The sequence below is a fragment of the Schistocerca piceifrons genome, chromosome 4 (assembly GCF_021461385.2).
Source record: "Schistocerca piceifrons isolate TAMUIC-IGC-003096 chromosome 4, iqSchPice1.1, whole genome shotgun sequence".
Classification (NCBI taxonomy): Eukaryota; Metazoa; Arthropoda; class Insecta; order Orthoptera; family Acrididae; genus Schistocerca; species Schistocerca piceifrons.
In genome coordinates, this window is record NC_060141.1 from 577,195,619 (window position 1) to 577,332,979 (window position 137,361).

Consider the following 137,361-nt stretch of genomic DNA (forward strand, 5'->3'; position numbering starts at 1 on the left):
CCAGAGTTCACACCCAGCATATGGTGATCGCCGCCCTCCCTTTCCAGTACTCCACCCTACACAGCATGTGGTTGGGTGCCTGCCACAGCATGTGGAATCGGTAGTGAGATAAGTGGTGGGAAGCAATAAATAAAGGAGGTCCTATCTAACAAAGACATTCATTCCACAGGTATCACCTGAAGATGAAAGCAACTGTTTCGTAAACAACCGCACCCAGCTGGACACCTGACAGCAATGAACAAGATTCATGCTTCTTTCGTTGTTTCAACAGTTGGATATTATTTGACCTATTATCGTGTATCTACCATCAATAACCAACCATATGTTACTCTTTTAGCTGCATTTCATGAAAGGTGGGACTACCACGAGTTTATTCTAATCCCAGACTCTGAAGGTGATCTTTTTAACTGGCTTGCTGACAATATTTTTTTCTTTATGTTACACAACCCCTGTCTGTCAATAAAACATGCTTTTCAATTGCCTAAGTCAGAGAGGGAAAACTAATTTCCCCATCCCAAGAAGAAAGACAAAGCAAAAAATTAAAATCAGAACAACTGTCATAATGGTTGGAAGCTTATTGTCGTCCTTTGATGGCCAACTCTTGAAACAAATAAAAATAAACAAAATATTAATAAATGAGAAACTCTACTATCTGGGAAACAATCTTGAAGAGACCAATAGTAACATTTGCACTTCCCACACTTCGTTAAATACCACATCTCACTTTTTCTCACAGAGCATACAGCAGGCAAGATATTCTGCAATAAATGAGACAAAAACATTTATCTCAGTCCAACATTCCTTGAACAGAAACACAAGTGATATCAAGGAACACGAATAGTCTGCTTCGCAAGACACTAACAAAACAGTTCACAACATTCTTATAACCATTCGTGATTGAGTTGTTACTTTCACCTAGCTCAAACTACAGTGAGATGGTTGCATGCAAGTAATAAACAGTCATTTAAACAAAGCTAATTTAATTACAATGCTGCACTTATTTTCCTATGTGTTGGAGGCTGTTACTATCAAAATTTAGAATACTTTTTCCCTTTCCTTTCTATTTACTTTTTTAAACAAATCTCTTGTTCCCATTTTTGCACAGACATTGAATTTATTATTTTCCAACAGATTAATTTCAGTAATGTACAGTACTTCAGATAATACAACACTACATATAAAACTATTAAGATTCAAGTTTTAATGCTTATGTAAATATCTCATGAGAGGTAAAGAAAATAAACTTTTGAAAGTAAAAAACAGAAATACACAATTATTTCAATAGGTTTTCATATACAGTCATGTTTCACAACAATGAACAACGTAGTCAATATGCTTTACAAATCCCGCATAAAAAAAATCTACAAAAACTTCTCACACAGTTCTTACATAAAAAAGGAGGCATTAGTTTTATAATTTATTCGAACAAAGCTTACTGTGTAAACTGACTGACTTTATCCCAACAGAGCTTATTGTGTAAACTGACTTATTACTATTAATATAAGTACATTTAGGTCTTCTCTGTTGATTGGACGTCAGAAGTAACTGTTACACGCTGAACTATGGACTTCAGCACTGCTGTAACAGGTGACTCAGGGGCGAGTGCTGCATAGCTTTCACCGCTGTCAGCACACTTTCCAATTCTAGGATCAATTGGCACACATCCAAGGAATGGAACTTTAGCCAAATCAGCCAGTGATTTTCCACCGCCAGAAGAAAATATATTGGTACATTCCTGATAGAACATATTATAAAATCAGATCTGCAATGGATAAGTAGCATAAACTAATCAAAAATGTTACTTTCTGAAGAAATGTTGTCTGGTGATACTTTTGTGTTTTGTAACTGCCCTGATAATCTGAGAATAACTTTTAACAAATGTTTGGACAAAATTTACATCATGAAACAAATCCAAACTTGCATCATGAAACAAATCCACAATCAGTCTTCCTATAATTCATTGTTAGTAACAAATAAAATAAACAGGTATTGTGCATCAGCAATTGAGAGAGAGAATTCACATTCAGTCCACAATCAGGAGTTTCGTGACTAAACAAAATAAAAAGCATTCCAACACTAGACATATATTCAGGTGCTAAGTTCAAAAGATAATCAAGCTGTCCTCATTATCACCCAGAACATTTTCAAATCATTTTCACTCATTCAATTAAACAAAAAAAGAAAGACACACATAATGGGAGGCATCACATAATAATAAGAAGTATCCTTATGCTGGCAGAAAAGTGGTCAGTCAAGGCACTGAAGAAGTCCATCAACTAAGCAAATCAATGACACACAATGCTAACAATTAGATCTGCAAGGCACACAGTTGGAAGTCACACTGTTGGAAAGCTGGGAACTTAAGATGTACACTGCACAGGTGATGTGATGATCCCACAGAGGAATTCACAGCACAAAGGCTGAAAGTCTGGATTCATCCTACATTACTGTTCAGGGTGTTTCAACTCCATATATGGCTCTAAGGTCTGCCTGCCAAGGAAGGTTTCATAAATCTCTCAATATTTTGTTGAGGCAACTGCCTGACATTGTTAAGTGGTTGCTACTTGCCAGCAGTAACCAGCAGCCACAAATGTGATGATGTAGAGCAGTTGTCAAGAGGATATACTGTGTGAGGTTTATAAAACATGATCTAGTGACAGACTTGACATTGAACATTTCTACCAGGAAGCCTGAAAAGTCATGTCCAAATTACTCATCCACATAAAAAATAGTATACTCTGCACTGAGATTACGCTTCCTGGCTGTCATGTTTTATGAATTTGAAGAACATAATTATCCATGTTAACATAGGCAGTGATGGAGCCATTCAAATGTTTTGTTATCTGGACACAGACATTCTTGGTACTTTTCTTTATACAGATTATGTACCTAAATAACATTTTGGTTCCCCAAACTGTAAGTGTCATACTACAAGGCAAAGACACTGCTTCTAGCACATTATTAGACCAGGCAATGAAGGAAAATTAGGGGAGAAAATTCATTTAGTAGCAAACTTTTGCACAGTGGTAGGAGAGAGTGCCAAGAACAACATACTAAAAATCCTGATCAGTGTGATGGTGGGTGGTGGGTGGTGGTGGTGGTGGTGGTGGTGGTGGTGGTGAGGGGGCGGGGGAGGGGAGTGGCATTTAAAGCCACTTATTCATGTTTTTCTTGAATAACTTGAAAAGTGTTGCAGCTTCCAGCGAAAATGTTCCCAGAACAAAATTAAACTACATTAAATTGCCTGAAAAAAGATTTTTATTCATTTTTTATCTAAGGCTAATAGTTTGTGTGTTGCAGCTGGAAGAAAAACTGCAGACTATTATGAATAGTGTTTTAATAGTATAAAATTAATGTTTATTGTTAAATTAAGTGGGTTAGAAGCAAATATTGAATGTAGAGCCTTATTAAGAGATAAAATGTGCTCTGGAGGTGTAACAGGTTGAGGGTCATGCACTTCCCTCCTTCAAGGATCTGCAAAGTGAAGATCAAGCAGGCAATCCTCTGCTCTCTCTGCCCTACTACATCACAAGAGGCAACTACAGTGTGCAGTGCAGCTTATGAATCACTGGCACTGCTGTGCAAACAAGCCCAAGGTGTGTTTATTTTCAACAAAGTGTATTAACAATACTAACATAAGAAATGCATATGGGCAGAATCTACATAAATCTCTGCCCACCCATCTACACTGCTAGAGGAGAAACTCATGCTTAGTCATCCTGTACAGCAGCTGTAGCACTCTTCCAGGAAAAGCAACTTTCTCAACCTTGAGTGCTGCTAGCTTTTCAGTTTACAGATTATACATCCACAGTTCTTCTATATTAAAAATCATTTCACTGAGTTTGTGTTTATATAGTGGAGTTATTTTCAGTTTATTAAGTGAGTACTTATTTGCAGCTGTTAAGTGTGCTAATACAACTGTCTACTACACTGAGAGCCTGTCCCAAGTGTAACATGCTGTCAACATGTATTCAATAATGTGTCTTGCATTTTCTCCACTAACAGTGGATGGAATACTTTCACAGAATGGACAGTATCAAATACATCACCCCAACGTTAGCTCTCTCGACATCTGAAATGGCCCAGAAGTGTAAACTGACTCCATCTAAAATCCAGGTGTTACGGAATTTTAGATATTTCAGCATATGTCAAACAATGCGTTACAGCAGATTAAAGCCAGAATTCTGGCTGGAGCAGCTGGAAATGCCAATCATGTACGCTTGAAAAGTTCTTGCTTGTGTGAATGTGTGTGTGTTTTCCCTTCTGAAGAAGGCTTTGGCCAACAGCTCAATGTGCCTGTCTGCAACTCAATGTGTCGTCTTTACAGTGAGTAACAATCTATCCTATTCATAATGTTGTTGGAATAAAAGTTATACTTATGATGAAACAAAAATGAAGACATGAAGAGGAAAATGAACAGAAATGCACAGAACCATTTAGTTAGCTTCAAAACATTTTAAATTTTATACCAATCCCTTTTATCATACATGAACTAATGATATTGCCTAAGGGCAACATGTAATGAAGTGCAATTACAAAATTTCATTTTTAGTCTTACAGTTGCATGGATTCCTAATTTTTTTATGATCAGGATGTATTAACACATGGTAACTTTGTCCAGAAAAATTCTTACATGCAAGGAACTATCACAAATTGACTATTGCAGTTATAGAAAGAAGATCCATCAAAAACTAAGGCTGAATTACTCAAAGGAAAATAGATGAACAGGAATGAATAAAATACTAAAATTAAGCATCGATTTCTTCATATTCATCAAGTTTTACTTAGCAGCAGATACACAAAGGGTGGGGAGAGCATAAAACTGGGTAACATAATTATCTACACGTATTACTGCATTAAGGTCCGCTTCAGCATTTTCTTGTCTGTATGTGAAGGCTAATCTCAAAAGCCACTGAATGAATTTTGATATGGTTTTCACTGGTACATAGGATAATTTACGAGATAGGTTTGTGTATATAGTTTATAATCACATAAATGATGAGTGAATAAATATACATATTGTTATCTGTTCCATATTTAAGTGGCATTTGGAGTGACTTCTGTAGTAATGAAGGAAGCTATGTGCTGGTCAGCTACCGAAGAAGCTTTATCTCAGGGAAAAAGAAGTAAAGCAAACAGCTGCGGCAATTCCAGAGAGCAACAAAGCTTGACTGGAATGTATAGATATTGTAAATTGAAGCCTTTTCATTTTTCTGTCTATGTGTGAAGGCTAACCTCAGGAACTACTGTAGAGATTTGGATACAGTTTTCAGTAACAGTTAGACTAATTCACAGAGAAAATTTGTGTGTAATTTGTTACCGCAATCAGGCCCTAGATACCTAGTGCTGCTCATACGACGCTGGGGCAGATCACTAGATTAAACTGTAGGTGTTGACAACTAAATGGTCACATGTAACATGGCTCAATACTGGACCTATTGTCATTACACTGTTAGGAGTGAAGTGTACACCATCATATTAATGTCAGATTTCTTTTTCTTTTTCTTTTTGTGGCTGAGAAGGAAGAGGATGGAAGGGAGAGGAGGGAGGGGGGAGAGGAGAGGGGGGGGAGGGGGGGGGGAGTTCCATAAGCACTTTCGATTATTTGACATTTCAAAATGATAAGGAGTCAAGGACCTTCAGGATGCAGGTTTGGTTGTTGACAGCCCACAAAAAGTCCAAGATATGATGAACTCTCTTTCTGTTAATGATATGTGAAATAAATAAACAGTAATTTACAGTCAAACAGCACAAATTTCTTTCAAAAAGCCTTTTATTGTTATTCCACTTATCAACAGACAACAGGCCTGAATATGACCATTTTGGTGCTTGTAAAAAACATGTATACTGGAACTTGTAACACTAACACTGATACGATATTTTTCAACATTTCTTTTAGTGTCTCCTAATTCTGAACAAGCAAAAATTTTTGTTTCTTGTAGCTTCAAAATTTCATCTATGAGTGAAACAAAATAGGTTTTTTACTTCCAACATGCATTTTTAAGCAATCTTTAACAACCTTTAATTCATTTTATGAACATTATTTTACACTGGGTCATTTCAGTAGGGAAGTGTTGGGGAAACTTATGAGCTTTTATATTTGTGACGGAGCAAACTGTGATGATAGAATATAGAGTGGGTTTGTGAGTCTCATCCAAGATGAGAAGTTGGTCAATGAGAGGACAAATCTTATTTTACGATACACGACGGGAGCGAAATATGTGAGTAGGCAAACTGAGTTCCAAATAACATCAAGAGCCAGTCCTGAAATCGTCTGCAATTAACCATGGTGTTCTCATAATGTCTGGAGCTAATGGAGCATTGTTAAGGATGTAGACACTGCCGTCTCAATAGCATTGACAAGCTGCGAGACTGATTAACTTAGAACTTTTGTATGGCACACCCAGTGAATTTGACTGACACCTGAATAATAGCACTACAGAAATTATGAAAAAATGCTTGGGAGAAATTTATAAAGAAGATAATACAGATCATGGAAAATTCCCTCTTTGTTAAACATATTCTTGTAACTCTCTGTTAAACTTACTCCTACAGTACTTTGAGTCTTGTTTTCCCCTAAAACAAATGAGGGCAAAACTGAGCAAAAGCAAGATAGTGGATAGATAACTCCAGGGATTAAATTAGTTTGTGCTAGGAAGAGAGAGCACTATGTAATTTGGAGAACAAGCAGTTGGCAAGATCTGAAACTTCATTATCACCAGTATTGTTAAATCCTACTTTCAGTCAATAAAAAAGAGAAACTCATGTACTGTACTCAAAACAATAAAACATTCTAAGAATGAGGCAAAACTAGGAAACAAACAAAATTAGCAAACCAAATGAAACTGTGCCCCCTGAAAATAGCTGTAGCAGAAATGGTGACACTTTCAAACCTTTGGCGATCAAATTCGATGATTACTTCCTACAGTGGCTGCAAACACTGCAGCCAGTAATAAACAACCAAATAGAGATACATTATAGTTACTTGTGCAGACACTGAATACGCCAGCAACAGACATTAGAAGACCTCATAAAGTGTTAGTGGAACTAAACAACGAAAGATATTCAGGTGGTATACTCTGTGACACTGGACCAAAACCTTTGACTGTATAGACCACAAAATTCTAGACACCACATTAAAGAGTTATCACATTAATGGCATCTCCCTTGCATGGGTGGAATCTTACCTCCATAACACAAGACAGAGGGTCTCATTAACAGAGTGTGTCTCAGGTATGAAAATAACTTCAGGATGGGGGAAAATAATATGTTGAGTGCCAAGGGATCATAACTGAGCCCACTTTTGTTTCTAACCTGCATAAATGATATTCCAATGACTTTAAAAATAAGTTCAAAAACTGTAATGTTTGTTGATGACACAAGCATATTAATGAAGGATTCAAACCTAACAAGAGCAGAGACAGCACAGATGACTACCGTATTTACTCGAGTCTAAGCCGCACTCGAATCTAAGCCGCACCTGAAAAATGAGACTCGAAATCAAGGAAAAAAAATTTCCCGAATCTAAGCCGCACCTGAAATTTGAGACTCGAAATTCAAGGGGAGAGAAAAGTTTTAGGCAGCATCTCCAAATCGAAACAAAGTTGGTCCACTGTAATATGAGACAATTTAGGTCAAATGAATGACAATACAGCTACAGTAGTTTGGTTCGAGTCATAAGCTTAGCAGTTAAGCTTTACCAGGTAGCCATTGCTATGCGTCAGGCGCTCCGTCCGTATTTATACGGGTACCCTTCCCTTTTCACGTGCTTCGTCTGGTTTGAATTGGTTGCTTATTTTTCTTTGATCTGATAAGTGCAGTTTTCTTTGTTATAGGTGTTTACGTCACTCTACGCTGAAAATGCATTACCGTACTGTGTCATGCATTGTTTGTCGTACTCTGATACTGCGTATTTACGGCCTGTCGCCGATCGCGGCATGGCTTGCTTTTGAGCGGGCTACCGCCGCTTACAAATAAAAAAAAAGAAAAAGAGAGAGAGAGAGGAATCGTCTCACTAGCGAAACAATGGCAAGAGACTGCTACTTGTTGTTACTTACACTGCTGCTTTCTTTGATAATGATTAACAAGAACCAAATAATAGACTGCGTATGATAGAAGATGTTCTGAACGAGAGTTTAGCGAAAATTTTTCTCCGTTTGAAAATCTTTGCAGGCGCCTCTTTAGTACATTACATTCTGCACAGAAATTAGAGTCATCTTAGATTTAAAAATCTAGGCAATTGCCTCGCTTCATTTCTGACTGTATCACTATTTAGCATAAGAATAATACGAATATACACATGACATGATATGTATATTCTTCCGCGTTTGCTGTTGTCTCACTCTAGTTTTGTGGTTTATTACGCAGACATGATTTAAATGAGATAGTAGCAAACACGAAACAATACATGGCAAAATGTTTATATTCGTATTATTCTTATGGTGACGAGAATACTGCATGTGATTCACAATTTATAAAAGTTCGTATTAGCAACCATCTCTTCTCACAGATAGGAAAAAATTCAGAACGTAGAGTTGGCCATATTGACAAACATCCTAAACATTCTTGCCAGTCGGGTTTTCGTAGTACATTGAAATGCTGCTACATTCGAAGATGAACAATACGGAATTAGTATAAGTTGTGGCGGCACCCACCGACATTTTTAAGAACTTCCGCTTGCTTTGCACTCGATTCTAAGCCGCAGGCGGTTTTTTGGATTACAAAAACCGGAAAAAAAGTGAGGCTTAGATTCGAGTAAATACGGTACTGAACAGGCCTACAAGTGGTTCACAGCTAATGGTTTAAGTCTTAATCTTAGAAACATTCATATTATGCAAATTGAGACAAATGATAATGAGCTTTTAATGCCAGAAGTACACGTAATGGGTATACTCTGAATAAAGTGTTTGTTCATCAGAAATGAGTAGTAAGAATACTGTATGAAGCAGACAATAGTGCATTCTGCAGAAGCTTTTTTAATAATCTTGGAATGCTTATACTCATTTCTCAATATATTTACTCTTAATGGTTTTTATGATTGATGATAAAAATAAGTTTCAACTGAACAAGCACAATACAGGACACAAAAATAATTTTCATGTAGACTTTGCGTCGTTGTCCAGGGTTCAGAATAAAATTATACGCTGGTAGTAAGGCATGCAACAAGCTCCCATCTACCATAAAGCAAGAAATTGGGAATCTTAACCAATTTAAAAGAAAACTAATAATAATTTCATGTGACTGAACAGCCTAATGCAAGTCTCTCAATTGGATGCCACTTCAGTGACTTGCCTGCCCACGTCCATCCCAGTAAGCCTATCGGAGAAAGGGGACATACAGTATAACATGGAATCCGAACAATATATCATTCCTGACAAACCTTCACACCGAAAAGAAAATTAAAAACATACCTCAATAGCCACCCTTTCTACAAATTACCTGAATATACAGATGAAGGGGTTGAAAATTCCCTTTGTTATAAAGCTGCACAAATAATAATGTACTAGGACTAAATATCTATAGATGTAACACTATTTTCTTTGAAAAATACCACTGCAATCAAATAAATATGATGCCAGTAATAGCAGAGGAGCAGCAGCTACACAGTAAAACCAAGGAGACAGCTTTCTAGCTAATTTACGAGGTGCATTCAAGTTCTAAGGCCTCTGATTTTTTTTCTCCGGACTGGAAAGAGATAGAAACATGCACATTGTTTTAAAATGAGGCCGCGTTCATTGTCAATACGTCCCAGAGATGGCAGCACCCTACGGCAGATGGAATTTTACCGCCAGCGGCGAGAATGAGAACCGTTTTAAATACTTAAAATGGCGACGTTTTCCTTACTTGAACAGGGTGCAATCATTCGTTTTCTGAATTTGCGTGGTGTGAAACCAATTGAAATTCATCGACAGTTGAAGGAGACATGTGGTGATGGAGTTATGGATGTGTCGAAAGTGCGTTCGTGGGTGCAACAGTTTAATGAAGGCAGAACATCGTGTGACAACAAACCGAAACAACCTCGGGCTCGCACAAGCCGGTCTGACGACATGATCGAGAAAGTGGAGAGAATTGTTTTGGGGGATCGCCGAATGACTGTTGAACAGATCGCCTCCAGAGTTGGCATTTCTGTGGGTTCTGTGCACGCAATCCTGCATGACGACCTGAAAACGCGAAAAGTGTCATCCAGGTGGGTGCCACGAATGCTGACGGACGACCACATGGCTGCCCGTGTGGCATGTTGCCAAGCAATGTTGACGCGCAATGACAGCATGAATGGGACTTTCTTTTCGTCAGTTGTGACAATGGATGAGACGTGGATGCCATTTTTCAATCCAGAAACAAAGTGCCAGTCAGCTCAATGGAAGCACACAGATTCACCGCCACCAAAAAAATTTCGGGTAACCGCCAGTGCTGAAAAAATGATGGTGTCCATGTTCTGGGACAGCAAGGCGTAATCATTACCCATTGCGTTCCAAAGGGCACTATGGTAACAGGTGCATCCTAAGAAAATGTTTTGAAGAACAAATTCCTTCCTGCACTGCAACAAAAACGTCCGGGAAGGACTGCTCGTGTGCTGTTTCACCAAGACAACGCACCCGCACATCGAGCTAACGTTACGCAACAGTTTCTTCGTGATAACAACTTTGAAGTGATTCCTCATGCTCCCTACTCACCTGTCCTGGCTCCTAGTGACTTTTGGCTTTTTCCAACAATGAAAGACACTCTCCGTGGCCGCACATTCACCAGCCGTGCTGCTATTGCCTCAGCGATTTTCCAGTGGTCAAAACAGACTCCTAAAGAAGCCTTCGCCGCTGCCATGGAATCATGGCGTCAGCGTTGTGAAAAATGTGTACATCTGCAGGACGATTACGTCGAGAAGTAACGCCAGTTTCATCGATTTCGGGTGAGTAGTTAATTAGAAAAAAAATTGGAGGCCTTAGAACTTGAATGCACCTCGTACTTGATTAAATGTAGGTGGTATAAGTGTGAAGAGCATTGAGCAGTGATGGTTTTTTATTAATACAATATACAGGTTAAGTTTCTATGATGTCTGTCTTTTGTGTTAACATACACATGGACTCAGTCTACATCCCTGAAAGTTCTCCTTCTTGATGGGAACTACGAAACATGAATGAATGAATGGCTGAACAGTGATATGTTAAGTGTACTTAGGCAGAATCTTAAGTACCTAGGGAATCCAGATAGTATGTGGGTGAAGCATGTGGCCCACAGGCTGCTCTTTAATGATCAATTCTCCTCACAAGCCGTACATATCCTTAGCATATAGTTCACCTGAGGCTTCTTAAATAGTAGCTTTTAATATCCTTGTGATCTTGGTAGGTAAGCCAAAATTTCCATGCCCTATGACACTTCACTGTTGCACCCAACAGTGTTTACTGAAGCTTGCCCAAAGTTCACAAGTGTGAAACTGCCAACACTGACAAGTCCACAATATGGAAAGCCCGCGTTCACCGAATCTGAACTCAATATGTGTGATTCAGACAACATGTACATGAAGTATAAACACATCCGACATTATCTAAGAATGTAAAATTATGAGACTGAGATGAGGGAACTAAGGACAAAGCACATTTAAATTGATGACGTCAAACAGAGAGAAATTGAAAGAGAGAGAGATGTAGTACGTTTTCCAACACAGAGGATGTAGAACAACATCTTTATGAATATTGAATTGTAGCTTATACAGGGTGTTTCACAATTTCTATTGTAGGCTTCTAGGGGTGTAGATAGGTCTTAGGACAGACTACTATTTCACAGCAGAATATGTAATGGTTAAGAGCTGCGCAACACAACTACTGAGACCATTTTCTGTATCACCTTGATCTATCACACACTATTTACATCAGACTATAATAATGTCTGTGAGAAACTGATACATTCACAACTAAGAGAGTTGACTGTGCTGCTATACAGATGTTCACCAGGGATTGTGGACCACGTGTTTGAAAACATGCATCACGGATATACCCTGTGCAATGAACAGCAGGGTGACCACACTGTACTGCTCCTGCTTATTACATAGGTCTAAACCCATTGTCTCTGCTGTGTAAGTATCATGAAGTAGATGTGAAAATGATCCAATGTTCAAACAAGTTTTACTTCCAAACAGTACATTTCTAGACATGAGTTCCTTATCAAAACACTAAGTTCCTTCTCTAGCATCCCTAGAAGCCTGCAACAGGATCTGCGTCAAACTCTGTATATGGATCACCTTTACTCTCAAAAGCAGTTTGTATACTCACTGCACAGCTTGGACACACATAACCACTCATATTTTCAATCACACCAACAACTGGAATTCCAGTTTTGCGGCAGAATGTTAGTTCTTTTGTCACATCCTCAACAGCCAAAGCTTGCGGAGTTGTAACTAATATAGCACCATCACAGTTCAAAGTCCTGGAAAAACAGAACAATCAAAAGTTACTGATCTGACAGTTACAAGCACTAATAAAATGAGAAGTTTTTGAAGTTAGATAATGGAACCAATAACTGAATTAAAAAAACTTTTTCTGTTTACTTAGGTGGTCCCATCAAGTGAGATGCTCATCAACTGCCTAAAATACTAGAGACTATAATTATGACACAAAACGATAAACTTATGTTCTGACATAAGCAAAGAAAATATTTAATACAAAACCAGAAAAACAGTTCAAAATTGAATAACAAGATAGAATTGTTCTGCAGTTGTTAGAACAAACTGGAAATAGGCTGCGAGTTTGTCAGAAATAATTGTACACATACTAACATGCTAAGAAAATTTCATCAGACTAACACTAAGTGGAGACCAAAAGTGCACAGTCCATTGATTACTGTTAGTCAGAAGAAGTAACAGAAGTTGATGCCACTAAATTTAATATAAAAAAATTTCCTCTGGACACATGTTGGGCAGCCATAGCTGGCAGCGTTGCTCGAGACTGACTGTCAGTACTATCTTAGTGGTGGTGGCAGAGAGAGAGAGAGAGAGAGAGAGAGAGAGAGAGAGAGAGAGAGAGAAATACAATCTTGCTTAAGATCAAAGTCATTCTCTCACAATCTCCCTTGGCTCCACTAGCACATTCACACTATTACAAAAACTTTAAAAAGACCAACATTCATCAAATGTTCTAAAACATTTTTTAAAAAAAAAAACATGAATAATACAATAACAACACCAAAGTCATGACACAGAGATATACTGCCGGTTGATTATTTATGAAAAGCGTGGTTGGGCCAGCCATCCTGATGACACAAAAACTCCTCCCTAATATTTTAGGGAGCAAGTATGCCATTTTTCAGAATCTTGAAATTTCAACCACATTCGTCTCATTGTCAGCTACACTACAGGACAGATCTGCTAGTAAATTAGCCTCTGTGCTCTCGTCTGACTATGAAATACATTTACTTAAAATTGGTGCACTGTGATATGTACACCATGAGCACTGTACACAAGACGGCCCGCCCTCCCACTGGAGCAAGAATCTATAGAGCACCAGACTGTGCCCTATACGTGAGATGGGCCTCATCTCTTCCGTGTGGCTAGAAGAAGGTATGTAACAGCTGAGTTGTTGGCTTTATGAGCTAGTGTTCATTATTCACTTGCAGCCACTTTTCCCCTTTTATACATGATAATATATCTCAAAAACCAAGTGATGTATGGGGATGTCAAATTGAACCACTGCATTACCAGGACATTCCTACTTGGTTGCCAGTTCCTTGAATTCTCATGTGCTCTTGTGCCCACGAGGATGAATCTCTTTCTCTGTAGGTAAAGCAATGTGTCTTGCATATTCTGGATTAATTTACCTGCCTGGTACAACTTTGTTTGGACTGAAGACCACTCACTAGTCAGAGCAGAGAAGAAATTTTGCAATATGAGTAGATCTCATCTGCTCCAGTGGCCCACATGCAATTCTACACCAAACACACCACGGCCAGCTTAGAGACAGAAGTGATGACACTTTCTACAGGACCAGACAATCATTCTGCAGGACAATGCTCAAGCACGTACAGTGCAAGCTGTTATTAATTTGTTTCACCGATGGGGCTGCTAAGTGCCATACCACCCGGTGCACTCCCCTGATTTACGCACTCTTGAGTTCAACTCAATTTCTAAACTGAAGGAGACACTTCACAGCATTCGCTTCAGAACTGCTACAAATTTGTCAGGCAATAGAACGCACCGCTTGTACTGTCAACACAACTGGCACTGCTAAGAGTATCCTATGACTTCCACATCACTGGCAATGGGTTATACACAATGCTGGTGGCTACTTTGAAGGTCAGTAAAACTTTGAAACACACATCTATTTTGTACAAGCTGTAAATAAATACACTCCTGGAAATGGAAAAAAGAACACATTGACACCGGTGTGTCAGACCCACCATACTTGCTCCGGACACTGCGAGAGAGCTGTACAAGCAATGATCACACGCACGGCACAGCGGACACACCAGGAATCGCGGTGTTGGCCATCGAATGGCGCTAGCTGCGCAGCATTTGTGCACCGCCGCCGTCAGTGTCAGCCAGTTTGCCGTGGCATACGGAGCTCCATCGCAGTCTTTAACACTGGTAGCATGCCGTGACAGCGTGGACGTGAACCGTATGTGCAGTTGACGGACTTTGAGCGAGGGCGTATAATGGGCATGCGGGAGGCCGGGTGGACGTACCGCCGAATTGCTCAACACGTGGGGTGTGAGGTCTCCACAGTACATCGATGTTGTCGCCAGTGGTCGGCGGAAGGTGCACGTGCCCGTCGACCTGGGACCGGACCGCAGCGACGCACGGATGCACGCCAAGACCGTAGGATCCTACGCAGTGCCGTGGGGGACCGCACCGCCACTTCCCAGCAAATTAGGGACACTGTTGCTCCCGGGGTATCGGCGAGGACCATTCGCAACCGTCTCCATGAAGCTGGGCTACGGTCCCGCACACCGTTAGGCCGTCTTCCGCTCACGCCCCAACATCGTGCAGCCCGCCTCCAGTGGTGTCGCGACAGGCGTGAATGGAGGGACGAATGGAGACGTGTCGTCTTCAGCGATGAGAGTCGCTTCTGCCTTGGTGCCAATGATGGCCGTATGCGTGTTTGGCGCCGTGCAGGTGAGCGCCACAATCAGGACTGCATACGACCGACGCACACAGGGCCAACACCCGGCATCATGGTGTGGGGAGCGATCTCCTACACTGGCCGTACACCACTGGTGATCGTCGAGGGGACACTGAATAGTGCACGGTACATCCAAACCGTCATCGAACCCATCATTCTACCATTCCTAGACCGGCAAGGGAACTTGCTGTTCCAACAGGACAATGCACGTCCGCATGTATCCCGTGCCACCCAACGTGCTCTAGAAGGTGTAAGTCAACTACCCTGGCCAGCAAGATCTCCGGATCTGTCCCCCATTGAGCATGTTTGGGACTGGATGAAGAGTCGTCTCACGCGGTCTGCACGTCCAGCACGAACGCTGGTCCAACTGAGGCGCCAAGTGGAAATGGCATGGCAAGCCGTTCCACAGGACTACATCCAGCATCTCTACGATCGTCTCCATGGGAGAATAGCAGCCTGCATTGCTGCAAAAGGTGGATATACACTGTACTAGTGCCGACATTGTGCATGCTCTGTTGCCTGTGTCTATGTGCCTGTGGTTCTGTCAGTGTGATCATGTGATGTATCTGACCCCAGGAATGTGCCAATAAAGTTTCCCCTTCCTGGGACAATGAATTCACGGTGTTCTTATTTCAATTTCCAGGAGTGTAGTTGCCACTATTAAAGTTCCAATCCTCATATTAGTTTGTGTAGACGAGTCTTGAGGACACAGACATAACACTCTACAGCTTGACAGAGCAGTCAAAGAGTTCCCTTGCTTAGACTCATATGTGAATACTATGTCGATCATTTAAAAATAATTAAAGACGTCAACATAAGAGGGTGCACTGAGAAGTAACGCCTCCAAATTTTTTATGTGAAAACTCTTAAAGATTTTTAAATAAAAAACATTATTAATATTCTACATCTTTATTCTTCATGTCTACATATCTGCAGCCCTCTGCCAGTAGGGGGCTCCGAATTGTAGCATGTAAAATGGCGGTGTGATATAACTATTTCAGTGCATGAGAAACAGTGTGCTGTAATTGAGTTTTTAATTCAAATAGTTTGTCCATACGTGGAGCACTCTCTCCTTAAGCATGGCAATGCCAGATCACACACAAGTACTGTGACTTCGGCAACAATCTGATTCCTTGGTTACACTGTCCTCAGTCATCTTGCATACGGTCCTGACTTGGCCCCATCCAATTATAATAACTTTCCGAAACTTAAAGCCACCTTCGTGGACTTCACTTTGACAATAATGAAGTGGTGTATGTACATGTGAGGCTGTGACTCTGTCACCATAGTCAGAGAATACAAATATGTAGATATTTTGTTTAAAAAGCTTTAAGAGTTTTCAAATAAATTCAGAGGCATTACATTTCAGCAGGCCTTAGTAAAAAAGATTCCAGGGATGCGTTCACTCATATATCTCACTAGATTTAAAATTAACCTAGGTCTCTTCCGTAACAAGAATGGCAATCTATTCTGATACTTGAACCAAACTAAATGTGTCTTAGCTCAAGCTTCACACAGATGGCAAATGATTCTTATAAAAGTGATTTATTTGCCATCTTCAGATGATAAGAAGGAAGCATAATTCACTCCTTAACACCACGAAAAAGCCCCATTGTCACAAGACTAAATGGCCTCATTGCTGGTAAAATTTTTGTGGAAATAGTTTCCACTGAAGGGCAAGCAATGTTTGGAATGACAGTGATTCTGGAACAGCAAGGGGCCTGACATATAACGAAGAGTTGCCACCAGATAATGAGAACACCTTCACAGCTTCAGCTCAGAGACTGGGTATGGGGTTGGTCCTTTAAGCAAATGTTGCCAACCTAATCTGTCCCCCAGGGACGACGAAACAATTATCTTGAAGTAAGTACACTGTGTACCCATAATGTTGTTGATATCTCAAGAAGATTTTAAACAATTAGCACTGCAAAACAAAAGAAACTGTGGTGATATGTATTAAAAATTACCATCTAATTGCCAAATTCTGGAATGCAGGTGCTGAGAATGTTAGTATGGATATCAATATTGTTAGTGTTACTTGCAAAACACTGTCCCAATCTCCCACGCACTTCAGCAAGTGGCTCTGTAGTTTTTGTAGTACTATCTCTGAATTTGCTGTTGTTGTTTGTGCACTAGTTGCTCCTGTCAGAATTCAATGAACCATGCATCCAACACATACTGACAACAATTATTTGTAATCTGCGGACTGGAGGTTTGGATGATAGGAAATGTTATGTAACCCTGGAAAGCAGATTTAGAGGAATGCGGGATTACTTCACCACATTATTGCAGAGTATAACTCATAAAGAAGCCAACAATATAAGGAAAAGATAGACTGCTACTCACCATAAAGATGACACGATGAGTTACAGACAGGCACAACAAAAAGACACTTACACATTTGGTTCCTGCCTGCAACTCAACGTGTCATCTGAGTGGTGAGTAGCAATCTATCTTTTTCTTATATTGCTGATACTCCAACCTGGAATTTCCTCTGTTTCATGAGGAGCCCACATTTGCTTGGACGTATGAGGTTAACAGCAACTACCTGAAAGAGTCAAATGGCACAACTTCTTCTACACAACATTTGATTGTCTACGAGTGGGCATTATGAGCAATTTACGGGTGAGGATGAGTCGCTGGAAGACTCTTACATCTCAATGAAATCAACCTGTGCCCACTGATGGATAGCAATTATTTCCATGGTCTGCAACATGGAGACATAATAGCTAGCCAGTGCTCACTTTCACGAGGCTAAATTCCAAGTACTTCCAACAGATACACTTGAAAGTGGAGGCACCTATTCCTAACTAGGAATACTTTTACCTCCTGAAGGTCAGCCATTCAACAGGATCTTCCCATGATAAATTACCTGTATACTAATTTTTTTTAATATTAATTTGCAAAGTTTTTTTTTTTTTTTTTTTTTTTTAAAATTGTGTGCTGTTCACGTACAAATGTTTTCTAGCACTTTTCTATAATGAAAAAGTAGTCTTAATCACTTAAGTGGACTAGTGCATGAATGTGTGTCAAAAAATCAATTTTAAAATTTTTGACTTACAAAATTCTCTGCAGTTTTCTGAAAAAGAAGTAGTTTACTTTGAAGAAGTTTGACCACAGAATCCCCAAAATTAAAGGAATTTAAAAGTGGCTGCAACCATGATGATGCCCCCATGTAATGCAGACAGCTCTGTTAAAAACAGAATTTGGTTCTCACTCATTTGCTTTTTATGAATTTTTAGTCTCTTATCAGCAAAAGCATTATGATTGCTACACTTTTGTTTACACAGAGAGTTTAGTCATTATTTTGAAGCAAACATTTGTGTTTCCAGTGAAATAATGGAATTATCCGAGAGTTCTCTAAGGTCCTTTACCAAAAGCTTCAGGAAATTTATGTAGCAATCGAAATGTTTTAAAATATATCAAATTATATCCTTTGAGAAAGGCAGTATGGGATATTATCTTTCATAAATTATTCTTAGGTAACTGCTCGTATCATGCACTCTGCCCACGTGGCCGTGAGTCACTGTGTGGCTATCAGAGAGCTATTACTCAAGATAAGACCTACAAACATGTGCACTTTTTGCTATTCACTGCAATGGAAGTTGTAAAATCTATGTGTAGGGATCTTAGGGACACAAGATTATCAGAGAAGTATTTACATGGTAGGATTAAAAATAAAATGAGAATTTTAACAACTCTATATGTGAACTGATTGGAAAACTGTTCCAGCAGGACTAAATACTTTGAAAATTGGTGTGCTGGATGCTCTGGTAAGAATCAATTATGGTGCAATGTCAAGGTATAAAGCTATAGAATTGACAGTAATGCCTGGTTGTCTATGAAATTGATGACAATACCTGGTTTACTAAATATGCAAAGAGCTTTAACGTCTGCAGTCCAGAGACTGGCTTGATGCAGCTCTCCATACTACTCAATCCTGTACAAGCTTCATCATCTCCCAGTACCTACTGCAACCTACATCCTTCTGAATCTGCTTAGTGTATTCATCTCTTGGTCTCCCTCTACGATTTTTACCCACTGCGCTGCCCTCCCATACTAAATTGGTGATCCCTTTATGCCTCAGAACATGTCCTACCAACTGATCCCTTCTTCTAGTCAAGTTGTGGCACAAATTTCTCTTCTCCCCAATTCTATTCAGTACCTCCTCATTAGTTATGATCTACCCATCTAATCCTCAGCATTCTTCTGTAGCACCACTTTTTGAAAGCTTCTATTCTGTTCTGGTCTAAACCATTTACCGTCCATGTTTCACTCCCATACATGGCCACACTTCACACAAATACTTTCAGAAACGACTTCCTGATACTTAAATATATACTCGATGCTAACAAATTTCTCTTCCTCAAAAATTCACTCCTTGCCATTGCCAGTCTACATTTCATATCCTCTCTACTTCGACCATCATCAGTTATTTTGCTCCCCAAATAGCAAAACTCATCTACTACTTTAAGTGTCTCATTTCCTATCCAATTCTCTCAGCATCACTCAATTTAATTCGACTACATGCCATTATCCTCGTCTTGCTTTTGTTGATGTTCATCTTATATCCTCCTTTCAAGACACTGTCCATTCCGTTCAACTGCTCTTCCAAGTCTTTCAGTTCTCTATCTAACTCTTCACGCAGCATCATACCTCCCATTTCATCCTCATCTACATCCTCTTCCATTTGCATAATATTGTCCTCAAGTACATCGCCCTTGTATAGACCTTCTATATATTCCTTCCACCTTTCCGCTTTCCCTTCTTTGCTTAGAACTGGGTTTCCATCTGAGCTCTTGATATTCATACAAGTGGTTCTCTTTTCTCCGGAGGTCTCTTTAATTTTCCTGTAGGCAGTATCTATCTTACCCCTAGTGATACATGCCTCTACATCCTTACGTTTGTCCTTTAGCCATCTCTGCTTAGACTTTTGCACTTCCTGTCGATCTCATTTTTGAGACGTTTGATTCCTTTTTGCCTGCTTCGTGTCTATCTTGGCCACAATAATGCGTTCACTATGCTGTTTGTAGTAGCTTACCCGCACTCCTATTTTTTATTCATTATTAAACCTACTCCTGCACTACCCCTATTTGATTTTGTATTTATAACGCTGTATTCAACTGACCAGAACTCGTGTTCCTCCTGCCACCGAACTTCACTAATTCCCACTATATCTAACTTTAACCTATCCATTTCCCTTTTTAAATTTTCTAACCTGCCTGCCAGATTAAGGCATCTGACATTCCACGCTCCGATATGTAGAACAGCAGTTTTCTTTCTCCTGATATGGATGTCCTCCTGAGAAGTCCCCGCCCAGAGATCCGAATGGGGGACTATTTTACCTCCAGAATATTTCACCCAAGAGGACGCCATCATCATTTAACCATACAGTAAAGCTGCATGACCTTGGGAGTAGCTGTACTTTCCCCTTGCTTTCAGCTGTTCCATAGCAAGGCCGTTTTGGTTAATGTTACAAGACCAGATTGATCAGTCATCCAGACTGTTGCCCCTGCAACTACTGAGAAGGCTGCTGTCCCTCTTCAGGAACCACACATTTGTCTGGCCTCTCAACAGATACCCCTCCATTGTGGTTGCATCTACGGTACGGCTATCTGTATCGCTGAGGCACACAAGCCTCCCCACCAATGGCAAGGTCCATGGTACATGGGTGGGTGGGTGGGTGGGTGGGGGGTGGGGGGGAGGGGGGGGGAGGGAGGGAGGGAGGGAGGGAGAGAGAAAGAAAGAGAGAGAGAGAGAGAGAGAGAGAGAGAGAGAGAGAGAGAGAGCAACAACATCATAACCAAGATAAATATGGACCTGGGATGTATCAGTGTTAGCTGGTTATCCTCCAGAAACAAGTTTTAACTTTAAAGACAAAATCTTCTGAGTTGTTAAGCCGCATCATATTTCCTTCTAAAATAGTCGACACTTCGACCCCTCTGCTGGAATCTTCTTCAGGATGTTCCAGCGTCCACTATTGATAGAACACTGTCAGAGACTGGTTAAAATTCTTGTGGCCACCATTGGTGGGCCATCATCACCGGCTAATACTCCTGTGCTGAAGCAGAAGAAGGGGCATTTTTGGCTAAACTATTATGGATACTATTTGTGGCCCATCGTCATTGGATAGGAAGGCACTATTCCACACTTATGCTGGACTAGGATTATTGGTTGAAATTCCTCCTACTGCAATTGGTTGGCCATCATCATTGACTAGATGCGAAACAGACAGAGGAAGAGTGGGGGAATGTTTACCCAAATTATTATTGTCCACCAAGGTGAACTGCAGCAAGGTGTTTATATTGCTAGCACACTGCGACTGCATATTTACTTCCTTGATGTCAGGGAGCTGTGATGGCGGAAGCCTATAGCTGTCTTCTCTCTTGAAATTACATGCATTTTTGGAAATTTCAACTGATTCTCAGACCTTTCTTCTATAAATGTTAGATTCCATAGCCAGCACATGTAAGTTATTAAAATTGATGCCAGAGCCACAATCCTCGTGATGTTCTGCTATTGCCAATTTTACACTCTGTTTTAGCCATATGTTCCGTCTGTGTTCCTTAATGCGTCCTTTAACAGTTATTCCTGTTTCACCTATATACACTTTGTCGCAGAAACATGTCACTTGCCTGCATTGTGGAGGCAAGCAGGTGCATCTGTTTTTCATTGGAAAAAATCTTATTTTGTTTTCACTGAAGAAAGATGCCTGGATACCATTTTTCTTTAGAATTCTGCTTATGTAGTCAGTGACCCTAGAAACAAACAGTAACCTAACACAGTGAGAAGGTAGTTCCTCGTCATTCTTATTGGCGTGGTTAATATTCTGCCTAAAAGCCCTGTCGATTGAACAACTAGCATAGCCACTTGCCTTTATTGTCTTCTTTAAGAAATCCAACTCAGATTCCCGGTTATCATCGCTGATACGGAAGGCATGTGAAGACATCTTTTTTTAGTCAAAGCAAAATAAGATTTTTCCCAATGAAAAACGTTGTGTGAGCAATATAAACAATGTGCTGCAGTTCACCTTGGCAGACAATAATATTTTGGGTAAATATTCCCCCTCTCTTGCTCTGCCCGTTTTGCATCTAGCCAATGATGATGGCCAACCAATAGCAGGAGGAGGAACTTCAACTAATAACTCTACCCCAGTGTAAGTGTGGAATAGTGCCTTTCTATCCAACGACAATGGGCCACCTATAGTATCCATAACAGTTACGCCAATGAGGCCCCTTCTTCTGCATAAGCGTGGGAATATTAGCCTATGATGAGGGCCCACCAATGGTAGTCACAAGAATAAGTTTTTTGTTTTTAAATTGTAATCCCATGACATTTCAAAACCCTTGTAAAAGTGATCCACAGATGAAAAAAAAAAAAAACTACCACAACACATTCTATTACAGAAGACTGTGAGGATAAGTGATGTCTATCTTTATATTTGCAATTGACTTAGTATTAATAAAGTTATTAAAAAACTGTGGTATTCCTTTGTTTAGGTATAGCTGGCTGATATCGTTACTTGTGCTTCTAAACATTTACAGGCAAGGAACAGGATGGTCTTAAGCCCACTTTGGGATTAAATTCACAAAATAATTTATAAGTGTGAGTTAAATGGTAGCTGGGCTCTATAACTGAAGAAGCAACCACTGGCCAAGAGCTAACATAATTCTGTTTGTGTTATTAGCATATGAGTACACAATTTATTAATGTTATTGGTTGTCCTTTGAGGCAATGCAGTGCTTATCAGCTTACATCTTGATGCCTATGGCTCACAACCAGTAGAATCCAAACCATCACAGCTACAACACTATTGGAAAATGCTTGCAAACCATGGCCTTAGAGACAAATCAGATCCAGAGGGCCATGGAGAAAGCAATTTAAACATTATATATTATATATACATACACATTATATATTACATAATATATACATTATGCACTGCAAAAACCTCAGTATTCTGTCTGTAGCACTAACATATGAAAAGGATAGATTGCTACTCACCATATAGAGGAGGCATTGGGTCACAGATAGACACAATGAAAAGACTAGTGCTAAACTTTCAGCTTTCAGACAAAAAAAGTCCTTCTTCAGAAGAAAAATACCCCCCCCCCCCCCCCCCCCACCCAAATGAATACTGTCTCTGGGCATTCGGGCCCATTTGCTGGCTGCGCCTGTATGTGATTTGAGCAGCAATCTGTGGTGGGTGGTGGGGATAATGAAAAGGCATAGGATGGGGAGGGAGAGAGATAGCACAACAGGCATGTGGAGAAGATGTTGTACTACTATGGGAGCAGGCAGTGGCGTGGTGAGGCAGGGTAGGGCTGCTAGGTGCAGAATTAGAATGCTGTGCATGTGGAGGGGGAGGAAGAGGGGTAGGGGAGGGAGGAAAGCAAAGATACAGAAAATGTGAAAAGATTTATGGGTGTATTTGTGAAACAGAAGCCATGGGTATTGCTGAAGTGAGAACAGGGAAAGGGTTAGGAGACTGGAACTAGCAAAGATTGAGGCCTGGAATGTTACAAGAACAAAGGGTGTGTTGTAGGAAGAGTTCCAGCCTGAGCAGTTCGGAAAAGCTGGTGTTGGTAGGAAGGAGCACGATGGCGTGGACTGAATAGCACATACTGAGGTGAAGCACATCACATTGGACAGCATATTCAGCAACTGGGTGGTTCAGCTGTCCCTTAGTACTCCACCTGTGCTTGAGGTAATAACATCATTCCAGTAAGTTCAAAGTGGAGCTGTCCTGTATCAAACTGATTCACATTCAAAAGTTGGTGCAAGATGAATAAGTGTGCGGTTGAAATATGAGCTTCTATTACTAAATTATCAAGAACCACACAGAGATGAAGAAGGAGAAGAAGAGAAAGAAGGAGAAGAAGAGAAAGAGAAAGAAGGAGAAGAAGAATAAAAAGAAGGAGAAGAAGAATAAAAAGAAGGAAAAGAAGAAAAAGAAGAAGAGTAGTGTCTCTCAACTGATAGGCCCAAATCAAACATTTGAATTATATTCCAAGTTGTAACGTAAATTGTTTGTTAGGTACACAAATGAGACATTTTGGGTTTTAAATCTACTTACAAAAATGTCTGAAGCAAGTATAAATTAAATATATAAAACAAACAAATAAATGCATTATTTTTCTACTTTCAACATCCCAGTAATGTTAGAGGGTAAGATGGTAATATTATATTGAAGACTAATAATTTAAAAAACACACAAGTAAGTAAAAAAACCTTAGTTATTCATTAAGTCACACTTTTTCATTCAGTATACAGTATTCTTTTAAGATACTACAGCTATGCATCCCCAACACTTCTTCCAAACTCCCATGCCTCTCATCCCTCTCTCCTTCCACCTGCAACATCCGACACAATCCTCACCCCACCCTAGTCAGCCAGCTGAAATGCAATCCCACCTAATTTTCTCTCTCTGTTGTGTAAGTCTGACAAGGACTCAATGTTTCTGCAATTCAATCAGTGGTCTACTTCAGTCCTAAATTATTTACACTCTATCGTATGTTTCCTACTATATTTATATATCTAAAAACAAAGATGATGAGACTTACCAAACAAAAACGCTGGCAGGTCTATAGACACACAAACAAACACAAACATACACACAAAATTCAAGCTTTCACAACAAATGGTTGCTTCCATCAGGAAAGAGGGAAGGAGAGGGAAAGACGAAAGGATGTGGGTTTTCAGGGAGAGGGTAAGGAGTCATTCCAATCCCAGGAGCGGAAAGAAACCTTAGGGGGGAAAAAAGGACAGGTATACACTCGCACACACACACATATCCATCCGCACATACACAGACACAAGCAGACATTTGTAAAGGCAAAGAGTTTGGGTAGAGATGTCAGTCGAGGTGGAAGTAAAGAGGCAAAGATGTTGTTGAAAGACAGGTGAGGTATGAGTGGCGGCAACTTGAAATTAGCGGAGGTTGAGGCCTGGCGGATAACGAGAAGAGAGGATATACTGAAGGGCAAGTTCCCATCTCCGGAGTTCAGACAGCTTGGTGTTAGTGGGAAGTATCCAGATAACCCAGACGGTGTAACACTGTGCCAAGATGTGCTGGCCACGCACCAAGGCATGTTTAGCCACAGGGTGATCCTCATTACCAACAAACACTGTCTGCCTGTGTCCATTCATGTGAACGGACAGTTTGTTGCTGGTCATTCCCATATAGAAAGCTTCACAGTGTAGGCAGGTCAGTTGGTAAATCACGTGGGTGCTTTCACACGTGGCTCTGCCTTTGATCGTGTACACCTTCCGGGTTACAGGACTGGAGTAGGTGGTGGTGGGAGGGTGCATGGGACAGGTTTTACACTGGGGGCGGTTACAAGGGTAGGAGCCAGAGGGTAGGGAATGTGGTTTGGGGATTTCATAGGGATGAACTAAGAGGTTACGAAGGTTAGGTGGACGGCGGAAAGACACTCTTGGTGGAGTGGGGAGGATTTCATGAAGGATGGATCTCATTTCAGGGCAGGATTTGAGGAAGTCGTATCCCTGCTGGAGAGCCACATTCAAAGTCTGATCCAGTCCCGGAAAGTATCCTGTCACAAGTGGGGCACTTTTGAGGTGGTTCTGTGGGAGGTTCTGGGTTTGAAGGGATGAGGAAGTGGCTCTGGTTATTTGCTTCTTTACCAGGTCGGGAGGGTAGTTGCGGGATGCGAAAGCTGTTTTCAGGTTGTTGGTGTAATGGTTCAGGGATTCCGGACTGGAGCAGATTCGTTTGCCACGAAGACCTAGGCTGTAGGGAAGGGACCGTTTGATGTGGAATGGGTGGCAGCTGTCATAATGGAGGTACTGTTGCTTGTTGGTGGGTTTGATGTGGACGGACGTGTGAAGCTGGCCATTGGACAGATGGAGGTCAACGTCAAGGAAAGTGGCATGGGATTTAGAGTAGGACCAGGTGAATCTGATGGAACCAAGGTTGGTGTCTTTGATGAAGGATGGGAGACTGCATGTAATGGGTTGAAGATGTTGATCTACGTAGACAGAGATACGTTCTGCGGGAGCTTGGTAACCAGCTACAATGGGGCGGCCGGGATGATTGGGTTTGTGGATTTTAGGAAGAAGGTAGAAGGTAGGGGTGCGGGGTGTCGGTGGGGTCAGGAGGTTGATGGAGTCAGTTGAAAGTTTTTGTAGGGGACCTAAGGTTCTGAGGATTCCTTGAAGCTCCGCCTGGACATCAGCAATGGGATTACCTTGGCAAACTTTGTATGTGGTGTTGTCTGAAAGCTGACGCAGTCCCTCAGCCACATACTCCTGACGATCAAGTACCACTGTCGTAGAACCCTTGTCCACCGGAAGAATGACGATGGAACGGTCAGCCTTCAGATCACGGATAGCTTGGGCTTCAGCAGTGGTGATATTGGGAGTGGGATTAAGGTTTTTCATGAAGGATTGAGAGGCAAGGCTGGAAGTCAGAAATTCCTGGAAGGTTTGGAGGGGGTGATTTTGAGGAAGAGGAGGTGGGTCCCACTGTGACGGAGGACGGAACTGTTCCAGGCAGGGTTCAATTTGGATAGTGTCTTGGGGAGTTGGATCATTAGGAGTAGGATTAGGATCATTTTTCTTCGTGGCAAAGTGATATTTCCAGCAGAGAGTAAGAGTGTAGGACGGTAAATATTTGACGAGGGCTGTTTGGTTGAATCTGGGAGTGGGGCTGAAGGTGAGGCCTTTGGATAGGACAGAGTTTTCGGATTGGGAGAGGGGTTTGGAGGAAAAGTTAACTACTGAATTAGGGTGTTGTGGTTCGAGATTGTGTAGATTGGAATTTTGAGGTTTTGGAGGGAGTGGAGCTGGAAGTGGGAGATTGGCAAACAAATCTGCTCCAGTCCGGAATCCCTGAACCATTACACCAACAACCTGAAAACAGCTTTCGCATCCCGCAACTACCCTCCCGACCTGGTACAGAAGCAAATAACCAGAGCCACTTCCTCATCCCTTCAAACCCAAAACCTCCCACAGAACCATCCCAAAAGTGCCCCACTTGTGACAGGATACTTTCCGGGACTCGATCAGACTCTGAATGTGGCTCTCCAGCAGGGATACGACTTCCTCAAATCCTGCCCTGAAATGAGATCCATCCTTCATGAAATCCTCCCCACTCCACCAAGAGTGTCTTTCCGCCGTCCACTTAACCTTCGTAATCTCTTAGTTCATCCCTATGAAATCCCCAAACCACCTTCCCTACCCTCTGGCTCCTACCCTTGTAACCGCCCCCAGTGTAAAACCTGTCCCATGCACCCTCCCACCACCACCTACTCCAGTCCTGTAACCCGGAAGGTGTACACGATCAAAGGCAGAGCCACGTGTGAAAGCACCCACGTGATTTACCAACTGACCTGCCTACACTGTGAAGCTTTCTATGTGGGAATGACCAGCAACAAACTGTCCATTCGCATGAATGGACACAGGCAGACAGTGTTTGTTGGTAATGAGGATCACCCTGTGGCTAAACATGCCTTGGTGCACGGCCAGCACATCTTGGCACAGTGTTACACCGTCCGGGTTATCTGGATACTTCCCACTAACACCAAGCTGTCAGAACTCCGGAGATGGGAACTTGCCCTTCAGTCTATCCTCTTTTCTCGTTATCCGCCAGGCCTCAACCTCCGCTAATTTCAAGTTGCCGCCACTCATACCTCACCTGTCTTTCAACAACATCTTTGCCTCTTTACTTCCACCTCGACTGACATCTCTACCCAAACTCTTTGCCTTTACAAATGTCTGCTTGTGTCTGTGTATGTGCGGATGGATATGTGTGTGTGTGCGAGAGTATACCTGTCCTTTTTTCCCCCTAAGGTAAGTCTTTCCGCTCCCGGGATTGGAATGACTCCTTACCCTCTCCCTTAAAACCCACATCCTTTTGTCTTTCCCTCTCCTTCCCTCTTTCCTGATGAAGCAACCATTTGTTGCGAAAGCTTGAATTTTGTGTGTATGTTTGTGTTTGTTTGTGTGTCTATCGACCTGCCAGTGCTTTTGTTTGGTAAGTCTCATCATCTTTGTTTTTAGATATATTTTTCCCATGTGGAATGTTTCCCTCTATTATATTCCTACTATATTTATATATACATAAATAATTTTGATCAACATACAATTTCTTATTACACCAGGTCTGACGTCAAATGGCATAACTGATGAGAGGATATATACTAACATTACCTGTTCCAAGCAGAAACAACACCCTTCACATCTACTATGAAAACTTAATGTCTTTACTTTCCCTTCTGTCTCAAATTACTTCTTTAGGATTTAATACTTTCCAATAAAGAGAAATATGCTAAACAGCAATGTAGTTCAGGGATTCCTTGAGGAAATGGTGAAAAGTCTCATAAAATATAAACCCATACTTTTCAATATGTTTGTACAACAGCTTTATGAATTTTTCCCCTCAAAATAAACAGCAGACATCATGCTGTTAGGTGAGATTGAAGATCATGGCAATAAACCACTCAGCAACTATTCACCATCTCATTTGCTGTAATGAAAGAATATTTGCAATGACAATTTTTAATACTGACCTCAGGTTTTCCATGACAGTTATGTGTTCATCTGAAGTTCCAGGTGGAGTGTCAATTATTAAATAATCTATGTCCTCCCAAAATACATCAGTCAGGAACTGTTTTATCATTGCTGTGAAGAGAGAAGGGAGATTCATAGATACTAAAATGTATTATCAACATCAAAGATAAGTTGTCATAATTAAACTTAACCTCTATGTTTTCTGATAAAATCTGAAACTTGAATGATATTTTAGAGTCCACTCTGCAAATACGCTAGTGAAAAGCATAGAAAACTGCACGATCAAGCAGAAGGAAAAGAGAGAAAAAAAATTGTGCTGGCACAATACAGTATCACTAGTGTACAGCTGCAACAAGAGAAAATCATACAAGAGTATCAGTGTACTAAACAGCTTTTTAAAATTCAAGATATTAACTGGAAACACACAGAGTTAAAAATGACATTCCACAAATAATGTCAGTTGATGTACACAGAGTCATTTGAGGTGCAACAAAAGGAAAGGTGCTGGGAGATAGCCGTAAAAATGGCTGAGGATGAAGGAGGGGCAAAGGTAATATAAAAGGAAATTACTTATAGTATGCTCGCAGAAGAATACACCATTTACATGAAAGAAGACACATCCATAGCTGTTTTGGTCTTGTCTAATAGCCTTCTCTCAATGTACAAGACATTCACAGGACGTATCACCTACTGCATAGAAAAAATTTTAGTTAGGTAAAGGGAAAAAGCTGATTTTACAAATTTATGCTGCCAAATGAATCATTTGCAAACGGTGAATGAAATTACAAAGCAGATCAATCAGTATGAATTATCATTTTGCCTGGAATTCACAGTGACTGAGAAAGCTTTTGACTCAATTTCAACAAAATATGTATTATTAATCATTGTGAAACAAAGCATTTAGGGTTATACACACTTTAAAACACAAAAATGCCCAAAGCCATAATATTACCTACCCACCAAATCATATGGAAGTAAACCACATACAATGTGTACAATACTGTACTGCTAACAAGTTTAGAGAGTACTCTGAACTATAAGACTGACTGGATGAGTAATACCTTTTGTTACTCAGTCTAAGATCACACTCTCTAAAATATACTTCGACACCTGCACCATCTATTCCTAATATTATAGTCATACAGGAAAGGCAACCAGTAAGGTGCAGAAAATGATGAATAAGCACCTCAGAGGAGTTGTCAGAAGGCTGGAAGGCATCTTCATGTCATTGGTACAAATCCCTCTTGGATGGTATGTGTGTTTTCAATAAACTGTTGTTTCTGTGGCTCAGGACACAGCATAAATAGACTACAGAGATTACAGTTCTTAAGATTTTTTGCACCCTGAAAGGACAGCAGAATGGTTTGCTCATCACATATACTCCATCCACAGGATCACTTATATCTGAACGTTTTCTGAGCCACTTGGGACTATTTGCTGTGCAAGAGATTTGCAATAAAAGTAATATAAGAGCAGGGTTCATTCCAAAGTCTAATACTAAATCATAATGCCATTAAGACCTAATAGCTTACTATCCCTGTGCAGCAGTGAACAATGGCATCTCTAAAGCATTTTTTGTGGGAATGATATTTGAAATGAAAAAGTTGAGACTTTTTTTGCAGTCTTCTATTTCTACATTAGACAGAGTGGTAAGTGACTGAATAGGCAATTTTACCTGCTTCGTGGCATTACAATAGGGATATAATTTTCCCAGATTCTCACAAAGACCTTTTATTCATGTACAACACTGTAAGCTGTTCCATGTGACATACACAGCTCACCATACAGACATGAAATTCTTCTAAATCTGCCTGATGGCATTTCTGCCACCCCCCCCCCCCCCCCCCCAACCTTTCTTTCTTTCTTTAACTGAAATTGTATCGGTCCTCAGCATCTTTCAAATGTTGTAACTAAAGCAGGGTGTGCATTTCCCAGGTCCTTTGTATTTGAATTAGATGATGTCAATTCATTTCGTAAGTAGAATTCTAATAACTACTTATCTGCAGTGCAAATCATAAAAGCTGTTGTAGTTTTCAACGGATTTACTGACTTTAGCAGCCGACATGGTTATAACAATGCTGTGATCATTAACACCTTTCTCTTTACTGCTGCTGTCAATAATGTAAAGTCTATCTATAGCAATTAGACCTAAAATAAATCTGTATCATTTGGGATGTGGAAATAGTTAACTCAAGACAATTTTTTGACCAACATTAGGGATACTTCATGAGGGTGCATCGATTCAAACAATGAATGAGTACAAATCCCAATCTACTGGGAGAACAAGAATCCCACTGACAAAATTTAAGAGGTTGTTCAGCGACACCTACTGAGTATTTTCGCACAAGGGAAACATGGTCTCCAAAAGCTTGTTACAGAGTTACCCCCTGATTATCTTTGTATCTGTAATGCACTGAAAATATTTGCACAACAGTGTAAATGTCAACAATATGTGTCGTGTGTCTCGTCATGGAAACAAACATGTTCCATTCACTTCATTTCGATACTCCATTTGATATTTATGTGAACTTCATTGCTATGGTCACCACAGCTGTGATACCAGTACATCAAATTCCTGGGATTCTTAAGCATGTAAGGCAGTCAGTAGTGGGTTTTTGTATGCTCTGGTGTGATTATGGTGGTCAACATTTTGTACAATATGTGTAAGGGAACAGCTCTGGATTTGGTACACACTGTACTGTACGCTGACATAATGGATGATACACAGTGTGATAGAAGTGTTTCGTCTAAGGGTTGTCACATTACTCTGTGCTGTGTATTGTACATTTTGGTTATTGCATATTACAGGCTTCTTTATGGTTGTGAAGATGTTTTCTCAGAAACAAGGGTGACTGACAACATTATTCTGGAATGAGTCACCAGACCATAGGACCCTTATTGCAAAACACTTAGAACGTATCCCTGAATAACTTCTGGAAGTTTGTTGGTGGAGTTCTGCTCCAACCTGTATACTAGGGAAGTTAAAATCTCCTCCAACTATTAGTGCATAATTAGGTACTTTCTAACTGTGGAAGTCAGACTTTCTTCGGTTGATTCTGCAACTAGTGCAGCAGAATCAGGTGACAAGTTAAAGCAACTTATGACTAATTTGAGTGCACCCCTGTTGGTTATTCATTTCTTGATAAATTTGCAGTCAGACTGAATTTTGTAGCGTATCAAACATAATGTTTTTGTTTATTGCAATGGATTCTCCCCCCCCCCCCTTTTTTTAAACTATCTCATCTTTTGAATATATGTTCTATATCTCATTAAATAATTCTTCAGGCTTCATTCACCTTGTTCAGAGTATAATTTGAGCACGACAACTATCTGTAGAGCAGTGAATTTTGGAATTTAGTTATGAATGCTTCAGCAGTTACCTGTACAGACTCTTGAGATTTTCAGTCTCTATTCTCTGTTTGCCATTTGATTTTACTCCATGTATATGTAGATTCATCATAAGACTTCAAATTTTTTGCCTATTGGATAAAATAAAAAATTTTGCATCCTACACATATGCATGTACTGTACTGCAAAGGAGCTGCTTCCACTGTGTACTTTATCCCCAACCTACCAACTGGAGTTCTACAGGTCTTTACTCTATTCCATGGATTCAGAAATCTGCAGCCATGTCCATTGACAAATTTCCAAACCAGAGAACCTCTATCACTTTTATGCAGGAGACTATAAGTGGTAAGTCCTGCTTGTCCTCTTGAAACAAGGCTAATAGTTGTCATTTCTCCTACGAACTACTTTTGCAACTGAGAGGGTGGCTTTAGAATCCAGGTGACAGGCACTGCAACTGCAATGTCGTGTTTCCAGTTTGCTTAGAGAAAGCACCTCCTGCATTTTTCACACCATCTATAATAAGCATCAAAAAATGAAGTTATGGGAAGTGATATAATCTACTGAATTGTTTTTGCTTATTTGTAATTATTTGTGTTTTATTACATTAAATGTTGGGTAATTGTGAGCCATCCTAAGCAAATGCAGTGAAAGGATGCAGAAACTTTGATAATAAAGAATCCTTGAAATATTTGCGAATGTTATTACACTAAAATTTCTGCTCCTTCTATGTCATTTATGAATGAGTAAACATATCAAGTTATAGTGTCACTCTTGTATTGATTAATGTTATGTAAGATGATGTGTTGCGTGTTCATGTCTTATTTATGTATTGTAAACAACACTTGCCTCACCTTTATTTGTGTACCTTCTGTTTCAGATATTCGTTGGGCTATGGGCAGTGTTGGGACACAGCAGCTGATGTTATGATGTCAGAGCAAATGCAGCTTCAAGGAATACACTGGACGGAGGATTCCATGAACCCAAAATTAACAACAGTGAACGAGGGAATATCAAGTTTGGATGTACAATTAGGCACACTCTTATCTGAAGTTTCTGGATAAACATCTCATGATAGTATCTTACGAGACATCACATGTTCTGTAATCAAGAGTGGAAATAAAGTGATCACAAATGAAAGCAATACATCACATGTGTTCTACAGGGCCAATTTATTCAAGTTAACCAGTTTTCAGCTCACAAGGTCATTAACAGACTTTAGCTAACTTAACTACCACCGTCAACAGTATGGTGGCAATGCAACTTGAAATGTAAAAAGTTGAATAACAAATAAATATAAAGGGCATAAACCAGGAAAATCATTACCATTAAACTCAAGAAACAGTGTCTACGTAACTGATTACGCTGAATGAACAAACCCATTAAAATAAAGTAAAATTAGTACTTGACAAGACAACTTCAAGAGATACTAAACATGGAAAGTATACAGAAACTGAGTAAAATAAAGAATTAACAACTGTAATAACAGAATATATTAAGTATATAGGCAATCACAATAAAAATAAGAAGAAATGAAAAAATACATGAAAATGGAGGAACATGATGGTACAGACAGTGTTGAAAGTAGTAGAAAACAGTTGATAACGCAAAATTTGGAATATAAAATTGTTGAGCTGTGTTTTTGGCCATTTAAGATTAAATCAGGACTGTGGGCTAGACGTTTGTTAATTTCCAGGGCTTCCAACAGGCTGAGTTTTCGGACTTTGTTTGCTAAGTGAAGCACACGTGACAGTGGCTGGTAGCTGCAGCTGTCATTCAGTACATGCTCAGCAAATGTGGAGTCTTAATTCTGCAATGTCCAGTCGTGTTCATGTTCAGCCAACATTGTTGCTGTGTCTCTGCCTAACTGACCAATTTTTTTATGCCCCACTGTTGGCTGGTAATTGGGTCTTTGCTATTGAAAATACACTGGGCTGTGGTGTTCATCTCATAGTAGAAAATCCTGTACTTGCAGGATTTCTGTGTTTTCGCTACAATCCGTGATACCTGTCCTGGGCACATTATTGTACACCACTTCCTGCAGACAGTGGAAGAGACAGCAGAGGGAACATAGAGGAGGACCATAATTTTCAATTTTTGTTTCCTATGTATGGTGTGGTCAGTCATTACAGGACTGTTGCACCTGGTTGCGCCAATAAATTATACTGTGTCTAACTCTGCATTTAAATGTTCACATATGTAGGTGGTGTGTGTGTGTGTGTGTGTGTGTATATATATATATATATATATATATATATGTGTGTGTGTGTGTGTGTGTGTGTGTGTGTGTGTGTGTGTGGGCACGCACGCGCGCACACACACACGAACGCGTGGGCAAAAACTACAAGAAACCTCAACACCTTTTGTCAACATATTAATAATCTGTTAACAAAGAAGACTGGTAACAAATCCATAAACTTCCTAAATCTCACCACTGACATAATTAAACAAACACGATGTTTCAAAATTTATAGAAAGACTACCACTACAGACAAAGTAACACCTTCTTGTTCACAACACCCAGGAACGCACAAGGACGCAGCTTTCCACTCAATGGTAGACAATCTTGTATGTGTTCCCTTGTCCAAAGATGTCAAAGCAGAGATAGACACAATAAAATTTATTGCTTCAACCACTGGCTACAATCCTGTCATGATTGACCACATCTTGCATACAAAACAAAATCTGAAAATTTTATCCCTCCTCTATGCTCTCTCTACTGCCTCTTCCACTGCCTGCAGTAAATGGTGTAGAATATCATACCAAAGACAGACATCACAGATTGTAGCAAAAACGCTGTAAACCTGCAACTATAGGATTTCCTACTCTGTGAAGAACACCACAGGCCAGTGTATGTTCAGTAGCAAAAATAGAACCCAATTACTAGCCAACAATGGGGTATAAAAATTGTTGTGTCCTAACTGTGATAAGTTTCACACTAGTCAATCAGGCAGAGATATAGCAACTAGACTGGCTGAACATGAATGCAGCTAGAGTTTGCAGAATCATGACCCCACATTTGCTTGACATGTACTGAGTGAGGGCCACAACTACTAGTCAGTCTCATGTCTTCACTTAGCAAGCAAAGAATAAAAACTGAATCTACTAGAAGCCCTGGAAATAAAAAAATAAAAAAAAAATCTAGTCCACAGTCTTGATTTAATCATAAATGACAAACACAGCTTAATACTTCCCCTTTTCTAAAATTCACATAATTTGCTGTTTTCTATTACTTCTAACACTGTTCCTACCTATTCCTCCATGTACATGTCTTTAAATATGTCTGCTTGTGTCTGTATGTGTGGATGGATATGTGCTTGTGTGCGAGTGTATACCTGTCCTTTTTTCCCCCTAAGGTAAGTCTTTCCGCTCCCGGGATTGGAATGACTCCTTACCCTCTCCCTTAAAACCCACTTCCTTTCGTCTTCCCCTCTCCTTCCCTCTTTCCTGATGAGGCAACAGTTTGTTGCGAAAGCTTGAATTTTGTGTGTATGTTTGTGTTTGTTTGTGTGTCTATCGACCTGCCAGCGCTTTTGTTCGGTAAGTCACCTCATCTTTGTTTTTATATATAATTATTTATTCATTTCTTTTTATTTTACTGTGACTGTTTATGTACTCGACAATCCTGTTGTTACAATTATTAATGCTTTCTTTCACTTCATTTCTGGATCAATTTCCATGTGCTAATACCTCGTGTAAGTCAAGTACTAAGTTTATTTTCACAGGTTTGTTTGTTTATTGTAAACTGTTACATAGGAACTGTTTTTCAAATTCAGTGTTCATGTTTTTCCTAGTTTGCTCCTTTTAGACTTATTTATTGTTCAACATTTTACTTTTTAAATTCCGTTACCACCACACTGTCAAAGATGTCATTTACTGTGTTTTTGTGTCTCAGTCTAGACGAGTAACATCTTTTCCAATATTTTTTATGAACATTGTAACTTCTTTGAAGACGATAGTCAGTCAAAGTATGATGATAGCCTTGTAAGCCAAAAACAGGTTAATCTGAATAACTTAATCCTGTAGAAAGTATACATTACTGTGCTTTTCATTTTCTTATAATGTTCTTCTACCAAGAAGTGGCAGAAGGATTAGTTAACATAATAAAGTAATTTTTCAACATGAACTTCAAGTCTACTGCACAATTGGTGTGGTCACAGTTCAATGCCAATTAACTAATACAAATTCGTGCAGCACCCCTGCAGCAGATATCTCAATCAGCAAAGATGCCCAACAGCAGCAGTGAAAGCATACGTCAGTATACCTAGTGGGAAACTCACAAATAAAATGAACCTGCGCCTTGAAATGACATAAATACCAAAGAAAATTATAATAATGGCTAACTATTAATGTACTGATAGAAGTCCATGCAAAAATGCTGGTGATTATTGGACAGGGGGACAAGTACTGTTCATTTTTTCAAATCAAACACATTGGGAAAAGCTTAGTGAGTGCCTATCAATCGGATGTGTTTCATCTACATCTATGTACATACTCCGCAAGCCACTCTACACCACTTGGCGGAGGGTGCCCTGTACATTACTAACCATTTCTTTTCCTGAGCGAGGGGAAAAACGACTGTCTATATGCCTCCACACGAGCCCTAATTTCTCATATCTTATCTTTGTGCCCTCATGTGAAAAATTATGTTGGCTGCAGTAGAACTGTTTTACAGTCAGCTTCAAATGCTGGTTCTCTACATTTTCTCAATAGTGTCCCTTGAAAAGAATGCTGCCATCCCTCCAGGGATTCCCATGTGAATTTCCGAAGCATTTCCACAACACTAGCATGTTGTTTGAATCTACCAGCCCACCTCTGAATTGCTTCAATGTATTCCTTTAATCTGACCTGATGTGGATCCCAATCACTCATACAGTAATCAAAAATAGGTCACACTAGTGTCCCATATGCAGTCTCCTTTACAGATGAACCACACTTTCCCAAAATCCTCCCAATAAACGGAAGTCTACCATTTGCCTTCCCTACCACAGTCCACATATGCTCATTCCATTTCATACAATTTTGCAATGTTACGCCCTGATATTTAAATGGTGTGACTGTGTCAAGCAGTACACTACTTACACTGTGTTTTAATGTTGTGGGTTTATTTTTCCTACTCATCCTTATTGACTTACATTTTTCTACATTCAGATCTAGCTGCCATTCATCACACCAACTAGAAATTTTGTCTAAATCATCATGTATCTTTCTACAGTCATTCAGCTTTGGCACCTTCTTGTACACCATAGGATCATCAATAAAAAAAAAACGACAGATTGCTGCCTACTCTGTTCACCAGATTATTTCTGTATACAGAAAATAACAGTGGTCCTATCACACTTCCCTGGAGCATTCCCAACAATACTTGTTTCTAATGAACACTCACCATTGAGACAACGTACTGGGTTCTATTACGTAAGAAGTATTTGAGCCACTCGCATATCTGGGAACCTATTCCATATGCTTGTACCTTCATTAACAGTCTGCAGTGGGTCACTGTGCAAATCTTTCCGGAAATCTTGAAACACGGAATCTGCCTGTTGCCTTTCATCTGCAGTCTGCAGTATATCACGTGAGAAAAGATAAAGCTGAGTTTCACATGAGTGATGCTTTCTAAAATCATGCTGATTCATGGACAGAAGCTTTTTGGTCTCAAGGAAATTTAATATATTTGAACTCAGAATAAGTTCAAGGATTTTGTAGCAAACCGGTGTTAAGGACATGGATCCGTAATTCTGGGGGACTGTTCTTTCACCCTTCTTATATACAGGGGTCACCTGCACTTTTTTACAGTCACTTGGGACATCGTGCTGGGTGAGAGATTCACAATAAATGCAAGCAAAGAAAAGGGCCAATGCTGTAGAGCACTCTTTGTAAAAACAAATTTGGAATCCATCAGGCCATGGCAACTTCTATTCAACAAGTCCTGTAATTCTTTTTTGTTTTCACTAACGATAGTAATGTTAGTACTGATACTGTTTCACACTGATTTTAATCCCACTCTAAATTCTTTCTTTTATTTCTATCACGGCTTCTTCAATGCACAGACTGAACAGAAGGGGTGAAAAATAACACCCCTGATTACACCTCTTTTAATCCAAGCACTTCATTCTTGGTCATCCAGCAATCTGTAGCCATGGATAATGAAGTCCAGCATCCAGTACTGGTGTCAGCACAGCACCCAACATGTGTGGTTAGTCCAGAAGTCTACCATCATGGCTCTGGTCCAGGGAAGAAGCTACTCTAAAACTCCAGGATCACATGCGTGGGACAGCCTACCATACCATGAACTGTTTCCCTTGTGGGTTTAAAGCAGAGGTTCCCAACAAAATTTTCCCCGAGGACTCTCTCATCGAGCATGATTGGTACCTTGTCATATCACAGTATCAAGTACCAAAAAAGCCAAATTAAGAGTGTTTTTATACATTTTCTATTTTTGGTACTTAGAAAAAACATTGACATATTCATTATTGAAAAAATATTGAGCGGCCAAAACAAAAAATCTGTTATCATACGAAATATATTTAACACATTTTTTATTCTAATATCATCTTGTGTAGCCCTCTGGCATAGCTCGCGGACCAGCAGGGGTCCGCAGACCACCTGTTGGGAACCACTGGTTTAAGGTTTTATGTAGCGTCTGGCTCGCTCCTTGTAGCTGAAGCTGACTCCAAACACTTCACGAGATCTGTCACCTGACGTAATGTCTGATGTATTTACCCCCCCCTTTTTTTTTTTTTTTTTTTTTAAAAAAAAAGGAGAAGAAGAAGAATCTGGTTACCATAGTTGATCCTCTAGAAGTAGAGGTCCTGCTAAGTAGTGCCTCTGAAATCCCATGTGTAGCTGAGGAAAGGCTTGACTTCTTTGTGTGCTGCAGCTGTTATTGGCAGAATAGAAGATAACTTCTACTCATAAAAAGCACATACAGTACTTTCCTTTTACAAACATAGTTTCTTGAATGGGTGTACAAACCATTAAAGCGACTTGTGAATTAGAGTAGAACAAAAGTTTTTGTACTATGCATGCCTTTAAGGCTCAACATGGCATTCCAGATTACAATATATTGCATTTGTCACAAAACCATCTTGTCTTTTTTAACTCTTGCAGAGTGTGGTTGCTCTTTGATGGTCAAGTCAGGATACCAAAATGTAAAAGGTCCCAGCCACAGCAAGTGAAGCCATTTGTTTGTCGTTGTACCTTGCCATTTTCTCATATTCCATACCTGATGTTTACTGTCTGCACATACGAAAACAAACACCCGTGCATAGTACATATTCTGTGACTTACTCCCTACTTGATATTGTTCTGTCACAAACATCTTTCCTTGTACTGCACACAGAGTGTGAAATGTTGTTTGTCTAAATGGCATATAACACCTCAAATGGTGGGCCAGTTTCAGCATCCAGCACATTACCACAGCATCCGAAATTGTGGTCCACATAATAGGACAATGTGGGCAGTGGTCTGGGAGGGACTGAGCACTCCCCAAAGTGGAATGCGAATCAAACACCCACATTGCAGTCACTGTCATCTCCAGGTTGGGCTACTGATGATGCATGTCTACCTCACCAGTGGGTGGCAAGCTGCTGCAACCTGATGTCACTGACTTCCACTCTGAGCTGATGCAGCATCCTCGGCAGCCTTGACTCTGCTGTTCCATTCAATGGATTCCTCTCCAGATTACGGAGCCACCAATCATTGCAAAAGACACAAAAATGGCTTGTATTCTGAGTAATAAATGGAATAATTTTGAATATTGTTCTATTGTCCCTTAGTTTACACCCTGACAAAACAACAGGTGTTTCCAGCCCAGCAGTGGGCAACCCCTACAGTAGCAATATATTTTTCCTTCATTAGTAAAATTTCTTGAAACTGCTGCATGTGCATGAAACAACACTGTGTGTACATGAAACTAGAAAACTCTTGTTTTACTGAAATACAGACATTTCTGCTCATTTGTCAAAGGCTGATACCAGTCAAAGGCCTTGTAAGTTTATCAAAGGACAATGTGTTGAATACCTGAAAAATCTATACAGCTTACAAGTGAGTCCTTAAGTAGCATTATATATATCTGAGATCGAACTGAGAAACTATCTGGTAAAACGCATTATGGTGGAATAAATTTAAATATTTCACTTGTGTTACTAACTAACATGTTCACTGATGTAAATGTACTGATATTAACATCAGTCTGGAGATGATATATAAAAGCTTCTTTGGATTCTAATTTTGTCAATCTTCAGGATGACAGAGATATATTTACAGATGAGATACATACTTTTTTTCTTCAATTTTCTGCAAATTATAAACCCACAAAAATTTTATTTCTGTATCATGAGAATTTTTCAGGTTATTACTGCAGAAGATAAGGAAATATTGTGGAGCTGCTTAATATTTGTTTGCAAATAAAAACATGAAAAGTATGCTGTATGACTTGCCTGCAAATGTTTTCCTTTCCTTCTTCTTCTCCTCCTCCTCCTCTTCTTTTCTTTTTTTCTTGATCAATATTACTACACAGTCTTCAGTCAATAGTTAATTATACTTGAAATGGTTGAAAAGGTATACAAGTATGAACCATTTTCAAAAATATGAAGTTACCAGGTGCAGTAACAGGAATATTAACAATATCATTTACATGATGAACTTACACTGGCTTCAAAATTTGCAGATCTACTTTGCTCTATGAAGCTCTGCTAAAAGATAATGGATGAAATAACTGAAAGAGATGAAATAACTGAAAGAGATGAAATAACTGAAAGAGATGAAATCCATTTGACCACAGCATAATAGCCAGCAACATTTTACTAATTTTGTTTGAGGTGTGTCAGTCTCTAGTGTTTGCTTACCAAGTGACAAGTTAGTGTCAGAACTTCTTCACAAGTTTGAGCTCCACTCGTCTAACATACAGGGACAAGGAGAAAATTTTTTGGCTTGGAAGCGAAATACTGCGTTTTTGGGTTAAAAATGCACTTGAGCTCCTTATTACAATTTGTTCTACTTTTTTTAGTGAGTAGATTCTGTACCTGAACTGTGATTACATAGCATTTAGCTTTTGTGACCTGTTTTGCATGTCCTAATCATGGCCAGAAGGAAAAAGGCATTTGTTCCTCTTCCCAATTTCTGATTCTCATATTTATGTAAAATAAAGGGAAAAAAGCCACTCACTCACGACTGACTGATGTGTGGTGCATAGAAACACACAACAGAAAATAATATTTGTACTAGCTTTCCACTTCTTGCTCTTTCTGTAGCAGAAGTACACATACATACACACACAACCACACTGGTGCCCGAACACATACATCCGTGGCCATGGTAAGATTGACTGTTGATTACTGATAGCAGGTGCCTGGACAGATGGAAGTGGAGAGGGGATAGGGAAGGATGCACGAGATGGGGGGAGGGGGTAATGGGATAGTGCAGGGTAGGTCTTCTGACAGATGATCCAGTTGCTGCACAACAAGGTGAAAGGAATTCAGAGGGTAGAGCATATAAGAGACAGGGAGATGGCAGAAGGAGAGGGGGTGGGGGGTGGGGGAAGGAAAGGTGGGAGAGGAGAAGAAGAATGTGAAGATGAAGAGGGAAACAGGGAGGGAAGAGAGAAAGAGGGAGAGGGATGGAAAAGAGGAAAACAGAGGGAGGGAGAGGGGGGAGGTGAAAAGGGGGGATGGGGGGTGAGAGAAAGAGAGAGAGAGAGAGAGAGAGAGACGAATGTCCACATAATTTAGTCAAATGGTAATTCTTACAGGGAAGTTTTGTAGGAGTTTTTCTGACAAGCTTCCTATGTGTTTTCAAGGGTGCTGAATCCAAATTTTCAAAGACCCACCAAAATTTAGGCCTGGAGGTGGGTCAAACATGGAAAAAAAAACAAAAAATTAGTCTGAACATCATTTCAGGTGCCACCACTAAAACCCAACTCCTCATCTTGCAGTATGCTGTGATGTTCATTCAAACAGCAAAATGAAAGCTTTCACCATTCCTACAACTAAAAGGTATTCAAATAATTTATGCAAATGACAATCATTATGATTTAGTTTGCAGCTGGTAACAATACTAATAATTATCATAATATTATATCATTAATAAATGAATTTTTAAAAAAATACAAAGAAGTTTCATCCTCTTCATGCTTTGTGCACTAATGCCTCTGTCTTTACTTGATTCATCAGCAAAATTAGAACATATGTAGGTACGTTACAGCTAAGTAAGATAAAAGGTGACTAATTTCAGTTCATATCAGGTGATAGGTAAATAATTAGAGTTGAAACCAGTGTACAGTGTTTGTTACAATAACTTGGTCATGAGATTTCAAAATGCAAAATTATAACAAGAACAATCTGAAATATGGCTTACCTTCGTGTGGTTTTTTGGGTGTTGTAGTCAACATTGTTGAAGACAACTTGAAATGATGTGGATGGATCGAATTCCAGTGCCTTTAGTATCATTGCAAACACCTCACAACATACTGATCCTTTGTCCTAAAGTAGACAGTACATGAAGTAGTTTGTGAGAGCCAGTCACCTTATACACGAATGTGGAGAGGCCAATTTGCAATGGTGACAAGAAAGAGTTGAATCTCTCAACTGCCATTGTGCTGTGTGCTGTGACCATACTTTTGGTCTTTCATTGATTGAAGTTTTGTTGCTTCTCCTGCATCGCTAGTTGATTAATGAAATTTTGAACAGTACTAGGGAGGAGGATATCGATCTCTGCAAGGAACTGGTCTGCAGAGGGATATTTTGCTGTGTGATAAGAGTGCGATTGGTATCTTCACCATGTATACCTGCTGCTGTTTCAATACATACACACACTTCCTGTGGAAATGACCTTTTTGACTGATACCACCTATCTGTAAGAATTGTCTCCTCAGTGCTTTTGAAACAAACAACAGTTGATATCGTCGCAGATGAGCCAGTCACTTTATTAATTCCATACTTCAACAGTTGAGTTTTCTCAATCTTGATGGTAGTAACCACAGATCTGCTCTGTTAACAGTTTAATGTAAAACTGACACTCCTCATTATTTTGACTGAGTTAGTTGAAAATTTGCTGCATAGCACTATCAATTTCTGTGGCATATGGACCTCCCACCTCCCACCCACCCTCACAAAAAAAAACTTGCTTTGGATTCCCATGCAAGACCTTCATCTGTTAGATGTGATCCTGGGCATCTGCTGCAACAACAGGAACTGTTGCATTTCAACATATTACTGAGTATCCTAAATCATTGCTTTGTCTCTCAGCAAGGTTCAGAGCAGCCTATCGCAGCCGCAGCTAGTGCATACAATACATTAGGTTACAATGATTGGCTGGGAGCTTGTTTAGTTGAGCCAGAAATTCTGGTGTAATAGCCAACCCACACAAAAAATTGTTGATTTTGAAATCAAAATCTGGTTGAACAGATTGAGTATCTTTCCCGCTGCAACCAGCCACAGCCCTCTTAGCCTCCAAAACAATTATAAGGGGCGTTCAAAAAGAAATGAGCCAGAGGCACAACAACAGAAATCAGTCCTGTATATTAGAAGTATTGACCCTGGCTGTTGAGAAACTTGTCCCACTGTGACACAAGGCAGTGAATGGCTGTCTCATAAAATTGCCAGGGCTGCAATGATAATCAGTTCTGCACTTACAGCTGGACTTTGTCATCCACATGAATGCAGGAAAGGTTATGCTGCCATTCTTCTTTGGGCCAGATTGCCCCCTTCTAATTCCCTTCCTGCAGCACAGGACAACAGTGAATCTCCAGTGTTACTCGCAAACCTTGACCACCCTTCACCACGCGATCAAATCGAAACAACCCGGCAATCTCACCAGTGGGGTCATTCTGCTTCATGACAATACAAGGTCTCATACAGCCAACACATTTGTGGCATCCCGCAGAAATTCAAATGGGAGTTTCTCAGCCCCCTCCATGCAGTCTGGACCTCTCTCCCTCTGATTATGCCATTTTTGGTACCCTTGAAACGACTCTGAGGGGCAAATGATTCACCTCGGATTACAACGTCCAGCTGTACGTGAGGAACTGGTTAACATCGCAGCCCCAGGAATATTATGAGACAGTCATTCACCACCTTGTATCACAGTGGGACAAGTGTCTCAACAGCCAGGGTCAATACTTTTAACATACAGGTACTGGTTTCTGTAATTATGCCTCCGGCTCATTTCTTTTTGAATGCCCCTTATAGTTTTTCGTTAGTGTATTTTCTTTGACATGGTTCATGAACCTTAATGAAAATGTTGCCCTTCTAAGGGCAACTGTCATATTCTTCCCCTTCTTACTTGTTTCAAGAGCATTCTTCAAGCCCACTTTTGGTGTAAGTAATGACACTTTTCTCCGCTCATACCGTACAACATCGCATAGAACATGTCCCACTTGAACTCATTATGTACGACATTTTATCCACTACTGACTGCAGATATGCTCTAAGCATCCATCCGAGGGCAAACTCAAACATCTGACACTACAGGAGACCAACATATAGGACCAGCCTTCCCCCTGTCAGGAGGGGGAGGTGATTAGCATCTCACAAACTTCTTACACTTCCACCAAGACAAGTGTCAACCATCAACCACTCCAATAACAAAAATGGCTCTGAGCACTATGCGACTTAACTTCTGAGGTCATCAGTCGCTTAGAACTTAGAACTAATTAAACCTAACTAACCTAAAGACATCACACACATCCATGCCCGAGGCAGGATTCAAACCTGCGACTGGAGCGGTCGCTCGGCTCCAGACTGTGGTACGTCCTGAGCTTAGAAATTGCACTAACAAACAATTCATGTACTATGGCTGGTCTGACAAAAAAAAAGTCACTCAGCTGTATTTTGTAGGAACTTTAATTGTCTTTATTTTCATGAATAGTCAACTCTGCTGAAAATTGTGTCATTTCAGAGTTACAAGCGAAAAATCAAAGAAGTTCATTTTTTTTCCATTTCTAACCTGTTTCAGGCTGAAATTTTGGTGGGACTTCGAAAAATTGTGTTCAACACCCTCGAAGGCTTGTCAAAAAAAACTTCTACAAAACTTACCGCTATTTGGCTTTTTTGAGCATCATTTGACTGGACTAATGGGGGTGGAAGGAGGAACAGTGGTGTGGTAAGGGGACAAGGCCATACATAATATGGACAAGGAAGAAGTGATGTGGACAGAAGAGAAGGGAAAGGGTAAGGTGAGGCAGTGGAAAAGAGATTAGCGAAGGTTTAGGCCATCTGGCACATCATGTTGAGCCCTCAAGGCATATGTAGTAAGAAAAGTTGTGTTCTACTCTAATTCACAAGTAACTCTAAAGATCTGTACACACATTCAAGAAAATCTGTGTTTGTAAAAGGAAAGTAGTGGATGTGCTTTTCCATTATATGAGTCTGTTATCTTCTTTTGTGCCAATAACAGCGGCAGAACATGAAGTCAAGCCTTTCCTCAACTATACATGGGATTTCAGAGGCACCTCTACTTCAAGAGAATCAACTATGGTTACCAGATTATTATTAAAAAAAAAAAAAAGGGGTAAAAGTAAATACATCTGACATTAGATCAGGTGACAGATCTCATGAAGGGTTCAGACTTAGATTGAACTACAAGGAGTGAGCCAGCAACAAGAGAAACAGTTCATGGTATGGTAGGCTGTCCCACGCATGTGAGCCTGGAGTTTTAGAGTAGCTTCCTCCCTAGACCAGAGCCATGATTGTAGACCCCTGGACTAACCAAACATGTTGGCTGGTGTGCTGACACCAGTACTGGATGCTGGACTTCATTATCCATGGCTAAAGATTGCTCATTTTCCTCATAAGGCAGCAAGTATAAGACCAACACTAGAACAATCTCACACAAAGACCAACACTAGAACAGTCTAACACACAACATGTCACCATACCACAATCAGAGAATCAAGTGTGAGTGACATGAACACCATTCATCCTACTGATCGAGTGCTCTAGGCTAGTGGGTGTGGAGTACTTTATGAGGAGAGGCTCTACTCTACATCATTCATAATGACTGAATGAGTTCTGCTCTTCTTGAGTCATCAGAGGTCTTCAGTTTCGCTATGTTCACTTACTGAATTTGTTTCAGTGTATTTACTATTTAGTCAAACCCCAGCTAGGTGGTGTTGTGTACCACTTAATGTATCTTACACGATTTTATGAGGGCAGTTTGGTCCACACACTTCTAATGATTTTCTGCTGAGCTCGCTCGCAGTTTCACTCAAAAGTGATGAGTTTGCTGTATCCCCAACAGAATGTTGGAGCTGAAGTGTTTACAGTTCCCAGCTGGCACTTGTTGATACTTCCACATGATTGAATAACAACATCTGCTCGCTCTTAGAAAATTTTACTCTCCCATTTCCTTAATATGAGGTCAAATGAAACCTGATCAATAGCGTAAGGTAATGGTAATGATTTTATTGACACAGTACACATATTCAAAAATAGTTGCCAAAACTGTTGGCACATTTATCCCATTGCCACACTAGCCAGTCGATTCAATCCCTGAAGAAGCTAGTAGGCTGCTGTCAGATCCAGGCCTGGACCCAGTCACACATTTTGTCATCCATTGTGAATCGATGTCTGAGAACAGCTTGTTTTAGAGGTCCAAACACATGAAAGTCACACAGTGAAAGGTCGGCTCTATATGGTGGATGTTCCAGTGTTTTCCACCAAAACTGCAGCAATGTCGTCTCCACCGCATTGGGCTTGTGTGGGCAGGCATTATCACGCAGGAGGATAACGCCATTGGACAACATGTCTCGGTGTTTCAATTTGATAGCTTGTCTAAGGTTCTGTAAAGCGGCTTCACAAGCAGTGGGCCCTTGTAGTAAAAAAAGGAGGACATCATGACTTTACCAGAACTGGTGTGCACATTCTATGATTTCTTTGGAGGTGGTGAAGTCGCATATTTCCACTGCTTGCTCTGATGTTTGCTTCCTGGTTCAAAATTGTGACACCATGTTTCATCACCTGTGACAATAAGCAACAGATAGCTGCATTCCTCCTCATGATAACGTTGCAGATGACTGAAAGACAGTGCCATTTGAGTATAGCACTGTTCGACGGTCAGTTGGTGGGGAACCCACTGCGCACGGATTTTTCAAAAGTTCAAGTGTTGATGCATTATGGTGTGGGCAGGGCCCACGCTAATACCGAATAACCGATGGATCTCGTCCATGGTGATTCTGCAGTTGTCCAAGACTAAAGCATTCACTTCCGCAACCATTTCTAGTGTGATGACACAATGAGCCTGTCCAGGATGAGCATCGTCTTCCAGTGCCTTGCGCCCCTCAAGGAATCATTTGCGCCATTCCACAACACTTGAACGACTCAGACTGTACTCATTATACATGGCCTTAATCCATCAATATATTTCACGGCCTCCAACTCCGTCCGCTGCCAAAAACTGAATCGCTGTTTGTTGTTCCTGCTTACTCGCCTGCATGTTCGGTAGTGGACAATAACTTGTGTGACCACCGACCACCTTCTCTTTGGTGTGAAACCACACTGGCACTATGCAACATCAAAAGTTTACACGCATCAGTCTCTCCACCAATAGATGGCGCCACCACAGCCGCAGTTACGTGGTGCCACTGTAGTGTCTCAAGAATTTCAGTGTAAATTTTAGGAACACTCAGCCTTCAACCGACTCGAACACCCACTATTTTAGGTACAAGTGCGGGAGAGTGAGAACGTTTCTACCGATCCACATGTTTCTATGTGAAGGTTGTAAGAGGGGCGAGTCACTGACGACGACAAGTGTTTGCCGCCAGTGCCACAGAAGATGTGACGAGAACTCAATGAATAATTATGTCGTATTCTTTGATGTGTTAGTGTCTGTGATGATTGTAAAAACGACTACTGAACAGTTGAATATAGAGTGCTACACACATTCATGTATTGGACTCGCTTGAGACTAGAGACTTTTGAAGTGCTTCATGTTTTGGCTATGAACAAAGCAAGACACATGTATGCTATTTCAATATGAGTAAATGAGTCTAACATTTAAGGAATAAGTTAGCTTGCAGAAGTTATTATCTGTGAAAGTTGAAAATATATAGTGATTGAACTGAAAAGTATTATACGAGTACCAAAATTATTTCAAGAATAGAGAAGTATTTTAATAAATTCCCTTAACCAGCTATAGTCTTTGGAAAAGAAGCTTGTGGGAGATCAACATAGCTGATTACCCTTGTCGCCCGAGAAACATTACAACATGTTACATTTAAAGCAACGGCAGATGCACTGACCAGGTTTATTTGAATGAACCTTATAATATGTCACAGAATATTACCTAACTGACAGCCTTACAATTTAAAATTGTCACTTTTGTACTTACTAAAAAAGCGAACACTGTATGTCATGCACTGGAGTAATCAATGCGAAATGATTAAAACTGTGTGTTGAACTGGCTTTCTAACCAAGATTTATGCCTTTTGCAAACTAAGCTCTAACAAGCCTTACCCTGACACAAAAGGTTTCAATTTGACATTATTTCTCTGCTCCTTTCGCAGTGAAAGGAGAGTATTGTGTGAGATGTATTACTAAGTTGAGAAAGTGCTGGATGCAGTGAGTCACTGAAATCAACAGACAAGTAACAGCATCAGTGTGCCTGCATATCTCACCTGTTTTCTTTGGTCCTCTCCATACAATGCTATCATTGTCATTTTTTAAAAGGAATCCTATTGACATAACTGCCAGTTGCTTCTCTTTGTCGGCATACACAGGAACCCACCTGGAAAGACAGAAAAAATGATAATTTACTACAAAATAGTACATATTGAGATTTGGGAAGGGATAGAAATTAAATTCTTTTTTAACTCTCTGTTGGTCAGCAGCCCTACAGGTGAATATCTACACAGAGATTCTTAAACTAATATAAAATGACTCAAGTTTCTGTTAAACTAATTTTGATTATAATTTAAAGTAGTACTAAAAAAAAACAATAATTCATAAATTTAAATTACTTCACTGTAATCTGGTTACATAAAACTTTGAATCTATTCTGCACACCAGAAACTTCTATTGGTTGGACCAGGGCAATATGATTCGTACAATTCACATTTAATCTGAAATAGAATAAATGTCTGCTTTCACATTACAGTTAACTGCAAAAAGTACATAAAACAGACCCCCCCCCCCCAATCCCCACTGTACAGCCCCCTTCCACCAAAAGCAATGTATATCTGACAGCTATCACAATAAGGGAAATACTCTGGTAATGACTCAAATGGCGAAGAACACAAGCATAACATAGGGCAACTCCATGTCAATTTAACCAGAAAAAAAGCATTTTTTCACCTACCATCTAAGATTTAGATGAGATGTCCACTTACTTGTTTTTTCTATGGAGATAAGTAACCATTTCAAATTTTAACATTTTGTCTCTGTGTGTTTTCATTTTATGCCTATTCAATGTTTGGAAACTTTATCATTTTAACGTTTCGATGATCCAAAATGACACTTGCCAACATTTTGAAAATATATTAACATTTTCTTATTGATCACGCAATCTGTATGAAATTTGGAACTTGTGTACTCTATAGTTTAAAGATTGGAAAAAGTGTCATACCTTTAGGCAATACTACCAATGCAAGAAAAATGTATACTTACATTTTTGTATTTTATATTAAAAAAAAAAAAAAAAAAAAAAAAAAAAAAAAAAAAAAAAAAAAAAAACATAATAATTCAACAGTACACAGAATTTACCACAAAGGGAAAGTGATAATCCACAATAATTTTGTCCAAAATAATTCTCAAAGCATGGGTTACTTTCTTCTTTTTCTTGTGCCTTTGTACCACATCTGTGCAGAGTCAGCACGATTATTAACAGATTTGACATGGTTAATTTAAGGGGTGGACAGATGTCCCCGCTGTTGCCAACCCGTTACCCCTCAGGACAAAATATGTGTCCCAACTGTCTGTGTGTAGCTTAATTCCTGTGAAAGTGTGTGAAAGTCTGCTAAATGTTTCCGAATCCTGTAACTGAGACGGGATTTGCTACCACTCCACTATTCACCTATTTCAACGTGGGAGACCGCCTAAAAATCACATCCAGGCTGGGCGGCACACTGACCCTCATCCTTCGATCTGGAGTCAGCACATCCCCACCCCGGAAGCAGTGCTTTAAAATTTACAGGTGTCTGGGTGAGTAAAGCATGGGCTGCCACTTGGAAAATAAAATTGACAGGGTTTTCGGTCCCCCCCCCCCCCCCCTCTCTCTCTCTCTCTCTCTCTCTCTCTCTCTCTCTCTCTCTAACAGATAACTGATTTTAATTTTTGATTTAAAAAACCCCCTTGACATTTCAAAGGTCCTGAACAATATACATTCAACAGAAGTGGAATTTTATTACATTTACACAAGAAACAGTCTCAACCCACAGTACTGAAAAGACGCGTAATCTAATTCCATTTCTTTAATCAATGCTACAAACAATAAACATAAATTATTATAGTTTTACTTTTTTCTGACTTGAGTACATACACTCATCTGAAAATTACTAAGTTCTTCCAGTTAATGTTTCGTGAGGTTCAACAACAGCAAGTGCAGGTGGAATTGGAACCAGCAAATACCCTCCCATTTGGGCCAATGAAGTGACCTTGGAGGTCCTGAAGGCTGCATAAATTATATGTTGATCCTTCTTGTATCCAAGTTTGCCAAACAAATAAAAAGCAACTTCGGTGTCCAGTAAGCCTTTAACATTCTACAAGGTCAGAATGTTTATGATTAACAGAAAGGAAATAAAACTTAACTTTGATGATTTGAATATTACAAATCTGAAACAAATCTGTTGTAAATAATATGTGATCTCCTAAGGGTCTTTGTTAATTTTCCTTTCATGTTTATCTTTTAACTATCCCTTCTTTGCCATTACACTCATTTTGCCCATGTCTAGCTACAGAGAATGACCAGTCAGTAATGATAATAATATTGTTCATATGTAGATTTAGGTTTATAAAAGTAATTTTATTTTGTATTGGCCTGTGCAGTCATCACTATTCTAGTGGACTTTGACATTCGAATATATTGATGTCATGAATTTTATCACAGTTACATGAACTCTGTTGATCATACTGACAGCACATTTTATTTCATTAAATGTTACACGACTAGCGACCCACCCCAGCTTTGCATGGGTAGCACTAATTATCTACCAGCTGACAACTTATCTGGCACAGCAATCAGAGAACAACACTTTCCAGTGCCTAAATGATTCAAGCAGCACATGCCTTAAAGTTCTCAGGACACAAATGTTATTTGTTGCATATTTAATTGACATTTGGAGTGACAACTTGTGGCGACGATGATCACTTGCCAGCTGGCCAACTGCAGCGCCAGTATGGCACATTCCACCCAAGTGAAGCGGAGTTCGGCACGAGCTAGAGCCACTTGCCAGTCACCCAACTCCATCATCAGTTTGGCATGAGCTAAATCCTCTGTGTGAGCTTTTCTCAATGTAACATTACTACAAAGCACCCTCTGCCATGCAGCAGAGGTAAGATGTACCCTCTGCCACAAAACATTTGCACAGAGCACCCTCTCATGCAACATATGTACAGAGCACCCCGTGCCACACAACTAATGTACAGAGCACCCTCTGCCACTTAACATATGTACACAGCACCCATTGAAATGAAACACTAATACACAGAACTCTGTCATGTAACATTACTATGAAGCATCTTCTGCCACACAAGACCCATTGCGACATAACATTGGTAGCAACATGCTGTACCATAAAACACAGCTAAGAAGCACCCTCTGCCACACAAAGTTATCCATCTGCAGTGTCAGGTCATGAGAAGTACAGGGACTCCAAGGAGTTCTGCCTTTCCAGCACAAGATGGCAATGGCATCCTTCTCACAACAGCAGGGGACTTTAGTTCATCGCATTTCATCCAGTTTGCATGATAGATACAAGGGTGGTTTGAAAAGTTCTCAGAACAGAATACAAAAGAAGTACTTATATCACTGAAACTTTTTTTATTTTTCATTGTAGTGTCCTTGTAGATTAAGGCACTTGGTCCAACGATGTTCCAGTGCCTTGATCCCATCTCGAAAATGAATTTCCTCCAGGCCTGCAAAACAGTTGTTAACTCAGGCTATCAATTCTTTGTTTGAAGTGAATCTTCGTCCACTGAGAAAAATTTTCAATTTTGGGAAGAGATGGAAGTCCGACAAAGCCATATCAAGTGAATATGGTGGGTGCGGCAACAATTCATACCTTAGTTTGTGTAATTTTGCCACAGCGACTGCACAGTGCAGGTGCACACTGTCTTAATGAAAGATGACTTTCTTCCTTGCTAAACCTGGCCTTTTTTCGCGTATCTTTTGTTGCAATTTGTCCAGGAGGTTAGCATAGTATTCTCCAGTAATTGTTTGCCAAGTAGGGAGATAATCTACAAACAGAATCTCCTTCACATCCCAGAACACTGATGCCATGACCTTTCCCGCTGAAGGAATTGTCTTTGCTTTCTTTGGTGGTGGAGAATCAGCATGTTTCCACTGCTTTGACTGTTGTTTTGTCTCTGGGGTATAATAGGGCACCCAAGTTTCACCTGTGGTCACAAACCGGCACAAAAAATCTTGTTCGCTTCTCCTAAAACAGGCCAAACATTGTTCTGATATGTCCATTATAATGCGTTTTTGGTCCAGTGTCAAGGGTCGTGGTACCCATCTTGCAGATAATTTTTTTCATTTCTAATTCTTCAGTCAAAATGTGACATACTCTTTCAGATGACATCTGGCAAGTGTGAGCAATTTCACGCACTATCAATTGGCGATCCTGCACTTTTGCAATGATTTCTGGAGTAGTGACACATCTTGGCCGACCACTGTGTGGATCATCATCTAAGCTCTCCTGACCAAATTTAAATTTATTTGTCCATTTGGCAACAGTTGAATATGAAGGAGCAGAGTCCTCCAGTGTATTCTGGAAATCGACATGAATGCAGCACCACATATCTGTGCTTACGCTGCTGGTCAGTGTCTGAGTAAACATGCTGTATCATTGACACTCAAAATACCTGCAGCATACTTGGTACATATGATCACACTACCAGATGTAAGAGCAGATAAGCAGTTGTTACTATGCAACTTAAGACAATAAATGGACATTATCACCCAAGTGAAAGACTTACACCAGGCCAGTGAACCATACGAGATTATTTATACTGTAATTTAGTTCCAATATGATGGGCATAGAGAAATTAAGTTCAAATTTTAAACTGATTGTAAATCACACTCATGTGCCAAGCACATGGATTAAGGATAGAAAAGACCCACTGTGGTTTAATAATAAAATTCGGATAATGTTAAGAATACAGGGATTATTGCACTCTCAGTTAAAAAACACACAAATGTCGACAGGCAGAAGTTAATAGAAATTCGTGCCTCCGTAAGAAATCAATGCACAAAACATACAAGATCCACCGTAATACCTTAGCGAAAGACTTTGCTGAGAATCTGAGAAAATTCTGGTCATATGTAAAATCAGTAAGTCTCTTGAAGTCTGGGGTGGCAATAGAAGACAGCAAAAGGAAAGCTGAAGTTTTAGATTTCACATTTAAGAAATCATTTGGGCAAAAGAATTGTACAAATACACCATCATTTGACTGTTGCACAGACTCCTGCATGGAGGACACAGACATAGACATCCTTGGTATAGGGAAGCAAGAGAAAAAGTTGAAAACAAATAAGTCACCATGTCCAGATGGAATCCCAATTTGGTTTTACAGAGAGTACTCTGCATATTGACCCCTTATTTATCATGCATTTACTGATGGTCTCTTGCCCAGCACAGCACAAAGTCCTCAGCGACTGGAAAAAACACAGGTGACTCCTACATATAAGAAAGGTAAAAGAATGGACCCACACAATTACAGATCAATATTCTTAACAACGGTTTGCTGCAGAATTCTCGAACAGATTCTGAGTCCTAATATAATATACTTCCTTGATACAGAAAAGTTTCTGTGTACAAATCAGCACGGATTTAGAAAGCATCACTCATGTGAAACTCTGCTTGTTCTTTTCCCACATGACATCCTATAAACCATGGATGGATGACAACAGGCAGATTCCACATTCCTAGATATCTTTTGACAGTGTCCAACAGCAGACTGTTGACAAAAGTCCAGGCATACAGATTAGGTTCCCTGATATGTGAGGGTCTCAAAGACTTTTTAAGAAATAGAAACCAGTCTGTTGTCCTCAACAGTAAGTTTTCATCATGGACAAGGGTATTGTTTGGAGTGTCCCAGTGAAGTGTGATAGAACCACTATTATTATCTATATACGTAAATGGTCTGACAGACAAGGTTAGCAACAAAATTTATGGCTGTTTGCTAATGACACTGGGATTAGGACACTCATGACCAGCGACAGGTGGGTGGGGAGTAGGGAGGGGAGGGGGGCACGCTAGCTCTCACAGAAATGGAAAAATCTAGTATAGTCAGGTGTTTCCCTTTTAACAACATGTTATCTTTTTTATAGATCATGATTACCATGGCCTATTATTTTAGTATGAGAACAAAGTTTTCAAACAGTGCCAGAGTTGGGAGTTTTTTTATGGTTACTTAAAAGTCGCCATTCATCTTCCAAAATACTCCACACCCCCATACAAACTATCTACAGGCACCCTTGCAGTGTAATGTACAAGAAGGTGTCATGATAGAGTGACTGTAAGAGGACACAAGATGATTTAGACAGACTTTCTAGTCTGCGTGACAAATGGCAGCTCACTCTAAATGTAGAAAAACGTAAGTTAAAAAGAATGTGTAAGAAAAATAAGCATTTAACATTCGAATCCAGCACTAGTAGTGTGCTAGGCATAATGTTGCAAAGCAATATGAAATGGAATGAGCACATTAGGTCGGTAGTTGGGAAGACAAATGCTCAACTTCGTTTTATTGGAAGAATTTTGGGAAAGTGTAGCTCATCTATAAAGGAAATGGTGTATAGAATGCTAGTGGGAGCCATTCTTGAGCACTCCTCGAGTGTCTGGGATCCCCACCAGGTCAGTTTAAAGGAAGACATTGAAGAAATTCAGAGGTATGCCATTAGATTTGTTACTGGTAGATTCAATCAGCATGGACGTATTAAGAGGATACTTTGTGAACTCAAATAGAAATCCTTGGAGAGAAGCCAACAGTCTTTACCTGAGGCACTACTGCAGAAACTTAGAGAAAAATCATTTGAGGCCAACTGAAGAATGATTCTACTGCCATCAACATACATTTTGTGTAAGGACCATGAAGATGAAATGAGATGGTGGCTTGTGAAGTATATATTGATGGTCGGCCATGAAAACCTGATGACTCAATTTTGTTAAATTTTGCAGTAGAAGTAAAAATGGTTTCTTTAAAAAAAATATAAAGTGATACAGAAAGATGGTACATGTGGAACTGTACAGTAGAATTTTTTTTTTTAAATTTATTATGGTTTTAGGGCGCAAAACAGCTACGGTTGTAAGCCCCATTCTGTGGCTTAGTGAAGGGTAATAACAGGAATTTAAATCAGCAGCAATGGGAGCTAAACTCAAGGAGGAGGAAAACTAAAAATGGAAGGAAATCTTAGAAAAGTGCTATTGAAGGGGTGTTGGTTTTCCTGAAAAGAGCTTCAAATGACCGATGTCATCTCATTAACACTTATGAATTCAAGGACGCAATCAGCTGAGTGCACATCATCTGCTAGAAGGGAAGATGTATCAGGCGACAGCTGTAAATGGCACGCAGCAGATTAAAATAGGGGCAGTGAAGTAAGAGGTGTCTCACCATCCACAGTTGAGAGCAGTGAGGGCGAAGAGGGGGAGGATCGCGACTTAAAAGATGTCGATGGCTAAAAAGACAGTGCCCAATCTGGAGTCTAGTTAAAATTACCTCCTCCCGACGACGAGGCCGGGAGGAAGAGGTCCAAGCACAGGAAAGAGGTTTTATGTCTTGCAATTTATTAGCCTGATGTGCAGACCAATGTGTGTGCCATAAAAGAGCAACATGATGAAATAAAACACTCTGTAGATCGGCACAGGGAACCATGCGAACAGGGGGCTGAGGAAGAGAGATGGCAGCCTTTGGTGCTATATCGGCTGCCTCGTTTCTGCGTATACCAACATGCCCTGGGACCCAGAGGAATGCCACAGAGATGACCACCCCTCCCCAAGTGGAGCATGTGGAGGCAGTCATGAATCTGGTGGACCAGAGGGTGGATGGGATAAAGAGCTTGGAGGTTGAGAAGAGAGCTGAGTTAATCCAAGCATATAATATACTGTATCCGCTGATGGTGATGGATGTATTGGATAGCCTGGAGAACAGCGGAATGCTCTGGAGTAAAAACCAAACACTGGTCAGGAAGACAAAATCCAATAGGGGTGTCATCAGTAATATAGGCACTCTCAACACCAAAGGTGGTCTTGGAGCTGTCATTGTAAATAAATGTGGCATCCTCCATTTGTGCGCACAGAGCAGCAAAAGCCCGACGATAAACAACTGTGGGGGGGCAGGGGGGGGGGGGGAGGGGTGTACTATCCTTGGGAAGCTGACAAAGATCATGGAGAAGGCAGGTCCGGGGGTGAAGCCAAGGTGGCTTTGTACACCCATTTGTCAAGAAAGTTTTAGGAAATTAAAAGGAAAGTGAATGTAGCAATTGACAATAGAGAGGAAGGGCTGCCTGCAAACCATAAATCCAAGGAGGTGTAAAAAAAAAAAAAGGGCATGGGTCAGATGAGCAAGCATGGAAGACAGACGACTAGCGTAATGACTCAGGACAGCTCACCGATTGGACAGCAGAGGTTCAGCAGTCTCAGCGTTAAGGCTCTCCAAGGGACTAGTGTAAAAAGCTCCATACACTAAATGCAATCCACGGTGGTGGACAGAATCTAGATGTTGAAGAATAGACGGCCGTGCAGAGGAGTAAACTATAATTCCATAGTCCAATTACGAGCGCACTAAGTGGCAACATAGGTGGAGGAGGACCATTTGGTCCGCTCCCCAGGAGGTGCCACTCAGAACATGGAGGGTTTTGAGGGTTCGTAGACAGCGAGCCGAAGGATATGAAACGTGAAAAGACCAGCAGTTTTCTGTCAAACATAAGTCCCCAGAATTTGGCGATGTCCACGAACAGAAGGTCAACAGGGCCTAGATGTAGGGAAGGCAGCTAAAACTCCGCATGACCCAAAAATTTACACAAACAGTCTTACTAGGAGAAAATATGAAGCCAGTTTCGATGCTCCGTGAGTGGAGGTGATCAAGACATCTTTAAAGACGTTGTTCAAGAAGGCTGTTGCATTGAGAGCGGTAATAGGTTGCAAAATCATCAACAAAGAGAGGGCCTAAGACATGGGGAAGTGGAAATCCATAAATGGATTTATGGCAATGGCAAATAGTACAACACTTAGCACAGAGCCCTGGGGCACCCCGTTTTCTTGGGAGAAAGTATGAGATAGAGGAGTGTTCACCTGCACCCTATCATAAATTCACAGATGAAAAGGGGTAGCCAACCTCGACAGCCCAAAGAGAACAGTGTGCGGAAAATGCCTGTCCTCCAATAGGTATCGTATGCCTTCGCCAAATCAAAAAATACAAGTGGAGAGAGCAGCAAGATGGTCAACAGTGAAATGATGTTTTCAGGAACCACATTGGGCAGTTGTTAAAAGGTTTCAGAACTCTAGCCACCAGCCTAAATGACAATTTACCATATGTTTCAAAACCTTACAAACACTACTCATGAAAGAGATTGGCTGCTAGCTGGAGGGGAGATGCCTGTCCTTTCCAGGTTTTGGAACAGGAATGACGATGGCTTTCCGCCATCTTCTGGGAAAGGTATTGTCGACCCAAAGTCAATTATAAAGGCAAAGGAGGTAGCACAGACTAGGGCACGATAGATGCAGCAACATTTGGATGTGAATACCATCTGGTCCCAGAACAGAAGGGCAAGAGGAGGAGAGTGCATGTCTGAGTTCCCACATAGAAAAAACGATATTATAGCTTTCGCAATTTTGGAGAGGAAAAAGCAAGATGTCGCTCTTCCGCTACCCATTTCTTCGGGAGAAAGGTTGGTGGGTAATTAGAAAAGCTCAAAATCTCAGCAAAGTGTCGACCCAGTGATTTAGAGATTGTGACTGGGTCCAGTAAGGTATCAAGGGAGACAGTTAGCCCAGAGGTCGGGGAAAAACTGGACGTGCCAGATATCTGTTGGATTCGACTCCAAACAACTGATGAGGGAGTGAAGCTATTAAAGGAGCTGGTAAAGAAATCCCAGCTTGCCTTCTTGCTATCACGTATGATGCAACAGCATTGCTCACACAACTGCTTATAGCAGATACAGTTGGCTAACATAGGATGATGAGATACAGTTGGCTAACATAGGATGATGGCAGAAAACGTGAAGAGCACATATCCACTCGCATATTGTGTCACGGCACGCCTCATTCCACCGTATGAGGTATTGATAGTTCCGCGGCTGTAAGAATAACTTCCGTAACATGAGTGACCTGATCGTTAATACTAAGAAATTGACGGTCATCAAATGTTGCTAGAGAGGAGAAAAGTGTCCAATCGGCTTGGGAAAACTTCCAGTGTCTTGGTCGCATAGATGGCAGTTGTGGCTGTAATCAAGGGACACATGGAAAATGGTCACCTTTGTATGTATCACCAAGAGTGAACCATTCAAAGCACCAAGCTAGCCAAACAGTACTGAGCGAAAGGTCCAAATGAGAGTAGGTTGATGTGGAGGTAGACAAAAATCTAGGGTACCCAGTGTTGATGCAAACAAGATCCATTTGGTGGAAGAGGACAATCAATAGGGAGCCTCTTGGACAAGGACACGGAAATCCCCAAAGCGAGCGGTGAAGTCCCCAACCAGCAAATTGGGGGTTGGGAGCTGACCAAGGAGATGAAGGAGATTGACTCTTGCCATTGGTGTAGACGATGGAATGTATAAGGTAAAAAGAGAGAAGGTGAATCCAGAAAGGGAAAGATGTATAGCGACACCTTGGAAGGAACTGTGTAAGTACATTGGGTGATAATGGATAGTATCAAGGAGAAGAAACATAAGTCCACCGTGTGCCGGAACGCCAGCAACAGGGGGAAGATCAAAGTGGACTGATTGGAAATGACGGAAGACAAAGCGATCATGGGGACATAGCTTTGTTTCCTGAAGACAGAAGATGACCAGGGAGAAGAATGGTAAGAGGATCATCACGATTGGAGTAAATTCCGCAGATATTCCAATGGATAACTGACACAGGGTGGACAAAAAAAGGGAAAATCTCACCACAGTTACCGTCAACTCAGTGACCGCTGAGAGCCAGTGGCCGACGGTGTGGAATGGCATTTAGCCAGAGGCAGAAGATCCTGATCCATAGGTTTTTTGGGGGCAGCTCCTGCTGCCAGTGGTCAGCTGGTTGACCAGCCGCCAGCGGTGCGTTTCAGCGACACGGAAGATGGCCAAGGATGGCTACCATTGGGTGGCGCTGTAGAAGAGACATGCCATGGCGGAGAAGGAGAGGAACCGTTTTTCTTATGAGCCTTCTTGGAAGCAGGACACTGAGATGGAGGAGCTTATGGTTGTGTGGTCTGGGTACGTAAAAAATCTTCACGAGTAGACTCTTTTCTTAGAAGTCCGGGCATCTGATTTTGGGGCCTGTGATTTAGCAGGAGCTGATGGAGGTTGAGCCTTAGAGTGAGCGGGGGATAATGGGAGGGTGAACAGGTGATCTTTGGGCTGGCTGATCCGACACCCATGGTACTAAAGGTGAGATCGCAAGTCTGTGTGGCTACCTCCGTAGTAGGTCGAGGAGAGAGAAGGACAGTGCAATATTTACATATGGGGAACACAGTGAGCTATCTACTGGTGAATAACTTACAAGCAGCAAAGGTAGACACCTTTTCCTTCACTCGGACTGCCTGAATAATTCATTCATCCTTAAAAATAGGGCAATCTCTAGAGGAACCAGCGTGGTCACCCATACAGTTGATTCAACGAGGGGATGGGGGTGGAAAATCACCCTCATGGGTGTCCCTGCCACAAGTAACACATTTGGTCGTATTGGAACATGACTGGCTGGTATGGTTAAACCTCTGACACTGACAGCAACACGTTGGGTTGGCGATGTAAGGGTGAACTGAAATTATCTCATATCCCGCTTTAATGTTCGATGGAAGTTGAACTCTGTAAAACGTCAAGAAGAAAGTGTGGATCGGTACCAGTTCCTTTTCAACCCTTTCCATTACTAAATGTGCAGCCGTTACTCCCTGACCAGACAGGTAATTTTGAATGTCCTCATTTGATAATCCGTCAAGTGATATTGTATAAACGACCCCACACAATGAGTTTAAAGCACGGTGCGCTTCCACCCTGACAGGGAAGGTGTGTAGCAGTGTAGTTCAAAGAAATTTTTGTGCCTGGAAGGCACTGTCTGTGCCATTTCGTAACCAGGAAAAGACTTTATAGGACCTGCAATTGTGTCGACACCTTTCTGAATAATGAAAAGGTTTACTGTCGAGAAGTCTTGACCTTCGTCAGACCAGGAAACAACTAGGAACTTTGGCACTGGGGCTGAGACTCATCTAGGTTTATCTTGTGGGCAGAAGTTGTAGAAGTAGAAGAAACCATTGCGAAAATACCCCCCGTGACTACCAGCATCAACGATGGTGCGCTCCTTCCTAATGGGGGCCCTCTCTGAGGGCACTCCCGCCTTAGGTGATTGTCCACATCTCAGGTGACACCTTCCGAGAAATGGACAGAGAGACCAATCGGCATGTTCGGAAGGTACCAACTCAGGTAATCACCCCTCCCTGGGCCTGGCCTTTACCAGGGGGTACATACAAGTCCTACTTGTCTACTCGGGGCAGGGAATTAAGCGTTACCCCATCATTGGCTAAACTTGGGAATGGGTGGGTAAGCCTTCAGACACGAACGAGGAGGAAAGGAAGAAAAAGGGAGGAAGAAAGAAAAGGAAAGAAGAGAAGAATTCTCAAACGCCGCAGTGGAGAAGGAGGTAAAGTGAAGAATCAATGAAAGAGAAGGACAAAGTAAGGACAGATACTTTACATTGTAGAGATAAAAGAAGAGAAACCACTTCATTCATTCACAAGCATCTGTCTCCAAAAATAGGCGCAAAACATACTCCCAAAGAGCGGGAGAAGGGGAAGGGGAAGGGGAAGGGGAAGGGGAAGGGAAAGGGGAGGGGAGGGGAGGGGTGGGGGAGGTTCGTGGACGGGGAGGGATGTGGAAAGGGAACACATGCAGCACAGAAAGGAAAGAGAGCTGTATGAACTCAGGGTCCAGTACTCGCCACACACACATCCACAAACGAGTTGTGGACCCCCTGGGGGCTGTTTTGCCTCAATAGCTATCCACCCAACCAGCTCATAGCATATAGCTATCCCGGAGGCTCTCCTTGTGATACACAACTTTTAAGGAAATGGAGATTACTGCATAATAGATGTAAAACAAAGCACAGGCCTTTAGACAGAGAAATGCTAAATTAATATGTTTGGCTGCCAAGAGGGCAAGTCATGAAACCATCAACAACTACCACAGCTGAATATTATCGAAAGATATCCCACATGACACAAAGAAATTTTCATCATGTATTAGTGATGTCAAAGTTAGTGTTCACACACTTGTGGTATTGACAACCCAAGTGGAGTGGAGATGTTTGTACGGGCGCAAGACAAGAAGGTCTTCAGCACCCACAAGAAAACAGACTGAGACAAGTGTTGGTAAAATACACAAAACAGAAAGATAAAAACAGCACAGAAAACAAGTGTTATAAAAATTGGCAAACTATTTGCATAACCACACGGAACGAAGTATTGTGTCAATATTAAAACATTAACTACACAGGATGAAATGGTACAAGGAGCTATGACAATATAGCAGATGGATGTGGCTGGCTCACCGTGAGAAGAAAAAAGGAGGGGCCCAGCCACCCTAATGACACACTAAAAACTCCAGCCTGCAAGTTTAGGTCAGAGTCCAGACTCATCACAAAACTTTAAAAGTTTAGTCACACTCATCTCATCATCAGCTAAAATAGAGGGCAGATCCCCACCAATATTTGCTTCTGCCCTTGGATCATGGTATAAAATGCACTCTGTTAAAATGTGGCAGATAGAGATGTGCATGCTACAAGCATCAAAAAACAGGGATCCTCTCGGCAGACTAAAAAACTATGTGTGACAGGGCAGTGCCCAATTCTAAGATGTGTGAGGGCCACTTCATTCCACCTGAGCAACTGGCAGGAGGAACCCCATGGCCAGGTTGTTGACTTCACCAACCGCTGCTTATTGGCCATCACCGCCAGCCTTTCCGCATCCCACAACTGCATACACTTCCTGTGTAGTGCAGAAATGACGAGAGCCTGCAAGGAAACAGGACACTGTGTCTGCAATGTAAAACATGAAGTCCAGCCACACTCATCTCTAGAAGGCAATCCTGTGCACGAATTGCATACGGCCTCATTGCCTGTTGCCAGTCACAAAAAAGTCTTTCCAGTGGAGGCTGAGCAATGGTATGGTAAGTGCATGTGTATGGTATGTACAGTGTTTTATATGCTTGGTGCACCGTAAGTAGCTGTCGTCTGATGTGAAGTGGTGATTCACCAGCCTCTGCATGAGGCTCGGTATGGGGCTTGTTCTGTATGCTCCAAAGGCCAACCGAATCCGTTCATGGAGATCATGTCGAACATGTACTGTGGCAAAGACATTTTAAAATACTTAAAGCCTTAAATGACTGTTTTTTCAGGCCCTTAAGATGTGGTAACCACATAAGTTTAGAGTCAAATGTTAGGCCCAGAAATCTCACTGTGACTTTAAAAGAAAGGACGGTGTCCCTCATCCTCAACTTAGCCAAGTTTAAAATGGAACAAGAACTGTTAAAAAGAACACACTGTTCTGTGCCCACTCATCCAAACATTGAAGAGTTAGTTGCAACGGATGTGTTGTCGTTGCAAGCGAAAACCGAGAAGTCACCCACAAACAAAGAACACTGGTCAAGACTTTTTCACTATGGACGTAATGCTATTAACAGCTATGGCAAAGACAGTCACACTCGAAATGCTACCTTGAGGTGGACAGTTCTCCTGCTCAAAGTGATCAGACAGGATGTCACCAACTCTGTATCTAAAACATTGTGGTGAGAGGAAGGACCGAATAAAATTGGGAAGACAACCACGAAAAACCCATTCTTGAAGCTGCTCGAGGATATGATGCCTCTAAGTAATGTCATAGACCTACCAAATGTCAAAAAGTATACCTAGAAGGTGTTGTCAGCATAGGAAAGCCTGTTGTATAGCTGCCTCCAGTAAGATCAGATTATGAAAGGTGGAGCGACGACGCTTCCTGAACCCACACTGAAAGCAACTAAGGAGGCACCTGGATTCTAAGATCCTGACAAGATGGTTGTTGACCATCTGCTCCTACGTCTTTCCCACACAGCTAGTGAGTGCAACACTATGATAACTACTCAGGGATGTACAGTCTTCCCCGGGTTTTAGGAGAGGAATTAAAATTGCCTCATGCCATGAGTCGGAAAAGTGAGGCAACGCCCAAATGGCACTAAAAAGTGTGAAGAGGATGTCTTTGTTTTGCCTTTCACAGGTGCCGCAGCATACTATAATGAATTCTGTCGTGATCAGGAGATGTGTCATGAGCCACAGACAATGCAGAATCCAGTTCCCACATGGAAAAGGGGCAGTTCATCAGTGGTGGACCAGAGGTCCAAACTAAAACCTGTCAGCAGCTGCTCTATGGTGCTGGAAACCTGGATCCTGACTGGCAACTGCAGTAACTATGGCCAAATAGGCCACCATAGTCTGGGCAATCCGTGGATTTGTTTGGAGAGTGCCATTCCCCATTACAGCAGCCATGGAGCACCTCCCTCCTGTCCCAGAAATTCTCCTGACAGTCTCCCATACAACATAACTCTTCCTGGAACAATTAATGGTATTCAAAAACTGTTGCCGTGACCTCTTCTTGCTCTCTCAAATAATTCGGCAGCACTTTGCCCTCACCACTTGAAATACTGCAAGATTCTCTGTAGTTGGCAGACACTTCAGAGCTGCACTCTACCAAGGGACAAGTTGCCTCTTCTGTTGTCCTGTGGTGTGTGAAATGAATGCTGCAGTGGCATGGTGGATCATTTTGGTAATATGATCCACCCATGCCTCGACATTGGCACAATGTTCAAACTGGGTCAACTAGCTATAAAGTGTCCAGTATGTCCTATCGAGCACCCACTGCGGTCCTTCAGTTTCCAGTCCATCTAGCAGATGAATCCAGATCGGGAAGTGATCACTTCTGTGCAAGTTGTCAACCACTTCCCATTGAGCAGTGTGAGCAAGAGCTGGAGCTGGAGAGCAAAGTGAGAGATCAATGGCAGAGAACGACCCAGTTGCTGTGCTCTGTTCCGTATTAAGCAAGCATGCACATGATGACATGAGAAGCCTCTCAGTTGCTCCATCCCTGGGGCAGGTAGCTGCAGAGCCCCAAAGCATATTGTGTGCATTAAAATCATCACAGAGGATGAAGGGGCGGGGAAGCTGTGTAATAAGGTCTCTTAGGGCCTCCACATCAAGCACATATTGTGGGGGCAAGTAAAGGGAACAAACTGTCAATGGATGACGCACATGCAATGATATGGCAACTGCTTGTTACGTCATTGTAAGGGAGAGAGGCAAGGAGTGGTAGTCGGTACTGATGAAAGTACGTACGCCTCCTCTACCTCTCTCTCCACCCAAGTCATCCTTTTTGTGTAGGATATAGCCTCGTAGCTCAGGGCAAACGATTAACGGAAATTAGTCTCCTGGAGACACAGACACAGTGGTCTACCCTGAGATAGGAGGCACAGTTCCTCCACATGCATCCTGAACCCCAGTAAATTCCACTGTAGGATGGGAGCCATTTCATCGATGTGGTTTTAATATACCACTACCTTTGTACTGCAGAGGTGAAGCACTCGTAGAGTGAGGGCGAACTGAAGGGCTGCCTGGATCCAAGGCATCTAACTCCATGATGTTCTCCTCATCAGTCAGACGGGAAAGAATGACATCTGATGTCGCTTGGGACAGCTTTTGACCTGAACGTCGTGAACCTTTCCCTGCCCCTTTGAGGATTGGGGGGAGGGGGGGGCATTGAGAGGCACTCTGCTTTTCTTGTACCTTCTGGATGCTCACTGCAGAACAGTAGTTGGTCTTCCCTGATGCAGCTGCCCAAATTGCTTTGTCCTTACTTGTTTCCTTGGCATGTACATGTGCACATAAAAGTGCTTGTGGTGGATACAGGCACATTAGACGTCGTCTGCATCAAAGTGTCCACCTTGGGAATACATTTCTGCACCATGGAAGAACATGAGGTGGCAAAGACAAGGGGTTTCATCGCCTTATATTCTTTTTTGGCTTCAGCACAGGGGATCCACTTGGTTACTTTTATTTCCTGTATTTTGCATTCCTTAGCAGTCTCTGCTCCAGCCCGGGTGGTTCCCAGAGCATTTGATGCAGATCACTGGAGACGGGCAGTTAGTCCCAACTTCATGAGCAGCTTTTCCGCACTTCCCGCACTTCACCTCCACAACTCATGGTTGTATGGCATCGCATAGGGTTTGGAATGTAAGGCCAAACATTAAGTCAAAGGAATCCCGCAATAATATGTTCAGGCAGTGTTGGGGAATTGAATGTGACAGTGAAAGTGGCTGTCTTTTCAGTTTCTTCATTATTCCTTCATGTTCGTTGCTCCACATCAACTATCCCCTGGGATGGCCATTCTTGCTTCAATTCTGCTATGTCCATGTCCATGATATCTCAGCATGTGACAACATCCTTACTGGAGCTGAGAAGTGTGCATCAACAATGATATCATATACACCCAATTTCCTTAATTTCTGAAGGAAATTCACCTATTTCGACCTATAAGTTTTGACCAAGAATGAGCCATTACACACTTGTTTTATAGATTTTAAGGTGCCAGCCAGGCCTTCCAAACACTTATGGACATGAAAGAGGGATACTTTTTAAATTTCCCCTCCTTCCTCTTTATCACCACAAACACATTGTTATTCACGAACCCATGAGCTCTGTTACTGAAGTCCACACTATTCTTACTATCAGGAGGACTAACCTCTCTCATTCTCTTGGATGAATCTACATCTACATCTACATTTATACTCTGCAAGCCACCCAACGGTGTGTGGCGGAGGGCACTTTACGTGCCACTGTCATTACCTCCCTTTCCTGTTCCAGTCGCGTATGGTTCGTGGGAAGAACGACTGCCGGAAAGCATCCGTGCGCGCTCGAATCTCTCTAATTTTACATTCATGATCTCCTCGGGAGGTGTAAGTAGGGGGAAGCAATATATTCGATACCTCATCCAGAAACACACCCTCTCAAAACCTGGACAGCAAGCTACACCGTGATGCAGAGTTCCTCTCTTGCAGAGTCTGCCACTTTAGTTTGCTAAACATCTCCGTAATGCTATCACACTTACCAAATACCCTGTGATGAAACTCGCCACTCTTCTTTGGATCTTGGGTGTGTATACTCCCAGGCGCTACACCCATCCTGCTGAGAGGACAAGAGGATGATTTCAAGGGTTTTGTCTCGGTCCAACGGGCAGCTGGGGAAACAAGGGTCCACTCAGACAGAGCCCCGCATGCCTGAGTAAGCCTTATACGACTGGGCTGCAGCAGGTTCCCCAGTGGTTGCCTGCTAATGACTGTTCAATCTCAACAGTCATGCATCCCATCAGTGCGCAGCACACCTTGAGATCGAGGGTTTGTTATAGAGGCTTTTACCAACCTTGCAATCCAGGTGGTCATGCCAAGATCCTCATTCCCTGAGACACACATGTTCCACCACCGCACCGCATGGTGGTCGCTGAAGCATGCCCAGAGCTTACGGTGACAGGGGACTGGCGTTGTTTACCAGTCCTCAGCTCAGAAAGCCCGGGGTCGCCAAGACGGTATCCAGCAAATGAATGCTGAACACTTGAGGGCTCGACAACCTAAGTTGAGCTGTGTAACTCATCTTGAAAAATCGAGGGGGCAAGGAAATAAATAAATAAAAAATTGCACTGCACATCTAGCGAAACATCACAAAAACTTACAAAACTCAGTAATGCCAACATGAGTTGATCTACATGGCCCAACTTGACAGAGTGACACCACTAAAGAAATCCAAATAGAACTTGCACTACCCACCCAGAGAAAAATTATGAAAACTAACAAACTGAAATTATGAAAACTTGCAAAATGCAGTATCAGCAATATCAGTCGACCTGTCCACAGCACCACAAAATCCAAACTTGCTCATATAACTAACACTGAAAACCTAACCTCATCAATGTAGGCAAAAGAAACTCCATAATACCTACCACAGAACCAAAAAATTCATAAATAAACTGCATAATACCATTTTCGATATACAAGAAGCACATGATTCCACTCACAAACACAGATACCACACATACTAAAAATCAGAGAGAGAGAGAGAGAGAGAGAGAGAGAGAGAGAGAGAGAGAATAAAATAAAACCATAAAACTTACTTTCAACCCAATGTCATCTGACACAGAAATCTAGCAATTATAGTGACAGCAAAATAATATGCCATCAACACAATCCCTTGAACAGCAAGCCAATGCAGTCTTCTCAACATAGGAACCTCAAGGCACGCAAAGTTACATCCTGTTCCACTGACAATGCTAAATATATTAGGCATAATCCATATCACTTCAGGCAGGGGGTTACCTTCATAATCTCAGATGTTACTGAAATTAGCATATGTTAAAATTCAGGAGTAAGTAAGAAACACGTATTCTTTTGTTTTCTACAAAAAAAAACCCTGCCTTGAGATACAGGCCTCCAAAGATGACATTGCAAACACCATTTTGAATACGCAATTTCAGAATTTTTTTTAAATGCTGTATCTCTTAACAGTTGTGGTTATTTTGTTAAAAAAACTCTTTAATACAATGGTATCCTCCATTTGGACATATCTGTCAAAGTTCTTTTACTGTCACCTTTTGATTTTTTTTATAATTGACAGAAAACTTTTTTTTTCAAAAATGCCAATCCAGAATAGTTAGATTTTTTTTCGTTTATTAGTACCATGTAGTACTACATTCTCTGTAAAGGAGAGCTTCCACTTTTAGGTTGGGCAGGTTTTATTTTTTAAAAAATCATTTTTCTTAACTTTCAAGGGTAATGTATGTCTTCACTGAAGTAGTTCTAAACAATTTCTTTGTTACAATGTTTATTTCTATTGTCTTAGTTGCAGTTATTTCTTATCACTTTCTTTGTTGCAGTTATTTCATTTCACTTTCATTGTTGTAGATATTTCTTACACTTTGTTGTAGTTTCTTGTCAGTTTCTTTGTCATGGTTGTTCATTGCAGATTGCTGTTCAGTGCTAATTCGGTTACTGAAGAGGCTTCTACAAAATCTAGGTACGTTGTCCAAGACGCGACGCACACTAGCGACTGCGACGGGCCGCTACGTGACGTCAGAAGTTGCCTGCTGGCGCATGCGCTGTTCGAATTTGGGATGCGACGCGCGACTGTTGCGGCAGCTGCCGCAGTGTTGCGACGGAAGTCGGACGACACAAAGACGTACGGCTGCCAGAAAGATGTCGAGCCACTCAAGGAAAACTGAAATGAGCCACTCACAGGATGTGATGCTCTGTGAGCAGGTCTCGCAACATCCTTGCCTTTACGATTTGAAGAACCCTAAATATGGGGACACTTTGTTCAGAGACAGAATTTGGGAAGAAATTAGTGCACAGTTCAAACTGGCAGGTGAGTGAAATATATATTATTTCCCCATTAATGCAAATTTTTCAGTCCTGTTATGAAAATCAGTATAATCCATGCAGATGTAGAATTAGAATGATAAAAATGAACTTGCAGGTCACTTTTCGCATTACTCTTTTTTTATGACTATAAAAATTGAAAACGGCAAATACATTATAAAATGAACAATCTAAAGTACAACGAGAAAGTTACATTTTACAATACCTTTATTTTGAAAGTAAACGGTAGATTGGTGTCTTGATATTAAACTAATTTGAACGTTTTTTCGCTCTGTTGAAAAACGTAAATTTTTGACATTTGTTGGTTTTGTTAGGACGTCTACTTCTACTTGGGTATCCTCGTCCAGGTTCAGAAGAAAATACTAGAGGTGAGTGAGAAGTAATATACAGCGAAAAAAACACGCAAAACCGGAAGAGATACTTTTCAATTTTTTAAAGTAAAAGGAGAATCTGTATCGAAAAACTAACTCTGGGAGCCGATGTAACTTTGTTCCATTAACATACAGTATTTTTTACAGCAAGAAAATGGGAATTCTTATTTTTCTTATGTATTTGAATCCGCCGCCGCCGACCAGAGCTTGGGAAACAGCGACGACTCCTGTCGTGTTGCGGCCTTGTCGCCGTCTGCCAGGGTGGGAAAAGAGGACGGGGCAGCGTCGCAGTCGCAGCCAACTGTCGCGTCTTGGACAACGTAACTTAAGACTATCCAGTGAGTTCTGTGTTTCTGTGAGGAGTTTGCCAGTTGACACAGTTACAGTGTGTTCTGTGAAAAGGACTGTTTGAAATGTCTTCTGACTGGGGCCACAAGAGAGAAGTGTGTCAACTAGCATATCCACAAAAAGAGTGACATACAAGACAAACAAAAAAACATACTTTGTTCACGTTGGGAATAAGTGTTCTCATTTGAAGCCTGTTTCAAAACGAACATGTTTCCAGTGATGACTTTTTGTGTTCTAAATATTTTGACAGAATAACAACAATGGTAGTATCTGAACGAGGTGAAGCCTCCCATGGTGCAGATGACACCGATTTTGCATGTATAGAGGAAGAATTAAATACCCTGAATCAGTCAACTACAGATGTAGGTGTCAGTCCTGTTAAGAAACCGTGGTCAGTGAAGTTGAGTCATAAGCTCTATTATCAAGAAAGCACAGATAAATTACTAAAGTTATGGATGAATATGCTACAGCAAAACTGACCACACTCTTCAAAGTAGAAATTCCATCTTCAGAAGATAATGAACCAAAGCACTCTTGCCAGGAATTTTTCACAAATATTAATCAGTTGTTGAATATTGACCATCCTACAGTGGGGAAGTGCAAGTTTTAACTATTATTCCAGAGATATTTCCAAAGAAAACAATTTTGAGCCAACACTCCATCAGTATCAAAGTACGTGGTAGACAAATCAAGAAATGTGAGTTCTGTAAAACGAGTCTTTGGAAGCCCAGATATCTATTATGGTCATCCTGTAGAAGCACCTCAAGTTCAAATCTGGAAGATAAATGGGACTTATCGCCAGAGTGCCAACAAAAAAGACACTATAACTGTAACAGTTGAAGATCAAAAAGTTGTGAAAGTGAAGAGGGTACATGACTCGCAGCATGAAAGAAAATTTTGCAATTTATAAGAGCAACTATACAACTTCACATATAGGAAGATCAAAATTTTATGCACTACAACCTAAGTGGGTAGTTCCACACCCACTTAGAGATGTCTGTTTATGTGTGTACTGTGTGCAATTTTGAACTCTTGAAGAACTTACAGGAGCGCGTGACATAGGTCACATTAGTTGGGCATGTGAAGTCATTAGTAGTCTGTGACATAAAGCGAGAGACTTGTTTGTTTCAAGAATGTGGAGACTGCCTTGGAAAGGAAAGACTGTCTTTACAGACACTTGGCCTGGAAGAAGTACCAGATAACTCTGCAGAAATTACATATGCGACATGGGAGGAAAATTAACTAATTAAGAAAACTGTTGCCTTTGACAGTTTCATTGACAAATTTGGTAAATGCTCAGTGAACACCAGCATCTGAAGAAATTTCAACAACATCACATTGCAGAAGTCAAAGGATGTGTACAGGCTGAACAACTATGTTTAGTGATTCACTGTGATTTTACTGAGAACTGGTCCGTAATCCTCCCACATGAAGTACAAGGGTATCATTGGAGTAATGATCAGGTTTCAATTTTCATAGGCGTGACATATTTTCAAGACAAGACCACAAGTGTTGCAGTTATAAGTGATGACACACGATATTACTCAGCACATGCTTTGCTAGCAACGCGCAAAATTCTTCAACTGCAAACAGGTGCAGGGAAGATCATCATTATTTCTGGTAGTGCTCCTAGTCATTTTAAAAACTGTTACTGTTTGAATTGAGTAAGTTGCTTGTGCCAGCTGACTGGGTATACAGTGCTACTGTTCATGGGAAGGGGCCTTGTGATGGTGTAGAAGGCCTGCTGAAGCACCATGATACAAAACAATCTTTCCAGACGAAATACAGCAGTGATTGAGAATGCTGAAGATTTTACGAGAGTCGTGAAATCTTACTCATCCACAGCCCTCATTCTCTTGTCCAAAGAGGAAATCGAAGAATTCCGTGAGCAGATAAAAGAAGACTGGTCCAAACAAACTACTCCTGTGAAAGGAATTCAGAAGACACATTTTTGGACTCAAAGTGATGTGTGAACTCATATTTACTTTAAAGAGCAAGAAAGAGGAAATTTCATTTGTTTGGCCAGCACCTCAGAACAACAGGATAATATTCAGATTCACAATCTGAGAAGGGGGATGTTTCTGGCACGTGTGTATGACTGTGACTGGTGTATTGCAGAGATTATAGACACAAGTTATGAGTTAAACAAAACTGTAGTGAACTTTATGCTACCACATGGGCCAGCTGCTGGACATAGGTTTCCAGCTGATGGACAGCAACAATGGCATCAGTGCTCACTTCCTGTTCACAATGTTTTGAAGTGCTCCAGTTCCTATTGGTAGTAAAGAAAGGCATCACTTTACATCAAAGGAAGATACTGAAGCAGTGGAATACATTTTTAGTTCATTGACTGGCTAATTTGAGTACAAAACAGAGTGCACAGAAGTTGTATAAATTGAAACCTTTTAGTCTTTGGACCTTCCACATACAGTTTGGAACCATTTAAAATGTTTGAAAAATGAGGCTCATCTTTCAAAACTAAAATTATGTTAAATAAGGCTAAGTTTTGATTTTTATGAGCATGTTATGTGACAATGTGCCAATAAAACATGTTTTATGTATGGCAAAAATCTCAATTGTTTATAAAACCTGTTCAACCTAAAAGAGGAAGCTCTCCTTTTCAGGGAATGTAAAACTATACAGTATTAATAAACAGAAAAAAATCTAAATTTTATGGATTGACATTTTTGAAAAATTTTCCATAAATTATAAAAAAGTTCAGAGTACTATAGTAAAAGAACTTTGACTGATAAGTCTAAATGGAGGATTTCTTTGGAATCATAAACTAATTACCTTTCAAATGAAAAAAAAAACAATATATCTAGAACTGTTCCAGAGATACAGAGTTTTAAATGTTTCTCCAAAATTCGCATCTTCAGAATGGTATGCACACTGTCATCTTTGGAGGGCTGTATCTTGGATCAGAAATTGTTTAGGAGAAAACAAAAGAATACTTCATCCTTTATTTTAACATATGCTAAATACAGTAACATCTGAGACTATGAATGTAAGCCAGCCTGAACCGATATGGACTACGCCACTAGTTCCTGATCTGAGATGCAGCAACTTTGGTCAATGTTGACCTTCACATGCCGAATAACTATAGGAATTTAACTGTGCTCCACGTATTGTCCCCAAATGTGACACATCATCCCCAACTGTGATACACTGGGACCTACTCATGAACTTCGTTGTCAATTCGTAACTAGCAAAAAACGAAATATACAATTAAATCTCCAACCACAAACGACACACCACACTAATAATTACAAACCCAAAACAGCATCATCTGCTGAGAACTGCCAACATCAAAATAACTCATTAACAAACTGCTACAAACTCTTATAATGTTACTACCACAAACAGCACTCAAAGAGTTTAATATCAGTAACAACAGTCATAAACAATTTAGAAACATAAACATCCCATACTGTAACATGCCACCACATAATCCAACACACCCTCTGCAAACACGATACATGTCACAAGCGCACTGCCACCATGACATCACACAACACAACACAGTGGCATCAACGGTCAAAGCAGATGGACACTCAAGTCGACCACACCATACTCTCTGAGAGAGTTACAGAAACTCCCATTATGGCTTCAAATCCACAGTTCAGACAGACTCTCAAAGTTTGTACAAATTCCAGTTGCCAACTTCTTACTGTGTCTAAGCCACATATAGCCACCAATCACCCTCCTTTGACAATGTACTAACTTAATTATCTTGGCTACTTCGTAGTTGCCAGTTTCAAAGTGTTGTCTTTGATGTCAATTTCTACAACAGAGTACAGTTAAACACAATTCATATGACAAAATGAAAACTATGGCTGTTCCACTACCAATATACATGCCACAAATCACCATTGATATTACCTCACTCTTCACCAATTACCCCCTGTGAAGAACACTGAATGTTTCTTCTGATGGACTCAACCTCAAAGTGAATCACTGACCTCCATCCCCCTCTCCCATATCACTTTAATTTCATATCCTTCAATAACTATTTCTTGAAAAGCAGATATACAGCTGAGAGAATAAAAATGGCTGCATTTTTCAGAACCTTTCCATAGATTACTTAGATTTTTCTAGAGGTCAGAAATCAGCCCTTGTATCTATGTCATACAGTGATGATATTTTCACACAAAAAATTTATCCGACCATTCACAGACTGAAGCCATATTACTTAATATTGATTTCTAACTCATTCATGGTGTAACAGAACAGCCTCCTCTAGCATTACTTTTCCTCAACAGTAGTTGGCAATACTAGTATTAGTTTTCGAATTTTGGACAGTTTAATATTACCTCAGTTGCTTTTCTAAATACTTTGATATAATTTTATAGACTATGCTATATTTCAGGCTAAAATTTATGAAAAGGAATTACTTTATTTTGGATGTTATAATCGATAAATACTAGTTCTCAATGTAAAGTTAAAATTATTTTTTTAAAAACATTTGAAATTACGAATTATTTGCACACTTCAAATTTCTATTATTAATTATGCACTCCTCTACTGTTTACTATGTTTATTTCTGAATTTTATGAAGTGAAAAATTGTAAACCCTTTGGAATGTTGTTATTCCTGCAGAGTGTGGAATGTCGTAAGGTTGCCTCTGATGTGATCGGATGTATTTTTGTATCATAGGTGTGAAAAATGTAATTTCGGTTTTCTTAACATGAAAAATCAAAATACTGTATCACATACTAAAATGTGAGACAATCAGGGGTCGACCGAAGCGTACAATTCCACCCGTCGGCTTTGACCTGTGACGTAAGGCTGTGTGATGTCACGACAGGGCGGAGTTTGGTTCGTGACTGTGGCGTGTTTGTAGGTGTCACTGTGTTGCGGTTTGTGGTACCCTCTGGTGGTGTGTTTAGGGGTTTCGTGTTGTGTGGTGTATTGAGTTCAGTTTGGTGTTACTGATTCTAGTGGCTGGTTCTCGTTTTAGCTGTGTTTAGAGTGGAATTGGTTTAAGTGAGTTAACGATTTAGTGGTTTTGTGTGAAAGTTATTGTAGCGCTGTTCGCTGTAGGTCGTGTGTTAATGTGAATAAATTAATTTGTTGTTGCTCTTGTTAGGTATGGATATGACCGGTAAAATAAATAGTATACAACTCCACGCTATTATGGGTGCAACTCAGCTGGAGCTGATCAAATTTCTACAGCTTTTTGGGTTGATTGCGGAGGTGGTTAAGTCCACTGTCTGTCGGAATGAAATGACAATGGCAAAAGTTCTGGCATCTCAGACCAGGGACAGTTATATGTGGCGGTCCCGTAGGGATAACCTATGGCGCTCCATACATTCCTGATTCGAGAAGTCTAGGTTGGGCATGCGCGAGATTGTGTCGTTGACATATTACTTTTGTTATAGACCCTATTAAAGTTTTTGTGCGCATGAGACTGGCGAGAGTGAGAGGAGTGTGCTTGACTGGTTTTCGTTTTGCAGTGAAGTATGTTCTGAGTTTATTAAGCACAGGGGTAAGTTGGGTGGGCCTGGGGTTGTGTTGGAGTAGTCACAGTTTGGGAAAAGGAAGTATGGGAGGGGTAAGTCTGTGGTTAGTCTCTGGGTGTGTGGGGCTGTTGTACCGAGGGGGGGGGGGGGGGGGGTTCGGAATGTGTTTTTAGGGTTGTGGCTGGGTGGTATAAGATGGAATTAGTGGGGTTAATTGAGGAGTTTATAGAACCGGGATCCACTGTAGTTTCCGACGCTTTTTTTCTTATAGGGGGTTGGGTGAGAGGGGGTACAATCATTTAGTTGTTAACCATAGTTTAGAGTTTCAAAAATTATGAGACGGGGGCTTGCACAAATACTATAGAAGGGATGTGGGAGGCCATTAAGTCAGTTCTTGGGAGGGTGAAGAGGCGCTCTTCTAACCTTCAGTCTCATTTAGATGAGTACTGTTGGTGGAAGAGTGCTCCTGAGGGCTATTGTTTTTTTTTTTTTTAAAAAAAAAAAAGGGGTTGTTATTGAGATGTACAGCCTGAAGGTGGTTAGTTAGTGTGGTTTGGGTGGATGGGTGGCTGCGGCTTGGGGAGAGGGGGGAGGGGGTTAGTTGTTGGTACCGTTTGTGAGGGGCGGGGCAGTGTGTTGGTTTGCGATTAAGTTGTGGAGGATCTATTTTGTTGCAGTTTTTGTTGAGTTGTAGTGTGTGACTGAAATTTTTTTATTTAGTTTGGTTTTTGTTTATGGGTATTTTATTTTGGGGTGAGGGGGGAGGTTGTGTTGGGGGGGGGGGGGTTGGATCTTTCTTTTGGTTGTGTATTTTTCATTGGTTTGTGGTTGTGTGTGGGTGTGTGTATGGCTGTGTGTGTGCTTGTGTGTGATTGTGGTGGCCAGCCTAGGTTGCGGTACCAGAATTTTGTTGTAAGTTTTTATTTTTCTTGTCCTTATTGTATTTGTTGTGTGTTGGGGTCAAGGGAAGCGTTTCATTACAATGTGTGGTTGTGGCTGTGGGTGTGGGTGTTCCGGTATCGGGAGTTGCTGTTGTGCTATATAGGTCAAGGGAAGTGTTCGATTCCAGAGGATATTGTGTTTAGTGGAATTTGGGGAGTTTTGTGTTGTCGGTTTTTTCGTCATTTTTTGCAGTTTGGTATGGTGGTGTGTGTTTAAATTTGTTTATATTTACTTTGTTCCCACCCCAAAACTCCCAATTTCCCACGCTTGTCCCATTAGTGTCATTAGGTTTTTTATGGAACGTGTGTGTGTTGGTTTTTCAATGTATTTTCGTGTTTGTTGTCATGTTTACGTAATGACGTAATAGGCGCCATATTGGAGTCGTGGTGTATGGTCATTTCCGCCATATTTGTGACATCACGGGTGAAAGCAGACAGGTGGAATCGGACGCTTCTGTATTTCCGACAATCAGTGGTAAATATATTTACATAAAAAATTCTGCAACAACAATATTCCAATTTATTTAGTTGAAACCAATCATGAGGAGCTGATGTTAGATTTTCAGCTTCAAGAATCAGACCCCTAGACAAGAACTGGAGCCATCTCAACATGACAAGCTAAGTAAACTTGAAAGTTTATTGTAATCTTTGCTCCTCTCAAATCTTCATAAAAGACTTTGCTTATTAATTACTTGGACTGGGCATTGTTTAATGTGGACAGCAGATGGAAGAAGGAAGGAGGAGGGAGATTACAGTGGTCAACTTGACATGAAGACCATATGGCAATCGTCCAGAGATACAAAAAAAGACATTGAATCTGATTAGGCTATTACTGTAATACAAACATGGAGGTGGAATATACACACTAAGTTGGAAAATGGGCTTTTGTTTGTATGCTAAAATTCTGAGGACACAAAGGCACAGAAAAAGTACAGATCACTAGTAGAGATCACTGCTTGCTCCAAAATTATTTATTTCTTCAAAGACGAAATAAGTGACACCCACTTGTGATCAAAATAGAAATTGAGGCGGAGATATTGATGGAGAGGCAGGAGTGAGTTAAAAGGAAGATCAGTGTTTAATGTCCCAATTACTACAAAATCACTAAACATGAGTGCAAACTGGGACAGGCAGAGAAGGAAATCTGCCACATCATTTTCAAGGGAATCATTCCAGCATATATGTTAAGTGATTTGGGAAAGCCACAGAAAACGTGTGTGGATGATGGGATGGTAATAATACCCATATGCAACCATGTCTTTATTAAACATAGTAGAATAGATTTAGACTTTAAATATACACTTAATAATAATTTCTTATAGAGAAGTTCCCAATTTAATTCCACTTATTTTAGAAATATTCTTTTATCAACAAAATAGTATTTCCAATAGTCAGACATAAATCTTAACTTTTAAAATATTACAGGGCAAGGATCAAGCAGATACTGGAAGTTTATTGAAAAATTTTAAGCACATTATTTTATGAGAGTTCGGAGTCTTAGTGTATGTCTGATATATCTAAGTCCAGTTTGCTTCTCGTGCTGCTGAGGCATTTCTTCTCTCTAATGTCAAACTTACTTAAGTTGCTTTTTGACAAAAAGAAATGCTGTATAGATACATAACTTCACAACTAATATCTTTAGCTTGATAAAGAAGCCTCAGCAGTGTTCCTTAGGTCGCACTTTACTCATTATTCTGGTTACTTTTTAATGGATTTTCAGAATTTCAGTTAGATAACAGGAATGATACCACATCAGTATGCCATATAAACTGCATGGCTGAAATATGCCACCTTCAGAAACTCATTAGTGATTGCATCTGTCAATTCTGCATGATATAGCACACACTTGTTAGACATGGCAAATATGTTCCTCCCAGTTTAATTTGGTATCAACACGAAAGCATAACTGTTTTAGTGTCTACATCTTTAACTAATCATAGAATTAGTTCTTGTGTTTATAGGATTACACAGCAGGTCATTGGAAAAAAAAGAAACGAATTCATTGCTAGTTCCAGCGTCTTATTCATTGTTCCACCTTATTAGGTGAGAAACAGAGTGTAAAATGAACTTTGTACACACACACACACACACACACACACACACACACACACTAATGTCAGCAAAGAAGAGAAAATAAAAAATAAAACAAACTGCAACTCCCTTTTAACAACATACAAGCATCATAATCTTCACACTTTAGAATGGAAAGTGCTCTGCTATTTTGAAACATTTACTCAACCACTGTGACAGTGACATGCTTCTGTTAGTACTAATAACCTAGAAACACATGGTACGACCAACATGCCAAGTGACATGAACATAAAAGGATGTAATTTGGTAAGACTAGTAACATTAACAATTTCTAAAAATTGAAAACATGGGTAATTTACAGCTACTACCTACAGTAACTATTGTTTTGAAGAGCAACAATTGAAGAGCACTACTTGTAATTATCACTTACATTTATCCTATGAGCTATTGTGTAAACATGTTAGTAACACTTCAATTTGTGTGGTATATGACTCACCCTTGAGGGCACTGATGGACATCTTTACCCTGCAAATGCAGAAGGTATGGAATACTTGGTCCACATAAGTCAATATCAAGGAGACCAACCTACAAATAAATGGAAAATTGTATTTTACAGATTCACTTTATGAGCCTACTGTTATACGACACAGAGAAAACAAAACTAAGTACTAAGAAACAAGAAGTACGAAAAAAGAAGTGCGCCCTCAGTATAGCGTGGACAAAGTGGTTTTTCTTTTTGTAAATATTAAATAGCCTACTGTCATTTCCATTTTTCCCTATCAATAGGAAACATAAACAGTTGACAAGAAATTCTGTAACACTGGAGTTCCGGATGTTTACTAACGTGCAGTCGAGACCGTCCAAAATAAAACTGCATCAGTTTTGCTGGAGGAACTTTGTCACAGAGCTATGCTATAAACACCTCGGCGTAAAGTGTTACTGCCAGCGGTATTATGCATAACTCTGTAAAAGTCTGTGCTGAATAGGTCTGGTCTGAAATCCACGTAGCGTCAGCGCCACATTCTAAAAGCACGATTACGTACCGCATGCTCTTTCTTTCACGAAAATCGTAGCCTACCATGGCAGTCATTCTGTCGGATGCACACTGCTGACAAGGCCACACAAGCGCTTCACGTTTTGAAGAGGCAATTGGAACAGTATGATAAAGCTACACTGGCTCAATAAATGATAAATACCTTATAACCGCTGTCTCTGAAAGCATACGCAAGTTGAGTACTTATTGTTGACTTTCCTACGCCACCCTTTCCCGACAACACAAGTATAATGTGTTTCACGCCGTCAAGCATTCTGAATTTTTCGTATTATTTGTACGAATATTTTTCTATGCGTGTCAATTGCACAATACAATAATGTCATACGACATCCTCTTCCACGCTGATGTAAACAATCACATATTCATCTATGACAACACCCCCCTCCAGCATCACTCAATTGTTTACATGCGAGTCACAGACTTTATAGCAAAGGGTTGCCAACTTTTAAATGCATAAACATCGTACCAGTCACACAAAATCATCGCACAATCAGTCTACCATAAAGCCTAGTTTACACGATGACATTGGGTTGCGCCACTCGTTGCTTGAATGAGTTGCACGCAAATGGTTTCATATTTGACTGTAGACACGGCGAAACCAGTATATACTTCAGTTTCGTCGTTTTGTGGGTTCCTGAACGTGACTGAAATGAAAGTTTTGGCAGCTGCATGTCACACGAGTTGTGATGGAGTTAAAGCTTATTGCGTGGAATTGCTGCATAAGATAAAAATAAGAAACGTGTTTCGATTCGTGACTGGATGAAGAAAAGACGTCAGCTCAGTTGCTCAGAATCCTTGCTGAAATAATGTGTAATGGAAGACTCAAGAAGCTCTTTTAATTATGTTATAATGTCGCCAGAACTGTTAACATCTTTTCTAAATAGAGTTAATTATGCGATAAGGAATAAAGATATTGTAATGCGTGAAGCATTGTCGCCAGAACTGAAATTACATATCACATTGCATGCATTACAATCTGGAACACTCGGCATGTTATAAGATGCGGTTTCAGTTGTGATGACGCTTTTTCATTAACAGCAATAATTATTAACAGTAATGATTATTAACATCAGCAGCAATAATTATTCGATGCAGCCCGCATTTAAGAAGAGAATGGTTTGCAAACTACTCTCTTGAAGATGGCAATGTTTCAAAATTCAAACACACGTGAATGGGGAGCACTACTGCGACGTTTTAAATACAAGAGCATTTCTACAGCCAGAGTTACATTTGCTTGTATTTTTATTAATTCAGTTGTATATGTGCTCCTAATTATATAACTTTTGCCCTGCAGCTCAGATATCGTCAAACTATTTTCTGATCGCACATCACGGTCTCAGGAGCAGCAATATGTTCTTATTTTTGTAATCAGCATCACTGATATCCCAAAAACACCTATGCAAAGCATATATATACAAAAAGCGAACTTTATTCTCCGTCCCCCACTTCATATTTCAGTTTGTCTACATTCTACGAACACATATAACTTCAAAACCCATGCAACTAGTGTCGCAAAAGTTTGAACACGCCGAAACAACAGTTTCACCAACGAGTTGCGCAAACGTGCGGCGCGCTTGCGCAGTAGCCGGTAGCGTAGTTGCCTGCAACTAGGCTGAACAGTCGCGACACTTCGCCTCGATTTTGTTGCCTACTGCTCCAGCAGCGCGCCACGTGTCCAGTAAGTTGAGTTTGGCGCGATCGTGAAAGCGAATAGTGGGTATGATGGTTTGTAGAATGGTTTTTACAAATGGTAGCGTAGCGCAGAGCAATAAATGGCTGCAACAACAAGAAGAAGAGACCACAGATGTCTTATTTTAGGTTTCCTAAGAACACTGAGAGGTATATACCATTATGTTACTAAACTGAATCGTCAGGATTCGCTTGCAAATTACACTTATATTGATGATTAATGTTTCGTTTTATGAGTACAAAATGGCTAGTGAATATCAGACGAGAAGATCTTATGAAAAAAGACCCTGTTTACCTTTACAATAATAAGTTTTGTCCGCTACATGTCGAACAAAACCAGTTCATGAATGCAAACAATAATAAACTCGTGTGGAATGCAGTTAAGCACATTGTTTGACATTCCGAATACGCTACCTCAACTGACAAAGAGGAGACTGTCCCAAAGGTTCGACAATCCGACTAAAGCTGTAAAACACTCATGGTACAAAAGCAGCCAACTTTCCATTTATCAGTGCCAGATTCATCTGAATCCTCAACACAGACCTGCTTTGACGAGGAAGTGGTAAAATTAAGTGCAGTTATTCGTGTTTAGAAAAAGCTTGTGGAGTATCAGAATGTGCAGATCGCTAGACTTTTTGAGAAACTGTTATGGGACCAGGAAAGTATCTATCATTTTAAGTACAGACAGCAACAGATACTTTATCAGAAGGAACAATTGAAGAAGATAAACAAATTTTGAAGACTATAGGATCCCAATGTTTAAAAAAAGATGCTCTTGGCTTGTTGTTAAACCAGATTAGCATGCCATCTGCAAGATGACAAGACAAAACTACGCTGTTTTGCTCTAAATTTATTACATTACAGCACTCAGGCATACTGGTTTTATCAGAATGTTTTATGTTTCCATCTGTGTGTACATTACAGAGGTACATGGAAGGCATACAAATAAAATGTGGGATAAGTGACATTTTGTTCCACCTTTTAAAGCAGAAGGTACAGCATTTCTCCGATACTGATAAGCCACTGCATATGTCATTGGGTGAAAAGTCTCTAATGGCAAATTTAACATATGTCAGCACTTCTGATAGTGTTATTGGCTTTGAGGACTTGGGATTTTCTCTCACAGTATATTTCTCCCACTATTTGGCAGTTGCTCCTTCCACTTAGAATAATAGAAAGATGAAGTTCATACTTGTGGCAACAGACGACAATGACTAAAGCGCAGTAGGTCTATGGAACGACAAATGGGGCGTCGATCTCTTTTGCATGTAGAGGTACATGTCTGTGCATCTAATGTGTGAATCTATATGTTTATATTCCGTTGATATCAACGTGGTAAGCTGCAGTTCTATGCAACATCACAAATGTTTCTTCACGAATGTATCGTAAATTGCCTCTGGATTCATGAGTTTTATCCCTACTTGAGCTTATTGTAGAATCATTTTTAGAAACGCTATGCCTTCTGATATTACACAAACTCTTGGAGGCAAAAAAATTAAAATATTTGGTAAATCATTTAGGAAAGGGGTGCAAAACAAACATTATGCTTACGACGCATTTTAAGTTCCCCTCTCTCGCCGCTTGGAGGATTAGTGCCACTCCAGCTGTCAAAAGGTAACAACTTTTACAGCAGTGAGTGTCACGACTGTTATGTTAGACTGTGGTACAATACACAAAATTTTGAAGCAATCTCACAAATTTTAATATTGTTAGTAGAAGTAATAATAATAATAATACAGCCAATACAGATTAAGTGTGGAATATATCAAGAGACTCATTAAGTCCTTTCTGGTTGTACCTTGCTCTGAATCCACTATCTAACATGCTAAATAATACAAATTATAGATATAATATTACTGGAACATACCAACACAAAATCACACATTTGCTATACATGGATGATCTAAAACTACTGGCAGCAACAAATCATCAACTCAACCAATTACTAAAGATAGCAGTAGTATTCAGCAATGAAATAAATATGGCTTACAGAACAGACAAATGTAAGAAAAATAGCATAGTCAAGGGAAAACACACTAAACAAGAAGATTACTTATTGAATAACCACAGTGACTGCAAAAAATAGGAATAGATAATACTAATATTAAAGAAGAACTAAAAGAAAAATATAGACAAAAACTAACAAAAGTACTGAAAACAGAATTGACAGCAAGAAACAAGACAAAAGCTGTAAATACTTATGCTATACCAATATTGACCTATTCATTTGGAGTAGTGAAATGGAGTAACACAGACCTAGAAGCACTCAATACACTTACACGATCACAATGCCACACATATAGAATACATCACATACATTCAGCAACAGAAAGATTCACATTAAGCAGAAAGGAAGGAGGAAGGGGATTTATCGACATAAAAAACCTACATTATGGACAGGTATTCTTTATAGAACAAGCAGAAACCAGCAAAATACACAAAGCAATAACTCATATAAATACATGGGCTACACCATTGCAATTTCATAAACGCTTCTGCAACCCTTTAGATCACATAACATCAACAGACACAAAGAAAGTAAATTGGAAAAAGAAAACACTACATAGCAAGCACCCGTATCATCTAACACAGCCACACATCGATCAAGACGCACCCAACACATGGCTAAGAAAAGGCAATATATACAGTGAGACAGAAGGATTCATGATTACAATACAGGATCAAACAATAAACACCAGATATTACAGCAAGCATATTATTAAAGATCCCAATACCACAACAGATAAATGCAGACTTTGCAAACAACAAAGAGAAACAGTAGATCACATCACAAGCGGATGTACAATACTAGCAAATACAGAATACACCAGAAGACATGACAATGTAGCAAAAATAATACATCAACAACTTGCCATACAACATAAACTAATAAAACATACAAGTATGCACCACAAAATGTACTGGAGAATGATGAATACAAATTATACTGGAACAGAACCATTATAACGGATAAAACAACACCACATAACAAACCTGACATCATACTCACCAATAAAAAGAAGAAATTAACCCAACTAATCGGAATATCCATACCCAATACAACAAATATACAGAAGAAAACAGGAGAAAAAATTGAAAAATACATCCAACTGGCTGAGGAAGTCAAAGACATGTGGCATCAGGATAAAGTTGACATTATACCAATTATTCTATCAACTACAGGAGTCATACCACACGATATCCACCAGTACATAAACGCAATACAGCTACATCCAAATGTATATATACAACTATAGAAATCTGTAATTATTGATACATGTTCAATTACCTGAAAGTTTCTAAATGTAACATATACCACACAGTTAAAAGGAAGTCACGCTTGATCAGGGTCCACGTCACTTTCCATTTTTAACCAGACATAAAGTCTGAGAAGGGAAAGAAATAATAATAATAGTGGCATAGACATATCTGTAGCAGTGGTGGTGTTGGTAGTAGTAGTGGTAGTAGCAGTAGTAGTAGTATTTATTTACTTATTTAGACTTTTGGTCTGAACCCCATACAGTCATCTTCAGTGTATTGGGATTTTACATACTGAAGTCATATTTACGTAAAAATTTCATACTTAATATGTTATTTTGATGCAGCAGAATTGCTGAGGAAGTTGGTAATGGTTGATGGGGTCTGATTAACTGCTGAATAAATCCGATTTGCTGGTTTTCATGTAGTTTAAATTCGAAAAATATGTGATTCATATCCCCTGCTGTTATTGCAACACATTCACAATAAGGATTGTCTCGGACATGTAATCGGTGATAATGGCTAGGGAAGATTCATGATTAAATCTCATTAGGATCAAGGAGTTTCTAAATTTTTTGTTCGCCTAAAATGTGTAGAACCAGGATTTTGAAGGAATGTGCAGTTGTATTTGACCATAACATTTCCCTTAAATGCGCAATGAGGCTTGATATTCGTTGTTCCATTGTCACCTAGTCTGATGATGGGAATAAGATAGTTATAAAAATACTGTGTTGAGCAGCAGTTTTCGCTAAGCCATCGACTTCGTCATTATATTTAATGTTGGCATGTCCTATGACCCACGTAAATTTTACTTTTCTTGGTAGCCTTCGTGATGTCCATTACCAGTGAATAAGGTTTCTTGGGAGTGGCAGGTGTCTGCAAGTCTTGTAGCAAGCTTCTGCAGTCCATTAAAATCAAAATTCTTCTTGCTGTGAAGGTCTGCGAATAATTTAAAGCTGCAAGTATAGCTATAGCTTCTGCCGAAAAGCTATAAGTTTCACTGGGAAGTGATATTAATTCCTTGTAATTTGTGCTTGGAGAGGAAAGTGCAACCCACTCTATCATTATCTGGGATTTTGGAGCTGTCAACATAGATCTAGAGATATTATGGTAAATTATCAGTAATAGAGGCTTTTACTAATTGTTCTGCACCATTATTTGTTGTTATTAGCTATATTGGTATTCTGAATTAGGATGTGTTGGCGTTCTTCAGAGATTAGGTAAAATGTCCTTTAGGTTCACGAAGCTTGAACAGAGTTATAATTTTGGGTCAATGTTTATCCTCTGTCTATTCTGTCTCCGTGAAATCATCTGTCGAGTTTATCAGTAGGTGGTCAATTACAGCAAGACAAGATTCTTAGAAGGAATATGTTCATAATTAATTTCCATCATACACCAATGGGTATTTCTGCAGCTTCAGCTAACAATGCATTTGTTGGCATGGGGTGCGTAGCTCCTAAGCAATTTCTGATGCAGCTACACTGGAGTTTTCACAGTTGCTAAATTAATGGACAAACATGGACATGTCAGTGACATGTATTGTCCACCACATCTTTCACACTGTGTCCTTCTTCTGCACTGATTGCTAACATGGCTGTAAAACAGACATTTCAAACAGTATTTACAGCAGGTACATACGGCTCTACCAGACATCTTGCCGGTAGAGTCTGTGCATCAAATGTTAATACACAAGTTTGATGTTTGCAGAGCATATCAATTCAATTTTGCGTCACATGTTTTGAGCATCTTCATACCTTTACAACTTCAGATTTACTGATGATGACGTCCAATATCTCCCCTTCGCTAATTAAGAGGTCAACTCCCTGATTACACCTTGTTTGCTCACCATATGTATGAGATTGTATTCTTACAGAACTTCTTCCTGCACTAACTGGTTTTCTGATTCACTTTTTCTAAACTCAGTTTTTACACGGTTTTTGCCAATAGCTGACACATTAATGATATCAGATTTCATAATCGGTACTCTTGTATAAATTTGTTTATTCACGGCCATTGGATGGAGTTTGCCAATATTTCTGTCGAGACTTTCGACGTATACCTTACATGGGCCCAACTCTATCTCCCTATATCTGTTCTAATATGTTTGTCGTTGTGCCGGAATTATTTGTGATCCCTTCTGCACGTTCGCTCTGTTATTTTCCTCTCAGTTGACCCTTATTGGTTGTGCAGGTTTTCGTGTATTTGTCTCTTGCCGTTTTTCTCCAGCTCTTTTATCTGTTGTAGTGTTTTCTGCATCAAAATCTCCATCTACAAGTTGTCTGTCATCTCTTGAAAATTTGACCTGATGGTAGTATTTCTTGTAGTAGAGAATGTCTTACCCGAGCTGTGTGCAGCCGCTGATATAGTTCGCATCCGTGGCGCTATATTTTCCGCCTCTGCTTGTCGTTTTGAGAAGGTACTGTGTAGTGGGTATCCATATTCATGATCTCCATAGCAAAGAATACGCTATAGCCCTTTATTGACCACAAAATAAGATTTTTCTCTCATTGTCACTTCGAAACATAACGTTCACTACGAACTTATCGGTTGCTAACCAATGATCTCCCTTAAGAACCTAGTAGTAGTAGCTGTAGTAGTAGTATAAGTGTTTCGACACAATGCATGTTTCCTCATGCTCAATCGAAGACGCTCCAGGATAAGAGGGCATGAACAAAAATTAGTGGAAAGAGCACATGTACGAATAAGCGTTCCCGTGTCCACACGTCGCCTCGTTGCATGGATAGTCTGCTACCGATCTCCTTCTTTGGTTGGGAATTTGGTCTGCGTTTATTGTGATGAAAAGGCAACAGAAAAAGAAAACGCAAAAGCAACTATAAGTAAAGATGTATCCAAATAAAAGCGACGACAACGTTGTTTTGCAAACTTCAGAAAGAGGTCACAGTGAGATTTTTAGACTTTCTGCTGTGATAACATTTTTTTAGCTAGTAATCGTCGACTTAAGTACCACTCTGAATTATTTATTCCCCATTTCAAAACAAAGCAAAGAATACTTACGGGAGGTTCTTATTCGTTATGTGAAGGTTACTTAACCTTCAATGCGTCATTTGTATCTTATTTTGTGAAAGAGGCTTTTTACACAACTTCAGTCATGAAAGATTGCAATATCGATCGTAGGAAATGCAAACCCTGGAACTCCATCTACCTGGGAAAACTTGTAATTCCAGTAACTAGTAAGTCTATATTCCAAGAGAGGTTTGAAAGTGCTTGGATTTCTCTTGTCTGACAATAAGTAGGCTTCTGCTATACTGCTACTTGTGGTAGCAAATTTCTTTGATTTTTTAAGAAACCGTGTTTGCTTCATCTGCAAAATTTAACAAATTGGAGTTACGAGGTTTTCATTGTCTACCACGTAGATTAACGTCTTTGAACTCCACAAATTTGGGAAATCTACTAGCATGGAGATTGTGTTTTCCAATTTTGTATTTTTTCCACCATCAGTGCCTTTCATTTCTATTTCTACCAGTTTTTTGAGGAACTACAGATACTCCATAATTTCTTTTGTTCAAATGTCAGGCTCCAGAGTTGTGCTGTTAAGTTGCCATTGTGTGAATTTTCGTCCACAGTTTCCATATACACTTCTCAAAAATTTCTCGGTTATTCTTCTCTGTTTTCCTACTTTGAAATTTATTCTTTACAGTAGTGTGATCAGAGATATTTTATGTAATATTTGTTCCTGAGGGCATCTCATCTCAAATTTTATTTAAATAATCTTTAGAAGTGGCATTTCATACGACATGTAAGCATCTATAGATCTAAGGGTGCTTCCTTTGGAGCCAAAAGATATTATTGCACATAAATCACTGACAGCAAACATTTCCAGGAAATTACACATGCACAAATGTGCATGCATAGTTGTGCTGTTGGAAATTTATATTCATGTGCAAAGATGAACAGAAAAAAAGGCATCATGTGGACATGCCTTAACAGCAGTAGTAGTAGTGGCAGCATGAAAGTGAAACGCTCATGTTTAAGGTACATACTTAGAATATTGATTACCACAGGTCCGATTAGCAGACGCATTTCCCGCTCTATTTGCATTATATTTAAATACTTTGCTGTATTGTTGCTAATTTATATCATGTAAACTGCAATTCGTTTGGTTTATGTATTTGATTTCCATTTTGTTCACAGACACTATTACATAAGATGTCTTTACTCATTTTTTCCTGTACCAAGATACGACATATTTCATATAATTGTTTATGATAAAATGGATGCTCAATAAAAACAGAAAGTCCATCATCTTCTGCATGCTAGGTCAATACAAATTTGTTGTAATTGAGTTGAGAATACTCTTGGTGACTTGGAAACGTTTGGATCTACCACAGTCTTTCAAAAGTTGAGACGACAGAATGAGCTCATTTGCAGTATCTAATGCTGGACTATTTCGAATCTTGGATTTTTCTTATACTCAATTTAGACGAAAAAAACTCTTTCACAAGAAGTGTTGCCATGGAGCAAAGAACTCACTGGCGGTGCAAACTCCGCTGGTTCTTTGAATTCATCATTTATGTCGAGATTACATATGTCTTTAACAGCACTCCAGAAGCTATCAGTTTCAGGTACAGTGTATTCTTATTTCGTAGGGAATGTTACCTGTTGCGAATATTCTCTGCTGATCATCCGTTCTCTAGACATTGTTATGGTTATTGGGATTAACAGTTCTAAGCACACTGGTAATCAGAAGAAAAAGGGAAAGGAGGTTTGGAAGAAACCGTGGTTTGGTCACATGAGTCCCGATTTCAATTGGTAGGAACTGATTGTTGGTTCCGAATGTGACACATGTTGTTTCTCGCCAATGGACGCAACCGGAGCTAGCGCGTTGGGACAGTTTCCGGCTGGTGCCACGGACAGTGCTTTGAAGTTCGCTGCCAACCATAAGCAAAATCCAGTCAGCAAACTCCAGGCCGCCGCCAATAAGATCGACTTCCGCTTTGTGATAAGCGGAAATCACAGGCAGCAACGGACAGTTCATGTTCGGCGCCGGCGTATGACAGTTCTAGTATGGAGTTCCAGGTTTGCAGTTCGTAGCTACAGTTTGTAGTGGAGATCAGCTTGCGAGATTTAGTCTACAAGTGTAGTTGCCTATAGCCTTCGCATACGGACAAGTGTTTACTACATTGATTGACAGTGTGGCGCCCAGGACGAACATAATCTTGTTGACATTGTACTTAGTAATGTATACCTTGATAGGTCACTTCTTACTTGCATCTGTCCGTAAGCAATCCCACACGTTGCTTACATATTGCAGCACAATAAAGTCTATATTTGTGTGTCACTGATTTGTTTGCACTGTCACAGCCCCTGTGCCCACCTTGGAGCACGTAAATCTAATACAAGTGCGAGCCATTCTACCCAGACGACCCGTACACATCAGCACAGATCCCGCGAAGCCAGGAACGAAGTTGTCAACAAGGCACTGTGCAATATGGTGATGGCTCCATAATGGTGTGGAATGTGTTTAAATACAATGGATTGGGTCCTCTGCTCCAACTCAACCGATCATTGACTGGAAATCGTTATATTCAGCTACTTGGAGACCATCTGGAGCCATTCATGGATTTCATATTCCCAAACGCCGATGGAATTTTTATGGATGACAGTGCACCGTATCACTGGATCACAATTATTCGCGATTGGTTTGAAGAACATTTTGGACAATTCGAAGGAATGATTAAGCCGCCCACATCACCTGTCCGGAATCCCATCGCACATTTATGGCACAAAATCGTACACAGGCAACACTTTCGCAATTATAGACGGATATAGAGGGAGCATAGCTTAATATTTCTGGAGAAGACTTCCAACTAGTTGAGTTCATGCATGTCGAGCTGCCGCACTATGCCGCGCTAAAGGAGGTACAACACGATACTAGGACGTGTCCATGACTTTTGTCACGTCAGTGTAAAGCTGTTGGAAACTGTCAGCAGACGCTTCTTGTGGAATCACTTGAGCACCATGGTCACGCGCGACGTCTGCGAAGCATAAGCCTTTCGTAGGTAATTTAAGGCGGTGAAAGAAAAAGAAGTCTTCCAGTGCCAAATCTAAAGAATAAGAAAGTTTTTAAAGAACAGTCGCCTGGTACTGAGAAAGATAGTAGAGCATGTAGACGTTGCTGATATCCATTAACGTTTCACCAGAGCACAGTGCTTCGAGAAATTCCACAAGAAGCGTCTGCACACAGTTTCCAATAGCTTTACAACTGATGTCAGAAGTGTGTCCCAGGTAATGGGAATTACACTGAAGGCCAATGAAAGTATTTTGCTTGGAACTCCTGTTTCCTTTATATTTTGATATCCACCATTTTTTTTTTTTTTTTCGACGCACGTGGTATAGTAATATGCATCTAGCAACTAACAGCTGAATTGAAAAGTGTCAGCTAACGTTACGAGATTCTTCAGAACGTAGTTTTTCTGCTCACAAACACACAAAAATATAGAGACAGTAATATTTTAAGATGTGCTTAATATCAAATGTCGTCGATGAACCCGGCCGTGAGCTAACTAAATAATAAAGGATGGGGCCCCTCCACGCCCACACCAACGTGGTGACCAAACCAAAAGTTCTACAGTCACCTCCGTATAACATGTTAGTTTTTGAATCAGGAGTCACAGGATGCGGGCTGTGATGTTATCCATGCGTCTGGGTAAGATTACTCATTTACATGGTCCATCAGGAGTTAGAAGTGGTCGAAAACGATCGAAGGGTAGCGGTTGTAACGGCAGAGGAAAAAAAGTGCCAAGGCAAGCGCAAAGGGAAATAAATCTCTGCGGCAGTAGGACGGGTAGTAAGGGCAGTAGCGGCTTGCTAGCTGCGACAGAGCATGCAAGGTGAGGTACTGTTATTGTGAGGTATCGTGCATCGTTACCTATGTTGCTGCGTGTTCGTTAAAGCTGGGTCAGTCCGGGTGCTGCGGCTGGGCTCGTGTGGATTCTCCTGGGCCTGCTGCAGTGGCTTCGTCCCTGTAACAAAGGAATTCAGTGCGGCAACGCATGCGTTGCCATGACGCTCTCTGCTGTTCCGTGTCATCAGTGACTTGGCACAGCTTCATCAGGCTGGTGCAGAACGGCGACGGCCGGCCGCCGTTCGGCGTCCTCCTCTACTGTACGGCGCTAAGTAAAATTGACAGCTGATAACAAGGGGAAGAGGGGTAAGTTACGCGGCACTGCGTGGTTAGAGGTTGTGAGAAGGGGAATGTTTTACTGTTTGTCTTCCAGTACTGACAACTCACTGGGTGTGCGCAACTCGTACCGATAAGCTGATGCGGTAAAAATTTTGAAACGCAAGTAACATAGATTCGAGAATGCGCAGTAGAGAGACATCATCTTCAAATGCTGTTCACATTTGTAGCAATGAATATGAAATTAAATTATGGCTGTTGTAATACAACGCAATGAGTAGAAGAAAAATGACTTTCAAAACATTCAGTAAAAATTTGTGATCTTGTGTCATATTGCATAATGCATTTAAACATAAGTACGATTGCTGTTATTAATCAGTCGTTCTCTCACTCCGACAACATAACAAACTTCGTCAGGCAATTATAATGTCACAGTATTAGGGTCGCCACGGTGGCTGCAATCTGAAACAGAGAACAATCGACAGGAAAAGTTTCGAATGGTGTCGACTTTCAACGATCAGTACTTGGGGATTGTCGACCAACTTCTCAGACCCTTACTATACCTAGTCTGATGGGACCTCATAACATATTAATTTATGTAGGTTACCAATCAAAAATGACCCTACGACTTATCTTAGAAGAAAGATTAAGGAAAGGCAAACCTATGTTTCTAGCATTTGTAGACTTAGAGAAAGCTTTTGACAATGTTAACTGGAATACTCTCTTTCAAATACTGAAGGTGGCAGAGGTAAAATACAGGGAGCGAAAGGCTATTTACAATTTGCACAGAAAGCAGATGGCGGTTATAAGAGTCGAGGGACATGAAAGGGAAGCAGTGGTTGGGAAGGGAGTGAGACAGGGTTGTAGCCTCTCCCCGATGCTATTCAGTCTGTATATGGAGCAAGCAGTAAAAGAAACAAAAGAAAAGTTCGGAGTAGGCATTAAAATCCATGGAGAAGAAATAAAAACATTGAGGATCGCCGATGACATTGTAATTCTGTCAGAGACAGCAAAGGACTTGGAAGAGCAATTGAACGGAATGGACAGTGTCTTGAAAGGAGGGTCTAAGATGAACAGCAACAAAAGAAAAACGAGGATAATGGAATGTAGTCGAATTAAGTCGGGTGATGCTGAGGGAAGTAGATTAGGAAATGAGACACTTAAAGTAGTGAAGGTGTTTTGCTATTTGGGGAGCAAAATAACTAATGATGGTCGAAGTAGAGAGGATATAAAATGTAGACTGGCAATGGCAAGGAAAGCGTTTCTGAAGAAGAGAAATTTGTTAACTTCGAGTATAGATGTAAGTGTCAGGAAGTAGCTTCTGAAAGTATTTGTATGGAATGTAGCCATGTATGGAAGTGAAACATGGACGATAACGAGTTTGGACAAGAAGCGAATAGAAGCTTTCGAAATGTGGTGCTACAGAATAATGCTGAAGATTAGATGGGTAGATCACATAACTAATGAGGAGGTATTGAATAGAACTGGAGAGAAGAGAAATTTGTGGCACAACTTGACAAGAAGAAGGGATCGGTTGGTAGGGCATATTCTCAGGCATCAAGGGATCATCAATTTAGTACTGGAGGGCAGCGTGGAGGGTAAAAATCGTAGAGGGAGACCAAGAGATGAATACACTAAGCAGATTCAGAAATATGTGGGTTGCAGTAAGTACTGGGAGATAAAGAAGCTTGCACAGGATAGAGTAGCATGGAGAGCTGCATCAAACCAGTCTCAGGACTGAACACCACAACAACAACAGCACTAATCAATTGTAATATCGGTACATATGCGGCCCGAGATGCCGCCCCACAATGTCAATATATGCTCTTGAGCAAAGAAGAATGACGACCACTGCTTTAGAGAGTTGGAGACAGGCCGTAAGAGGAAAGCAGAGTCGTCACGAAAATCACTCGTTTCTTTTACAAAAACTGACAACATCCTGTAACAGGAGAATCACGACAGCGAGAGGACACGTCTTCTGTTGGAACGTAATTTGAAGAAATATTCTACTAAACTCGCTCATCATTTCTACACCCAGATATACATCTTCCAGTGGTTTGAAGTGTCTTTGGCCTGCAGGATTTATACCCTTGGCGTTTGTTTCCTTCACATACTGTTCACTCAAGTATTTGTTCAAAATACTTTTGTAGGTTAAGGACATCCAGTTCTTTAGCACAGTAATAAGCGTCTGTTCGTCTTGAAAAACTTCATTCACCCAGAGATTCTTGGTAGAATCCACCGAAGAAAATATACTAATGGGAAAAAATTACAACGCCAAAAAATAATTAATGTAGAATAATGTAATTTCCGGAATAAATTTGCCTAGGTAAGATATTTAAGTGATTAACGTTGCAAGATGACAAGTTAAGGTACACGTGAAGTAAGTCATTGCAAACCTGAAACGCTGGTACATTAATAACAGGTGTACACACCAATATGTTGAACGCAAGCAAGCAAACGTGCAAGCATTGTGTCGTACAAGAGCCGGATGTCAGTTCGTGCGATAGAGGTCCATGCCTGTTGCACTTGGTGCATCAATACAGGTACGGTTAATGCTATTTGTGGATGACGATACATTTCTCGTCCGATGATGTATCATATGCACTCGATTGGAGACCGGTCTGGTGATCGATCAGGCTAAGGCAACATTTCGACAGTTTAGAGCACAGTGGGCTACACTATCGGTATGTGGACGAATATTTCTTGTTGGAAAAGATCCCCGGGAATGCTGTTCAGGAATGGCAGTACAATTGGTCGAATCACCAGACTGACGTATAAATTTCTAGTCAGGGTGCGTGATATAACCACGAAGAGCATTCCTGCTGTCATACTAAATGAATCACTGACCATAACTTCAGGTGTAGGTCCAATGTGTCTAGTATGCGAACAGATTGGTGCCGGGCTCTCAACTGGCCTCCTTCTAACAAGGCCATCACTGATACCGAGGCAGAACCAGATTTCATCAAAAAGTACAACAGAGCTCCACCCTGTCCTCCATTGAACTCCTACTTGACGCCACTGAAGTCGTAAATGGCGGTGTTTTGGGATCAGCGGATAGCGCGCTACAGGACGTCTGGCTCGGAGCAGTTCTTGAAGTAACCGATCTGTGACAGTCCGTTGTGTACTGTGATACCAACTGCTGCTCAAGCTGCTGCTACACATGCAATACGACGCACCACAGTCATATGCCGAACACGATGGTCTCTCTTCTCGGTAGTGATACGTGGCTTATCAGGAGTCCAGTCTTCATTAGAGTTGCCAACCTTAATTGGAGCCAAAACCGGCCAACTCAAAAATGTATAATTATATTACCGTTATTATTATTATTCACAACACATTCCACAGACATGCATTATAGCTGCTAAAACAGGAAGTGTGCATTTATTTAACACGATATTCACTGTTAATACTGCGAATCCCGCCACTTCTGCGAGCCTCTTAGTTTCTCTGCCTGTTTTAAAGGTTTCTTGAAATTACAGCAACCTGTCGCCTTTTTTTTTTCTTAAATTTTACGATTCTATGAGCGGTTTCGAGCCGCTCAGTGATTCATCATGAAATAGTAATATTTATTAATTGTCTGCTGCAGTATGGGAGTCGTGAAGTTGTGGCAAGATGTATCACTGCACACTGCTGCAGACAATAAGTAAATATGTACTATCTGATGCCGGTCTGAGTGGCCGAGCGGTTCTAGGCGCTACAGTCTGGAACCGCACGACCGCTACGGTCGCAGGTTCGCATTCTGCCTCGGGCATGGATGTGTGTGATGTCCTTAGGTTAGTTAGGTTAAAGTAGTTCTAAGTTCTAGGGGACTGATGACCTCAGAAGTTAAGTCCCATAGTGCTCAGAGTCATTTGAACCATTTTACTATCTGATGATGAATCGCTAAGCGGTTCGAAACCGTAATGGGATAATAAAATTGAAGAATAAAGCAAAATACGAATGGTTGCAGCAATTTCAAGGAACCTTTATGCATCACAGTCGCAGTAATCCTCATCCATAATGAATAAACGTTTTATTTTGCTTGTTATATTTTGAAATTATACTTGTTTTCTTACTCCACAGCTGTAACAAGTTCTTTCCCGTTGCCAGATTTGACAAATTTAGCAAATTCAGCACATTTTACACTCTAGTTAAAATTTACAAGTAGTTCGGCATTCACCATTCCCACTTTCAGTCAGTTTCTCTCATTGCTCCAGTTCTTTAGCATCACACGGAAAATCTGCTCTACAAACGCGTTTGACGGTGGCGGTGCTAGCACATGTTTAACAACTTTCAGAAAATTATGTGCTTTGCACCTCTTAAGAAATGTCACCCACTTGTCTGAAATGTTTGAGTCTGCTAAGTCCTTAATTAATGTCATTCACTGCACATATTTCAGAAAATAATCGTCACTGTTTATGTTGAAATAATCTAGAAGTTTCATTATGTTCTCCATTTTAAGCGGCTCTTTAAGACTTAACTGAGAGCTAAGTCTAAAAATTGAATCTTCACTGAAATCAAACTATTTTTCTAAATATTCCAGAATCCAGGTGTATACTTGCTGAGCTTCTCTGACAAATTTTGCTTGACATTTTTTAAGCTCTTGTAATACCTTGAATCCGAAGATATTATGTCTTTGTCTATTAATAATTTCCGTAGGCAACTTCAGGAATGCAGAATATATTTTAGTTATCTGTATATGACCGGGCCAAATATCTCACGAAATAAGCATCAAACGAAAAAACTACAAAGAACTAAACTCGTCTAGCTTGAAGGGGGAAACCAGATGGCGCTATGGTTGGCCCTCTAGATGGCGCTGCCATAGGTCAAACGGATGTCAACTGCGTTTTTTAAAATAGGAACCCCCATTTTTTTTACATATTCGTGTAGTACGTAAAGAAATATGAATGTTTTAGTTGGTCCACTTTTTTCGCTTTGTGATAGATGGCGCTGTAATAGTCACAAACGTATAAGTATGTGGTATCACGTAACATTCCGCCAGTGCGGACGGTATTTGCTTCGTGATACATTACTCGTGTTAAAATGGACCGTTTACCAATTGCGGAAAAGGTCGATATCGTGTTGATGTATGGCTATTGTGATCAAAATACCCAATGGGCGTGTGCTATGTGTGCTGCTCGGTATCCTGGACGACATCATCCAAGTGTCTGGACCGTTCGCCGGATAGTTACGTTATTTAAGGAAACAGGAAGTGTTCAGCGTCATGTGAAACGTCAACCACGACCTGCAACAAATGATGATGCCCGAGTGGTAGTTATAATCAAAAAAGGCCCAGACAAAGACCCCACAGACGCCAAGTCGTACAGACCTATATGTCTACTGGACTTGTTGGGCAAGCTTTTTGAGAGGTTGCTAGCAGACAGACTGGCTGCACACAGAGTCCTGTGCGGGATGAGTGACAGACAATTCGGTTTTCTGACAGGACGATCGGCGTCTGACGCAATCGCCCTGGCTGCGGATGTCTGTAACTCTGCCCCGCACAAGTACATTGTCGGTATCATGGTGGACATAAGTGACACCTTCGACAACCTGTGGTGGCCTTCGCTCTTCTCCTGCTTGCGGGAGAAGGAATGCCCAGGGCCACTGTATGGCTGTCTCAGGAGCTATTGTGAAGAAAGGGAGGTCTGGCTATCGGCCCCTGGCGGCAAAGTCAGCAAGAAAATCACCAAGGGGTGTCCTCAGGGATCCGTCCTGGGGCCACTCTTTTGGGACATAAATATGGAGCCACTCTTAGAAGAACCAAAGAGCAGTGAATATGTGCTGGAGGTCATAGCCTACGCAGACGACCTCCTCTGCTGGTCGGCGGCCGTAGCCGCGAAGAGTTAGAACCAAAAGTAGAGAGAGCTATAGCAATATTGACCACATGGTGTCACAAAACAAAAATGACCACCGCACCTAACAAGTCAACCTACCTATTACTCAAAGGTCAACTACTAAGAAATCCCACATTCAGAATAAACGGCCTGCCAGTCCTCAGGCGTCGACAAGCCCGGTATCTTGGTGTCATCGTCGACGAGAGGTGGAACTACGCATCACACATTGACACGGTAACACAGAGATCACTAACAGCACTAAACAATTTAATCGGAATAGGGCACAAAAGATTCCATCTCCCACCTGATCTGATCAAATTGTATCACAGCAGCATCCTCACATCCATAGTAGGCTACGGGTCAGCGGGCTGAGCACACAGGCTCACGAGGGTCATGCTGCCATTGCCGTAAGAAGAGTGCAGCGAAATATGCTCCTGCGTTCAGTAGGATGGGGTTATGTCCATTAGACATAAAAATTAGGGAACAGGCCACCTGGTATTGGATAAAGAAGAATAGAAGAGAAAAAATTGAAGAAATCATGGGGGTATATGTAGGGGATAAACAAAGTATTAAAAGAAGGGGAATTGAATTATGGCAGGAACTTTGGAATAATGACGAGACAGGGCGAAGAACACATGAACTACTTCCAAACATACAGGAACGCTTAAAACTCACATACATCATACCCACTAGAGGCTTGCTGTACTTTCTTACTGGGCATGGACCCTACCCGACATATTTGTGTCGGTTCGGGAAAAGGGCAATATCAGCGCGTGACTGTGGAGCAGTGCAGGGCACTCCAGGTCATGTGGTGTACGAGTGTCCCCTCTTCGACGACGTTGCACAACAATTTAGGGAACAACTGCCGAATAACGATACGCACCACTTGCTCAGGCATGAAAACACTCTTAAAGTCCTGAATCACCTAGCAGATGCAATCTAAGGTAAAGTCCTCAAAGAGTATCTAAGAAACAACCAATGAAAAAACACCAGACTTGACACGTGCACCCTCCCTGTTCCGCCAGGACATGGACTTGGCCAGCCGCCTCACGGCTGGAACCCGCCAGGTTTTCGAATAAGGTTGGGGGGTTAGTACATCACCACCGGACTTGACAACGCACCGATTACGACATTAGATATAGATTAGTTATAGGTTCAAATTAGGATAATAATATTAGTATAGAAGTGCAGCGACCAAGTCATCGGCCAGCCCAGTGCCAGGGGCACTCCCACTGGGATTAGCTCAGTGGGAAAGGCCAACAATTAGGTTTGTATCTTCTTCTGGCACACCTGTAACGCTGCAGGTAGAGTAGTCATAGTAACTCGTTACAAGTAGTATCCAAATCTAACAGTAGCTGAAAATTACAATAACACCAAAATAATAGCGTAGTAAATAATAGTAGAATAATCCCCATAGTGGTGAAGGAACGCAGTAGTAACCCGTAGTGTTAAATATAATAATAGCTGCAGATTGTACATTGTAATAGTTAAAAATAGGACCTACTAATGTATTTAGGTAGTAGGTTAAATTGTATCATAATAATGATTGAATAAAGAATTTTAAAAAAAGTAGGTGTTTCAACTGCTGTCGCGGCTAATCCGCACATCAGTAGCAGACAAATTGCGCGAGAATCGGCAATCTCAAAATCATCGATGTTGAAAATGCTACATCAACATCGATTGCACCCGTACCATATTTCTGTGCATCAGGAATTGCATGGCAACGACTTTGAACGTCGTGTACAGTTCTGCCACTGGGCACAAGAGAAATTACGGGACGATGACAGATTTTTTGCACGCATTCTATTTAGCGACGAAGCGTCATACACCAACAGCGGTAACGTAAACCGGCACAATATGCACTACTGGGCAACGGAAAATCCACGATGGCTGCGACAAGTGGAACATCAGCGACCTTGGTGGGTTAATGTATGGTGCGGCATTATGGGAGGAAGGATAATTGGCCCCCATTTTATCGATGGCAATCTAAATGGTGTAATGTATGCTGATTTCCTACGTAATGTTCTACCGATGTTACTACAAGATGTTTCACTGCATGACAGAATGGCGATGTACTTCCAACATGACGCATGTCCGGCACATAGCTCGCGTGTGATTGAAGCGGTATTGGATAGCATATTTCATGACAGGTGGATTGGTCGTCGAACCACCATACCATGGCCCGCACATTCACCGGATCTGACGTCCCCGGATTTCTTTCTGTGGGGAAAGTTGAAGGATATTTGCTATAGTGATCCACCGACAACGCCTGACAACATGCGTCAGCACATTGTCAATGCATGTGCGAACATTACGGAAGACGAACTACTCGCTGTTGAGAGGAATGTCGTTACACGTATTGCCAAATGCATTGAGGTTGTCGGACATCATTTTGAGCATTTATTGCATTAATGTGGTATTTACAGGTAATCACGCTGTAACAGCATGCGTTCTCAGAAATGATAAGTTCACAAAGGTACATGTATCACATTGGAACAACCGAAATAAAATTTTCAAACGTACCTACGTTCTGTATTTTAATTTAAAAGACCTACCTGTTACCAACTGTTCGTCTAAAATTGTGAGCCATATGTTTGTGACTATTACAGCGCCATCTATCACAAAGCGAAAAAAGTGGTCCAACTAAAACATTCATTCATTTCTTTACGTACTGCGCGAATATGTAATAAAAATGGGGGTTCCGATTTTAAAAAGAAACGCAGTTGATATCCGTTTGACCTATGGCAGCGCCATCCAGAGGGCCAACCATAGCGCCATCCGGTTTGCCCCTTCAAGCTAGACAAGTTTCGTTGTTTGTAGTTTTTTCGTTTGACGCTTATTTCGTGAGATATGTGACCCGGTCACGATCAATGGATCACCCTGTATACATGACGCCGGTCCACCGCCGTTCAGTACCTCAGCGCACCTGATGATGGCAACGTGGTCGATTGCCGAAATATTGTGTCCTATGCACACTCATACCAGGCTGTTCACCCGAGATTTATTTCGTTGTATGTGACCAATTTCCACGTGTTCTATAGTTGTATTAAATAAATGCATAACATTGTGGACAAAATAAATGTAAATCTCTGGGAGTGCTACTTCATCATCCTGTCGCGTCCCACTGATGAGTGCTGAGAGGGAGTAGAAGGACTGCAAGATTGCGCGTCAAAGAACTTACTTGACAGGAAGTCCCGTGGTCGCGGGCTGCCTGCTGTGCACCTGCTCCACTGAAAAGAGCGCTGTAGGGTGAGTTAGAGTACGGAACTCGGCTGGGATCTCAGGGTACACTGGATGCAATCATAAATTCGTGCATGCGTATATGTACACTGGAAGCACCCCCGGCACATCCGTTCTATATACAGGTTTATATACAACATTGACTAGCCGGAGGCGGTGGTCTCGCGGTTCTAGGCGCGCAGTCCGGAACCGTGTGACTGCTACGGTCGCAGGTTCGAGTCCTGCCTCGGGCATGGATGTGTGTGATGTCCTTAGGTTAGTTAGGTTTAAGTAGTTCTAAGTTCTAGGGGACTGATGACCACAGCAGTTGAGTCCCATAGTGCTCAGAGCCATTCACAACATTGACTAACTGGCTTCTTAGTAGCGTAACTTCTCATAGTTCTCTGAGTTTAAGTCCCAATATCGCAGAGGCGGGCGGGCCGGACTAAAAGTTGATTACATGGAAATATGTCTAAGTCTCCTCGTAGCTACGCAACACTGCACTGCGATCTCACAGCATCAAAACTCCAGCTAAATCATATTTTACCGACCGACCCGCTGCTCCATCACTGCCATCACTGTCCCAACAATATGGCGGCTAGCCTTTTTATAGCGGCAATGCACCCGGAACCACTTGTTCTAGAAGTTTCCAGCACTCTTGAACATTGCGTGAGTGTCACGGGGTAACACGTGAGTCCTACGTGCCGAACAGGCCGTACGCCGCTGTCCAAGGGTTGCGTCTTGCGACGGCTCTCGAGCCTCGTGATGCGGCATAGTCCGCTCTTGTCAGCGGAGTCAGCATTACACATAAGCCACGTCCGGTCACGTCCGCCTCGCTGGTAACAAGAATTCCCAAGCCTACATCTCACTCGAGTTTCAACTCTATTTTCTATCATTCGCGACACCTCCCTTCCCCAGGGGAAAATATTGTAAGCTCGGACTCTCGAGTTTACAAGATTTTCGATCTCTACGTGCGGTGTCAGTGAAACTTGCCAGACTTTATTTTAAAAAGTCGTTTCACATCATAAAACTCTAATACAAGTACATTGTCATTAAAAAAATAGAAAGCACAATGTAAGTACAACTGACATTTGGTTCTTTGTTGTCCACACCTACTTGTCGTAGTAACTCCCACATTACACATCTATATCATTCTTTTCATTGTTCGTAGTTCAAACAAAATTACAAAGTTTTGGATTATACAGTTCAAGGTCCAGAGCTATACCAAATATTACCAAGGTTTCACATAATAGTACACATAGTACAGACCTCTTTTTAATGTCGGATCACATAGTTTGCAACATGTTGTTGTTGTGGTCTTCAGTCCTGAGACTGGTTTGATGCAGCTCTCCATGCTACTCTATCCTGTGCAAGCTTTTTCATCTCCCAGTACCTACTGCAACCTACATCCTTCTGAATCTGCTTAGTGTATTCGTCTCTTGGTCTCCCTCTACGATTTTTACCCTCCACGCTGCCATCCAATACTAAATTGGTGATCCCTTGATGCCTCAGAACATGTCCTACCAACCGATCCCTTCTTCTGGTCAGGTTGTGCCACAAACTTCTCTTCTCCCCAATCCTATTCAATACTTCCTCATTAGTTATGTGATCTACCCATCTAATCTTCAGCATTCTTCTGTAGCACCACATTTCGAAAGCTTCTATTCTCTTCTTGTCCAAACTATTTATCGTCCATGTTTCACTTCTATACATTGCTACACTCCATACGAATACTTTCAGAAATGACTTCCTGACACTTAAATCAATACTGGATGTTAACAAATTTCTCTTCTTCAGAAACGCTTTCCTTGCCATTGCCAGCCTACATTTTATATCCTCTCTACTTCGACCATCATCAGTTATTTTGCTCCCCAAATAGCAAAACTCCTTTACTACTTTAAGTGCCTCATTTCCTAATCTAATTCCCTCAGCATCACCCGACTTAATTAGACTACATTCCATTATCCTTGTTTTGCTTTTGTTGATGTTCATCTTATATCCTCCTTTCAAGACACTGTCCATTCCATTCAACTGCTCTTGCAAGTCCTTTGCTGTCTCTGACAGAATTACAATGTCATCGGCGAACCTCAAAGTTTTTATTTCTTCTCCATGAATTTTAATACCTACTCCGAATTTTTCTTTTGTTTCCTTTACTGCTTGCTCAATATACAGATTGAACAGCATCGGAGAGAGGCTACAACCCTGTCTTACTCCCTTACCAACCACTGCTTCCCTTTCATGTCCCTCGACTCTTATAACTGCCATCTGGTTTCTGTACAAATTGTAAATAGCCTTTCGCTCCCTGTATTTTACCCCTGCCACCTTTAGAATTTGAAAGAGAGTATTCCAGTCAACATTGTCAAAAGCTTTCTCTAAGTCTACAAATGCTAGAAACGTAGGTTTGCCTTTCCTTAATCTTTCTTCTAAGATAAGTCGTAAGGTCAGTATTGCCTCACGTGTTCCAGTGTTTCTACGGAATCCAAACTGATCTTCCCCGAGGTTGGCTTCTACTAGGTTTTCCATTCGTCTGTAAAGAATTCGTGTTAGTATTTTGCAGCTGTGACTTATTAAGCTGATAGTTCGGTAATTTTCACATCTGTCAACACCTGCTTTCTTTGGGATTGGAATTATTATATTCTTCTTGAAGTCTGAGGGTATTTCGCCTGTTTCATACATCTTGCTCACCAGATGGTAGAGTTTTGTCAGGACTGGCTCTCCCACGGCCGTCAGTAGTTCCAATGGAATATTGTCTACTCCGGGGGCCTTGTTTCGACTCAGGTCTTTCAGTGCTCTGTCAAACTCTTCACGCAGTATCATATCTCCCATTTCATCTTCATCTACATCCTCTTCCATTTCCATAATATTGTCCTCAAGTACATCGCCCTTGTATAGACCCTCTATATACTCCTTCCACCTTTCTGCTTTCCCTTCTTTGCTTAGAACTGGGTTTCCATCTGAGCTCTTGATATTCATACTAGTCGTTCTCTTATCTCCAAAGGTCTCTTTAATTTTCCTGTAGGCGGTATTTATCTTACCCCTAGTGAGATAGACCTCTACATCCTTACATTTGTCCTCTAGCCATCCCTGCTTAGCCATTTTGCACTTCCTGTCGATCTCATTTTTGAGACGTTTGTATTCCTTTTTGCCTGTTTCACTTACTGCATTTTTATATTTTCTCCTTTCATCAATTAAATTCAATATTTCTTCTGTTACCCAAGGATTTCTACTAGCCCTCGTCTTTTTACCTACTTGATCCTCAGCTGCCTTCACTACTTCATCCCTCAGAGCTACCCATTCTTCTTCTACTGTATTTATTTCCCCCATTCCTGTCAATTGCTCCCTTGTGCTCTCCCTGAATCTCTGTACAACCTCTGGTTCTTTTAGTTTATCCAGGTCCCATCTCCTTAAATTCCCACCTTTTTGCAGTTTCTTCAGTTTTAATCTACAGGTCATAACCAATAGATTGTGGTCAGAGTCCACATCTGCCCCTGGAAATGTCTTACAATTTAAAACCTGGTTCCTAAATCTCTGTCTTACCATTATATAATCTATCTGAAACCTTTTAGTATCTCCAGGGTTCTTCCATGTATACAACCTTCTTTCATGATTCTTAAACCAAGTGTTAGTTATGATTATGTTGTGCTCTGTGCAAAATTCGACCAGGCGGCTTCCTCTTTCATTTCTGTCCCCCAATCCATATTCACCTACTATGTTTCCTTCTCTCCCTTTTCCTACACTCGAATTCCAGTCACCCATGACTATTAAATTTTCGTCTCCCTTCACAATCTGAATAATTTCTTTTATTTCATCATACATTTCTTCAATTTCTTCGTCATCTGCAGAGCTAGTTGGCATATAAACTTGTACTACTGTAGTAGGCGTGGGCTTCGTATCTATCTTGGCCACAATAATGCGTTCACTATGCTGTTTGTAGTAGCTTACCCGCATTCCTGTTTTCCTATTCATTATTAAACCTACTCCTGCATTACCCCTATTTGATTTTGTGTTTATAACCCTGTAGTCACCTGACCAGAAGTCTTGTTCCTCCTGCCACCGAACTTCACTAATTCCCACTATATCTAACTTCAACCTATCCATTTCCCTTTTTAAATTTTCTAACCTACCTGCCCGATTAAGGGATCTGACATTCCATGCTCCGATCCGTAGAACGCCAGTTTTCTTTCTCCTGATAACGACATCCTCTTGAGTAGTCCCCGCCCGGAGATCCGAATGGGGGACTATTTTACCTCCGGAATATTTTACCCAAGAGGACGCCATCATCATGTAATCATACAGTAAAGCTGCATGCCCTCGGGAAAAATTACGGCTGTAGTTTCCCCTTGCTTTCAGCCGGGTTTGCAACATAACACAGAAGAAAAGGAAAAAGTTTACATACAATTTTATTCAATATAGTTTGTCATTCAACTTCAAATTACACTTGTACATAATTTTTAAGTTGTATTTTCATCTCCTATGTCTGTCTTGAGTACCAACGACTCCACTGTATTTGCACGTGGTTCGATTTGTTTAGTGAGTCGTGGCGACTGATTTTGCTCTCTCCACTGCACTCGATCGGGGAGAGGCGTACGTCGTGTATACTTTAATTCATACTGTCCATATCTTCCTCCTCTCCACACTGTACAGAATGGAGGGAAGGAGCGTATCGGACACTTCTTTCACGGCGGCTATCTGTTACCACCGTATTTGTCGCACGCACTTTAGCACAACAATTTCCTCCTACTTCACACAACCTTCTGCCACACCCTCGACAACACATAAAACAGATACATGAGCAACATATTGCAATAATTAAAACTAGGGTTACTGAACCTGTGTATCCCCACACGGAATACATACTTTGTGACCATCCTCGGAAGGTCGTTCGTTGCTGGTATTCTATTTCGCTTTGTAGTTCATCTATTTCGTGACTTGCTATCTTTAGGTCATCTAAGTGTCTTACAGTATGTTCTAAGGGTAACGATACAGGTACTTTTGTGACCTCCTGCTTCTCCTCATTTATCATACAACAGTCTATATCTAAACATAGGTACTATGTCATTCTTGCTTACATTAGTACTAATTACGTGGTCAGCTTGTAGCATGACTTGCGCACCATATCACTTACACTGGCTTGTAAATGTTAATTTACCAGTACCTCTTATGATAAGATCATTAGGGGGTACTCATTGCACAATATCGTCAAACCCTTGTCCTTGGGTGCGACATACAGCCATTCATTGTCTTGTATCTGCGTCCAGATACTTTCATTCAATATAATATACTTTTGATTGCAATCTTTTGGAACTTCTCTTATAAGGTGCAGCATACGAGCTTCACATCGCTCGTTGTCATAGGTGGACATTAAAACAAACATCTCCTTGCAAATCTGACTTCTTAGCGTGACCGTTTTGCAGTGTAACTGGTCACGGGACAGTAGCGCGTTCGTATCATCAATAAGCAAGTAGTTTTTCTCAGGTTTTATATAGGCGAACATTTTCTTTGCCTTATCATACTCCGCGGATAATGGGTATGTTCTATATAACGTATATACGTCACTATCCAGTAGAGGTACATTTAACACGTAACTTAACGTCGTGCCGGCAAGAACTACATCTACCGGGTGATCAAAAAGTCAGTATAAATTTGAAAACTTAATAAACCGCGGAATAATGTAGATAGAGAGGTAAAAATTGACACACATGCTTGGAATGACGTGGGGTTTTATTAGAACAAAAAAAAAAGAAAAAAGTTCACAAAATGTCCGACAGATGATGCGCAACTGCTACCGTGACGGGTGAGAGGTACGCCGATATGTTACAAAATCGCATCATCCCCAGCCTGGCTAATAAACATCTGCTGGAACGTACGGTGTTTATGCAGGATGGTGCTCCACCCCATATTGCTGGACGCGTGAAAGATCTCTTGCGCGCGTCGTTTGGTGATGATCGTGTACTCAGCCGCCACTTTCGTCATGCTTGGCCTTCCAGGTCCCCAGACCTCAGTCCGTGCGATTATTGGCTTTGGGGTTACCTGAAGTCGCAAGTGTATCGTGATCGACCGACATCTCTAGGGATGCTGAACGACAACATCTGACGCCAATGCCTCACCATAACTCCGGACATGCTTTACAGTGTTGTTCACAACATTATTCTTCGACTACAGCTATTGTTGAGGAACGATGGCGGACATATTGAGAATATCCTGTAAAGAACATCATCTTTGCTTTGTCTTACTTTGTTGTGCTAATTATTGCTATTCTGATCAGATGAAGCGCCATCTGTCGGACATTTTTTTTTTAAATTTTGTATATTTTTCGTTTTAATAAAACCCTATGTCATTCCAAGTATGTGTGTAAATTTGTACCTCTCTATCTACGTTATTCCGCGATTTATTCAGTTTTCAAATTTATACTGACTTTTTGATCACCCGGTAAATGTCCACCCGGAAGAGCGAAGAATCAATTTAAGGTCACGACGAGTAGGAGTGACATGTCTCCAGCCCCAGAGGATTCGGAAGAAATAAGAATCGTGTCGCGAGAAGAAAGATTTATAAAAGTTCGCGTGACACGAAAACTAGGGAATGATGACTTAAAAAGTTATCTGGGATTGATCGGATACTACCGAAGATTTTTGAGCAACTTTAGCAAAATTGCAAAACCCCTACACGAACTATTAAAGAAAGGAGTTCTGTATGCTTGGGCGGAAGCGCAGGAAGAGGCGTTTCAAACATTAAAAGAGAAGTTCACCAAGGCACTGATACTACAGTATCTAGACTTCACTAAAGGGTTTTTATTAACGACTGATGCCAGTAAGTACGCGTTAGGAGCGTATTTGAGTAAAGGAAAAATGGGAAATGATTTACCAATTGCGTACATATCACGTACTCTCAACAAGGCAGAGTTGAATTACAGTACAATAGAGCGAGAGTTGCTTGCCATAGTATGGGCAGTTAAGTGCTTCCGACCGTATCTCTTTGGCAGGAAGTTCAAGATACTCCCGGACCATAAACCACTGATGTGGTTATGTAGCATTGCGGATCCACCATCGAGATTAATGAAGCTTCGATTAAAAACCACATATAAGGAAGGAAAGCAAAATCGCGTGGCCGAAGCGCTATCACGCATACGGAGTGTGCAAGACGGCGACGAACAAACACAGCAGGTTGCAAAGTGGGGCACTAACGAGACTGACAGGCACGAAGATAAGCGAAGGGACGCAGCTACCAAGGGCGCAGTCCACTCGAATAGCCACGGGATAACGGGACAGAGGCGACAGCTGAGATAGCAGACCATGAAGAGACGGCTGACGCGACCGAGATAAGCAGAGGCAGTAACACATCCCAGTTAACAAAGATGATGTTCTGAGTAGGGTGACCAGACGTCCGGATTAATCCGGACATGTCCTCCTTTTTAGCTCTTTGTCCGGGGTCCGGGCGGATTTTTACAGTGTCCGGCTTTTTCGCAAAGTTGAACGTAATACAGTTAAATTTACAGTTCGTCCCGTTCTACTGCTCTTTTCTTAAAGTATCATCAGAAAAAGCTAAAGGAGCGCCCCTTGATTAGAAAAATAGTAGAATGGCAAAAAACCGTATTTACTCTCTATCCAAAAAACAAAAAAAATTGTTCAGGTGTAGGTTTTTACCTCCCCCATGAACCATGGACCTTGCCGTTGGTGGGGAGGCTTGCGTGCCTCACCGATACAGATAGCCGTATCATAGGTGCAACCACAACGGAGGGGTATCTGTTGAGAGGCCAGACAAACGTGTGGTTCCTGAAGAGGGGCAGCAGTCTTTTCAATAGTTGCAGAGGCAACAGTCTGGATGAATGACTGACCTGGCCTTGTAACACTAACCAAAACGACCTTTCTGTGCTGGTAGTGCGAACGGCTGAAAGCAAGGGGAAACTACAGCCGTAATTTTTCCCGAGGGCATGCAGCTTTACTGCATGATTAAATGATGATGGCGTCCTCTTGGGTAAAATATTCCGGAGGTAAAATCTATTGGTTATGAACTGTAGATTAAAACTGAAGAAACTGCAGAAAGGTGGAAATTTAAGGCGATGGGACCTGGATAAACTGACTAAACCAGAGGTTGTACAGAGTTTCAGGGAGAGCATAAGGGAACAATTGAGAGGAATGGGGGAAAGAAATACAGTAGAAGAAGAATGGGTAGCTTTTAGAGATGAAATAGTGAAGGCAGCAGAGGATCAAGTAGGTAAAAAGACAAGGGCTAGTAGAAATCCTTGGGCAGCAGAAGAAATATTGAATTTAATTGATGAAAGGAGAAAATATAAAAATGCAGTAAACGAAGCAGGCAAAAAGGAATACAAACGTCTCAAAAATGAGATCGACAGGAAGTGCAAGATGGCTAAACAGGGATGGCTAGAGGACAAATGTAAGGATGTAGAGGCTTATCTCACTAGGGGTAAGATAGATACTGCCTACATGAAAATTAAAGAGACCTTTGGAGAAAAGAGAACCACTTGTATTAATATCAAGAGCTCAGATGTAAACCCAGTTCCAAGCAAAGAAGGGGAAGCAGAAAGGTGGAAGGAGTATATAGAGGGTCTATTCAAGGGCGAAGTACTTGAGGACAATATTATGGAAATGGAAGAGGATGTAGATGAGGATGAAATGAGAGGTATGATACTGCGTGAAGAGTTTGATAGAGCACTGAAAGACCCAAGTCGAAACAAGGCCCCGGCAGTAGACAACATTCCATTAGAACTCTTGACAGCCTTGGGAGAGCCAGGCCTAACAAAACTCTTCCATCTGGTGAGCAAGAAGTATGAGACAGGCGAAATACCCTCAGACTTCAAGAAGAATATAATAACTCCAATTCCAAAGAAAGCAGGTACCTACAGATGTGAAAATTACCGAACAATCAGTTTAATAAGTCACGGATGCAAAATACTAACGCGAATTCTTTACAGAGGAATGGAAAAACTGGTAGAAGCCGACCTCGGGGAAGATCAGTTTGGATTCCGTAGAAATATTGGAACACGTGAGGCAATACTGACCCTACGACTTAGCTTAGAAGCTAGGTTAAGGAAAGGCAAACCTACGTTTCTAGCATTTGCAGACTTAGAGAAAGCTTTTGACAATGTTGACTGGAATACTCTCATTCAAATTCTGAAGGGGGCAGGGGTATAATACAGGGAGCGGAAAGGCTATTTACAATTTGTACAGAAACCAGATGGCAGTTATAAGAGTCGAAGGACAGGAAAGGGAAGCAGTGGTTGGGAAAGGAATGAGACAGGATTGTAGCTTATCCCCGATGTTATTCAATCTGTATATTGAGCCAGCAGTGAAGGAAACAAAAAAAAAAAAATGGAGTAGGTATTAAAATCCATGGAGAACAAATAAAAACTTTGAGATCGTCGATGACATTGTAATTCTGCCAGAGACAGCAAAGGACTTGGAAAAGCAGCTGAACGGAATGGACAGTGTCTTGAAAGGAGGATATAAGATGAAAATCAACAAAAGCAAACGAGGATAATGGAATGTAGTAAAATTAAGTCGGGCGATGCTGTGGGAATTAGATTAGGAAATGAGACACTTAAAGAAGTAAAGGAGTTTTGCTATTTGGGGAGCAAAATAACTGATGATGGTCGAGGTAGAGAAGGATATAAAATGTAGACTGTCAATGGAAAGGAATGTGTTTCTGAAGAAGAGAAATTTGTTAACATAGAGTATAGATTTAAGTGCCAGTAAGTCGTTTCAGAAAGTATTTGTATGGAGTATGGAAGTGAAACACGGACGATAAATAGTTTGAATAAGAAGAGAATAGAATCTTTCGAAATGTGGTGCTACAGAAGAATGCTAAAGATTAGATGGGTAGATCACTTAACTAATGAGGAGGTATTGAATAGAATAGGGGAGAAGAGGAGTTTGTGGCACAACTTGACAAGAAGAAGGGACCGGTTGGTAGTGCATGTTCTGAGGCATCAAGGGATCACAAATTTAGTATTGGAGGGCAGCTACGAGGGTAAAAATCGTAGAGGGAGACCAAGAGATGAATACACTAAACAGATACAGAAGGATGTAGGTTGCAGTACGTACTGGGAGATGAAGAAGCTTGCACAGGATAGCCGGCCGGAGTGGCCAAGCGGTTCTAGGCGCTTCAGTCTGGAACCGCGCGACCGTTACGGTCGCAGGTTCGAATCCTGCCTCGGGCATGGTTGTGTGTGATGTCCTTAGGTTAGTTAGGTTTAAGTAGTTCTAAGTTCTAGGGGACTGATGATCTCAGATGTTGAGTCCCATAGTGCTCAGAGCCATTTGAACCATTTTTTTTTTTTTTTTTTTTTTGCACAGGATAGAGTAGCATGGAGCTGCATCAAACCAGTCTCAGGACTGAAGACCACAACAAACAATGTGTACAGAGCAAGGATGTGAAAGGCTCTGAAAAAAAGTTATTGATAGATACTGGTGCCCATATTAATCTTATACAGTCCAAAGTTCTGCAGGAACAGGTGAGGTGGGATCCTAGAAGGGCGGTAACGATAAACAGTATCGTAACCGAAGAGGTCAGGACAGAGGGTCCTTTGGCAATACGTTTAAGCAACGATGAGGGAAGCATCTGGGTCACGCAGTTCCAAGTAGTGAATGAGAGTATTGATTTGCCATTTGATGGGTTAATGGGACGGGAGTTCCAGGACAAAAATAAAGTCATGTTGGACTATGGCCATAGAAGAATGCAGGTACGAGGCGAATGGATAGAGTTGAGGGAGGAATACGAAGAAGCAACCGTCAATAGATTAACTGTACAAGATGATAGAAACGGGAAGACTCTACGAGCAAGTTATGCAGATGTAACAAGGTTTGGAAAGATACCGGCCAAGGTCGCCCCGCGCACAGAAACAGTCGCTGCAACGCGACCGGGCGATAGAGGCCCATTCCGAGTAGGTAACGAGGCGCGTCAGCCGGCCGCCGCCTGTGCCCCCGCCCAAGAGGGTTGTACGCAACCAAAGGAAAATGAAACCAAGCGAAGTACCGGGTGATCAAAAAGTCAGTATAAAATTGAAAACTTAATAAACCACGGAATAATGTAGATAGAGAGGTAAAAATTGACACACATGCTTGGAATGACATGGGGTTTTATTACAACAACAAAAAACGAAGTTCACAAAATGTCCGACAGATGGCGCTGGACAGCAAAACGTTAGTGACTGCGCATGACAATCGTGTATAAAAGGAGCTGTAATGAGAGAGAGAATCAGATGCGCCAGCAGTCGCAGCATGTTGACGTTACCTGAAAAGGCGCTTTCAGTGAAGCTGTATTATCAGAATGGGGAATGTACTAGTTCAGCGTTACGATCCTATCGCCATAGGAAGGGGATTCGAACGGGTAAAGGTCCGTTGACAAATGCAGCTGTGGCGAGAATGATTTCGAAGTTCGAAGCCACGGATTGTTTAGACGATAGACCCCGTAGTGGCTGACCGAGTGCAAGGCGTAATGCTGCTGAGACAGTTCAGTAAGAAATGGAGACTATAGTGGGTTCGTCTATGCACGGGGAAGTCAGCGCTCGTGCAGTCGCACGTCGTACCGGCATTCCATACACTACTGTTTGGTTGGCACTGAGGCGTACCCTCCGATGCTATCCGTACAAAATCCATCGGCATCGTGAACTGTAACCTGGCGTTTTAGTGAAGCGTAGGGCATTTGCGGTGTGGGCATTTCAAAAGATGGCGGAAGATGATGATTGGTTGAGTAACGTGTTGTGGACCGACGAAGCTCATTTCACGCTCCGAGGGCCTGTCAACGCCCACAACTGCAAAATTTGGGCTACCGAAAACCCTTGAACTGTCGTGGAAACTCCATTGCACTACGAGAAAGTCACGGTATGGGTTGGATTGACCACATCTACCGTTATCGGGCCTTTTTTCTTCGAGGAAATGCGTGATTCTGGTTTTGTAACTGCTACCGTGACGGGTGAGAGGTACGCCGATATGTTACAGAATCGCATCATCCCCAGCCTGGCTGATAAACACCTGCTGGAACGTACGATGTTTATGCAGGATGGCGCTCCACCCCACATTGCTAGACGCGTGAAAGATCTCTTGCGCGCGTCGTTTGGTGATGATCGTGTGCTCAGCCGCCACTTTCGTCATGCTTGATCTCCCAGGTCCCCAGACCTCAGTCCGTGCTATTATTGGCTTTGGGGTTACCTGAAGTCCCAAGTGTATCGTGATCGACCGACATCTCTAGGGATGCTGAAAGACAACATCCGACGCCAATGCCTCACCATAACTCCGGACATGCTTTACAGTGCTGTTCACATTATTCCTCGACTACCGCTATTGTTGAGGAATTTCCTGTCAAGAACATCATCTTCGCTTTGTCTTACTTTGTTATGCTAATCATTGCTATTCTGATCAGATGAAGTGCTATCTGTCGGACATTTTTTTTGAAATTTTGTACATTTTTCGTTTTCATAAAACCCCATGTCATTCCAAGCATGTGCGTCAATTTGTACCTTTCTATCTACATTATTCCGTGATTTATTCAGTTTTCAAATTTATACTGACTTTTTGATCACCCGGGGGGGGGGGGGGGGGGCGTCTGTACGCACATGTAATCATTTTTCCTTGTGCAGTCAGCAGCTCTTATGATTCCTGACGCAGCGTAATAGAACTGCGGCATTACGCCCGCTGGTCGTTTTCCTGCACATTTTTCCTACGTATGTTAGCCCACTTACTTTTGCGACGATCACGAGCATAGTGTCCCGTTCGGTGACACGTGAAGCATGTCACTGGCTTGGCTTTAGTACACGGAGGCGAGTGCCCCGGGACACTGTGCCCGCGATCCAGTCCCTTTGAATTCACGAACATCGATTTCTTTTACGGGCAGCCGACTACGTTCTGTCTTTTGGGGAACCTCCCTTACAGTGTCTGTCATCCGGACAGTATACTTTTTCCTGCACTCACGCGATATGTGCCCCTCTTTCCGACCCTTAAAACATTTCGCACTACTTCTTCTCTCCGGCCGATCTACAGTTGTTACGCTTATCTCTTTCCGAGTTTATTGCACACTCCTGCTTAGCTACTAAATCAATAGCTTCGGACAGGGTGATCCGTTCATCTTGGGCCCGTTTTTCTGTCTTTATCCGCTCATCATACAACCCTCGTATAAACACGGCCCTATCAACGCATTGCATCCTGTAATTTCTTCGTCCTCCATGACCCTCCTCATTGCTTCTCGAAATTGGAATTGCATGGAGTCCACGCGAGAGCCCCTTTGAGCCACACTTCCCCCTTTTTCGTGCCTACTATTGAACATGGCGAGGGCATAGTAGTCAATAGTGCGTTTGCACTCGTAATTTCCTAACAAAATTGCCCTCACATCAGACCAAGTTTCTGTGTGATCTCTAACTAATGACTTACTGCGGGCGGAGACCGTTATTTGGCCAATAATAAATTTTAAAAATACTTGCCTGTAACTAGGATCTACTAAGTTGTAAGCTTTGTCACAATCATCGATGAATTCGGACAGTTTTTCCCTGCCCCCTCAAATTTATGAGCCACTAACTTGGTGGCATCACTATAACTCAGAAATAATCTGTTCTCACTGGGGTTTATTTGTATACCCCTAATTGAGTCTACTGCGTCAGCGTTTCCCATTTTCAATAACCTTGTTTCTTGTGGCGTGTACGGCGAACTCGGCGCTCTCGAAGGCAGCGCCTGGACAGGCCAGCAACGAATGTGGCGCGAGATGGGTCAGCTGCTGCGGTGGCGCAGACCTGCGAGCCTCAGATTCCGAGACGGCGCGATGCGACACTGGTGCTGCGTTGGCGTGAGGGACGACCCTCTGCGCAGACGCGGCATGTCCATCCTCTGGCTATGCGTTGGCGCGATGCGCCGACCCTCTGCGTAGACCCGGTACGTCCACCCTCTGTTCTGCGTAAGCGCGATCCGACGACCCTCTCCGTAGACGCGGTGCGCTCACAACCTTGCCTCTGCGTTGGTGCAATCCGACGACCCTCTGCGTAGACGCGGTGCATTCACACCCTCTGGCTCTGCGTGGGCGCGATGCGACGACCCTCTGCGTAGACGAGGTACGTCCACCCTCTGGCTCTGCGTTGGCGCGATCCGACGACCCTCTGCGTAGACGCGGTGCGTTCACACCCTCTGGCTCTGCGTGGGCGCGATGCGACGACCCTCTGCGTAGACGAGGTACGTCCATCCTCTGGCTCTGCGTTGGCGCCATCCGACGACCCTCTCCGTAGACGCGGTGCGTTCACAACCTCTGGCTCTGCGTTGGCGCGATGCGACGACCCTCTGTGTGGACGCGGTACGTCCATCCTCTGGTTCTGCGTTGGCGCGATCCGACGACCCTCTGCGTGGACGCGATACGTCCACCCTCTGGCTCTGTGTTGGCGTGATGCGACGACCCTCAGCGTAGACGCGGTACATCCACCCTACGGCTCTGAGTTGGCGAGATGCACCGACCCTCTGCGTAGACGCGGTACGTCCACCCTCTGCATTGGCGCGATGGGACGACCCTCTGCGTAGACGTGGTACGTCCGCCCTCTGGCTCTGCGTTGGCGCGATCCGACGACAATCTGCGTAGACATGGTACGTCCACCCTCTGGCTCTGTGTTGGCGCGATCCGACGACCCTCTGCGTAGACGCGGTGCGTTCACACCCTCTGGCTCTGCGTGGGCGCGATGCGACGACCCTCAGCGTAGACGCGGTACATCCACCCTACGGCTCTGAGTTGGCGAGATGCACCGACCCTCTGCGTAGACGCGGTACGTCCACCCTCTGCATTGGCGCGATGGGACGACCCTCTGCGTAGACGTGGTACGTCCGCCCTCTGGCTCTGCGTTGGCGCGATCCGACGACAATCTGCATAGACATGGTACGTCCACCCTCTGGCTCTGTGTTGGCGCGATCCGACGACCCTCTGCGTAGACGCGGTGCGTTCACACCCTCTGGCTCTGCGTGGGCGCGATGCGACGACCCTCAGCGTAGACGCGGTACATCCACCCTACGGCTCTGAGTTGGCGAGATGCACCGACCCTCTGCGTAGACGCGGTACGTCCACCCTCTGCATTGGCGCGATGGGACGACCCTCTGCGTAGACGTGGTACGTCCGCCCTCTGGCTCTGCGTTGGCGCGATCCGACGACAATCTGCGTAGACATGGTACGTCCACCCTCTGGCTCTGTGTTGGCGCGATTCGACGACCCTCTGTGTAGACGCGGTGCATTCACACCCTCTGCCTCTCCATTGGCGCGATGCGACGACCCTCTGCTTGGACGCGGTATGTCCATCCTCTGGTTCTGCGTTGGCACGATCCGACGACGCTCTGCGTACATGCGGTATGTCCACCCTCTGGCTCTCCGTTGGCGTGATGCGATGGCCCTCTGCGTAGATGCGGTGCGTTCACACCCTCTGGCTCTGCGTTGGCGCGATGCGACGACCCTCTGCGTAGACGTGATACGTCCACCCTCTGGCTCTGCGTTGGCGCGATGCGACGACTCTCTGCGTGGACGCGGTACGTCCATCCTCTGGTTCCGCGTTGGCGCCATCCGACGACCCTCTGCGTAGACATGGTACGTCCACCCTCTGCATTGGCGCTTTGGGACGACCCTCTGCGTAGACGTGGTACGTCCACCCTCTGGCTCTGCGTTGGCGCGATCCGACGACCCTCTGCGTAGACGCGGTGCGTTCACACCCTCTGTCTCTGCAGTGGCGCGATGCGACGCCCCTTTTCCTATTCCTGTACTCAATTTCTGCTGATTCTCCACCCTTACCCAACATCTGATACCAAATTTGTTTCTCATCCTCTCGTGTCCCACTGACGAGTCCTGAGATGGACAGAAGGACTGGAAGATTGCGCATCGTTGTAGGTAGCTGTGCTTCGGTCAGGGGGTTGTGTGTGGGGCAGGGTGATGCTGCTACATTTTAGACAAGCAAAGAAGATGCACTTGGAGCGGCGATTTGAAAAATCGATCTGGAGAGTTCTTCGGAATTTCGTTGTTGTTCGAGGGGGGTCCAGTCTTTCTGAGCAATACATTTAACAGATTGCATGAAGTGTCCTGTTCTGGTATTTTGTATATCTGCTACTGATTTTCGCAGACCAGAGACAGTATATCAATGCCACCAAACGGATCTCTTTGTGGACCATCAGCGACAATATAGAACAGGCCTCTCTGTATCCCAATATGCAGCGAGGAGTGGGAGGAGTGATGGGTGCTAGGGGGGAGGGTAAATCTGCCTCTAAGATGGGTAATTCATAAGAGCCCATTGGGGAGGACACAGTTGCAACTGCCGCCCCTCTCTCCTGACGCATTCTTTTGAGCAGATGTTTTTCCCCATATATGTGTAGCATTATGACCAGTCGATTACGAGCGCTGGTTTTTTTTTCACGACAATTTTGATTTGTAATTAGAACAGTGAAGCATTTTCCATCAGTTGTGATAGCATTTATTGGCTTCGATTACCTGGACTGGAGGGTGATTGTCGACCAGGCATCTTTAGTTAAGTCTGATGTCAAACAGCGATAGATAAAATTCTCAGCTGTACGTTTACAGATATTAAACTCCTTTTTTTCTGTCCAACACTAGCATCTTGGCAGTTGAACATATTTCCCACCAAATAAATAAAGATAATACTTTCCACTACCTGTTGTATGGTATCGTCAATTTTTACGCTGTATTGCGATTTTAGTCACTCCTTGTGTAGCGCTATGCATATAGTTGTGTAAATAGGACCAGTCTTTACTTTGGTTTCCCAACAAAATAAATAAATTACACTAACCTAACCGTCCTCTCCTGCATCTGGACAGTTTCCATGTGCTGGGGGTGCACTTGGGCTTTCTGTCCAGAAGAACCAGGGTTCGAGTCGCATACAGTGCACCGCTAACTTTAATTTCCCACCAATTTCCTTGTGGGGTGGGACGTCAGCACAGCCCTGGAATAAAGTAATTCCCGCCAATATTCGATATTTCCGCCAAAATTTGAAGTTCCTGCCAAAATTCGAAATTGCTGCCAATAGATTAGGCGCGGGGGGGGGGGGGGGGAGTGGGGGAGTGGTGGGGAGGGTATTGGGGCAGGGATCTGCGTGCTGGCTGAGGAAAACACACGACATCTGGGAGTCGGGTGGGGGTGGGTGGATAATTGATTGAGCAATGTAATTAATTTGCATATCAGTTTAATATAAAAAGTGTCGTAGCGTCGTCATCTCCCAACTACTCCTAGCTAGATCTTCACAACGTCTGGGAAGGCATTTACAAACTTCCTGGCAATTGTGTGAAGCAAGTGACATACATATTTGAGAATAGTCAGTCCAGAACATTTTCCAGTTAATCGAGTAGGAACAGAATTTCTTGACCCCATCATAGAATTACAACCATGAGAAGCAAATCCTATAATACTGTTTTCAGAAACACTGTACACAGAAAATTAAAGCATTAGATTAGAATAAAGTTTTTTTTACTTGTTGCACCTCCGTTTACCGTATCATGTACACCCTACTTAAAAAATTTCACAAAGGTTCCAAAATTTACTTTCACTTTTATTTGTCTTTATCAAAATACCGAAAAACGTCACACGACGTTTTAACAGATCCTACGTCTGTTGACTCATCAGTGAGAACAATGGATTTTGTATGTCTTAGTTTTTCTGCAAGTTCGTTCTTATGTCTCTCTCTTATTACGTTCTTCACGATCAGGGAACGTTAAGTTCAACGCAGATCTATAGCGTCAGCGATTTTAGAATCAGGAAGCAACTCTTAACTACGCCCTGCAGGTGATCTACAACACTGAAAGGAAGATTGTGTTCTGCAACGAATTCTGCCAATTTAATTTCAGAATTGTGAGTCTTATTATTTAAAGACGTACCAGCTGTAGCTGATTTCACAAATTACTTGAAATTGTCTAGTTTTGAGATGACACCACCTCCACTTTTTTGACATGATTTTCACTTTTAGAATTTTTTAACACGTCCAAATTGAGGTACAAAAGTTACATTACTAGTTCTACATCTAGGCCTTTCTGAGTTCGATTCATCAGCACACAACCAACCTTTAAATTCAGGATTAGTTTCCCAGACTTTTCTGTATCTTTGTTTTCGCCTTTTACGTTAAACACGCTAGCTGTAGATTTCTTGGGCGTACTAGGACCACTATCACTGTCTACTGTTTCCATTGAAACTCTTTCGCACTAATTAACACCTTACAAATCGCTTACTGTCCTCACCTTAGCTAACAAGCTAACTGTAAACGTTTTCACTGATGTATGAACGCCACACAGGATGCAAAGCAGTCAAAACGGTGAATTTCCCCAGAGGGAAATAACCTAAGTTGACTTATGCGGCTACAGCGCAATGAAATTGGGAAATATCACGGTAGAAAAGACTTGCATGTGGCATGTGGGCTGCTCAGAATCGCATATGTGAAATAAACTGGCAAAAATTAAATAAATCATAAAAATTAAAATAGTAAAAAGATGAAATCTTAATGATAGTAAGCGTTTCAAAACACAGTACAACGGACGTGCGATCCGAAGGGTGAATCACATGTTCGTGCTCGATCTTAAGTTATCGTACATATACACTCAATATCGTACGGTTGGCAAAGCTGGAAAGATCTGACAATGAGATAAGAGAAAACGCACAAGAAGAAATAGCTTAATGTTTACATCAATATTACTATCACGAGGAACAAAGAACAGTCAAACCACGCTTAACAAGCAACAAGAGTGACTCGCATAACGAGCAATACACATTGTAATTTTGTAAATGTTGAATCGCTTAACAAGCAATATTTTGCATAATAAATCTGTTCAGAGCCTTTATTTTTTAGTCTTCGGCAACCATTTCAAAAACCACATTCTGATCTAGATAGATCTCTCCAGCTGCTATTGTCGGATTCCGGAAGGAAAGTTAGCCATTATACCACAAATGTACCTTTCATCAATGGGAGGACCTCAAGTGGTGCGTATAACGTATGAGCATATAAAGCAGTACTGTAACTGCTCGGGGATGAAGGCAGACATTGCAAAGTTCATTCGGGAGTGTAAAAGCTGTCAGAAAATCAAAATTACATAAGCTAAGACCAAACAAGCGCTATAATTAACACCCAATCCAGAGCTCATATTTGAGAGATGCAGTGTGGAAATTGTCGGTCCCCTTTCCCAATCAAATACAGGCAATCGATATACCTTGGCAAGATTTTTCGTGGAAGAAGCCATAGCCAGACAGGAAACGAGTAACATCGCGTGAATGCTAGGCGAGATCATTGTTCTGAAATACGGGATACCAGCGTCATTGTTGAGTGATATAGGCATCAATTTTTGACGACTGAGTGTTAATCATTGCGACTGACTCATCAGAGTCGAAAATACAGTCTTCATAGGGTTATAGCGTAGCGCGGTGGTTAGCGTATAAACCTCATATGTGGAAGGTCGTAGGTCCGAATCTCGCCAATTGCATTGAAATTTTTTGTGTTTCTAAATCCAGTGAAAAGACTTTGATTATTATTTTTATTCCATTAATTGGTTTAAACATTATTTTTAACTTCTAATACTTTGCTGCATCATTTTCATCATCATATTGATTTCTTTATTTGCTCATATTTTTCTTCCTTTATTCCTTTTCATGTGGAATCTGTTTGTGTTGTCTATAATCTGCAACCAAGTGCCAACCAGGAATGCTCATTGATTGGTAGTGCAGCAGCTCATGCAGCCAGTGTGAGGATAGTTTCAAGTAACTAATGACAGCGAGAAATTATAGTTTTCTCTTAGCGCTGAAACTAAAATTTTTCTGTTTTAAGTTTGCTCTTAGAGGTTAGCTTTAAATGCCGTGAACAAAGCAATCGTGATTTTTTTCTGCCACTGATTGTTGACCGCCGTTTTCTCGGAGACATTTCACATTACGGGTTTGTGGTTAAGTTAGGACGTCAGTTTAAATTCAGGGTTACAAAATACGTCGTCTGCTGAATCTCAGTCATTGATCACTTAAAATAAGCTGTCGACAGAGCATTCCGCATTTTTGTCATACCACACAGCAGCCGCTTCCAACATCGCTATGAATAAATGTAGCAATGATGATTCTACCTATTATGTTAGAGAACTGTTCGTCAGAAATAAAAGTTATAAATTATAGAGCACAGCAATTAGTCGTCTTTTTTGGCTGGTTTTATTACGCAAATCCAGTTTCTGCTAGTGCCTAGCCATTATCAATGCACTATTTTCTAATCTCGATGGATGTTAGTTCCCTGTTGTTCGGGCGTCGGTCACAGTATTCAAAGGACTGTGGCCGATGCCCGAACAACAGAACCTGTTCTATGCAGTATTCAAAGGACTGTGACTGACTCCCGTACAACAGAACTTGTTCTACTCGCGAATGGTGCATGGGAAAAATGATTGTTGGGAAATCCACGTATTAGCTCTAAATTATCGGTTTTTCTCGTTATGGTCATTTCTTGAGACTATGTGGAAGTAATACTTTGCCCGACTCTTCCCAGAAGACACTGTCTCCGTGATGCACAACGCCTCTCTTGTAGCGCCTGCCACTGGAGTTTGTTGAGAATCTCCGTGATGCCTCGCGCCCAATAAACGATCCCGCAACGAGACGTGTCGCTCTTCGTTGGATCTTTTCTATCTCTTCTATCAACCCAACCCGGTAAAGGTCCCAGATTGATAAGCACTATTCAGGAATCGGCCGAATAAGTGTAAGCCACTTCTTTCGTGGATGAATTGTTTGTTTTTAATAACCTCCAAATGAATCTTTGCTTAGCATTTGCTTATCCAACGATTTGTGTTATATGATGTGTGGTTATGCTACGTTAGATCGCTCCTACGTATTTTTTGACAGTCGCTGTTTCCACTATTTATCACCAATAATGAACACTACTGGCCATTAAAATTGCTACACGAAGAAGAAATGTTGATGATAAACAGGTATTCATTGGACAAATATATTATACTAGAACTGACACGTGATTACATTTTCACGCAATTTAGGTGCATAGATCCTGAGAAATCAGTACCCAGAACAACCACCTCTGGCCCTAATAACGGCCTTGATACGCCTGGGCATTGAGCTTAGACGGCGTGTACCGGTACAGCTGCCCATTCAGCTTCAACACGATACCACAGTTCATCAAGAGTAGTGACTGGCGTATTGTGATGAGCCAGTAGCTCGGTCACCATTGACCAGACGTTCTCAATTGGTGACAAATCTGGAGAATGTGCTGGCCAGGGCAGCAGTCAAACATTTTCTGTATCCAGAAAGGCCCGTACTGGACCTGCAACATGCGGTCGTGCATTATCCTGCTGAAATGTAGGGTTTCGCAGGGATCGAATGAAGGGTAGAGCCAAGGGTCGTAACACATCCGAAATGTAACGTCCACTGTTCAAAGTGCCGTCAATGCGAAACAAAAGGTGACCGAGACGTGTAACCAATGGCACCCCATACCATCACGCCGGGTGACACGCCAATATGGCGATGACGAATACACGCTTCCAATGTGCGTTCACCGCGATGTCGCCAAACACAGATGCGACCATCATGATGCTGTAAACAGAAGCTGGATTCATCCGAAAAAATGACGTTATGCCATTCGTGCAACCAGGTTCGTCGTTGAGTAAACCATCGCAGGCGCTCCTGTCTGTGGTGCAGCGTCAAGGGTAACCGCAGCCATGGTCTCCGAGTGCTGCAAACGTCGTCGAGCTGTTCGTGCAGATGGTTGTTGTCTTGCAAACGTCCCCATCTGTTGACTCAGGGATCGAGACGTGGCTGCACGATCCGTTACAGCCATGCGGATAAGATGCCTGTCATCTCGACTGCTAGTGATACGAGGGCGTTGGGATCCAGCACGGCGTTCCGTATTACCCTTCTGAACCCACCGATTCCATATTCTGCTAACAGTCATTGGATCTCGACCAACACGAGCAGCAATGTCGAGATACGACAAACCGCAATCGCGATAGGCTACAATCCGACCTTTATCAAAGTCGGAAACGTGATGGTACGCATTTCTCCTCCTTACACGAGGCATCACAACAACGTTTCACGAAGCAACGCCAGTCAACTGCTGTTTGTGTATGAGAGTCCGCCCCAGTAGCTGAGTGGTCAGCGTGACGGATTGCCGTCCTCTGGGCCCGGGTTCGATTCCCGGCTGGGTCGGAGATTTTCTCCGCTCAGGGACTGGGTGTTGTGTTGTGTTCATCATCATTTCATCCCCATCCGGCGTGCAGGTCGCCCAATGTGGCGCCGAATGTAATAAGACCTGCGATATGGCGGCCGGACCTGCCCCGCGAGGGGCCTCCTGGCCAATGACGCCAAACGCTCATTTCCATGTGTATGAGAAATCGGTTGGAAAGTTTCCTCATGTCAGCCCGTTGTAGGTGTTGCCACCGGCGCCAACCTTGTGTGAATGCTCTGAAAAGCTAGTCATTTGCGTATCACAGCATCTTCTTCCTGTCGGTTAAATTTCGCGTCTGTAGCACGTCATCTTCGTAGTGTAGTAATTTTAATGGCCAGTAGTGTAATTGTACAGGAACTGATTTCTTCGCCTACTTGTCCGCAATGTACTACATTTATTTACGTTCGAGGTATCAAGTCGATTCCACCTACTTTCGAATGATCACACTGCATCCCATCTGATGGAATAAACGCTGTTTAAAAGTTACGTCGAACGAAGTGTCGCCTCAATCGTCATTTAAGATGGTTCACATATCTACTGAATTTTTTAGTACTTCCAGCAAGAGGTTTCTATTTTCGGAACAGATAATTACGGCGGTGAAGAATTTAATCGTGCACTCGAGAAACTCTCACAGCTTTTACATCTTCAAAATTTACGCAATATAAAATCAAAGCATTATCAATATTTTACTTAGCACTGCGACTGTGAACACAGGGGTGATGACTTCGGCTGTATGAGCGAGTAAATGAAGGGAAATGCTGTTTCCTTCCATCGGTTACGCCTGAGTGCGGGAAGTCATTCTCTCTGTTATTTTGGAGGAGTGGAGGAAACTACGATATCATCATAGCGACGATGGTTAATAAAGTTAATAAATCCATCAAGAAGTCTGGGAGAGTTTTTGAGTTGAACAGACCAGATAAGTAGTTGTGATGTTGCGATCTGTCTATCTGTATATCACTTTCAATTAGAACACTCAAACAGAACATAGAACTCTCGTATAATTTAACAAAAATAACAAGTAGTACTTGTATGTCCGCCCAGGTAGCAATCATGGACCGCATTTTTCTATCAATTCCACTCCGACCTTGATTGAAACAAAACATGTAGTAAGTTACTTCTGGAAATAGAAGAAAAATACTTCTGGCAACTAAAGACCGTTTGGATTGTCACTGATTCCAAGTTTATTAAACACACAATTTATAAAAATAAAAATTCTGTAGGTGTAAAATCGTCTAAGTCTGGCGTGTAGCCATTTCAAGTTAAATGGGAATAAATTTTGGAGCCAACAAGTCTCCCACGACGACACAGTCCGTGACTTCTTTGGCAAGGAGGCCTAGAACACCCTAGGTCCACAGCTGGTAGCTACCAGGATTGCGGAGTCAGATGTAAATGGCAACGATGTTGTGGAGGCGTTCGCCTGGCCTAGGAAACTCATTCGGAGTGAACTGGTCTGGTCTGGCCCGAGCCCTGCCCTAAGTACCACTCGGCACTAGGATTGAGCCGGGCCAATTTCGATCACGTGTCTTGCGGAAGAAATAAGGCTGGTGCAGCCCGTGGCCTTGAATGGTGCTTGGGCCACCTCCTGGTGGACAGTCGGGACGTTGCCGTCTATCTTCCGGAAAACTGTCACCTGTGTGTTAGGCATCTTCGAAGCACTGATGTGATGTTGGTTGCTGACACCACAGGCGTCGGGCCTCAGTATAACAAGTACTTCCTGAAACAGGTAACTTCCAAGGACAAAGTTCGCAACTTGACATGTAGTACAAGTCTGATAGTTCCTCTCAGAAGACCTTATCTTATGGTATATTCTGAGATGTCTTCCTGGAGGTCCACTCTACTGGAAATGGCACCATCCTCTGACGATTGCCGTAAACGGTAGTTTGCTGCCTTCTTAGTGTAGACTCCAACTGTGGACGGGTCGCACCCTGAATGCACTGTGATCTCATTCTGGACTGAGTGTAGATTGACTACAGAGGCCGGCAGCAGTAGTTATATTACCATGCCAATCCAAGTTACTGGCTGCCGCCGGCCGGGATGACAGGCTACTTGATCATTGGCCCTCCGCATAATATGTCTTAAGATGGGATATTGGCGTCTGTGGAAGGCATCGTATTGTAGTTCCGTCAGCTGCAGTGACTTCATGGGCCAGCCGCGACTGCTGATTGTGCGACCAGTGAAACAATGTTGTAGAAAGGGATGTCGTCCGGCGAAGTTCGCAGTATATAACAGCTATTGTTAGCACTTAATAAAGGTAGACGATGTATGGACATCATATATATCCAGTATGATGGACGTAGAGGAATTATGTGTAAAGTTTAGACTGACTGTAAATTGTGCTGCGCAGAAGTATGTGTCGAGTAAGTGGATTAAGTACAGAAAACGCTAAAATGCCCGGCTTTGAAGTATCCCCTAGAATTGCTGATGGAGCTCTGTTGTCCACTAAGGATTTTTTTGCATGTAAATTTTTTTCAAAATACAACAGCATTTCGTATATGCTGTTTTTAAACCTGCTTTTATTATTTTTTTCACGAATAATAACTACGTGGGCACATTTTTGTCTGAATCTGTTAGATTTTATTTTTATGTTACACCACACAAAAACAAGTGACAGTGTATTAGAGGTACATAAAATTGCTTACATTTTCAGTGTTTGTATATTACATCATATAACAAAAGGTATCAAATGTTTTCATCACAGAACTTATTACCTATTCACTAACTATACTTTTATCCTGTAACAAATAAGTAACGTTTTATTAGACAACTCTGGAAAACTCTGCATTCGGAGAAGCACAATTACACTTTTTCTACATCCTTCTGCTTAGATGTGAACTGCATGCAAGCTTTTATATGTAAAACAATTATCTCTAGTATTATTTTTAATACACAATCCAGCTTGGCAAGTTTCTCGTTTAGCACCAAATGTTCCTTCTTTCTGTTGTCAATCAAAATGGATGGAGCTTGGAACTGTTGAGGGCGAGAGTTCCTGACTAGTACCACTAATTCTTCCACAACTTTCGTTACAACGGACCGTTTAGAGATGTTACAGCCAGTTATCAAGTTCTACAAGGCGTGGGAAGTGATTGTAACGAGATCAAGAACGTCACAGATACAAGTACGGGCTAGGACTTCGCCATGGCTTTTACGCTATATTTGCGTGACGTTTGATCTACCGCATCTATGCCCCATTTAGTCATGCCATCAACATTGAAAGAAACACTTGAATAAAGTACATTTTGTCCTTTTCTCACACATGTGGCACTTCCCTTCGATTGCAGTTCAAAATTACATCAGTACTTGTATCCCACTTTCTGAGCACTTTTTCCGGCTTGAGAGAAGTCAAGAAGCTGTCTGTTGTAACATTTCTACCCCTTTCGTAAGAAAGGTTCCATGAACGTAGCATTATATGTTGTCCAAAGCTAATATCCGCGTGTGTCGTTTCATCTTCTCCCAAGCAAGGAAAACGAGACAGAACGTATCTAGCGTCTGTGAGCAGCCAATACTTTAGTTTCAGCTTCAGAAAGGCCAAGACTGCGACAGCGATCCATTACAGTTACCAGTGGAAATGTCAGCAACATAAACAGAGGCAAAAATGCACGCAACACTGTATGACATTCATCATTTTTGGCTAACAAAGGAGCCAAATAAAACAGGTAAAACACATTTCTGTGAGAAGCTGTCAATTGACCGCCATCGGGAACCAATAGCAAATGTGTTTTATAATGGATGAAATCAGACAAATGTATTTTATACACCGAAGAAATTCGCATATAAAAATAAAAAAATGATCAATTGACCTTCACCGGGCGTTCCAGTGTTAATAACAAAACTCGGAAAATGCTGAGGATGCAGAGATTGTTGCACTCTCCGTTCAAAAATGGAGTCATAGAACCAAATAGGTTGTACTCGTCGCCTAGGATTTATCAGAGACAACGTATCGTCAGAAGTGCTCTATGGAAGTGTGACTGACCATTCTTGTTCTCTATGTACACAGATGATTTGAAGGATAAGGTGAGCAGCAATATAGGGTGAACAGCAATTCGAGATGTTTGCTGATGATGCTGTAATATACCGGAAAGTATCATCGTTGAGTAACTGTAGGAGTATACAGGATATTTGGTATGATGAATGGCAGCAGGAAAATGTAAATTAATGCGTATGAGTAGGAAAAACAATCCTGTAATGTTCTAATACCGTGTAAGAGGTATGCTTTTTGCCACAGCTAAGCCCAATTAAATAACTAGGTGTAATGTTGCAAAGCTATATGAAATGTAATAAGAATGTAAGGTCGGTTGTAAGGAAGAAAAATGGTCGGATTCGATTTATTGGATGAATTTTAGGAAAGTGTAGCTCATCTACAAAGGTGACCGCTTTCAGAACACTAGCATGGCACACTGTTTGGTACTGTTCAGGTGTTTGTAATTCACAGCAGGTCAGTTAAAGGAAGACATCGAAGCAATTCAGAGCCGTGGCGTCTGCTAGATTTGTTGTGTTACACTCCCCCTCCCCCGAGCTCAGGGGTCGTAATATGTCAGAAAGGCCGAGAAGTATGTCTTAGGAGAGAGGGGTGACTCACGCTGAAGCGTGCAGAGAAACACCGACAAGCGTGTCATTAACTTTATTGTATCGAAAGTACACAGCCGGCCCTTCGCTGATCCCGGTGAAGGCTCCGCACGACGTGCCTGCGTGGGTCAGCGCCGCTGCCAATGCCGGAATCTGCTGCCCCGGCGTCCGATCGCTCAGCCTTGCAGACGTAGCGCCCCTACTCAATCCCAAGGGTAAGTGGCTGCCGCATGTGTTAGCTGCGCCGCTAGCCCGTGACACAGGCGTGGTTGACCTACAGACAACACGCGCGGTGTACCTCCTTCCTGGTGGAATGACTGAAACTGATCGGCTGTCGGACCCCCTCCGTGTAATAGGCGCTGCCCATGCACGGTTGTTTACTACTTTGGGAGGGTTTACTGACATCTCTGAGAAGTCAAAGGGACTGTGTCTGTGATACAATATCCACAGTCAACGTCTGTCTTCAGGAGTTCTGGGAACTGGGGTGATGCAAAACTTTTTTTGATATGTGTATTACTCACTCAACAGTTTTCCGCTCAATTTTTCGCTCTTTCGTAATGTTTGGCAGTGTTCTGTGCTTTTGGGGCATATTGCTTCCACACATAGATCAATGTAAGGCCGTTGTTCTGTGTAGCTGAGTGGGAAACAATGAAAATGAGGTGGTCGCCAGAAACGCCGATATTAAGAAACTTAGTAATGAGAGTACACTACTTGTTTATTTTAATAATGCATCATTTAGTGTCTTACACAGAATGTAACTTTGTAAATTGTTTTCATTTAAAAGTCTTCTGTGTTATTTGTATGTTTACCTACCTTTCGTGCCAGCTGGAGTGGCCGAGCGGTTCTTGGCACTTCAGTCTGGAACCGCGTGACCGCTACGGTCGCAGGTTCGAATCCTGCCTCGAGCATGGATGTGTGTGATGTCCTTAGGTTAGTTAGGTTTAAGTAGTTCTAAGTTCTAGGGGACTGATGACCCCAGATGTTACGTCCCATAGTGCTCAGAGCCATTTGAACCATCTGAACCTAACTTTCGTAAATGGTGTAACTATGAGACTATGCTGTACGAGTTTATTCTGGTTATGTGTCACTTTCTGCCATGCAAATAATGTAATTTTGTAACTTATATCCATTTAAATACATAATTTTTATATTATTTAAAAGACTTAAATTTTATTTCAGTAAATAAAATATTTAAATTACCTAATTACTAGGGGCAGGCGCGGATGGAGGTTTTCGGGATGGGAAAGGTTACCATCCAGGCTTTTGAGATGGTCATGATACGGAATAGTCATTTTGTGTGAAAACAATACAACTATAACAACAGCAATAATAATAATAATAATAACAATAATAAAGGAGGGGCGGCATTTTAACTTTTTCGCCTGGGGTGGCCTTAATGCTAGAGTGGGCACTGCTTCTACCGCAACAAGTTCCATGTAATTGTGTTTCAAATAAAAAGTATTTATATTACATAAATTACTGTTTGACTGTGTTTTAGAAAAGATTGTAACCAGTAACTCTGGGAAGGAAAACAAATGGAATTAAGGTAAACTGCTTGGCTTTTGCGGATGATTTCGCAATACTTTCAGAAAACCTGACAGAAGCAATTACTCAAATAAACATTCTGGAAAAAATTCAGCTGAAAAAACAAAATTCATGACAAACATAAAAAATGCACCAAAATACATAGAAACACAAATAGGTAAAATAGAGCTAGTAAATAAATTTAAATATCTTGGAGAAACTATACAACAGAATGGACTAGAAAAATCTGCAATAGATGTAAGAATTAACAAAATGGAATGAGCATATGGTTTGACCAAAAATATTTACAACAAGAAATGTACATCTAGAAAAACAAAACTAAAACACTACACCACAGTGGTACGACCAGAATGTTTATATGGATCTGAATGCCTAACGATGAACTATAAGATGGACAAACTAGAGGTACTGGAAAGAAGGATTATTAGAAAAATAATGGGTGCAATGACAACTGCAGATGGTTGGAAAATAATAAATAATGAGGAGAGCTACAAAAATATAGAGAAAATATCTGAAGTAATGGCCAAACGAAGGTTAACCTTTTTTGGACATCTCTACCGAACAGATGGAAACACACTAACAAAACAAATACTCCTATATTTCTGGAAGAAGAAATCGACAATAGCATGGCTTACAGAAGTAAGAAAAGATCTTAAAAGAAACAACATCAAAGAATTAGAAATAGCAGAAAGAAACCGTTTTAAAAACAAAATACTGAATTTGGAAGGCTTTCAAAGCAGAAGAAATAAAAAATCGCGAACAACATGGACAGAAGAAAGGAAGAGACTTCATGGGGAGAAAATGAGGGAATACTGGAAAAATAGGAAACAACAACAAAGGAAGCAGAGGAACTGAAGGTGTTAACGTGATCCTAGTTGGTCAATACGATTGTAAAAAAAAAAAAAAAATAAAAATAAAATAAATAAATTTTTTACTTCATTTCCACACTTCTATATCAAAGTGTCTCGACGAGGTCCCAGCTAGATATTGGAACCCTACACATGATGCCAGGTGTTACTTGAGTAGCAGTGATGTAACGCACAACTTAAAACAAACATAATAGCGTACGGCGCTGGAGCGACACCTTGTGGCCAGCTAGTCAGAGGTAAAACTGACGTGAGCTGGAAGGTAATGCTCTATGTATCGAAGAAATTTAAATGATCTTTGTTTGTCTACGTTAGTGGCACAGCATACGAATAAATAGCAGGATCGTAGGGAATAATTTTCATTCCTTTGTTCTGTGAGCAGTATTTATAAAGAAGTCATTTTTGTGTTCCACTTCTGTAGCTAATTCGTTGGCGTGTCTAACTGATGTGCCGAGGACATGGGTTCAATTCCCGGCACTGTCAGGGATTTTTCAATGGTGGAAGACCTAGGACAGGGTCAGAGTCTGCTCTAGTGGTTACGTTGCCCGACAAGAATACGAACTGCAGCTCCTTAATACATATACAAATATATTACTTTTTTATTTCCAATAAAAATGAATTAATTTTACTTAAATTTTAATAGAAGACTGTTTTTAGATAGAAACGTACAGCATAACATTTACAGTCAAGCAGCACAAAATAATAGAAATTAACTAAGAAATAGCTGTACCTAGCTGCAAATTGTTAACCACGTAACTTTTACATTTTTAAATCCCATGTTTTGAAAATAAAACAAGACGACAACTACGCTACAGTACCGAAAAATGTCTTTTTCCTTACTTTCAGTTCTGTAAACTTTTTTTATTGTATCTTCTAAATTCACTTGATCAGCAGTTTCACGCACAATTGCCAAAATGGCCAAACCATTAAGACGATTTTCTGAAGTCGAACGTAAAAAGTTGTCAATCAATTTTAACTTAGAGAAACTCATTTTGCCACTTGCTACAGTTATTGGTGTCGCTAGCAATATTCTTAAAGGATTACTAAGATTTGGACTAAAATTTAACTTTGTAATTAAACTCCAGTACATTGCTTAGGCTTTCTTTTTTGCCCAAAAGTGCGGATAGTGCTGAAATTTCCTCTGCTAATTTTACACCATTTATGTCAACAGAATCGCTATCACTTAAAATACATTCTAAATGTTTACAGTGTTTTAGTAGCATTTTTTTTGACATGGCATTAATTCGTATATATTACATATGAAGCGAAAATAGTTACTATGATTACCAAGTTGTTCAGATTTATCATCTAGTTTATTAACCCTTTCACTGCTCCAGACGTATATATACTATTTGCTATAAAAAATACTTACAGCGGTTCCCTGCTACAGTCGTAGTTAACGTATAACGCCGACAATCGGGCCACCGAGTCGGAGGTAATTGTTGCGCAAGTAAGCAGTTTAATTGTTGGAATACTAGAAATACCTGAACGACTATTGAATGCTGAATTCTCTTTCTGCTGAGTTCATTCGTATCGGTATATTACCAAGTTTGTGTGCGGCCGTTTCTGCGTTACCGAATAAAATGACGCGACGTTACCGTCCGTTTACAGACGATGAGCTGCTGAGTATTCTAAACCAAAGTGACGACGAGGACATCACCAGCTGATTATGGGTGGACAGATAATGACGACGACGAGCTGGCAGATAAATCTGTCACCACAAATATAAAAAGCATTTGTGAATCAACGAACGTTGAACCAGTAAATGCAGATCCAGATTTTGATGTTATCGTCGATTCTTTCTCCTATTCTGAAGAAGAGGGATGTCGTGGAAGGAGATCGGCTGATGGTGACAATCCCTTACGCCTAAGCGAGCGCCACTTTATCTCGCTAATCCCAGGAACTTCAAAGAAGAAGGCCGCCCAGAGAAGGTGTATTGTATGTGCAAAACATGATAAACGAAGTGATACAAGATACATTTGTGTAAAAAGTAATGTGCCTTTATGTTTGAATTTTTGTTTCGAGAGATATCACACTAATGTAATATGTTTTGTATTTTTTTCCCCTAATAAAGTACCTTTTTTGAACAAAATAAGACTTTCTGAACAAAGATTTAAAAAAAGGAAACAATACTGGATTTTGAGTCTCATTTTTATCTCAATAATAACGGTAGATTGCTACAGTCGTACATATACGCAACGGGTGAAAATAACGCGCACAGGGCGGGAGCCGCTGAGAGTAAATGGGCAGTGAAAGGGTTAAATGCGTGATCGAGAGCTAAATTTAAAAAAAAAGTATCTTGTATTGTTCTTTTGGCTCTTTGATGGATTTATCTTGTGCTTCGTGTGAGAACTCCCTTTTTACTCCTACGGCGGTTCTTATGCGAATGGTACGCGGCTGCCACTTGGCTTAACGAAAGTAACTCACGTAACAATTAGTGACAACCGGGAAAATCGTGTCTCGGAGCGAATGGAACTTACGCCACCGCACGGAGTGGTGAAGATCAAACGGACGCTCTCGATCGCGCAACAAAAGGCCGCGCAGCGAGAGGCGTCATCATAACAATGAAAATTTAGGTAACCGACGCAACGGAAACCACCCCCATGACTACAAATTACATTTTATGTAATATAATATTTTTCTATTACTGGATGTTTAACGTATCAATATATTTCGCACACTTGCAGCCAAAATGGCGCCCATAACTTTTGGTTCCCCGAACAAATATCTCGAGTTGCCTGCCCCTAGAGCGGGTCCTGGGGGGAGTACTCACGTATCGTCCTGAGACGCTCCGTTCGCTTGGAAAACGAAGACGATTTTTTTATCACGAAGTTGTACATTTTATTGTTTGCTGTAATCTTTCTGTGTGATGGTCAGATTTAAATCGATGTTTATAGAAGCCCATGTAGATCCCAAGATTTCTGTGAAGTTAGAGAATTTCTCAGCTTCAGATTATCTCAGACTTATTAATATTACAAAATTCAGTTCTAGCGACTGATTTATATTTTTACAAGCTGCAAAAAGTAAATTTTACAATATAGTTTGACTGGAAGTGAAAACTGATTTTTGGTCAAATTTTCGCGTGAGAGAAAAATTTTACCATTGAGAATTTTCCGAAGTTTTTCACATACGAGGTCACTCCAAAAGAAATGCACGCTATTTTTTAAAGAAATCCATCTTTTATTCTACATGTTTGAAAGTTTTACAGTGTACTCTTTAGGAGCAATATTTTCATTTCTCCATATAATTTCCATACCTCTCAACTGCCTTACGCCAGCGCCTGTATAACCGCACGGTAAAATTCTGGACCAACCTGTTGGGGCCACTGTTTGGCAGCGCGCACAAGGGAGTCATCATCTTAAAACCTTGTTCCACGAAGATAGTCTTTCAGTTTCCCAAAGAGATGATAGTCACATGGAGCCAGGTCAGGACGGTAAGGCGGGTGCTTCAGTGTTGTCCATCCGAGTTTTGTGATCGCTTCCATGGTTTTTTGACTGACATGGGGCCGTGCATTGTCGTGCAACAGCAAAACATCCTGCTTTTGCCGATGTGGTCGAATACGACTCAGTCGAGCTTGAAGTTTCTTCAGTGTCGTCACATATGCATCAGAATTTATTTGTGGTTCCACTTGGCATGATGTCCTCAAGCAAGAGTCCTTCGGAATCGAAAAACACCGTAGCCATAACTTTTCCAGCAGAAGCTGTGGTTTTGAATTTCTTTTTCTTGGGTGAATTTGCATGATTGCCACTCCATTGATTGCCTCTTTGTCCCTGGCGAAAAATGATGGAGCCATGTTTCATCACCTGTCACAATTCTTTCAAGAAATTCATCTCCACCATTCTCGTACTGTTCCAAAAGTTCGCTACATACCGTTTTTCTTGTTTCTTTGTGAGCCACTGTCAACATCCTGGGAACCCACCTGGCACAAACCTTTTTTAACGCCAACACTTTCAGTATTCTGTAAACACTTCCTTCCACTATCCCAACATAGCGTGACAATTCGTTCACTGTGATGCGTCTGTCAGCAGTCACCAATTCGTCAACCCTCTGCACATTGTCTGGAGTATGTGCAGTACGAGGCCTGCCGGTGCGGGGACAGTCCTCAATATTGCCGTGCCCGCTTTCATCACGTACCCTGCTTGCCCACCGACTAACTGTACTGTGATCGACAGCAGCATCTCCATACCACTTTTTCAACCTCTTGTGGATGTTTCCCACTGTCTCGTTTTCACAGCACAGGAATTCTATGACAGCACGTTGCTTCTGACGAATGTCAGGTGTAGCAGCCATCTTGAAGACATGCTGTGACGGCGCCACTCACGGGAACGGATTGAACTAAGTTTGAAAACAAGCAGGAAGGATGTATCTACACACTGTAAAACTTTCACACGTGCAGAATGAAAATTATACTTTTACAAAAATAGTGTCTATTTTTTCTCTTGGAGTGACCCTCGTACATACGTTTTTGCTATCTGAGGCACATTTTTGGGTCAAGTGACGGCAACATGTACTGAAAAGGCTGTATGGCCATGGTCAAAGAAACTTTTCGCTTCCTGACGTTTCGTCCAGAGCTGCGCTGGACATCTGTAGACGTACTTTTGGCAACGCTGAGACTTGCCGACTGACGAGTTGGACGTTGGAGAGTGACATAAATACTGCGTATTGTGGGCGTGGTCGAGTTCATATGTGATCAGCAGAGATATTGTTTGTCAGAGGTAAAACCCCAGATCACGTAAGAAACAGATTGCCACATCGCTTGGTCTAGGAGGCAACCCTTTTCAGGGAACAGCCACCAGGCGGCAACAGCGTCACACCCTTACTTGTGGAATCAACCACTAGATGGCACTCCATTCTGTGAAAAATGTGGCAACATCGGCCGAACGCGTGCAGCTTTCCACTATTTGGCGTCTGTGAAGTGTGAAGTACAGCTGTTTCTGACATACCAGTGCCAGTGGATCGAGTCGTCATGCGGAGGGCCTGCGATTATATCAACTGTGGAAGGAGTAGACGAACAAATCCTGAATTGAAATTGTTCAGATTTCCCATCAAAGATAAAGAAAGGTTACGCGAGTGGATTTTAAATTCAGGTAAATCAATAAATTAGTTACCAGTAAGAACTAATAAAGAGCCCTAAGCATTCGATCCTATCTAAATTTTGTCGTCTTATATTCTGATATAACGTGGCAGCCCTTCCTGTACAAGAATCATATCATATAATTTTTAAATGAAATCTTTGCTGCGATTTGGACTTTTTTAAACTGTTTATTCACTTCACTATCGTAATTTTGGGTGTAGAGGCATTTTTGTGTGCAATATGAAAACTGAAACCAATATAAGATATGGATAACAAAATGCAAAGGATAGTGTGGTAACATTTGGTAAACAATTTAAGAAGCATTACCTTACAAGACCTTTCCCTTGGTACTTGAAAATGGCTCTAGAGCTGAAATCGCAACAGTGAAATAAATGAATAATAGCCGTCATCTAACTGCTAGGTCATCGGTCCCTCTAAATCCTGGTATATACTAGAGCGAACGAAATGGAGTGTAAAACTTCGTTACACTGCTGCCAGTGAGTATTCATAGATAATTCGCCAATGTTCACTGCCATTCGTTTATATGTGGGAACAAGCGTTTATACTGGAATGAAGGGAGGAGGATAGAACGAGCACAGCATTTTTTTTTATCAGTGGCTAATAATCCTCACACAGCTTTCACTTGAAAACAACACTACTTGTAGTTACAGGTCAGCGCGAGTGCGGATATCCCTAGTAATTACTGTGTTGCAGATAAAAGCGTACGTCTGTTGCGAATATTTGCGGGTTATCTTTAAACTGTACAAAGTAAATTTTTAACTTAATTATGGTTTGCCGTCTGTGGCTCTTCAAAGTTGACACCGCCAAAATATGCTCGAAAAACACACTTTCACTTATATATTACCGCGTTTGCAGCCCCCTTTCAACAACAATCCAAAATTAATCGTTTTGTGCCACTCTTATATCATTTACGATAAGTTACAGGCAAAGTAAACGATTTTAAATTTGAAATGACTGTCACTGAAATACGTCCAGCCTTAATTCGCATCGTAACTGATTGCGGGCATCAGCAGACAAAACTTCAGGCCAGGCACAAGTCTCTTTTCAGAGCAGTGGTGGGTTAAACAGCTTTACAAAACGTTAATATCTGAGAATGCGGATACGCAACTTGGCAGATGTGGATAATGATCTTGTGGATGCGGTGCACATACGGATGGCGGCATTTTTTCTGTCCGCGCAAATTTCTAGTTACAGCTACGATGTAAATCTTTGATATTGAGGTAAGATTATTTTGCCCGAAGGTTTTGACAAAGCAAACAAAGTGGCGTAGGAAAATAAATATGTTGGTGGCTTAATCTGTTACGTAGGTGTGAAACGCTTGGAAGTAGTGCCAGTGCACTTAACACTGAAGTGCAGCTCCAGCCTTCTTTAGATTTATTCCACAATTTTGCACATATGTCAGTTGACGCCTTTCGCTGGCTCCTCATTACACCTGACGAGGAAATTTACTAGCAGCAACATAAAGCAGTTCGCAAGAAGACGAGTACTCTCCGTGCTGGTAACGCCAAAGGGGACATGAGGCAAACTTCTTTTGATGCTTTGCTCAAAAACTGACAGCCAGCTGAACACTAACGAACACTACCGAATGCGTACCGAAAAAGACTGAATGTTATTGTCTCGCAGTGGTGAATGGATTTGAACACTACAGAATCAGCATTTCATCATGCAAACACTTGCAAACATTGATGTTATGCTTTCGCTACTTAATTGTTTCTCACTGTGAAAAGCTAAGCACTAAATGGGGAAACAACATTATAGGCAATGTTTTTTTTTTTAATTACGAAGCAAGTAATGTCACGCAGAAGAGGTTAGAAATCAAGTGTTTCTTAACTTTTGCAGGAACTTCAGAGGCACTGTGGGCACCGAGTAAAGTTTACGAACCAAACACGACTGAATGTCGTTTGCTCAAATTCGTCTACACATATGAGAATGCTGTCTTTCCTGTTTTAGTTCGCTCAGTGTTGACCAGGCTTAAAATGCCATAGGACCACATTCCCAGAATTAATCATAATATTTAAAGACCAAAAAAGGTTGCACACAAAGATCCCTCTTAGCAAATATTTAATGAAAGATTCCTTTCTATCATGCTAATGTAGACTGAGCTACTAAATGTGTTAATGGTATATACATATATCGCATTTTTCTGATGGGTAGTTATTGTTACAGGCAATGTCAAACTGCTGGATATGGATCCAGGAAAACTGCACAATAGACTCCTGTGTGATGTCCATTTTGATGAAAAGTCATTCATGAACAGTACGAGACAACGGCTTATGCACACAGCAGTTCCTGCAAAATTTACATCTGACACTGGTTCTTCAGCAGTATGTGAGGGAACTAGTGATAAGAATAGTTTGTCATCACCTGAACTGAAAGTGAACATTCCAAGGAGAACATACAGTGCAGCTAGTCACCTTCTGGTAGAAACAAACGCAACACCACAAAAGTGTGAACCATTTCCAGACCTGAAAGAAATAGAAATGCCTGCGAGACAAGTTAAAAGAAAACTCTGTATGCTACGTCGTGATGATGAGGATACCCCTAGAAAGCAAAAACTGAAACAGAAAATACATAACATGAACAGATCACTGAAAAACAAAACTTCCTACTTGTCAAAAGTTAAGAGTAGATTATTGCATTATAGGAGCTCAAATAATATTGCCCATGTGTTAAGCAGTTTCTGCTTCCCATCTGATTACTCCAGGGCACTGGCTGCAATGCAGTGCAAGAGCAAAAAACGCCCGTGGTCTTCTATCGAGAAAAATCTCTCTCTGATGTTGTTTTACAAATCTCCTGCAGCATATAAATTTTTGCGAAAATTGGGTATCGTATTACCTGGACTGTCCACAATTAGACGATGGATTGGCGTCACAAAATTTCTACCAGGGTTTAATAAAAACCTTTTTAGTCAACTTAGCAAGAAATTTGAGGCACAAACTTATTTAGAAAAGGCATGTGTAGTATCTTTTGATGAGATGTCGATAATACGTCATCTGGAATGTGCAAAAGATCTTGATTTAGTAGAAGGTCTAGAAGATTTGGGTGATACGGGAAGG

At 41.4% G+C, this 137,361-nt stretch overlaps 1 protein-coding gene across 1 annotated transcript; it reads right to left on the minus strand.

Moving 5' to 3' along the window:
- Positions 1–1,253: 1,253 nt before the first annotated feature.
- On the minus strand, positions 1,254–79,386 carry LOC124795237 (cytosolic Fe-S cluster assembly factor NUBP2 homolog). The gene is made up of 6 exons (XM_047259164.1): positions 79,112–79,386; positions 78,412–78,500; positions 48,589–48,698; positions 28,634–28,745; positions 12,264–12,417; positions 1,254–1,735 (listed from the first exon to the last, which is right to left on the minus strand). The coding sequence occupies exons 1-6, from the start codon at positions 79,220–79,222 to the stop codon at positions 1,511–1,513; spliced, it is 801 nt and encodes a 266-aa protein (XP_047115120.1). The 5' UTR covers positions 79,223–79,386; the 3' UTR covers positions 1,254–1,510.
- Positions 79,387–137,361: the final 57,975 nt, after the last annotated feature.

Bases quoted from the DNA above. Each gene is read 5' to 3' on its own strand.
- LOC124795237 (XM_047259164.1), bottom strand. From the start codon at position 79,222: ATGCTTGACGGCGTGAAACACATTATACTTGTGTTGTCGGGAAAGGGT. The intron at 78,501-79,111 runs GTATTTATCATT...ATTTATTTGTAG, and splicing joins TCAGAGACAGCGGTTATAAG to GTTGGTCTCCTTGATATTGA. The intron at 48,699-78,411 runs GTGAGTCATATA...CTGTCTTTCCAG, and splicing joins GTCCATCAGTGCCCTCAAGG to GTGGGTTCCTGTGTATGCCG.